The sequence below is a fragment of the Sciurus carolinensis genome, chromosome 8 (genome assembly GCF_902686445.1).
Source record: "Sciurus carolinensis chromosome 8, mSciCar1.2, whole genome shotgun sequence".
NCBI classification, from domain to species: domain Eukaryota; kingdom Metazoa; phylum Chordata; class Mammalia; order Rodentia; family Sciuridae; genus Sciurus; species Sciurus carolinensis.
In genome coordinates, this window is record NC_062220.1 from 51,661,582 (window position 1) to 51,784,906 (window position 123,325).

At 35.0% G+C, this 123,325-nt stretch overlaps 2 protein-coding genes across 10 annotated transcripts; both read right to left on the minus strand.

Moving 5' to 3' along the window:
- Positions 1–208: 208 nt before the first annotated feature.
- On the minus strand, positions 209–70,047 carry Cfap69 (cilia and flagella associated protein 69). 9 transcript variants are annotated; one of them, XM_047562553.1, is made up of 24 exons: positions 69,700–70,047; positions 61,018–61,077; positions 59,242–59,307; positions 56,821–56,930; positions 45,405–45,481; positions 41,317–41,412; positions 38,937–39,086; positions 38,651–38,828; positions 36,171–36,294; positions 34,343–34,391; positions 34,136–34,257; positions 28,362–28,578; positions 25,154–25,318; positions 19,017–19,135; positions 16,261–16,379; positions 14,596–14,677; positions 12,402–12,594; positions 11,198–11,335; positions 10,599–10,675; positions 9,075–9,272; positions 7,061–7,147; positions 5,476–5,580; positions 4,752–4,889; positions 209–3,436 (listed from the first exon to the last, which is right to left on the minus strand). In XM_047562553.1, the coding sequence occupies exons 1-24, from the start codon at positions 69,817–69,819 to the stop codon at positions 3,431–3,433; spliced, it is 2,796 nt and encodes a 931-aa protein (XP_047418509.1). In that variant the 5' UTR covers positions 69,820–70,047; the 3' UTR covers positions 209–3,430. The 9 variants fall into 9 exon arrangements, with proteins under 9 accessions (XP_047418509.1, XP_047418511.1, XP_047418508.1 ...); XM_047562555.1 differs by lacking the exon at positions 209–3,436 and having other exon boundaries at positions 3,454–4,889; positions 41,368–41,412; XM_047562552.1 differs by lacking the exon at positions 209–3,436 and having other exon boundaries at positions 3,454–4,889.
- An 11,174-nt stretch (positions 70,048–81,221) lies between these two features.
- Positions 81,222–103,014, minus strand: Steap2 (STEAP2 metalloreductase). Its single transcript, XM_047562353.1, has 5 exons — positions 102,538–103,014; positions 90,489–91,012; positions 87,370–87,897; positions 84,805–84,969; positions 81,222–82,706 (listed from the first exon to the last, which is right to left on the minus strand). Exons 2-5 carry the CDS (start codon positions 90,978–90,980, stop codon positions 82,419–82,421), a joined length of 1,473 nt encoding a protein of 490 aa, XP_047418309.1. The 5' UTR covers positions 90,981–91,012; positions 102,538–103,014; the 3' UTR covers positions 81,222–82,418.
- Positions 103,015–123,325: the final 20,311 nt, after the last annotated feature.

A 123,325-nucleotide genomic window follows, 5' to 3' on the forward strand; every position in this document is an offset into this window, starting at 1 on the left:
TGAGGCAGGAGGATTGCAAGTTCAAACCCAGCCTCAGCAGCTTTGTGTGGCCTTGAGCAACTTAGCTTGACCCTATCTCAAAAATAGAAAATAAAAAGGGCTGGCGATGTTTCTCAGTGGTTAAGCACCCCTGGGTTCAATCCCCAGTACCAAAAAAAAAAAAAAAAAAAAAAAAAAAAAAACAGTTTTATGGTATCTAAGTGTAAGTTTAAAAAGGAGTTGCCAAAAGATGTTGGGTGGGGACCTTATCTATTTCTCCTCTGCCTTATTCAAAATCCATTTAGAAGTCAAGAGATCTTTAAAATATCCACAAATTCTTGTAGTTTTACTGCACAGTAAAGACTCAATCAGTTTCACAGCTTTGGCTTTATGCTGAGTTCATTTAGGTTAACTCAGAACTGGTTATTTTCCAAAGAACTTAAGGCTATAGAGCAAACAAAAGGTAGCAAAACATCTAATATTGCATGCAAAGTATTTCTTCATCGTGGTAATAGGCAATAATTGAGTAAAAATAAAACTAAAGTGCCTCTGTTCTTCCTGCAGAATTTCTTTTTCCAGCTTTAAATAAACCTTTAATTTCAGAATAGTTTTACATTTGCAGAAAAGTTTCAAAGATAGTACAGTGAGTGTCTGCACACTCTTGTTCATCTTTTCTTTATTCACCTTACATTAATATGGTATATTTGTTAAAACTAATGAGCCTATGATGATATATTATTAATTAAACTTCCAATTTTATTCAGATTTCACTAACTTTTTTCCTAATGTCTTTCCCCCCACCCCTACAGTCCATCCAGGATATCATACTATATTGACTTGTCATGTCTTCTGGGTTTTAACAATTCCTTCAACTCTATTTTTGATGACCTTGCCAATTTGGAGTACTAATCAGATATATTATAGAACGTCCCTCAATTTTGGTTTGCCTAGTGTTTTTCTCATTGTTAGACTGGGGTTACATGCTTCAGGAACGAAAATCACAGAGGTAAAGAACTGTTTCAGTACTCCATATCAAGGGTACATACTATCAAGATGGCTTATTACTGATAGTGTTTAACCGTGGCTAAGGTAGTATTTGCTAGGATTTTCTGTTGTAAAGTTACTTTTCCCTCTTTTTCTAAACTGTGCTCTTTGGAAGCAAGCCACTAACCAACCCACAAGTAAGGGAATGGGGAGTTTTATTCTACCTCCTTGAGGAGGGAATACTTACATAAACTAGATTTCATGGAGATGTCTTTCTTCTCCCCTCGCCCTGACATTAGTATGGATTTATGGACTTTTTTTATACTTTGCATTATAAAGTAATATTATATTCATTTTCCTGCTCAAATTATTCCAGCTTTGACCACCAGAGAGCTCTATAAGATGCTTTACATTCATCTGTTATATTTTTTGTCTCAGTCTTAGATTCAGTCATTTCTTCAAGGAGTTCTAGTTCCTTTTATTGGGAAATGATATTAGAAATCAAAATATGGATTCTGGATCTGTCTATAAAATTTTGGCCTGATAGTATCAGACCAGTTCCTGGATGTCAGCGGACCTGTTTTTCTTTGTCAGAAAGCATTCTTGACATTTCTTTTCACTGTCAACTAAATATGAGCTCTAATGAAACATGGTTGCTAATGAAACTAATGTAATTTTTATACACTTGGGAGAAAGTGTGTAAAATTGGGAGGTGCTGGTCCCCTTATACTCTAAATGGGTCCTACTATACCTGGAAATCTTAGTTTTGCAGGTTACATTTTATATAAATATTAACAAACTGTAGCACTTCAGATGGGACTGGCCATATTCATATAGTTGGGAAATGGCATAATCAGAATTTAATTAGAAGAATGTTGAAATTAGCTGTATATTAGATCTGAAAAGACATGGAGTGAATATCATATATGTTTCCTGTGATATAAAATGGACTCTTGTCCTCCCGAAGGTAGTCCAAGGACCAGATGAATTTAAATTATTCACCTATTACTTAGTGGTTTTCACCAAATATAAGGCAGCATCAACTATATTTTAATCAAGGAATGAACTTCCTGAAATGGTAAAAAAAGAAAAACTCATTACTGAGTTTTTTGAAGCCCTTTAATCTGAGCTCACTGAATTCCATCATTTTTATTCTTGACTTTCTTTTAATTTAGTTGATTAGTAAAAGCTTCAGTCTGAAAGCTTACCAAGCACAAATATCTATACTAAGCAATATTACTGCTCTCCATCAACCTACATTTCTTTAGTAGTTTGGCTACTAGGTAATTAGATGTCCTGTTTAACCTCCTCCATACCTAAAGGGTAAAATCTACACAGTAGTGGAGAGGTCCACAGACATCATAGATTATCTTGATGATAGTTCTAATCAATCTGGAGGTATCAGGTGAACTACATACAAAAAGTGATATGCAACAAAGTCATATCAATTTTATTTCTACACCTTGATTCTATTCATGTCACAGTATTTATGCTTCATCATTTTGGAGAAAATCTATCACTATTATGAAGTAAATAAATCTGAACTTCTTTCACCTTTAGTCTGTGTTTAACATTATTTATATAGTATTCTGTTGACTGGTGAATCTTCCTATTGAATCCAAAACTTTGCTACCTTTGCAGAGTTCCAGGTAAGGGGCCACCATTACATTTATCCAGTAATTACTGAGATTTTGATGACAATAATGAAGGAAATATGATCTCTTATCTTGTCATTGGGGAACTTAAGAGAGTCTGGGGGAAGGAGCGTATAGTCTACAACATGAGGGAAAGATTAATTGTTCTCAGTCATGGGCACTTCATGTTGATTCTAGGTATTTCTGAGGTATGCCTGAGGTGTGCCTGCTGCTTTTTGTGTGGGCTTCTCACCATGCATGTCCCTATTCACATCCATTCTTCCTTCTCAGTAACTCTCCTTTACATGGAATCGTTTTGCTGCAGAATTTATGTGAAGGAAAGGAACAAATTGTGTCTTCTTATCTCTTTTCAGGGGTGATGGTAATAAAAAAGAAAAAAAGATTCAAGAGAGAACAAAACTCACTGATAAGCCATATATATTATTTACTCCTGTGGGCCAAAGGGAATTGGACAGCTAGGGCAGGGTGAGAAGCCACCAGCCAAAGGTGAACTGGCAACTCATTCTTACCAGAGCTACTAATCTCACATGTAGGATAATGGAAAATTCCTAAGAAATGTGAGGTAGAAGAGGACAAGAGAAGGAAGAGGAGGAAGAAAAAGGAGGTAGGAGAAGGTAGGCCCAATGCAGTGACAGGGTCTGCTGTTATCTGATCATGAAAGTGGAATGTATGCCTCTCTTCCTAACTTTGCATTCAACCACATCATGTTGGTAGCTTGACCAACCGTGGCTGTAAGAGTATTTACAGGGCTGAGGCTGTAGCTCAGAGTGCAGAGTGCTTTCCTAGCACATGTGAGGCACTGGGTTTAATCCTTAGCCCTGCAAAAAAAAAAAAAGTAAAATAAAGGCATTCCATCCATATACAAGTACAATTTTTAAAAAAGAGTATTTACAACATGAAAGTTAGCAAATACTATTAATGAGGGCTTTTCCCCCATGGAGAGCCAGTCATTATAGCTTTATCAGTACACTGCTACGTGTACTTATGTACCAAGAATATAGACTCAAATACCAGTTATTTTCTTGTTTGAGAAAACAGGTTTTTCTCTCTCCTAGTAGACATGAACTCAACTTTGTGGATTTTTGGCTGGAGGAGGAGTGTGATAGGTATTAAGACAGGAGATGAAAACCTCATAATTGCATTCAGGGACATGGGCACTTTGCTCTATAGCAATCGTTATGGCATCTACCACTTATTCTTTTACAAGATAACTCCACCATCAAAGGAAGGAAAACACCCGCCTCTATCTTTTCCTTTTCTATTACAGAAGGACTATTAGACTTTGTTTTGCATATTTACATATTAAAACAACATGTATTTTTATTTTTATTTTTACTGTTTGATTCATGACTAACATTTGCTTTTTATACCAAATAAAACTTATTTTACTTTGACCAACATATTTGTTGCAGCCCAGTATTTCTATACACTTCTGATAACAGTACCCAGATTCCCCTCTCTATCCATATATGTTGATGATGTTGGCTTGCTTCTGGTACCAGGACAGACAGTATTCAGCTCTGACCAAAGTCATAGTAAATTGCTAAGGAGTGGACATGTGACAAATCAAAGTTCCCAGAATGCAGAAACAGTTGTGGAAAACTGTTGAGAAACAGGCATTTATTCTTCACCACTGGCTATGAACCTGAGAGAATGTGAGCCAGGAGCTAATAGAAGATGATGCTACAAATACAGTGTCAGTCCCTAGACCTAACTATGCCTGTAGTCTAAATGACTCCTAGATCTGACAGGTACAGACCCTGTATGATTTTTTTTTTTGTTAAATTATTTAGAGTAGTTTACATGCAAGCAAGAGTCCTGGTATGCTATATTTATAATTTAAGAAAATTAGCAGTCTTTCCAAAGAAATTGATGATAACTTTTCTGATATTATATTGGTGTTTTCAATAAAAATAAATTATATGTCCTAACTTTTATTTTTAGAGTATTTTACTAAATACTATAAGTTATACTTAAGTATTTATTTAGTATATAAATATACTGAAATATTTATTCTAAAATATTTGCTTTACATTTGTACATAAAGATATATTTAGCTAAAATTAGGAGCAGAATATATATCACAGACTGTTGAGTATATTAGGAAGGAATACTCTTTTTTTGCTCATTTACAGTTTTAACTGCTTTTATCCTCTGCAAGGCTCCTCCACGAATAGGCAGCTTTTTAAGAGCAATATCTGTATCAGCCAGAGGTCCTCCCAGTAATCGGGCAGGAGTGCTTTCCACTGTTACTACCCCACCAGAGGGCACCTAAAAAAGCAAAAGGTAAATATCTAGAGTCTGTCTACATTTTCAAAAAAAGAAAAACCCAATCATCCTTTGGAAAATAGACAAAATGTAACGATAAGTAACTGGGAGGCAGCAAGATAGGGGTTTTGGAGCCAGGGTTTGGAGCCAGGGAGAGCGGGTTTGAATTCTTCTATTGCTTATGACCTTTATAATGGGTGGCAAATTATGGTCAACAGAGGTCACCAGGAACACTGGCTTATGACATGAATCCACTTGTCAGGCCAAGGAGGTATTGCACATTGCCTGTTAAAAAACATGTAAAGATATACACTGACTAGTTTGGGTAGTAATCTCAAAGGAAACTGAGAGGGTTGAATCTGCTCTAGACCAGTACTGGGAGAGGATGGATGATATTGTGGGTAAATAAAATAGACCTTAAATGATGTGAATATTTGAACGGAAAAAGAAAGAAAGAAGGAAAGAAAGAAAGGAAGGAAGGAAGGAAGGAAAAGAGGGAGGGAGGGAGGGACAAAAATTCCATAGAAATAACATTTTGGGAGCCTAAATTTAATATCTATTAAGCAAAGGAAGGGGAGAAAAATCTTACCGTTGTGTTAAGGCCTTTAATAACTGTCCGATGAAATATTGCATTTTGTGGTTGCCCTTTGAATTTAGAGGATTCTATAGCCTTTTCCTGAAGCCTTTTTGCTTTCTGAAGATTTTAAAATTAGAAATAAAATGCTATTAAAGCATTAACTATGGTAGTTATAATGAAGATACAAAGTACATATACTTCTGTTCAGCTTATTCTTTTTTAAAAAACATTTTTTAGTTGTAGATGGACACAATATCTTTATTTTTATGTGGTGCTGAGGATCGAACCCAGTGCCTCATATGTGCACTACCAGGGAGCTACCAGGCAAGAGCTCTACCAGGGAGCTACAGCCCTAGTCCCTTAGCTTATTCTTTATTAGGCTGCTCTGGAATCAGCATTTACTTATTCAGACCAAGAAGGCAGCTACTTTTGAGGGTTGAATACTTTGTGCATTGAAGAAGATACCAAGCACCTAAAAATACTCTGGTCATTTCCAGAGGTACTGGCCATATATGACCAAGGAATAAAAAAATGTCTTGGGGAAATTAGATTTAGTTTAATATATAATTTAATAATTTAATTTAAATAGTATAATTTGTAACTTACTAAATTTGTATAAAGTATGCATATTTCCAAATATGTTGAATAAATTAAACATAACAGTATACTGAAATTTCAAATATTCAGAACCATATAAATTATATAATTTGTTGCAGGTAATTTAAGTTCAATATTTGAGGCACTGAACAGGTGAAATGTGAGGATGTGAGGTAACAAATGATCATCAGGGAAGAAACTTCTTGTCATTAACTGTTCTTAAAAATATAAGCAGTTATGAGGATATTTTCCAAGTAAACTTTGGAAGAACGTTTAGTGAAGAGGATACCTGGGACTTAAGAGTTTATCTTTAACTTAGGTTTTGCTATCTTTATATGTTTCCTCTATTTTAATGGATTAACTTAATATTTACCAATTTCATATCTAGAGGAAGAACCAGGACATTAAATACAAGCATATTAATGTTGTTAATGGAAAATATAGAAATGAAGACATTTTTTAAATGCCTGGTGCTTCTCACAAATGTCAAGAAAACAATTAGTATAAAATTTTTAGATTGGTTTCTAGTTAAAGCAGCTTATCACATTTTTTTCCAAAGGGATATTTATCTCAAATTTCCATTTAAACTGTAATATGTTCTTTTGGTAATTACAGAGGGGAAAAGCTCTTTGGGGAGAGGGTAATATAGAATAGTTGCTTTTTCTGTTCTTCACTTTACTTTTTACGGAAAAGAAGGTTCAGAATGGAAAGTAGAGTGTGATTCTCCAGCTCATTCCTGCCCATCAGCGGTCTTTATACAGGTCAGGAACACCACCTTTAATTCCCCCTGCTAAACCAAATGAAACTCAGAGTAGCATCTCCTGTAGCTGTGAAAAGGCAGTTTCAATTATCAAGCTAGACTGCATACAGGAACCTAATAGGGTTGGTAGTCTACAGAAAGGTGACCAGAAAAAAGTAAATGACTATTCACTTCTGAAAAAAATCTGTTCTTAAGAGTTGGTTATTTGTTGTATACATTGTAATACTTTAAAAATCCTACCTTTAGTGTTTTAGCATTTGATGTTCTAGCTAAGAAATTTTCCCATGATTTATTAGCTAGTTCTCTTTGCTTGTGTGTAGCTTGTATCTGAAATGAAAAAGGTTAAGGGTGTTTTAGTTTCTAAGAAAGGATATCAAAGGGTTTGAAAACATCTGTTTTGAAGGAAACACCTACCCTTTGCTAAGGTAAATTTTAAGGCTCATTAGCAAAAATATTAGAATATTCATAGAACTTAATTTAAAAAACAAAACTCTTAAATGAAAAAATAATCCTTTACACATATGTGGCTAAGGTTTGAACTGCTTTCCATGAAATGTAATGCAAAACTGCTTTTAAAAAAATAATAATTCTCAGCAATACTGTTTTATGTGATTGCCATTTGTGAAGATAGATTATAATGCAGAGTAAAGTAAATACATGATTTAACAAAAATTTCACAGGTGAAAATAAAGAAATTCCTGCTGGTCAGTGATAATTACTTTAGTTAAAATTATATTGGTAAAATAACTTCTAATATATGACTGCAACAAGACAAGTAATTTTGTGACAACAGAGTTTGTTGTGTTAATGAAGTCTAGGGAGGGAACTACTAACAAACTGCAAAGTACACAATTCTCAACAGGCTATCCATTTAACATATAATCAGAGGACACATGTCCTTGGTTGATACATATTGTACTATTAAGATTAAGTTATGAGTTGGGCATGGTGGCATACACCTGTAATTCCAGCAACTCAGGAGGCTGAGCCAGGAGGATCACAAGTTCAAAACCAGCCTCAGCAATTTAGCAAGACCCTAAGTAACTTAGCAAGACCTAGTCTCAAAATGAAAAATGAAAACAGCTGCGGGTGTGCCTCAGTAGTTAAGCACCCCTGGGTTCAAACCCTGGTACAAAAAAAGAAAAAAGATTAAATTATGAACCTAAGAATGACTAACAAAATAACTGCTAAAAAAATGGGATCAGAGCTTTGATAATAAATCACAATAATCAACAAATCAACAATATTTAGTCAATACAGCAAATATTCTGCTATTCAAAAGAAGTAATGATAAAGAGGCAATATAAATTCCAACTCTGCTGCCCCACTTCAGAGCAAATAAACAGATTAAATGGCAACATCTATGCAAAAAACCAAACCGAACAAACAAAACGCCCAGCAAGCAAAACTTTCAAGCAATTGGTTGGTATTAAATGGAGTGGAATTCAAAGGTAACACATAACAGTTCCTACTGCTGTAGATATTAACATCTTATAGGCTATGTGAAAAGGTCAGGCAATAGAAAACACTTTGGAAATCACCTTAGGAGTTTCAAATATTTAATTGTAGTTACAAAGGATCACAAAGAAAAGGCGGAGAATCAACATTATCTTTGTATCCGTGGATAATTTAATTTAAATAATCACTTATTTTACTTGCTCAAAAACACAAGATGTGTTCAGTTTTTGGAAAATGGCTATTTTCCTGACAAGTCTTTTCTGATTAAGTCAGAGACCAGTGTACCTCTGGATTTATAGCATGAATGTTCATAGAAAGCATTCTGCACTGTAGTGAAGGTGCAACTGATTGACTGATAAGCTGGTAGCTGGTATACCATTAAGGGCCTATCACAGAATGAGAGAAGGGGCCAACTTTATGAGTTTTTACATGTAGTTGCAGATAAACTATCAGAATTTGTTAAATGTATACATTTATATAGGTCACAATTTTTGAAACCTTGTTTGGCATTTCAAAATACTGAAGTGTTTCAGATATCTCTTTACCTTTTAAAAATGTAAGACTGAAGAAATCAAATTATCCTGTCATAAAACAGCATTAAAATAGTAATTGAACCTAAAACTCAACTCCATGGTTTCCTTTAAAATTATACAAACACTGAAAATTTTTTTTCATATGCTGAAAATAACTAAATAAGGCTAAAACAATCACGAGTAAAATATATATCCTAGGAGTAACTTCCTCTAGTTTATGCATTGAGATTAATATGTTGTGCTTCAACAGTATTGCAGCTTACTTTTGCATATACTTTCTGTTCACTTTGTGCATCTTGGCGTGCTTGGCTTTCAATCATCTCATTTTGCAGAGAAACTACCATCTTTCCAATACTTTCTGATGCTGTTGTAATACCTTCCAAAACTTTTTTATCTGCAGTGACGGGTCTTAACTTTTCTAATTTTATTTCTTCATATATTTCATTCCATATTTCTCCAATCTGTTGTAACAAAGTTTAACAAAGTTAAATTAACCAAAATATGATGTAATTTTAGGTAACCATTTATGTGGGTGGTCACTCCTATTATGCTAACCCTTAAGCTTCTCTAACTTCTTAAGAATATTAAGTGCTTTGGGAATGATTCAGGGCATCAGTTATATTTGAGTACTCGGAAGTAGTTTACCAAATGTTTTTCATGATTCAATATATTCATGGATGAGGATCCACCACCTATGGCTTATAACTACTTCATTTTCACAGCTGCAGAAACTGCTGACTTATTCTCATTTATCTAAATTATTGCTGCTTTCCTCCCTGAATACCTGTACTGAATGTTAGGTCACACTGAAATGTAGGAACAAACATGGGGATTCCTGGAAACCTAGAACAGATTCATCCTGAGAAATCAGGCCCTGCCCCTCTCCTCCTCACTAAAGCAAAGTATAACTGAATCTCAGACTTTTAACCGTGTGGCTCCATTATGCTCCATCTCATATTTTGTGTTGTCTAGAAATTAATGTGCTTCAATATATTTAAAGCTAGAATAAAACTTATGTATCTAAGATAGGGATAAATTCAATTTTATTTTCATTTGAAGATAGGGATTTAGTAATTTAAAACATTCAATAGATAAATACTGCTGGGTGCAGTGGGGCACACCTGTAATCCCAGTTATTTAGAAGGCTGAGGAAGGAGGATTCCAAGTTCGAGAATAGACTGGGAAAATTAGTGAGACTATCTCAAAATTTAAAAAAGTAAAATAAAATGAAAGACTTGTGTTGTAGTTTAGTACAAAAGATCCTGAGTTCAATCACGCTTATCACAAAACAAAGCAAAACCAAGTACATTAGTACGTAATGCTAATATCAGTATAAGGCAAATGTTTACTTAGTAAGATTTTCCTGAAACTTCAAAAGTATTTATTTACTGATGAAAATATAACCAGTAGTGTAAGCATTCTAATAACTTTTGAGATTTGATCATGATATCAGCTAATAATTAAAGAATACTTGACAAGCATTAATAATTTAATAAGTAATAACTTATTTAATCCTAATGTTTTCCAAAGAGAAGAAATTATATTATTAAAATTCTTTTAGGCTTTTGATATTACTATATCAGTAATATCCATCTTCTTTTATAAGCTAATAGTTGGATGAAATCTAATCCCATGGGGAGCAGATAACTAATGATCAGTATTAGATGCAAAACAGGAAATAAAACAAGCCAGCATAGATAACTGCTCACAGCTATGTACAGATCTTTTATTTCCCAATTTATTTTTTGCCATAATGCATGTTAATAACAGTTATTAAAACTACTTACTTTGAAATCAAGGTACCTATGTATGATACAGAGAGTGACAAAATCTTCAGCAGATAGACCAGGTAAGTTTTCGAAATCTAAACAAAGTTTATAAATAGAGAATTACTTCAACAGAACAAGTGACTCACTCTAAGCTACTTTTGATTTCCTCAAACGTTTTTCCTGTGAGTGTTGGTTACTCCTACATTCTGCCAGGTCATCCTTACCCAGTCAGTAGCAGAGAAATAATTCTTTCTGTTTTATGGTCGGACAATGATATTTTACTTTCAGAAGCTGAAAACTGAAAATGTCTTCCTTAACAAGAAGCAATGTGACTCAGAATGTTGATCTTTAAGCCTAACCATCTATAGTAAGCCCTTAATTCAAGCTGTACACTGGAATTGCATGGGGAACTTAAAAAATTACTAATGTGGTAATCCCATATCCAGAAATTCTAATTTATTTGGTCAGTGTTAAAGCCTAGGCATTGAGGTAACAATGGAGCATGCGTTTAACTGTGTGAAGGGACTTTTGAAAACTGGGTTCCAAAGCAAAATATATATGCAGTAACACTCAGCACAACAGAAAAACTCTTGTGAATTTGAGGAGCAGCTTCTTACCTAGTTTGCCCAATACAGCATAAATTTTTGCTCTGATATTCTCTGCAATATCCATAACTGCAATCGATGGGCAGTTGGCAGGCAGTGGCATGATTTTTTGCTCTTCTTGAAAACTAGTAAATAGAGGTTTCTTTGTATCTAATAATTGGAGACCATGAAATATAAAATTGACAAAAACCATTGTAAATAAATACTTAATTTTGAGACTTTGGTCTAACCAAAATAAAATATATAAAAACATTACAGTGCCTTACACAGTTACTCTTTTGGAAACACAATCAGTAATTTCTTCCCTACTCTGTAACAAAACTTAAACCTTTTATTTATATTATTTATGTAAAATATAAAAAATTTTACACAATTACTTTTTTAAAGTGAAATTTTTATGTAAATAACTTGCAAAATTTTGAGATCCTGAAACAGATTAACAATGATATAAACTCCTTCATTTTGAGTATCTAATTTTATGCTATAGATGTAAAAATTATTTTATGATGTTATAGATCAAAACTCAAATAACAAAATGGGTCAAAGAAAGAAATCACCAGAAGTGGAAATATTTTCATTTAAAAATAAACAACACTAGCAGTTTTGACAAAACTACAGTCAGAATCTTAAAAGGATTGAAAGAGCCTGCCTCGCAAGCACAAGTCCCTGGGTTCAATCCCCAGCACCGGGAAAAAAAAAAAAAAAAAAGAATTGAAAGATATATAGCATTATAGAATATAAATAAATTATAAATTCTGATGCTGTTGACCTCATTAGAGTAATTAAAATTTGTGAACATTTGATTTATTTCTATTTAGAAAACAATTTCTTCACATAAAAAGTAAACTGTATAAACATTAATGTACAAGAAACTACAAAAATTGTTTTCAGACACTCTACTTATATCTCCAAATTTTATTGGTAAATAAAATATTACTGAATGTATTTGTAAAAGCAGAGAACCCAAATAAGTTTCTTTAGGAAGTAATGTTAAATAGTCAAATACAATTTTTTGAAAATATTCTCTAAAAATATGAACCTCTTAGTAATTTACTTGGTTTTCTTCCAATCATTCAGAATTTATAATAGCAATTTCTTTAAGCACTTGTGAAAAGAACTTTAGAAAGTGTAAAAGTCCTCATATTTTCCTATACCATTTAAAGATCCCTTTTAAAAATATATATTTAATTGCTTCTTCTAATAACAAAACACTTACCAATGATCTTCCCATTTTTATCACGTTTTACTCCTAGTTCTTTTTCTTCCTTTCTCCACAATTTAATTAAAAGACTAGCAGCTGTCTGATCCTTCTTCCCTCGCCAGGCATTGACATGAGCAGCAGTTTTGGGATTATCACAAAATTCAACCATTATTCCAAGTATTAGGTTACAGAATTTTTTTTGGTTTAACTTTGGCAAGGAAACAGAAAAGAAAAAAACATTGCGATAAATATTAAGAATGATTGCCTTAATTAAAAAAAGATAAAACACTTGTAAATTCCTTTTAAACTCAATTTCCCTTTAAAAGAGATGCCCACTTTAATGAGTGTTTTCAAATATTAGAAATTTAAAAAGATAAAAAGAAAAGGATTTAATATAATTCTGAAGTACATAGTCACATGTCATGGCCAAAAATGTATTAACTTGATTGAACTGGAAAAGGGAGATTTGCCACACACACACACAAAAAAAGTGAAGATGTTAATTTTAAGTGAAGCAAGGTCAGCAGTGACATGGTCCACTGCAATTACATGAACTTTCCATGTTACATGCTTTATTAAGGTATAAAAAGATTCATTATTAGCTATAATCTCTTTGTTATCAAGAGAACAACTGTGGTAACTAAATGAAAGTCAAAATGGGATATAACTGTATTTTAACAATTGTATTCATAAAAAGGGCATTTAAAGATTGAAGAAAATGTTCTTATTACCAAGCATGTTTCATAGCAACATTTAGGTTAGAAAATTCCCTGGAAACCAAAGGCCTCCATACAGTAATTTTTCTATGTGACATAATTTTTGTTGATTAACTCTTATAGAATTCTACTAACAGAATAGAGCTAAGGAAATAGAATCTGTTTGAGTTGCAACACAGTTTCCATTTAAAAAAGATAATATTACCTGCAAAGGTTATTATGAGTTATATGAGACTGCCTGGCACATAATAAGCTCTCAATAACATTTAAACATTATTAGCCGTTATTTCACACTGAATAAATATTTTAACAGAATTATATCAAGTAGAACCCTCAACCAAGTTTTTAAAATTCCTTATACTTCATTATCAGGAGAAAGAAGTATATATCAAAAGTTGAAGTTGATATAAAAATTAAAGAATATTTATAATTTGTAATGAACTTTATTGGTTCAATTCACATTAATACAATCTAATAATAACATTTATGAATAGCAAACACATAGCAATAATATGTATCAAGAACTGTTTTAACCGAAGTATTTATGTACATGCATATATACAGGCCCACTTGCTGGAATATGTATGGGCACACACTTATACACAATATCACTCATTTAACCCTTCCAATACTGTGATGAGGTAGATTGTTATCCCTGTTTTATAGATAAAGACATAAAAAATGGAGTTCTTAATTTTCTTTCAGGGTCATGGAGGGACAACAAATAATTTTAGCACATTTGTTGAATCAAAGTAGGTTAATTATACTGCTAATAAAATCAAGGATGGTGACAATCAGAGACATTGACATGGCTAGAACTTTGCATGAGAATCTCCCTCAATTTTTTTCTAAGTAGAATTATAATTTTCCTCCCAATCATTTTGACTATGAACTCCACTTAGATTGAGATTTATATTCTTCACGGATGCTTGACGGCTTGATAGTGACTATTTACTGGAAGGCTTACAATGCTCACTCCTGTTCATCCTGCAAAATGGTGGTTTGTGACACACCAGACTTCTTCATATCACCTCCAAACTAAGCACAGCATGAGGTTTGATCCTCAGCAACAACAGCAGCAGTAACAAGGACAACAACAACAACAAATCTTAGCTTTGTCTCATGGCTCTTAACTTCTAATACCAGCAGAAAAGTTAGAAGTTACTAATAAATGATTGAATTTTGATAGAGTCTAGCTCTTTACATACTATTTCTCAGCAGGTGGATGTTGTACAAGGAAATAAATTCCCTGCTTCTGTGTATTTGGGAATACTAACCTAAGTAAACTGATTTCTTAACTAGAGAAATTTTTAGAACCTTTAATATGCTAGTGCTTTTTAAATCTCCAGGAAAAATTTTGTTTAAAACTATATATTTGAATATGATTTGGGGGTACATTTCTTTACAAAGTAGTGTTCTGTGGTATTTGGTTTGGAAAAAGTCAATAAAGACATATTTATCTTTTGTCTTACAATTGTTGTAACCATACTTACTGCCAATACATCCAAAAGGAGAAAAATACCTTCCTTTTCAAGAAAGTAATCTTCTGAAGAATAACATCCCAAAATGCAGCACCTTAAATTAAAAGAAATTCATTCACTTGATAAAAATTTACTATTAAATTCCAATTTGTTGAATTTTCTATCAGAGCATTTTCAAAGAATATTTAATGTTTTTCTTCATTTCTTTAAATCAAAGAGTTAATATTTTTAACTTAAAAATAGAACTTTTAAAGAAACCATATAGTGTAGTTTAATTTCAAGTACTTTTTAAAAACAAAAACAATTAATTCTTCTTTATAACTGCCGATTTTGGGGCAGGGGTACCAGGGATTGAAATCAGGGGCACTCAACCACTGAACCACATCCCCAGTCCTATTTTGTATTTTATTTAGAAACAGGGTCTCACTGAGTTGCTTAGTGCTCACTTTTGCTGAGGCTGATTTTAAACTCGTGATCCTCCTGTCTCAGCCTCCCAATATAACTGCCTATTTCTTTTCTGCAAATGCAACATTCTCTTTTGCTGTCATAAAATGAATCATTCTTAAAAACCTCCTCCAGGGCTACTTTTACCACTTTCTCCAGTGGGGAATATGGGCTGAATACTACTGCTGGTGCTAGTGGTGATGGTGGTCAACAGTAACAAAGACTAATCGCTGCTCCTCTCAGATAAGCCTGCTGGGACCACCTTCCTGTGCCCCTTTTCTAAGTCTGGCCCCCTCTTGAACACAGGGGACCCTGTCTCTACTGTTTGTTGGGGGTGAGGTAGGGGAGCTGGTGCCCCAAATGCCAAGAACTTGACCTCATCCATTTAAGCAGTGGGTTTTACCACTTCTGGGGTGCCAGACATTTAGCTATTTAGTGTGTGAGGGTGATTCTGAATGAGAGAAGCAGTTCAAGTAGAGTGAATAAAGTAGATGTCCCTCCTAATGTGGATGTATTTTTTCCAATTAATTGAAGACCTACATAAAATACAAAGTCTGAGTAAATGGGAGCACCTCTGCCTGACTGCTGAGTTTAACCTTCATACTCAAACTAAAAACCTGACTCCTCTTGGGGTCTAAGCCTCGCAAACTTTAAGACTGGAACCTAGACTGTTGCTCTCTTGGTCCTCAGGCTTTCAATCACAGCATGGAACTACACACCAGCTGTCCTGGGTCTCCAGCTTGCTGACATTTTCCCCAAGCTTGGGACTTTTCCACCTCGGTAATTATGTAAGTCAATTCCTTATAACACATCTCTCTTTTATATTACTTCTATTGATTCTGTTTCTCTGGAGAACTTTGACAATATCTAAGTGCAAAGGACTGAAAAATGCTAAGACATTACTGACCTCAAGAATAAACAGAGAGGTAAAATATAAGAATAATAGTGTACAAATAACAGTGAATGCTTCTGTTTTTTCTAGACTAGGCCATTATGGAATGAGTTTAAATCACAAAAACGAGAATTTAAGTTTAGATATAAAAGTGTTTACTGTTTGAGTGATGAATGAGATTACCTTCCAAAAGACATTGGTGTCATTTTTGGACTATCTTAAAGAAAAAGGCATAGCATAAGTTATCTCTGTGGTGTGGTTTTGAGGGAAGGAAATCGCATATAGCTATCAATTTAGTTTTATACTGTGATTCTAACTAACTCCATTACAGTAATACTTACCAAATGCTGTCCAATGTACTAAAAAGAAGTACATTATAACCTAAGCCACTCTGTATCTTCTTGGGGTCTGTTTTCATTACATGAAGAATGATATCTACTCCTTCAGTTCCAAAAATTTCCTGTTTAAGAGATTTGTTTAAAATTATTCAGAAAATAGTATGTGTTATGGTTGGATGTGAAGTATCCCCCAAAAGCTCACCTGTGAGACAAGGCAAGGAGGTTCAGAGGAGAAATGATTGGGTTATGACAGTCTTAACCCAATCAGTGATAATCAGGTAATCCCCTGATAGGGATTAAGTGATAACCAAAGTGGTAGGATGTGGCTGGGGGAGGTGAGTATTAGAGGCATGGCTTTGGGGTATATATTTGTATCTGGCAAGTGGAGACCTCTCTCTCTACTTCCTAATCATGTGAGCTGGTTCCCTCTGCAAATTGCAGTAGGGTCAGAGTCCCTGAGGGCACTCCCTGAGAAAGCAAGGTATGGAGATTTGAGGAAGAAGCCAAAACTGCAGTGGAGAACCCTGAGATTAAGAAATGCCAGTAACATGAGATATTGTCCTGGGAAAGCTGCAGGAATTGATCAGACACAGCCAACAGAAAGGTCACTTTGTCTACAACAAACAAGGTCACAAAGCAGAGCTACACAAGCCCTTTGGAGAGGATATTGTGCCATGTGCTCCAGATGCTGGAAACAGAACTACAGGACCTGTTTGCCCAGCTGGATTTTGGTCTTGCTTGGTCCCATCCCTTTTTTCCATGCCCCGATTTCTGTGAATGGAAATGTTTACTCTATACATTTATATATTGGATACTTGTAAATTGCTTTTAATTTTATAGGAGCTCACAATGTGAGATTGCCTTGCACTTCAGAGAAGACTTTGGACTTGAACTTTGAGCAATCATCCATGTGAGATGGTTGTGAGTTTTACAGGGCCAAGGGTGGAATGTTATGCTTTGGATGTGAGGTGTTCCCCAAAAGCTCATGCAAGAAGGTTCAGAGGAGAAATTATTGCTATGAGAGCCTTAACCTAATCAGTGAACTAATCCCCTGATAGGGATTAACTGAGTGGTAACTGAAGTTGTAGGGTGTGGCTGGAGGAGGTGGGAATTGGGGGTGTGGCTTTGGGGTATGTATTTGTATCTGGCAAGTGGAGTTCTCTCTTTGCTTTCTGATCATCATGTGAGCTGCTTCCCTCTGCTACACTCTTCCATCATGATATTCTGCCTCACTTTGAGCCCCAAGGAATGGCGTTGGCCTTCCATTGACAAAGACCTCTGAAACTGTGAGCCCTCAAATAAACTTTTCCTCCTCTAAAGTTGTTCTAGTTGGGTCCTTTTAGTCATAGCAGCAAAAAAGCTGACTAAAACAGTATGTTTAATACAATTAACAAATTATACTCATTTGTTCTCAGGAATTTAAGAGAGATTATTCTAAATTATTTTAAGAGAGGATATCAATCAACATACCAACTTAATGTCCCTTTATAATTTTTTTCTTCTCTTTTTTTTTTTTTTTTTTTTTAAATATAGCATGGGATGTTCCCCCTGATTTTCTTCCATGAATGCTGTCTAGAATTCAGATGAATACTAGACAGTAATAACCATCATGGAAGATTTTATAATGCTCCCAAGAGAGAAATTACTATGTAAATGGTAGTTAAACCTTTAATAATGTATATGAAATTACTACCATTTAGTGGTTTTTCCCTTACCAATTACTTTTCTTATTGCTTTGTTCTGTTCTATTCATAGGCAAGATTATGAGTCTGTTTACAGAAGAGTACAGGCACATGGTGGTAGAATATAAGATGATGCATCAGGGCTTGAAGCTAAACCACATTCACTATTCCCATTGCCTCTCCCTAAAATCTATCTAAACCTTCATAATTTTTTTATTTTTATATCTTTGGTTTTAATCTCATTATTTAAGCTGTCAATTTCTAAAACTCAGAATTTACTGTGGAGCTAAAAGAAATCAAAGGAAATCAAGTTCCTATTTTAACTTTCCCTTTTAAGTATTAATCTAATTCAACCCCCCAAACAACATGTATACCAAAACAGTCCTCTATGAAAAATTGGCAGTTTCTTATGATAAATATACAATGACTTTAGGTTTATCAATTTCACTCCTAGATATTTACTCAAGAGAAATGAAAGAATTATATGCACAAAAAAGACCAGCTCAAGAATTTTCATTGAAGCTTTATTCATGATCACCCCAATGGAAACAACCCAAGTTTCTATCAATAGGGTAATGAATTAAAAGGATTTGATATATTATACAATAGAAAACTATTTGACAATAAAAAGAAATGAACTATTAATATATTGAACAATATGAATATATTTTATAAATATGTTATTACTTTCTGGATGACAGAAAGCAGACATAAAAAAGTAAAAACTATGTGATTCCACTCCTATAAAGTTAAAGAACAAATGAAACCAATATATAGGGATAGAAATCAGAATACTGGTTGTTTGTAGGTGCATAACAGGGATGGCTACTAAAGGGTTGAGAAATTTTTTATAGGGAAAAGGGAATATTATATGTTTGAATTAGAGTATCAGTAATATACCTAATGAAATATATTTAAAATCTGTACATTATACTGTTTATAATTAACTTGAATCATATAAAAGAATATTAAATTAAACCTTCATAAGATTAAAAAAAGAAAAATATTTATAGTCACTTTAAAGAATTCATATGATTGGGAGATCTCAACAACATTTTGATTTATAGGCATACATACCTTCCTTTGAATATGGTGTTCACAAAGTCCAGATAAGATAAGTAATAAATCAGACTGAATTTCTAAAATAATGGCCTCTTCCTTTTCATTAGTCTTACTTATACTATTTTTAAAGATTCCTGGTGTAAAAAAAAAATTAAAGAACGTAATGTTATTGCATACCATATTTTTGTTTTGTTCAGTTACTATTCGGAAATCCCTCCCCAAAAGCTTCTTCAGCTATAGAAACTATTTTAGAAGGGGCTGTTTTCATTGGATAGAAACCTAGAAGCTGAGGATGGAAGATGATAAATGGACTATTTAAGCTCTCAGTACAACCAATCAGTAGCCCCAAATGCATAGAATTTCTATTTCTACACATATATAAGCAGCATACAGAATATCTCAATATAATCATTAGTCTCACATATAGAAATTCTAGTACAAAATTAATGGAGTGTCACTAAAAGATGCCCTAACAACTTGATACTCTGCTCAATCAATTTGTTTAAAACATATAAAATTTTAGCTGGACTCAATGATCCAGCAACTCGGGAGGCTGAGACAGGAGGATCATGAGTTCCAAAACCAGCCTCAGAAACTTAGTGGGACCCTAAGCAACGTCATAAGACCACATCTCAAAATTTAAAGAATAAATAAATAAATAAATAATAAGGACTGGGGATTTGGCTCAGTGGTTGAGCACCTCTGGGCTCAATTCCTGGTACCCAAAAGAAAAAAAAAAAATACATAGAATTTCATGAGCCAGGGATCAATACTTTTGCAAATATATGACCGAAATATCAAGATTGTAGTTTACCTCATCTCTTCCTCTTCTCATGGTTTATGGAGCCAATTTTTAAAACAAACGTAGAAGATCTAAAGGATATTTTCTATCTGTTATTTCTTGCTGCTTCTCAATTTTAAATAGCAGAATTCTATGTCCTTTAAAAACCCTTCTTATCTAATGAAAACTGAAAAGGGCTTTAAAAACCAGCCACTAATACTGATGAAATGACATTCAGAATAAAATTTTTCCTCAAAAAGAATATCCTTTAATTACTTTAATATTGAATTAAAGTAATTTTTCCTCTATTAAAGGGATAAATGTCTTCAGTAGGAACATACAGAACTGTTTCCAAAGAAATTACAGCCTACTTCCATAGTTGGTCTTGAGGATGAATCACAGGTGGGGGCTCAGACCCTTCAGAAGAGAGCTGAACCTGCTGGAGGGCCAGTACAGGGACATGCCTTGATCAGAGGGGCCTAAGTTTCTTTATCAGGATATCCTGTAACTGGTTGATCACAAATCTGTTTCTCTTTTCTAGATTATCTCATTCTCTTTTCTATTAAGGCGTAGGCCTGTAACTTTCCCCATGATCTGTAACACATAGTTCACTTATACTGAATTATTTTCCCCATATATAGGTACCCTTCAACTCCTTGTCTTTATTCTTTCCCTATTGTATTTTTTTTTATTGTAAACAAATGGGATACATGTTGTTTCTCTGTCTGTACATGGCGTAAAGGCATACCATTTGTGTAATCATAAATTTACATAGGGTAATGTTGTTTGATTCATTCTGCCATTTTTTCCCTTCCCCCCTCCCCTCCCACCCCTCCCCTCCATCTATACAGTCCTTCCTTCCTCCATTCCTGCCCCCCTCCCTAAACCCAACTCCAACCCCAACACTAACCCTTCCCACCCCCCATTATGTGTCATCATCCACTTATTAGCGATATCATTCTTCCTTTGGTTTTTTGAGATTGGCTTATCTCACTTAGCATGATATTCTCCAGTTTCATCCATTTGCCTGCAAATGCCATAATTTTATCATTCTTTATGGCTGAGTAATATTCCATTGTATATATATATACCACAGTTTCTTTATCCATTCATCAATTGAAGGACATCTAGGTTGGTTCCACAATCTGGCTATTGTGAACTGAGCAGCTATGAACATTGATGTGGCTGTAACTCTGTAATATGCTGATTTTAAGTCCTTTGGGTATAGGCCAAGGAGTGGGATAGCTGGGTCAAATGGTGGTTCCGTTCCAAGTTTTCTAAGGAATCTCCACACTGCTTTCCAGAGTGGCTGCACTAATTTGCAGCCCCACCAGCAATGTAAGAGTGTACCTTTCTCCCCACATCCTCGCCATCACCTGTTGTTGCTTGTATTCTTGATAATCGCCATTCTAATTGGGGTGAGATGGAATCTTAGGGTGGTTTTGATTTGCATTTCTCTTATTACTAGAGATGTTGAACATTTTTCCATATGTTTGTTGATTGCTTGTACATCTTCTTCTGTGAAGTGTCTATTCATTTCTTTAGCCCATTCGTCAATTGGATTATTTACATTCTTGGTGTAGAGTTTTTTGAGTTCTTTATAGATTCTGGAGATTAGCGCTCTATCTGAAGTATGATTGGCAAAGATTTTCTCCCACTCTCTAGGCTCTTTCTTCGCATTGCTGATAGTTTCCTTTGCTGAGAGAAAGCTTTTTAGTTTGAATCTATCCCAGTTATTAATTCTTGCTTTTATTTCTTGTGCTATGGGAGTCCTGTTGAGGAAGTCTGGTCCTAAGCTGACATGTTGAAGCTCTGGACCTACTTTTTCTTCTATAAGATGCAAGGTCTCTGGTCTGATTCCGAGATCCTTAATCCATTTTGAGTTTAGTTTCGTGCATGGTGAGAGATATGGGTTTAGTTTCATTCTGTTGCATATGGATTTCCAATTCTCCCAGCACCATTTGTTCAAGAGGCTATCTTTTCTCCATTGCATATTTTTGGCCCCTTTGTCTAGTATGAGAAAATTGTATTTATTTGGGTTTGTGTCTGTGTCCTCTATTCTGTACCATTGATCCACCTTTCTATTTTGGTACCAATACCATGCCGTTTTTGTTACTATTGCTTTGTAGTAGAGTTGAAGATCTGGTATTGCGATACCCCCTGCTTCACTCTTTCTGCCAAGGATTGCTTTAGCTATTCTGGGTTTTTTATTCTTCCAGATGAATTTCATAATTGCTTGCTCTATTTCTGTAAGGTACATCATTGGGATTTTAATTGGAATTGCATTGAATCTGTATAGCACTTTTGGTAGTATGGCCATTTTGACAATATTAATTCTTCCTATCCAAGAACATGGGAGATCTTTCCATCTTCTAAGGTTTTCTTGAATTTCTTTCTTTAGTGTTCTGTAGTTCTCATTGTAGAGGTCTTTCACCTCTTTTGTGAGATTGATTCCCAAATACTTTATTTTTTTCGAAGCTATTGTGAATGGGGTAGTTTTCCTAATTTCTCTTTCTGAAGATTCATCGCTTATGTATAAAAATGCCTTAGATTTATGTGCATTGATCTTATATCCCACTACTTTACTGAATTCACTTATGAGATCTAAAAGTTTTCTGGTGGAATTTCCTGGTTCCTCTAAGTATACCATCATATCATCAGCAAATAGGGATAGTTTGAGTTCTTCTTTTCCTATTCGTATCCCTTTAATTTCTTTGGTCTGTCTAATCGTCCTTGAAACCCTATTGTATTTTAAATCATTCTAATTTGTCCAGATTTTTCCTCCTAAAAAAAAGTATTGTGTACATAGCCTCATCTGATCAAAATCATCAAAATCTTCCCAAGAAGGATGAAGTGCAAATTCTGTTGTCTACTACTCAAATCAGAATGGTAGATTTGAGTGGTAGACAACAGAGTTTAGTCCTTGACTGTACAATTCACCTTATCTCACAGCATTTGTCTTCACAAAACTTTGGCTGTACTTAAACTATTTCTGAACACATAATTATGCACATTTCGGCACTATGTCTGCCCATGCTATCTCTCTGCTGAAAGACCAACTTTTTTTTTTTTTTTTTAAATCTTGAAATAACCTTTACTCTCATAGACTCCTATTAAGCCTGCCCAACCTTGAAAACTACCCACAGGTCTTAGTTTCTGTGACATTTTCTCTTTGTACTACTCATTAGGTACCTATATTGATAATTCAGGGTAACACATGTTCTCAACAGGAACAAGGTCCCCAGTGTCCTCATTTATACATATATGTAATCCCAGTGTCTGTCTATACAGAAAGTGTATCTACATAGAAATTCCATTTATAATGCAATTACTTTTTTTTTTTTTTTTTTGCTTTTGGGGATTGAACTGGGGTGCTTGACCACTAAGTTACATCCTGATCCCTTTTTAAAAATTTGAGACAGGGTCTTACTAAGTTTCTTAGGGCATTGCCAAATTCCTTTGGCTGGTCTCAAACTTGCAATCCTCCTGCCTCACTCTCCCAGGTCACTGGGATTACTGGCATGCACCACTGTGTCTAGCTTCATTACTACTTTTTGATCATGTTACCACTACAAAACCCTGTTAGATTAAAAAAGGCAAGTCACCTGCCTCCTAGAACTCACACGATAAAGATAAGTTTTTTAGTTAAAGGGAAAATTTTCTACTAAAAGAAGAACTCTTGTTATTTGCTTTCTCTTTTTCCTAACCCATTCCCTCAGCCCAGGTGGAATTCTTGTATATGCAAAACTGTATTTCCTATTAGGCTGGGGCCTTAATGCTGAATTTTGTATAACAGCATGTACATGGGTGTGATAAAAATAAACTTTCAAATTTGGTCGTCCTAAGCAATTTTGTAAGGTAAATATCTTTGCTTAGCTCCCTTTTTGGTAAATTTCTTTATCCTTACTAGCATTATAATTGGAGGGCACCATCCATCTCCACTAATGATGCATGAGAAGGTACTTTAATGGGAAGTAGAGTTTTTGAGTAGGCATTTATAATTAATTGGCATCTGGCAGTGCTATAGTTTGGATCTTGAATGTGCCCCAGAGGTCCATGTTTTGAAGACTTGGTCCCTAGCCTGTGGTGTGATTTGGGAGGTGGTGGAACCTTCGGGAGGTGGGGCCTAGTGTAAGGAAGTTAAGTCACTGGGAGGCCTGCCTTTGAAGGGAATATTGGAACCCTAGCCCCTTCTTTCTCTTCCTGGTCACCATGAGATGAGCAGCTTCCTTTGCCAAGTGTTCCTACCATAATGTATTGCTTCACTACAGGCCCAAAAGCAACAGGTCAACTGACCATGACTGAAACCTAACAAACCATGAGCCATAGTCAACCTTTTCTCTTTATAAATTGATTTATCTCAGGTACTTGCCACAGTAAAGGAAAGTTAACATAGCAGATTACAGTTGTCCATCTGTAATTTTGAATGATTGGTTCCAGAATCCTCTGGGATCCCCAAATCCATGGATGCCCAGGTTGCTTGCATAAAATCGTACAGTATTTGCATATAAACTACACACTTTAAATGTATGCTTCCTGTACACTTTAAATCATATCTAGATTACTTATAACCCCTAATAGATTATAAATGCTATGTTTGGGGAGTAAAGACAGTTGTTTGGGGACTAAGGATAAGGAAAAATGTCTGTATATGCTCAAGGCAGACATAATTTTTCTTTTTCAAGTAAGTCTGATCAGTGTTTGGTTGAATTCATGGATGTAGAGCCCAAGGATCTAGAGGGCCAGTGATTGCTTCATTTACCTGAAGCAATCACTGCATATGAATGACTGAAACAGCTTTTCTTTTTCAAAGTCAGGAAAGTAAGGGTTGAAGAACTACTTATTTTTAAATTACCAAAGAGAAAGAAACTTTGTTTTGGGGGTTTTAAATTTCACTCTGGACTTATATGTGTATGGTTTTAGGGACAAGGTAACTTAATATAGTAATTCTAAGTAGAAAATCAAGGATATTCTGATATTTTCATTTCAGAAAAGAAACTTGTATATACATTTTGGTATATACAGCTGTGTTTCAGTATGTCAAATACGTTGGAAAATGTAATGTAATCCTCCTTTAAAATAACTCTAAAAAGCTTGGTCAAACGTGATGATTTTATTACTAGAAGAATGAAACATAATAATGGTCCATTTAAAAAAAGAGAGATAATACAAATGTTTAAAGGATTAGTGATTATTATGTTTCATTAAGAAGAAAAACTGATTTATAGCAACAATATAAAACAGAAATTAAGAAACATTCAGAACTTTCTCAGCCATAAAGATAAGACAAATGCGTAGAAACATTTCAAACTAAACCTCTAGTATTATAAATGACCTACTTTCATCAGAACACTGCCATGTTAGATTTTACCTATTAGTTGCTGAATTGTTCCCTTGTCGCAAAGATCCGTATTTATAGTCTCATCTTCAAGGTAGACCATGGCTCTCAGGAGTCTTAAACTGTAACGCATCTGGGCAAACTTGTTGCCACGGCCACCTGTACCATGAAAACTGTTACCGTGACTAATGAAGGGATCTGTGGAGGAAAATTTATTATAATCTACATCAAGAAATTTAAAACATAAAACAATTTGAATAAATAATATATCGCATATGTATCTACATATAAATTTAAATAGTTGTTAATATTTTGTCATATTTATTTTCATTCTTTTCAGAAAAATAAGATACTATTTCTTCTTCCTTTCCTCCTTAAGATTATCAGAATGGAAATATATGCTTTAAAATTTTACTCAAGGGGCCGGGGAGATAACTCAGTCAGTAGAGTGCTTGCCTTGCAAGCACAAGGCCCTGCGTTCGATCCCCAGCACCCCCCCAAAAAAAAAAAAAAAAAAAATTTTACTCAAATGTATCATATTATATGTATCTTCTGTAACTTTCTTCTGTTACTTAACATTGTGTTTTTAATATTATTCTTGCTGTTATAAGTAGACCCAATTGTGTTTAGCATTCATTTTATAAATGAACCATTTACTAGTTAAAACTGCCATAATGAACATTTTGGTTCATGTGCTCTTCTTCCCTCAGAGAAGAGCTTCGTGTGACAATGGAATCACATGGGGTATATTCATTAAATCTTATTCAAATTTTCAAATTGCTTCTTAAAATTGTTACATGGATTCAATCAATTTTTTTCAAATCTGTAAAATGTAAAATGGTAGTGAATTTTAATCTTAATTTGCATTTCCCAGATTACCAATGGGGTTGAGTGTTTTTAGATTTTTTTTTTTTTAATATGAGGTTTTCTGTGACATGGAAGTCTTTATACCTTGAATAAGTCTCTACTAAATTATCTTCTTGTTAATATGTAGGAGTTCTTTATGAACCTACATTTTAATAGTTAAAGGGGTAGAAAATATCTTCTCTCAAATTGTAGGTTGTATTATTCAGATTTTGTTATTCAGCCATTTATAAGTTTTATAATGTCAAAATATCAACATTTTCCTATATAGCTTAAGCTCATGAGTCTTTTCAAAGACATCTTTTCCTCTGCTGATTTCTATCATATTTTCCCATGTTTTCTTCTAAGAGAGTTTAGCTTTTCATATTTATGTCTTTCATTTTGCAATTTTTTTTAACTAAGTAAAGGAAGCTAATTTTTACTTTTTCATATTGAGGGTCAACTCTCTAGTATCATTCTTCTTTCACTGCTTGGGGTATCATCTCTTAAGATGCCAACTTTCCATATATTCCATTCTATTAGACTACAGTACCACATAATTTTAATTACTGTAGCTTTACTAAATAAGTCTTGATAAAAAACAAATCAAGTTCTCCCTTCTTTATGCTTTCTTTGAAAGTTTCATATAGAAGTAGCATTATATTTAAAGTTCAAAAAAGTTCAGAATAACGTCCTGAGTATTTGTGCTGGTTAATAGTGTGGGTTCTGCAACCTGAGTTAAATTTTGTTCTACTACTTACTGTATGGCCAGAAACAAGCAATTTAACTTTTCAGTTCTACCCATCTAACCAATCAGGGATCATAATAGTAACAATATCTCCTAAGTTTGTTGGAAGTACTAATGAATTAATAATACTTGTAAGGTGTTTAAGGCCTAGCATATAGTAGATCCTCAGTAACTGTTAGATATTTGTCTTCATATTATTAGCATTTTCCCTTTTGCTTTATGTCCTTCTGTAAACATAAATAATGTGAAGTACAGACAGAAGAATTGTTTTAATTAATGGAAACTAATTTAAACAAGGTTAATTTTAGTAACCTAGTATAGAAACTAAGGAATGAAGAGGCTATGTTTTTTACCTCTCTCATGATATTCATTCATTATTTCTATCTATCAAGATGGGATCTATCTAAAAATTATAAGAGTCTCAACAATGACTGAGGAATGCTGAAGCTATAAATGCAATGGACATATTGAAACTTTTCAGAAAACATATTACTGGTGTCTTCATTGCTGAGGGTAAAAAGGAAAGTGAAGAAAGGGTTTCCGCAGAAAGTGGAATTCCTGCTCACCTTTGAGAGCTGCGCACAAGAGGGCAGATCACAAAGAGACACGCTGGCTAGATGAAAATGAACTTTTCTGATGGTATTCATTCTCAAGGTAGTCAATTAATTAAAAACTTGGACAGCCAAAAAAAAAAAAAAAAAAAAAAAGATGGGATCTATCTATCTATCAATCAATCAATCAGTAAATCAAGATGGGATCTTGCTATATTGCCCAGGTTGGCCTCAAACTCCTGGGCTCAAGTGATCCTCCTACCAAAGCCTCTGGAGTTGCTGGAACTACAGGCACACACCAAAGCCCCTAAAGGTTCTTGATCTAATGAAAAGGCATCATACAAAATTACTTCCAGAGAAAAATACTACTAGAAAAGAAATATTATCTTCCTAATATACTTTAGAATACATGCACACATTTATTTCCTTTTTCAATAATTGAAATAAGATACTAACAAACTGGGGTTTTGCTAATTTGGTACACTACATATGGAGTCATTACTTTTGGCTAGAGATTTAGATTTTAAGCTTCATGAAGTTAAGGATTTTTATTTATTTTAATCATGAATGTATTTTTTAGTAGCTAAAATAGTATTTGGTACCTAGCAGGCATTCAATAGATATATGCTGGATAAAAGCATTAAAATATCACCAAGGGGCTTGGATTGTGGCTTAGTGGTATTGTGCTTGCCCAGCATGTGTGAGGCACTGGGTTTGATCCTCAGCACCACACATAAATAAATAAATTAAATAAAAGTTCATCGACAGCTAATAAAAATATTTTTAAAATATCACTGGGATTTATTTCCTTCTTAAACATAGTTTTGAATAAGCCTGATAATATAAAAATTGAAAAGAAATTATATGTATGATTTATTTTAAGTGTGTATCAACTATCACTGTGACATTTACTAATGTCCAACTTTGAAATCTCAGAGTTTTTCTTAAAATATATAAATATACTAAAAGGCAGACAGATAGACATATTTTTATGTTTCTTCTCTTTAATTAACTTTATTGCTTCTTCTGTGAATATGTTGAGAGTTCAGGTGAAATATGTAGATTTGAATTTTGACAGGACTCTTGAAGGGCGACTCACCTTCGCTGTCACACCATTCTAGAAATGCCAGTACTCTAGCATTTCCCTGGCAGGACATGTATTCTTCTATTAATAAAGGAGCCACTGATGACAGAGTGGCAATTGCATGCAGTTGTAATTCTTCATGCTGTGCTGCAGACCATTCGATTATTTTGTGTTTCTCAGGTCTTTTAACATAGGTAAACAAAGCCCAAACAACTTTGCCATCAATTAATAGCTATGAGAAAGGGCAAAAAATACTTTGTTAGAAGTTTAACACAAATAACATTATTTAATCTAAGAAAATTAAATAAAACATGTCAAATTTGATGTTTTATTGACGATCATTTCAAAATAATTCCTTTCCAAATATGACATCTATGACATACCCAAAAAGATAACACAAAAACCTCAACAGTAACAACTGTTGGTTAGAATCCCCTTTTCTGAGGTATGCATTCTTTAACTGACAATAATATAAAATATGTATTAATTTTTTGTCTATGCTACTCATATATGTACTTTAGTTCTTTATTCTAATAAAACCATACAAATAGAAAACTTGGGGCATTAATAAACAGCTGGAATTTCTTTCCTCATTCCTTTTTCACAGGAAAGTTTTGTGGTTGTGGTTGTTGTCATGTTGGGGATTGAACCCAGGGCTGTGTGCACACCAGCCAAGTGCTCCACCACTAAACTATGCCTCAGCCCTCAAAGACTCAGTTGTATACCATAAAAAAATTTTGTCTTAAATAATGACTATAGCTAATTTTTTAGTGCAGCCACTCTGGAAAGCAGTGTGGAGATTCCTTAGAAAACTTGGAATGGAACCACCATTTGACCCAGCTATCCCACTCCTTGGCCTATACCCAAAGGACTTAAAATCAGCATATTACAGAGTTACAGCCACATCAATGTTCATTGCTGCTCAATTCACAATAGCCAGATTGTGGAACCAACCTAGATGTCCTTCAATTGATGAATGGATAAAGAAACTGTGGTATATATATATACAATGGAATATTACTCAGCCATAAAGAATGATAAAATTATGGCATTTGCAGGCAAATGGATGAAACTGGAGAATATCATGCTAAGTGAGATAAGCCAATCTCAAAAAACCAAAGGAAGAATGATATCGCTAATAAGTGGATGATGACACATAATGGGGGGTGGGAAGGGTTAGTGTTGGGGTTGGAGTTGGGTTTAGGGAGGGGGGCAGGAATGGAGGAAGGAAGGACTGTATAGATGGAGGGGAGGGGTGGGAGGGGTGGGGGGAAGGGAAAAAATGGCAGAATGAATCAAACAACATTACCCTATGTAAATTTATGATTACACAAATGGTATGCCTTTACGCCATGTACAGACAGAGAAACAACATGTATCCCATTTGTTTAAAATAAAAAAAAATAATGACTATAGCTAATTTTTTTTTTTTTTGCTTATTTTTTTTATTTATTTATTTATTTTTTTACGTTTACATAGGGTAATGATGTTTATTATATTTTTCCCCTCCCCCCACCCCTCCCACCCCTCCCACCCCTCCCACCCCTCTTTTCCCTCTACACAGTCCTTCTTTCCTTCATTCTTACTGCTCTCCTTAGCCTAACTCTAAACCTAACCCTAAACCTAATGCTAGCCCGTCCCACCCCCCATTATATGTCCTCATCCGCTTATCAGCGAGATCATTCGTCCTTTAGTTTTCTGAGATTGGCTTATCTCACTTAGCATGATATTCTCCAATTTCGACCATTTGCTTACAAATGCCATAATTTTATCATTCTTCATTGCGGAGTAATATTCCATTGTATAAATATGCCACAGTTTCTTTATCCATTCATCAACTGAAGGGCATCTAGGTTGGTTCCACAATCTGGCTATGGTGAATTGAGCAGCAATGAACATTGATGTGGCTGTATCTCTGTAGTATGCTGATTTTAAGTCCTTTGGGTATAGGCCAAGGAGTGGGATAGCTGGGTCAAATGGTGGTTCCATTCCAAGCTTTCTGAGGAATCTCCACACTGCTTTCCAGAGTGGTTGCACTAATTTGCAACCCCACCAGCAATGTATGAGTGTTCCTTTTTCACCACATCCTCGCCAACACCTATTGTTGCTTGTATTCTTGATAATCGCCATTCTAATTGGGGTGAGATGAAATCTTAGGGTAGTTTTGATTTGCATTTCCCTTATTACTAGGGATGTTGAACATTTTTTCATATATCTGGTGATTACTTGTACATCTTCTTCTGTGAAGTGTCTGTTCATTTCCTTAGCCCATTTGTTGATTGGATTATTTGTATTCTTCGTGTAGAGTTTTTTGAGTTCTTTATAGATTCTGGAAATTAGCGCTCTATCTGAGGTATGGTTGGCAAAGATATTCTCCCACTCTGTAGGCTCTCTCTTCACATTTCTGATAGTTTCCTTTGCTGAGAGAAAGCTTTTTAGTTTGAATCTATCCCAGTTGTTTATTCTTGCTTTTATTTCTTGTGCTATGGGAGTCCTGTTAAGGAAATCTGATCCTGAGCCAACAAGTTGAAGATTTGGACCTACTTTTTCTTCTATAAGATGCAGGGTCTCTGGTCTGATTCCGAGGTCCTTGATCCATTTTGAGTTGAGTTTTGTGTAGGGTGAGAGATAGGGGTTTAGTTTCATTCTATTGCATATAGTTTTCCAGTTTTCCCAGCACCATTTGTTGAAGAGGCTATCTTTTCTCCATTGCATATTGTTGGAACCTTTGTCTAGTATGAGAAAATTGTATTTATTTGGGTTTGTGTCCATGTCCTCTATTCTGTACCATTGATCTACCTGTCTATTTTGGTACCAATACCATGCCGTGTTTGTTACTATTGCTTTGTAGTAGAGTTGAAGATCTGGTATTGCAATACCCCCTGCTTCGCTCTTGCTACTGAGGATTGCTTTAGCTATTCTAGGTTTTTTATTCTTCCAGATGAATTTCATAATTGCTTGCTCTATTTCTGCGAGGTACATCATTGGGATTTTAATTGGAATTGCATTGAATCTGTATAGAACTTTAGGTAGTATAGCCATTTTGACGATATTAATTCTGCCTATCCAGGAACATGGGAGATCTTTCCATCTTCTAAGGTTTTCTTGAATTTCTTTCTTTAGTGTTCTGTAGTTCTCATTGTAGAGGTCTTTCACCTCTTTTGTGAGATTGATTCCCAAGTATTTTATTTTTTTCGATGCTATTGTGAATGGGGTAGTTTTCCTAATTTCTCTTTCTGAAGATTCATCACTTATGTATAAAAATGCATTGGATTTATGAGCATTGATCTTGTAACCTGCTACTTTACTGAATTCACTTATGAGTTCTAAAAGTTTTCTGGTGGAATTTCCAGGTTCCTCTAAATATATAATCTTAAATAAACCAATTTCAAGCAATGAAATAGAAGAGGTCATCAAAAGCCTACCAACAAAGAAAAGTCCAGGACCAGATGGGTTCTCAGCCGAGTTCTACAAAACCTTTAAAGAAGAGCTCATTCCAATACTCCTCAAACTATTCCATGAAATAGAAGAGGAGGGAACCCTACCAAACTCGTTCTATGAAGCCAATATCACCCTGATACCTAAACCAGACAGAGACACATCGAGGAAAGAAAATTTCAGACCAATATCCTTAATGAACATCGATGCAAAAATTCTCAACAAAATTTTAGCAAATCGCATACAAATATATATTAAAAAGATAGTGCACCACGATCAAGTGGGTTTTATCCCAGGGATGCAAGGTTGGTTCAACATTCGGAAATCAATAAATGTCATTCACCATATCAACAGACTTAAAGTTAAGAATCACATGATTATTTCAATAGATGCAGAAAAAGCATTTGATAAAATACAGCATCCCTTCATGCTCAAAACACTAGAAAAAATTGGGGTAATGGGAACATTCCTAAACATTATAAAGGCCATCTACGCTAAGCCCATGGCTAATATCATTCTAAATGGTGAAAAACTATAGCTAATTTTTAACCACAATACCATAATTTACACCAACATCAACACTTTATCAAATATCAGGTCACAAGCCATACTTAATTGCATGTGCAGTATTTTAAAATTCCATTGAATCTAGCATTTTGGTAAAAACGAAATATAAATGCATAGCTATTATAAAATGACAACAGTTAGTAACTGATTCTGCTTAATGCATATTTGCAGTTCACAAGAATATAAAAGACTATATACTAGGTTATTTTAATATTCTATTAATTTGGGATTATTATATGAATTATTTCACAATAATAAATTTTTCTAAACTTTAATTCATCTTTGTTATATAACGTTTACATGAAGAGAATATAAGATTTAGAGTTGATAAAGGAGAAATAACTGCTAGTTCTAGAATTATTGTTAGAATTAAGTGGATTATGTTTTTGAAATACTCTGAACTAACTGAAAATGATAATGCACATATCCATTATCACCATTACGACTGACTACAAATATATTACTTAAAAAATAATTTATTCCATTGCTTACAAAGGGCTTTTCAAAGCTCATTATAACTTTTGTGCTATTGGAGTCTTTTGTTCTATAAAATGCTATTCAATCCACTAAAAATTGGTTTATAAACTACAACATAAATTTTGTTGACTGCTTTCATGTTTTACCTTTTAACAGTTATATAATCCTCTATTGTAACAATAAAGCATATTTTATGGAATGATTTTCTATTTAGCATTTAGGAAAATATATTTATGTTCTATAGACTACATATTTTGATATAAATAATAAAGTTATAAAGATAATTTTTTGAGAATTTCTAACATATGTGTGTGTGTGTGTGTGTTTGTGTGTGTATATTCATATTTCTCAAAGTGGTATTACCTAGAAAATGCTGAGGCTCATTTAAATCCTTCTAATAATGGGGTAAGTGTTACCTCTACACTGTAGCTGGATTTAGAGAAACTAATCTATTGAAGAACATAATTATTTAATTTCTCTAAGTCCTAGGTTGCTGGAATTTCACCTGACAAAATCCTTTTAATCTCTATACTATACCACATTTACATCAACAATAATGATAGAATGAATTCTTACTTCTTTTTTATGAAAAAAAAGAGTTTCACAGAGTTTTAGGAATAAGAAAGAAAATTTATTTAATGCAGTGAGTAACTTAATAGAATTGTTAGTAGTATATTTTTCTATCACAATATAGTTTATAAAGTCTTCATCTCAACCTCACAAGAGCCCCACGAAGAGGGTAGAAGAATTATGATGGTTCTTTTACACAAGGAGAACTGAACCTCAGGAAGTTAGGTGATTTTGCCAAAGTCACATAGCCAGTAGGTGATAAGACAGAATGAAATTCAGTTCCAGTGTTCTTCAAATTACATCATCTTGTTACACGGGAAATAAAATATTAAGATAAATTCATAGATAGTAACAAAAACTAAAGATGTTAGGTTTGTGTGGAGAAAAGCAGATTTATATGTTTTGATATTGGTATCACAGAGGTTAATGATTTCCTTCAGCATTAAATCATTCTTTGTCACTATGGCCTGAGACAGACTGGGTTGGATGGGTATGTATGAACTTTTTTACATTTTGTTCTCTTGTTCAGGAGATCTAAACATATTAAATCTCTTAACTTCTAAATTGAAGTTTAATCAAAGATAATCAAAGGAAATTTTTAGAAGCTGACATTCAGGCTGGTAAGAGTTTTTTACTTTTTATGGTAAAGATATGGATTGAGGAAAGATCTTTTTTAAAGTTATACTATAAAATGAAATTATTTTTAAATTAATTTTCCTATTTTGATTACTCTTTACCTGTACAGTAGGTAAATCTTTACATAAGATCACAATTATGTTGAATAGCAATTTCTTCAACTCAAAATCTTCACAGGAATTAGAAAGTTTAAGGCCCTTTACCAAAGGATTTTGACTTTTAACTGTGAAGGGAAAAAGAGTCAAATTATATACAAAGACTCATCAAAACAATTACAAGAAGTTTAAAGATTTATGAGTTTTTTTTACCTTCATTAAAGGTTGCAAATAGTATCAAATCCCTGGTAAAGCCACATTCCTAATACAAATATGCAAAACAAGCAGAAAGATGAATTAATCAGGATGGAAGATAAGATACAGAAGCCCATATTTACCTACTATTTAAATGTATTTGACAAATCCCCCCTACTGTTAATTCATTTGAATTTGTAAGTACTATCAACATTAAGGAATGAAAGCAAGTAAATGAAAGAATGTAGATAGACAGACTTACAATTTATTTAATTTAAACTATTTAAGCTTGCTTTTGTAGGTTCTAAGTATTGTACATTTCTATGAATATTTTACAAGACAGTTTAAAATTTAGTAAGAACTCAAAACATATTAGGCCTATTTTACTTCTGTAATTCATTATCTATACCTTCGTGTTATGGTTTGGATGTGAGGTGTCCTCCAAAAGATAACACAAGAAGGTTTGGAGGAGAAATGATTGGGTGATAGCCTTAACCTAGTCAGTGAATTAATCCTTGATGAGTGGTAACTGGAGGCAGGTAGGGTATGGCTGGAGGAAGTGGTTCTTTGGGGGCATGGCTATGGGTATATATTTGAATCTATATATTTGAGTGGAGACCTTTCTCTGCTTTCTGATCACCATGTGAGCTGCTTTCCTCTGTCACACTTACTCCATGATGTTCTGACTCACTTAGAGCCCCATAGAATGGAGCCAGACCTCTGAACCCATGAGTCCCTAAATAAACCTTTCCTCCTTTACAGTTGTTCTGGTCAGGTCCTTAAGTCACAGTATTAAAAGCTGACTAAAACACTATGTGACACAGTAAGGGAGGAAAATTGAGTTATTTTCAATAGTGTCTCTTTTTAAATAATCCTGTCCCTACCCCAAGTACTCTATCATATATGTGTAATAAAATTAATTTTTCATGTTAAAAGCTAATTTTAACACGAAAAGCCCTGAAGAATGACCAGAATTGGAAATGGTGAGGTAGCTCATTCCTGACAGTGATACCCTAGTTCAATTTCACATATTAGGGAAAGTTTACAGGGTTAACCCTGGGACTTTGAACTTATAACTTTATATTCTTACTACTTTAAGATTCATTTGGCTTCTTTAAACTATGAGGATGCTATTACTTTGATTCATGTTCACGATCTTTACCAGAATGTTTACAAGGACAATAATAACAACTTACTGATTGATCAGTGTCCTCTAGATAAAGACACTTATCTAGGTGTTTATCACACTGCAGCCTTACCTATGATGCTTTGTAGATTCTAAAGTTCCCAAAATAAGTACATAAAACAAGCAGAAAATAAAAAAGGGACTGTGTTTCCTCATTTGCACAGTATGAATTCCATGACTCCTCTTTTATATTGGAACCACTTGATATTCACTGATAGGGGATTGAGGCCTTCATGCCAATTCTTGACCTAAAATTTACAAAAGTACCTGCCTGATGTGTGAACATTGTTGCAAAGATTCTATTTTAGGATTTAAATCATTCAATGATTTTTACATTATGAAATATGGGGAGGCTCAGCGTCTAGTATGATCAAGGAGCTCCTCACAAATCCTCCTGCAGTCAACAATTATAAACTTGAAGAACACCAAAAAAAAGATCTCATAGCCATTAGCAAACCAACATTGAAAGGAAGTTAGGACTCTGAAGAAGGTAACGGCACTGTGCAAATTTCTACCCATACCATTGTTTAGATGATCATTATAATATTATAACTTGACACTTCAACAAAATATATAAATATTACAATATAATTCAGGATTCCCTTTCCATATGCCCAACACTTACACAACTAAAATTAATGCAATTTGACTTGTACTTACAATCATTGGTGCTCCAGGGTTTTGAGCTATAATTGTAGTGATCACTAATATATCATTTCTAAGCTGCCGATCATAATGACTAAAACCTCTCGTAAACAGATTTTTAAATACTTCTTTCAAAGCCCTAGAATATAAAACAATATTTTATTTTATTATGTTTATTTTGAGATAGGTTCTTGCTAAGTTGCTTAGGGCCTTGCTAAGTTGCTGAGGCTAGTCTTGAACTTGCAATTCTCCTGCGTTAGCCTCCCAAATTGCTGAGATTACTACCAAGTGTGCATCACAGCACCTGGCTAAAACAATATTTTAAAAATAATATTATAAATGTACTACATGTTTGTGATCCTCAAAATTCATGTTAAAGTCCTAATTCCCAATATGATAGTAGGAGGAGGTAGTGCCTTTGGGAAGTAATTAGGCCATGAGGGTAGATCCCAAAGTACTCTCTTACTCTTCTTTCCATGTGAGGAGAAAGTCTATTGTAGTCTGAACCTGGAAGTATGCCCTCAACAGATCTCAACCATGCTGACACTGATCTGTGAGAAATAAATTATGGTTGTTTATAAATGACTTACTCTGACAATTATAGTAGGCTAAACAAAGACCCATTTTTCAATGGAAATACCATGTAAGTGTTTATCAACTTCTTTTTATATTATACTATTCATTTCAAAGTATTTCTAATCTTTCTCACACTTTCCATTCTGCTTCTACTTCTTTGTATACCAGATAAGAATCCACTAATCCAATCTATATAAGGTTGTCAAAGTGGCTGCTCTTAAAGATTTAATCATGTCAAGTTAAAACTATTAAAAGGCTTTTTAAAAAATCCACTTAAAGCCTTCTCTTTGTTCTTAGGATAAAGTCCTACTTTCCTTAACAAAGTTTATCAGGTCTTTCCTGTTACCGTCCCTGCTGACCTTGTTACCCTCATTCCTTACTATTTTACCCTGTTCTTTCTGCTCTTGCCATGCTGGATTTCTTCTAGTTTTTTTATTTTGCTAAATGCTGTTTTTACTTCTGTTTCACCCATCGAGGATGATTTCTGCATGCATGACTTTTCTGTGTTGCCAGTTTCTATTTATCATACAAATCAGATGCTAGATCATGGTTCATTAGAAAGAATTTATTAATTCTTCAAGTCTGGGTCAATTTCCCTCTACAGTAGACATTTGTTTTAGCCTCTTGGGACTCAACTTGAGCTTTTAATAACAGTACACTTATTTTTATTTAGTCATTCACTCATCCCCAACTTTTGGCTTTGTGATGCTCCCTTTAGCTACCTTTCAGCCAGTCAGAGCATTCCTGATCTCTCGCATTGATAATTCACTCTGGAATGGGTACCAGCCAACATTAGACCATTCAGCACCAACATGAACTCAATTTGAAGGCTTTTCTTTGAGGTTTTTGATAGCAAGGCTCCTTTTGTGCTTGGTTTGGGGTTGAGATGTTATGAACCTTCATTTCTTAGGTTTCACCATGGATAGCCTGGGACAAGTCAGTACACTCGAAGATAATGCAGAGAGATAAAGAAGGACCACATCCTAATATCTATTGAACTTTGAATAAAGTTGCACATGAAACTTTTTGTTGTTGTTGTTGTTGTTGTTACCAGGGATTGAACCAAGGGGCTCTCAACCACTGAGCCACATCCCCAGTCCTTTTTTATATTTTATTTTGAGACAGGGTTTTGCTGACTTGCTTAGGGCCTGGCTAAGTTGCTGAGGCTGGCTTCAAACTCACAATCCAATCTTCCTGACTTAGCCTCCTGAGGCGCTGGATTGCAGGCATGCACCCGGCATGAAATCAGTTTTATCCTTTCATTTTGTAGTCACATGAGCCCATACATATCCTATATTGCTTAAGTCAGCTGGGTTATATTTCACCTTCAAGTGTGCTAATTCACCTTCTTTTGAAGACTGTGTACCAAAGTTGCTGAGGTTGGCTTTGAAGTTGCAATTCTCCTGTCTCAGCCTACTGAGACAAAGGGATTATAGGCATGTGCCACCATACCCAGCCAAAATGTAAATTTTATGAAATTAAATATCATGTATATATGGTTTTAGTTGTATTTTTATGGCCTGGTACTGAACCTGGAACAGAGCAGGCAATAATCATTTGTTGAATGAAGCAACTTGAAGGCTAACTCACATTTAATTGCCAATTTTTATTGCAAGATATGGAAAGTGGTAAGCACTCTATAAGAGATTTACTGACCAAATAAAATAGTTCTAGGTCTAATTTTAATTTTTATATCTGTAAGACATAATTTGGCCTTAACAAGCTACTTTAAGAGTCTCCCACATAGAAAAGCATGACATCTTTTTGTGGCGATTCATTTATACAATTGAACACAAAAAAATGTTCTGAAATATAGCCATTACATAAATCAAAACCTTAATTGAATATAGATTCAAAGATGTTAGTCATATCATTGGATATTAAGATTAAACAACATTCCAGTAGCCACATACACTTACAGCAAACATTCCAAGTTACTAAGCTGTTGTATGATTTCTTCTTTTGAAGACTTTTCCAGTAAGTTCCAAAGTATTTCTGAAGAACGAAATAGAAGCTGTCCAGAGGGATCTGGGTCATTGAGGTGAATGCAGATTCCACTGGCTGCTTGTGCTTTCATCATTAAAGTACAATTAACTTCTAAAAATAAATTTCAAAAATTACTTATATTATGCAGTCTTAACATTGCAAGATGGAAACAAAAATAAGTGATAATGAAGCATTCACATTTAATAATACTATACAAACCAGAAGTTGAGAGATGCTGCAGAACTTTAAGGACCCAAAGTTTCTCAACAAGTTGGTTTTCAAGCAAGGTCATTGACTGAACCATTGTTTTTGCCAATCCTCCGACTTCAGTCATTTTAATCTTGTATGAGGAACTAGCTTGCTGGTAACCTGACACAATTAGTTAGAGAATATGTACATTATTTTACATAATATTCATTAAGACAAATGATCATTTATCATTCAACAATATTAACAAAAATAAAAACATTTTTAAATGAATATATATGGCATTTAAAAAATTGCATAGCATAGAAATGGGAAATTTTTTTTCTGTAAAGGGCCAGATAGTATATATTTTAAGCTTTGCAAGTTATAAGATTTCTGTCTCAACTATTGAACTCTAGCATGTTGTAGCAAGAAGACAGCCATGAACAATACCAAAATAAATGGGTATGACTGTATTCTAATAGCATTTTGTTTGCAGTGGACTAGTTTGATGATCCCTGATGCTGCATTTGAAATGACACAAATTTTGGAAGCATGTATTAAATTCTAAAAAGGAATGCTACCTCTTTTATTTGCCAGTAGATACAACTTTCTGTAAAGGAAAATAGTACAAGTACAAGTATTACATATTTTTACTAGTAAAATTAAGGCTCATGGGCTTGATTCCTATCTCCAGAGCTATGGCTCTTCCAATAGTTACACTGCAGATTTTCCAGCTGTGGTTACAGATGTCCAACAGTATTCACCACTTGAAACCAACTGTAAGACAGTCAGTGAAAGTGCTGTTCATAACTTCCAGCTTTCAGAGTTTGATCAAATTAAATTAACCTCACTTCTGTGCAACTCAACAGCTCTCTATTTTCACTTGTGCACCATTTCTTCCTTTCTTTAAAGGGTGTCTATATTTTGCTAAGAAGAACTCTAAGCTTGTATCCTAATTTCATCTTCTCAAGCTTTCTTTGAGAATGTTACCTTCCCATTTCCCACTTACTGGCTTCTAGCTCCTCTGCCTACAAACTTCATTTCCCCCATCCTAAAAACAAAAACAAAAACCAAATAACTTTTCTTTGACTTTGCTACCAGTTGAACTGTTCTCCGTTGTCCTTTTTCTTCACCTTGGGAATTTAAAATAGAAATCTGTATTCATGAACTGCCTCTATTTCCTCATTCTCAAACACACTGCTTCCGTTCTCACAATCCTCTCATTCTTTAATCCTGCAACTGCCATGACAACTTTATATCAACAGACTTGTCAAATATTAATTATAACTCTTCAGATATTGTATCAATTTGGTCATTCCATCCTCCATCACAAAAGCCTTGACAGCATTTGATACTGAGACTACTTCTTTCCTCACCAAACATTCCATTCATTGGTACACAAGACAGGGCAGTCTTTAGGTTTTATTCCTTCCAATTCCCTATCCAATTTCTTTGGTTCATTTTTTCCAAACCGCAATGTGGGCACTCTAGAAGATGTCATTCTTGGTCCCTTGCTGTTTATATGCTTTATTTCCTCCAAACTCAACCACTTTGATGGCTTCAATTTTCATCTCTACTTGGATAAATTCCAAAATTGTATTTATGGTCCCTGTGGGTTTTAATAGCCAGTATATCATAAATAGTGTTTTATTTAATCTACCACAGACTCTTATTTCCACATATATTAAAGAACATAATATTTAAAAGTATATTTATATCTTCTCTCCATTCCTAGATTGATAATAAATTATACAAACTATGAAGAAGTATATCTTAAATAATATCATACCCTCATAAGGCAAGTATCCTCTGACTTGATACCATCCATTTCAGTGTGGCTCATTTTACCATTATATACTAAGATCCCTTAGCTGTGACATACATACATACACACTCTTCTCAAACATGGTGAGGAATGGGTTGATAGATATTATTATTTAAAAAAATTTTTTTTAGTTATTGGTGGACCCCTATTTCCTTTATTTATTTATATGTGGTGCTGAGGCTCGAACCCAGGACCTCACACATGCCAGGAAGGCATTCTGCCACTAAGCCACAACCTCAGCCCCAATAGATATTATTATTAATTTAAAAATATGTAAGAGAAAGAATAATTTTATTAAGTGTATTAAGTAAGGGTATAATTGCATTAACATTAAGTAAAATAATAATTATGTTATAAATGAATAAATGAATAAACATAAAAATCTTATTCAAATCCAAAAACTGGAAAAAATATATATACAATTTTTAAAAGATGACTGAAGAGGTCAAGACTACAAAAAAATTTTGTTTAAAATGTGTTGCACTTGTGAGCCCACTGTGTCTTTGAAGTTTAGAGAGAAGTGAGACAGAATTTTCTGTTTTCTGAAGACATAAATTATTAGTGAAAGATTATTGAAAATTTCACCTGGAATATGCTTCTTTGGTTCTGCATGATAAAAGTCAACAATACACTTACAAATTTGTATCCTCAATTCAGAACTTGGTATTTTCATTAAGTCACCTGCCAGAAGGATAAATGAATTCTATGTAATAATATTGTTATAGTTTACTTGCAAATTTAAGCATAAAATGCAAATTTAAGCATAATACTATGATAATTATTAAGATCAGAGATTAAAACTGGATCCTATAATTTTATACACACAAACACACAGTCATGCATTACTTAGTAATACGTATATGTTCTGTGAAATGTGTTGTTAGGCAATTCATTATTATGTGAACATAATAATGTACTTCCACAAGCATGAAATTAAATCAAGCAAAGAGAAAATGGTGCAATCAGGAGACATGAGATGTTGGAGGTTGCTGCCAGCATAACATAGTATACTGTTCTACAGATTTTTTTCTAATAAGTAGAAAGTACAATGTAAATGATAAAAAAAATAGTAACTACACAAACTGTAACACAGTCATTTATCATCCTCACTCAGCATTACATACAGTATATAATTGTATGTGCCATAGGTTTATATAACTGGCAGTGCAGGAGGTTTGCTTATAGCAGCATCACTACAAATATGGTGAGTAATGAGTTGTGCTATGGTGTTACTCCACCATTAGATGGTAAAAGTTTTGGGCTTATTTATTATTGTATGGGACCACCATTTTATATATGGTCTGTTGTTGACCAAAATGTAATGATGCAATACATGACTATGTATACAAATATACACACATACATGCACACAGAACACCCTGAATCTATTCTTATACACTTGGTCCCTCAATCAGTTCAGCCTCTGTCTTAGAAAGAATACAATGGTGATCAATTACATAAATGTTGGAACCAAATGAAGATTAAATCCTGTCTCTGCTACTTAATACCTGTGTAAACTTTTGTCTTAGTTTTTAATTCTGTAAAATGGTTATAAAAAGTTACCACCTTTAATTGTTGCAAGGATTAAGTGAGTTAAGATGATAAAAGGGCTGAGAAGAGTGTCTAGCAGAAGTATTACATGTGTTAGCTACTATTTTGGGAAGACCTAGGTTAGCATTTTTCTTCCTAACTAGAGAATCAGCAATTTGTAGTCTTTGAATAATGCATTATATTCCTTAAAGTTCCTAGTGAGCTTTGGTCTTCAATTTTCTGGAAGACTTGAAGAAAATGTTTCTAGGCAGTCTCTGCCCTACAGGTAATAGTTTTATGTTCCATTTGTCTGGGCAGGGTTGGAGAATGGTGAGGGTGTTTTCTTCAGTAGTATCTAAACTACTACTGAATTGGCTTTAGTTCATATAGTAATTTAAACTAGATTGCATTTACTCTGTGGAAGTCTTACATTCATGATCCTCAAGGGAATATGAAGATTATCTGAGGGACTGCTAAAGATTCATGTCCTCTGGATGCCTGAGAACAACTGGATTCCTTAGTATCAGTTTCAGGGTTAGGTCAGCTCTGGTTGGATACTCTGAGAGTAAAAAAATGATAAGGTATCCTCTAAAATTTGGGTTTTGCATTAGGTCTTACATAATGTACATTTCTACAGGTGGTCAGAGGGTGAAAAAAATAAGGAGACAAAAGGAGGGGCAAAGGAAAAGTCTCACCCTGGCTATAGGAGAATCTGTCAAGATTTTACCTTAATTTTATGTTCTGGACTTTTATCTTGGAGTCAGAATAATCACTACTGAGTTTTTGAAATCATTAGACAAGAGGAACAACAAAACTTTTACAACAAAACTACCCAAATGTGCAAATGTATGGGAAATATTATTTTTCCCATCTCTTTCTTCACCATTTTAGTTCCTGTAAATTTAGATCTTTTCTCACAACTTCCCATTTTTCTAAAAAAAATTTTTAGCTGTAGATGGACACAATATCTTTATTTTACTTATTTACTTTTATGTGGTGCTGAAGATTAAACCCAGTGCCTCACATGTGCTAGACAAGCGCTCCACCACTGAGCCACAACTCCAGTCCACGACTTCCTGTTTAACATCGTTGGGCAGAATACCAGATTCTTCCCTTATCCATTTCCAGAATCCTGGTTCTGAATCAGAAATATCTATATACCATTTAGAAGAAAATTTAATGTAACTTACTAGTTCGTAGTAGAAACTAGAAGTTTTAAGTAACAGTCATGAGTAGCCTTTGTTCAATGCTTCATCTAACTATTTTAGTCTAAGTTCATGTTTCTAGCAATTTAAAAAGAAGGGACAGAAAGAGCAGTAGAGTAAATAAACAGTGAAGGGAATTCATAGTAAATGAAGAATTTTTACTGCCCTCATATGAAACAGTAATGTGTTCTGTTGGTAGACTGTCATTAAGGAAAGTAAGCCGACAAAAAGAAATGGGTCATGTATTTATCACATGAATGTCTGTCAACAGTTTTAGAGGCAATGTTTTTAAATAATAAGGGCAACAGGAACCTTTTAAAAATAATGTTACCAACAAAACCTATACTTTTATCTGTTAGTACTACCATATCCTCTTTGGATTACATTCCCATTGTAAAATTTCCGCTGACAGATTCACAGCATAAAATTTCCCATTATTTCTCAGCCTGACTGCTTTTAAAGGTCCTCTTCAGTTCCTCATGTTTAATGTAATCTCTATGACACTTTTATCCACTCTGCACCATAGAGGAAGTGAATTCTAACTAGTTGGCCCAAAGTAAATACAGATGAAGACTATGAAATGTATTTAGAAATAAAACAAAATACACAAAAATGCTATACTAAAAAGTGAAATGTTAAAACAAAACATGTTAAAAATAAAAATGTGTTTTACTCATTGAAGTTGAATCTCTAAAGTCTTTCTGTATGGAGTATACTGCTGAGAATACAACTATTCAGCAAATGTTTTAAAAAAATTGAGTCAATCTTATATCTTTTATTTCTCCTTCAGAAATGAAGACCTAAATTAATAAGTACAAATTAAATGTAGGATGTATTTTGGGAACATGTTCTCATGTCTCAGGGGATGACTTAAAGAGCTAATATTTTGCTGATCCTATTTCCTAGAAAATTATTTTTTTTCAGAAAAAAATTTAAAAATATTTTTATTAGTTGTTGATGAACCTTTATTTATTTGTATGTTGTGCTGAGAATCAAACTCAGTGCCTCACACATGCTAGGCAAGTGCTCTACCACTGAGTTACGACCCCAGTCCCTGTTTTCTTTCTCTAGAAAAATTAAGCAATAATCCAGATATTAATGCCAACTCTTTTATGATTTTTTCATATTCTGTGTACAAAATACAACTCACACATCTATATGTGCATTATTTAAAAGTATTTAATATTTTACTATTTTATGATTTCATTTAGTGTTCAAAGATTCCAGTAATTCAGTATAAGAGTTGAAAATATTTTTGTGATTACTAAAAAAGGGAACCTATACTTTCTGTTATGGTTTGGATGTAGGTGTCCCCCAAAAGGTCATGTGTGAGACAATGCAAGAACATTCAGAAATGAAATAACTGGATTATGAGAATCTTAACCCAATCAGAGAATTAATCCCCTGAAGGAATTAACTGAGTGGTAATTTAAGTGGTTAGGGTGTGGTTGGAGAAGGTGGGTCCCTGGGGCCACGCCTTTGCGGGTATATATTTTGTATCTGGCAAGTAGAGTCTCTCTCTGCTACCTGATCATCAAGTGAGTTGCTTTCTTCCACCAAACTCTTCTGCCATGATGTTTAGCCTCACCTCGAGCCTCCAGGATTGGAGCTAAAAATCTAACTAAAACACTTTCTGATTAACAAAAAACATTAAAAAACATTTCATCAAACTAAATAACATAAAGTCAAATAAGCACAAGAAAGTATCTTCCAGGCTTTGCTTTTAAGGAACATAGCTTCTTGTTGGTATCATGAAACACCTGAGCAGAAAATAATACCAGAATTACAACCAAGCAAACTATGATTAAATCCCAACTAGAAAATAAGAGCCCAGATACAGGGAGGGAACACATTAAGTGAAAGCTAGTGAAAACAGACAATACATTTTTGTCAGTAGGGATTGTTAAGTGTTACACCCCTCAAGCTTAAGGAACTTACCCAGAAGAGCAATTGAATTTGCAGTATCTTCCGCATAAGTTATTTCATCCGATACTTTCTTTTTCAAAAATGGCAAGCTTCAATAAGAATGAAGAATGTCAGAGTAATTTGTAATGAAGTCTTTGAAGCATCATTTGTAAAGTGTGGAAAATTTCCTTTCTAAAGAATAAAACAAGGATGATATCCTATTCTTTAGCCAGAGGGAATTGACAACTATGAAAAAGTGGTATTTCTAACTAACAAGAAGAAAATAAACCAGATTTATAAAAATAAAGGGAGGGATATGTAAAAGGCACAAGTTAAGAAAGTAATTTTGTATCACTGTGAATAAAAACTTAGGAATTCTCTCTCTGAGGGCAAAATAATAATGAATTATAGCTGTGATTCTATCATAGCTAGGAAAATCTTGGATAATCTGACAAACCAAATCTATGCTCAATTAAGACTTAACAACTGTTTAAGGGAGTTTTCTGAAGTTTTTAAAACTCTAGTTACTAGATCAGTGGTCTGTTTGTTTTTAAAGGTCAGGGGCTTTTTTCTCATTAACTAGATTAGGTGTTATCCACAAAAGAACATAATTCATTTGGGGGATCAAATAATTTTATGTCAACAAACATTAATTATATTAGAATTGCATTTTACAGTTACTATGGCCAAAGTTATTTGAAAATAACTTATTTACAAATCATAAAATATAAGGTACATGAACTTATTTAGGTCATTGGTCTAAATTTCAAAGGAGAGGTAAAACTATTTCTTAAAAATATAAACTATGTTGGCATTTACAAATTCAAAATTGCAATCTCATGTATTATTTAAAGTATAACATATTCTTATATAGGGCTTTTAACTCATGTTTTTCCAAAAAAATTCACCAAGTGGTTGAAAAATGGTATTGAGAACTATTGTATATACAGGTTAACTTGAATTTAAGGATATTACTACCAGGAAAAGCAATGAAAAGGACAATTTTATAAACTCCCCAGAGATTTATTTCACTTGTTTGTTGGAATTGAAATTTGAAAAAATAAAAACTTATTACCTGTCATTCAGTTGATTACTAGATCTCAAAAATCAAAGAGTTCTAAAATTAGTATTTATTGTCCCTAAACTTTTTTTATTTTTCTATCAAAGGATCTATAAGGTAAGGCATCAGAAGGGTTTTCAACCAAAGAGACTGTGAATAAAAATAAGCATATACTTCTGAAGTAATGAGAAAAACATATTATATGCCAAAACAGAAAGACTTGACTTTAATTCTTTTCAATGTTTTTAATCTCACAAAAGTATCTTGAAAGGAGACATGTGAATCAAGTAAGAATGAGGTGTGGAAAAACAATAGGACATAAGCAAAAATTAGTAAAGTATGAAAAATAATAATATGAATAATACAAAATGTGGAAAAGTGAAAGTGTAGATCAAAAGATCTTTCGAAAATTCAGTAACAAACTTGCAGAGAGAACCAATTCTAAGTACAGTTCTGTGATAGGCTGACAGATCTGGCTCCATGAGAATGTTATAGGCCAGACTATAAGGGAAATGACTAAACAGACTCCATTTTGCTCTAAGACTCCGTGTTATGTAGGAAATGCTTCTCCCGTGGGAACACCCCACCTCTGTATCCATCATCAGTTACTTAGCATGACATATTTAGCAATACAAAATGATAATTCTTATGTAATGGAAAATTGCTCTCTTTTGATCTCTATTGCTCTTAACCAATGTACCATGTAAACGGTAATTGTGTGGATGTTAGTAACCATTCTTTAGTTTGTACCTAGGTGACCCACTTCCCCCTCTGTTGATGATCTCATGATGTTAGTTTGTAATTTTGAATCATAGCAACGGACACTTATGATTGATGTGATTTTTAGTATAAGAACCTCTACAACCCTGTGGTACGGGCTGTTCTTCCAAAGCCATTTTTTGGGGCATTGTGTGAGACAGTCAGCCAGCCAGCTTAATAAAGACTCTCAAATTTGGACTTCTCAGTGGTGATCGGTCTGTTCTTATGTTGCGCCCCATAACAAATTCTATATATTCTAAATACTGACGTGGGAAGTAATACTAATGAACCCTGTACTCCAGGACCTGAAATTTGAAAGTGTTATACATAATATAATATCATATTAATAAAATAAAAATAATCAATTAATTCCTTAAAGCACCAGAACATTTAAAAAATATTTTCCATGGTCTATAGAAGACCAAAAGAACTCCACTTAGGAAACTTGTAGAACTTATAAATGAATTCAGCAAAGTATTAGTATATAAAATGAACACCCACAAATCAATTGCATTCCTATACATTAGTGATGAATCAACTGAAAGAGAATTAGGAAAACTATCCCATTCACAATACCCTCAAAGAAAATAAAATATTTGGGAATAAATCTAACAAAAGAGGTGAAAGACCTCTACAATGAAAACTACAAAACACTAAAGAAAGAAATTGAAGAAGACCTTAGAAGACAGACAGATCTCCCATGTTCTTGGAGAGGCAGAATTAATATTGTCAAAATGGCCATTACAAAAAGCCTATACAGCTGTAATACAAATCCTACTTAGGTTTTTGTAAATGACATTCTTCATAGAAATAGAAAAAACAGTCACGAAGTTCATTTGGAAAAATAAAAGGCCCAGAATAGCCAAAGCAATCCTCAGAAAGAAAAGTGAAACAGAAGGCATCACAATACCAGATCTTAAATTATACTACAGAGCTATAGTAACAAACAGGCATGGTATTGGCACCAAAATATATATGAAGACCAATTGTACAGAGTAGAAGACAGAGAGACAAACTCATAAATATAGTTATCTCATATTAGACAAAGGCGCCATAAACATACATTGGAGAAAAGATAGCCTCTTCAACAAATGGTGCTGGGAAAACTGGAAATCCATATGTAGCAAAATGAAATTAGACTCCTATCTCTCATCCTACATAAAACTTAACTCAAAGTGAATCAAAGACTTAGGTATTAGGCCAGAGATCCTGTGCCTACTAGAAGAAAAAGGAGGACCAACTCTCCATCATGTTGGCTTAGGAGCCAAATTCCTCAACAAGACTCCTAAAGAACAAGAAGTAAAATCAAGAATCAATAAATGGGATGGTATCAATCTAAAAAGCTTCTTCTCAGCAAAGGAAACAATTGATAACGTGAAGAGAAAGTTCACAGAATGGAAGAAAATCTTTGCCACCTGCACTTAGAGCATTAATCTCCAGATATATAAAGAACTCAAAAAACTTAATACCAGGCCTGGGGTTGTAGCTCAGTGGTAGAGCACTTGCCTAGCACATGTGAGGCACTAGGTTCAATCCTCAGCACCATATAAAAAATAAATAAATTAAGCAAAGGTATGGTGTCCATCTACAACTAAAATTATTTTTTAAAAAACTTAATACCAAAAAACAAATAATCCAATCAATAAATGGGCAAAGGAACTGAACAGACACTTCACAGAAGAAATGCAATCAGTCAACAAATATATGAAAAAATGTTCTACATTTCTAGCAATTAGAGAAACTCAAATTAAAACTGCACTGAAATTTCATCTCACTCCAGTTAGAATGGCAATTTTCAAGACTACAAGTAATAAATGTTGGTGAGGATGTGGGGGAAAAGGTCCACTCATACACTTCTGGTAAGACTGCAAATATCAGTCAGCATACTACACTGATGTGGTCATATCAATGTTTATAGTAGCTTAATTCACAAGAGTTAAGCTATCATACTAACCTAGGTGCCCTTCAACAGATGAATGCATAAAGAAAATATGGTGTATATACACAATGGAATATTACTCAGCCACAGAGAAGAATGAAATTATGGCATTTGCCAGTAAATGGATGGAACTGGAGACTATCATCCTAAGTGAAATAAGCCAATCCCAAAAAAACCAAAGGCCAAAGTTCTCTCTAATATGTGAATGCCCACTCACAATAGATGGGTGGGTGGCTCACTTGATTGGACAGAGCAGAGTGAGGGGAAAGGAGGGGGTATGGGAATGGGAAAGACAGTAAGAATGAATCAGACATAACTTTCCTATGTTCATATATGAATGAACAGTGTATCTCCACATCATGTACAAGACAAAAATGGGAAGTTATACTGCATGTATATATGATAAGCCAAAATACATTGTACTGTCATGTATAATTAAAAAGAAAAAATTAAAAATTTAAAAAGTAAGGCATGGTGCAGGCATTAAATCATTTTTATTTTTCAGACATCAAAACAATTAAATGTAAGTAGGTATAAAATTTAAATATTGTGCTAAATTTGAGAGTGAGTTAGAAAGTACTATGTATATATAATCCCACTAATAGTATTATTTTTATACTAAAAGAAACAAAGCTATTTAAAAATTTAAGTTGGTAGAAAAGTTTAGAGACTGGTGCTGGTGCCCACCCCCTGATGCAGACGGACCTTGACAGACTGTCGCTGCGGCTCCCCAACTTCTTTGGAGGATGGTGCAGACATTCTGAAATATTCCTGAGGGCATGGCCACCATCACTGAGGGGCGGCTCCCTTCCTGAGACACCTACAGGAGGCCCTTTTGACAGGAGAGGTACTGGAAACTTGCAGGGTCACAATAAACCTGCAGGGGGAAAACTGCAGTACCTCAGACCTTCACTGCTAGAGGGGAATATACAGAAAAACTATGAAAAAATAGGAGAAGAAAATGTCCCTAACAAACCAAGATGTTATTTTGATAGAATCCAATGACAGCATGGCAGCAGAAATGGCAGAAAAAGTTTAGAATCTGCATAATTAAAATGATCCATGAAGCAAAAGATAAGAAAGCAAAAGCAGGCAATGCATGATCACTCCAATACACAGTTAAAAGAGCAAATGCAGGAAGCAAAAGAGCACTACAATAAAGACATAGAGATTCTGAAAAAACAAACAAATACTTGAACTGAAAGAAACGATAAACCAAATTAAAAACTCAACAGACAGCATCACCAACAGAATAGATCTTGCTGAAGACAGAGTCTCAGACAATGAAGACAAAATATTTAATCTTGAAAATAAAGTTGACCAAACTGAGAAGATGGTAAGAAATCATGAAGAGAACCTCCAAGAATTATGGAATATCATGGAAAGATCAAATTTAAGAATTACTGGGATTGAGGAAGGCATAGAGATACAAAGCAAAGGAATGAATAACTGTTCAATAAAATAATATCAGAAAATTTCCCAAACCTGAAAAAGGGAAATGGAAAATCAAATACAAGATGCTTACAGAACACCAAATGCATAAAATTACAACAGAGCCACATCAAGGCACAATTACAATGAAAACACCTCACATACAAAATAAAGAGGATTTTAAAGATGATGAGAGAAAAGTGTCATATTACTTATAAGAGTAAACCCATACAGATATCAGCAGATTTCTCAGCCCAGACCCTAAAAGCAAGAAGGACCTGAAATAACATATTTCAAGCTCTGAAAGAACATGGATGCCAACCAAGAATCCTATACCCAGCAAAACTAACCTTCAGATTTGATGATGAAATAAAATCTTTTCATGATAAACAAAAGTTAAAAGAATTTACAAATAGAAAGCCTGCACTACAGAGCATTCTCAGCAAAATATTACATGAGGAGGAAGAAAAATCAGCAATACAAGTCAGCAAAGGAGGAACTGCCCTAAAGGAAAAGCCAATCAAAGGAGAAACCAAGTCAAGTTAAAAACCAAAAATAAGCCAAAATAACCAGGAATACAAATCATATCACAGTAATAACCCTGAATGTTAATGGCCTAAAACACATTAATCCAAAGACTGACAGATTGGATTAAAAAGAAAGATCCAAAAATATGCTGCCTTCAAGAGACTCATCTGTTAGAAAAAGACATCCACAGAGTAAAGGTGAAAGAATAGGGAAAAATATACCACGCACATGGACTCAGTAAAAAAGCAGGGGTCTCCATTCTCATATCAAATAAAGTGGACTTCAAACTTAAGTTAGTCAAAAGGAATAAAGAAGGACATTTCATACTGCTCCAGGGAACCATAAACCAGCAAGACATAATGATTTTAAATATGTATGCCCCAAACAATGGAGCATCTATGTACATCAAGTAAATCCTTCTCCATTTTAAGAATCAAATAGACGAAAACACAGTAATAGTGGGTGACTTTAACACACTGCTCTCACCATTGGATAGATCCTCCAAACAAAAACTGAACAAAGAAGCTATAGAACTAAATAATGCAATCAATGATATACACTTAACAGATAGAGTATTTCATCCATCATCCAGCAAATATACTTTCTTCTTAGCAGCTCATGGATCCTTTTCCATAATAGACCATATGCTATGCCACAAAGAAGTCATTAGTAAATACAAAAAAACAGAGATACTATCTTGTATTCTATCAGACCATAATAGAATGCAATTAGAAATCAATGATAAAATAAAAAACAGAAACTACTCCTACACCTGGAGACTAAATAATATGCTATTGAATGATGCAATGATAACAGAAGACATCAGGGAGGAAGTAAAAAATTCATAAAGGTAAATGAGAACAATGACAGAACATATCAAAATCTCTGGGACACTCTCAAAGAGGAAAGTTCATTGAATTGAGCTCATACATTAAAAAAATAAAAAGTCAACAACCAAATGACCTAACATTACATCTCAAAGCCCTAGAAAGAGAGGAACAGATCAACACCAAAACTAGTAGAAGACAGGAAATAATTAAAATCAGAGCTGAAATCAATGAACCTGAAACAAGAGAAACAATTCAAAAAATTGACAAAACAAAAAGTTGGTTCTTTGAAAAAGTAAACAAAATTGATAAACCCTTACCCGCCCTAACAAAGAGAAGGAGAGAGAAAACTCATATTACTGGAATTTGTGATGAAAGAAGAAAGATAACGACAGACACCATTGAAATACATAACATAATTAGAAGCTACTTTGAAAATCTGTACTCCAAAAAAATAGAAAATATCGAAGACATTGACAAATTTTTAGAGACATATGAACCTCCCAAATTGAATCAGGAAGACGTACACAATCTAAACAGATCAATTTCAAGCACTGAAATAGAAGAAGTCATCAAAAGCCTACCAACCAAGAAAGCCCAGGAACAGATGGATTCTCAGTCAAATTCTACAAGACCTTTAAAGAAGAACTAATACCAATACTCCTCAAAGTATTCCCAGAAATAGAAAAGGAGGGAACCCTTCCAAACTCATTCTATGAGACTAGTATCACTCTGATACCAAAACCAGACAAAGACTCATCAAGGAAAGAAAACTTTAGACCAATATCTCCAATGAACATAGATGCAAAAATCCTTAACAAAATACTGGCAAATTGCATACAAAAATATATTAAAAAGATAGTGCACCATGATCAAGTGGGGTTTATCCCAGGGATGCAAGGTTGGTTCAACATCCAGAAATCAATACATGTAATTCATCACATCAATAGACTTAAAGTGAAGAATCATATGATTATTTCAATAGATGCTGAGAAAGAGTTTGATAAAATACAGCACCACTTCATGCTTAAAACACTAGAAAAAATAGGGATAGTAGGAACATACCTCAACATTGTAAAGGCTATCTATTCTAAGCCCACAGTCAACATCATTCTAAACAGAGAAAAACTGAAAACATTCCCTATAAAAACTGGAACAAAACAGGGATGCCCTCTTTCATCACTTCTATTCAACATCATCCTTGAAACACTAGCCAGAGCAATTAGACAGACCAAAGAAATTAAAGGGACATGAATAGGAAAAGAAGAACTCAAGCTGTCACTATTTGCCAATGACATGATTCTACATTTAGAGGATCCAAAAAACTTCACAAGAAAGCTTCTACAACTAGTAAATGAATTCAGAAAAATAGCAGAACATAAAATCAATACACATACATCTAATGCATTTCTATTCATAAGTGCTAAATCCTCTAAGAGAGAAATTAGGAAAACCACTTCATTCACAATAGCCTCAAAAAAAAAAAAAATACTTGGGATTCAATCTAACAAAAGAGGTGAAAGACCTCTACAATGAAAACTACAGAACACTAAAGAAAGAAATTGAAGAAAACTTTAGAACATGGAAAGATCTCCTATGTTCTTGGATAGGCAGAGTTAATATTGTCAAAATGGCCATTCTACCAAAAGTGCTATAGAGATTCAATGTGATTCCAATTAAAATCCCAATGATATTCCTCATAAAAATAGAGAAAGCAATCATGAACTTTATCTGGAAGAATAAGAGACCTCAAATAGCCAAACAATCCTGTGCAGAAAAAGTGAAGCAGAAGGTATCACAATACCAGACCTTCAACTATACTACAGAGTAACATTAACAAAAATGGCATGGTATTGGCACCAAAATAGACTAGTAGACCAATGGTACAGAATAGAAGACACAGAGACAAACCCACATAAATACAGTTACCCCATACTAGACAAAGGAGCCAAAAACATACAATGTTGAAAAGATAACCTCTTCAACAAATGGTGCTAGAAAAATTGGAAATCAATATGCAGTAAAATGAAATTAAACCTCCATCTCTCACCCTGCACAAAACTCAACTCAAAATGGATCGAGGACTTAGGAATTAGACAAGAGACCCTGCACCAAACAGAAGACAAAGTAGGCCCAAATCTCCAACATGTTGACTTAGGAACAGACTTCCTTAACAAGACTCCCAAATCACAATAAATCAAAGCAAGAATCAATAAATGGGATGGATTCAAACTAAAAAGCTTTTTCTCAGCAAAGGATACAATCAATAATGTGAAAAGAGAGTCTATAGAGTGGGAGAAAATCTTTTCCACACGCACTTCAGATAGAGCACTAATTGCCAAAATTTATAAAGAACTTACAAAAATTTACACCAAAAATACAAAGAACCCAATCAATAAATGGGCCACGGAACTGGACAGACACTTTACAGAAGAAGATATATAGACAATTAATAAATATATGAAAAAGTGTTCAACATCTCTAGTAATTAGAGAAATTCAAATTAAAACAACTCTAAAGATTTCATCTTACTCCAATTAGAATGGCTATTATCAAGAACACAAACAATAATAGATGCTGGTGTGAAAGTGGGGAAAAAGGCACACTTTGACATTGCTGGTGGAGCTGCAAATTGGTGCAGCCACTCTGGAAAGCAGTGTGGAGAGTCTTCAGAAAACTTGGAATGAACTCATCCTTTGACCCAGTTAGTCCACTCCTCTGTTTATACCCAAAGGACTTACAATTAGCATAATATAGTAACGCAGCCACATCAATGTTTATACAGCTCAATTCACAATAACTAGATTGTGGAACCAACCTAGATGCCCTTCAACAGATGAATGGACAAAGAAACTGGTATATATATACAATGGAATAATATTATCATAAATAATAATAATATTATGACATTTGCAGAAAAATGGATGGAACTGGAGAATATCATGCTAAGTGAAATAAGACAATCCCCAAAAAACCAAAGGCCAAATGTTTTTCCTGATAATTGGATGATGATATATAATGGGGGTGGGGGGTGGGGGGTGAGAGAAGAATGGAGGAACTTTAGATTACATAAAGGGAAATGAGAGGGGAGGTATGAAAAATGTGGATTGAGACACACATCGTTACCCTACATACATGTTTGATTACATGAATGGTATGAATCTACATCGTGCACAACCATAGAAGTGAAAAGATGTACCCCATTTGTGTGCAATGAATCAAAATGCAGTCTGTAAAAATTAAAAAAAAATTTTAAAAACATAAAACCAAAAAAAAAAAATCAGGAAGAAGAAAACTGAACTTCATTTGAGTCATTGCCAATTGCAAATCAATCAGAAATGAGAACAAAGTGTCTCCAGGGATATTTCAGGTCCACAAAAACTTTTGTTTTTACAAATGTTCAATTGACATGTGATTTTTAGGAACATATATTGCATAAAGTGAGGTGACTCTGTGGCAGAAATTCAAGCATGATTAAGTTTCATGAGTTCTCTGCATACTTCATTAGAATTCGCTAATTCGTCATTGTTAAAATTATGACACTTATCAACAGTACATGTTCTCATACATTCTATATTCTTCAAGACCTCAGACCATCCGGCTCTGAGATCTGCCATTATAAAATGCCTGAAAAGGTTTATGAGCCTTAGTTGTAAATTGTAAAAATTTTTGGTAAGAGGAAGGAGTGGATTTCAATTTGAATAACCTTATAAAAGAGAAAATGATTGGGATCATCATTCTCACTTTTATGGTTTAAATAAATAAATAGAACTGATTGTATAGTTACATGGAAGAGAAATTAAAAATAGTAGAAATCAGATATATGTCTCAGAGAAACTTTTTCTTGTACTAACACTTCAACATTTAAAAAAATTAGATACTTCTGACATGACTTATTCTTTTCAATTGCAGACAATTCTTGCCTGAATTGATGGATCAGTTTAATCAAAATCAGGAGGATTTCTGCCTTCACTTTACTTCTTTTCTTCCTATTCTCTAAATGATGTGAAGATGGGCACAAAGGTTATAATAACAGTCATACCCACAAAGTGTAAGGCCAAGAGACTTTTGATAAAAGAACCCTAACCCTAGAAATTAGAAATCATAGCTGAGTTCCACAGTAAATTTATAAGAATTGTCAGATATCAATGCCAAAATAAAATTAGCAAGGCATTTATTTTCTGCTTGTGAAGGAGAAAAAAACAGGGAACTGGCAAATAAAAGAGTCCAAAAAAAAAAAAAAAAAGGAAAAGTTTAGAATTTAAAAGTGTTAGGGAAGGTTTATTCTCACTAAAGTAGCTTCCTGAACTATATTATATTGAACAACTAAAAATGGATATTGTAATATGTATCTAGATTGGCCACTGTGTGGCAGCCAAGAAGCATTATATAAGTAGATTTCAGAACAGCAGAGAGGATAAGACATACTAACTTTATAATTCTTCTAGTATATATTTAAAAATATGTACCGAATATAATTGGTGATATCTTATTTTTCATTCAAAATTGGAAAATAGAAACATGACACAGAACCTAATCTCTCTTTGAAAGCCAAATTTTAAAGTTGGTGGTGGGCAGGACTGAAACTAAGTATTATCAATAAATATACTCAAGGATTCTCTAAAAATGCTTCAATTCCTTGGTTTCATTTAATATTTATTATTCATATGATTGCAACTACATTACAAAAACATTTTGTATAGAGTTTAATCTCTTGTGGCTTAAAAATCTCAGACTATAATAAAATGGACAGCATTTGAAATACCAACTACTAGAATCAGGTGATCAACTGAAGTTACTGACCTGTATCACTCTGATACACTATACTTCCTAATACCTTTAAAATGCAAAACAGAGCATAATAAAATACTACACACTAATATAAAATAAAGAAAAACAACTTACCCACATAATTTTAGTATGTCATATGCAGGTTCTATAAATTGGGGCTGATTTTCAATTTTTCCAGCACACAAATTCAGAATTTTAAATATCTGCGCTAAATCCCTTAAGGGCTTTAAGATTTTTTTGTTAAGAAATAAAATTAATATCAATATCTTTATCATCATGTTCTTTATAGCACTTCTGTCAAAATCTATAGAATTCCATCTATTTTGTTAAATGTGGTAGACACCTTTAATTTTTCTTATTTTGAAGTCTAAAGAGGAAAACTCAGAACTATATTTTTAGCAGTATTAATTTTTGCCTAACTTCTTATTCAAAATTATTTTCTTCTCATCACAATTTTAGAATTAGATTATCAACTACCACACTATACATTTGGTTGATCAATAATGTACTACTGGCAATGAGTAAAAGTACATTGAAAAAAATCAATGATTAGGTTCACATATATCCTTCATTTCCTACCCATATGCACATCAACAAACTGCTCTGGAACAAGCAATCCAAAATTTACTTTACCGTATAGCTTTATTAACATTTCTTACATTCAGGGTTTAAACTGGATGGAATTTTATTTTGTTTAAAACTAGTGTGGGGCTGAGGTTGTGGCTCAGTGGTAGAGTGCTTGCCTGGCATGTGTGAGGCACTGGGTTCAATCCTCAGCACTGCATAAAAATAAATAAGTAAAATAAAGATATTATGTCCATCTACAACTAAAAAAGAAATTTAAAAATCACCTTTTATTTTACCTGTTTAAAAAACCCTATTGGTATATAACACATTTCATTTCTTTTGTTTTACCCCTAAGAGATCAAAGAAATTCTGACTTAAGTTCTCGGTTTAATTATGTTATTTCTAGGTTCTTTCTAGGAGTGTCGAAGAAAGAGATGGGATTATTGATCATACCACCTCTGTTAACTTCCTGGGGAAGTGACCAGGACATTTCCCTATCTTTGTGAAGTTTTGCAACTTCTAAAGTCAGCCTATTAAAGGCATTCAGAAATAAACCATTTGCCACCAAATGTCTAACCAGAAGTGGGAGAAGGGGGACAAGAACAAAGCAAAACAAAACAACAACAAATCCATGAAAATCTGATAGAATTGTTGAGGTGTGAGGTTAAGATAGGATAAGGAATCACTTGCTAGCAGTTTCTTGGCTCCCAGAAAATAATGCTTAATATCCATAAGCCCCTTGACTGATTCAATAGATCCTTATAAAGCCAAGGCACTGAAAATAAAGAAAAGATCTAGATAAAATCATATAGCACATTTCTTTCAGTGGAATACTTAAGATGTTTTCACCTGGGACAAGTTACTATTAGACTGATACCTTCTTCAGACCAGGTTACACAACTATCAGACATGGTTTAGGTTAATTCTACTCAAAGCGGGGTCTATAGATCACTTGTTCTGAAATTATGTTACCCAGTCCATGACAAGATAAGTACAGAAAGTAACAATGGACATTCAAAAACTTTCACAGCAATCTAAAGTTCCTGTGAAATGTTTTTTTTTCTATTTTACAATAAACTTTAAAAAACAACTACCACTCAGTAACAAACTGGTTCTTATATACAGATAGATTTGGAGTGTTGAGACACACTAGTTTTCATGTTTTCTGATTAGGGTGGTATATGCACTTAGGACAATATATTCATATAATGTGTGCCAGATTATCAAGCACTTGCATGAATAGTATTACATCTGACCTTCACAACCTCATGAGGTACAATTATCTCATTTTACAAGGGTAGAGAAGTTAAGAAGCTTATCAAAGGTATAACTGCTCATATCAATTGGTAGAAATGAGACTTGAACTTGGCACTCCTATCATCTACTTCTTCCTGAATCTATAGAAACTGATGTCATTACAGATAATATATAATGGACAGAATAATGATTTCCCCAAAGATGTCCATGACCTAATCTTAGGAACCTGTGAGAATGTCACCTTAGATGGCAAAGAGATTTTTCAAATATGATTGAGTTAAAAGTCTTCATATGAGAAGATTATACTAGAATATTCAGGTAGGCTCAGAGATCCTTTAAGGGAAAGGGGCAGGAGGTTAGGGAGATGGAGATGAGAGAAGATGACTAAAGCAGAGGTAAGAGTGATATCACTGGGAGTGGGAGGTCCTAAGTCAAGTAAGCATGAAGCATCTAGAAGATGGAAAAGGTAAGGAAATGACCTTCCCCTTAGAACTTTCAGAAGGACCCAGTCCTGCCCACTTCTTGACTTTAGGCAAATAAAATGAATTCTAGACTTCTGACCTCCATAACTGTAAGATAATAAATTTAGGTAGTTTTAAGTCACTGAGTTTATAATAATTTGCTACAGCAACAATAGGAAACTAATACACTTTCTAATAGAAATTCTCCTATTTCAAGATAAATGAACACACAAAGATATGTAAAGGATACAAGTCCATTCTGATAACACTGCACCAGTTTCTTGACAGAGTTAAGTTGTTTTTCTTCTAAATCATCCTAAAACAAATGTTCCATTTAATTCTTTTGAACTATTTTAAAATTTCTTCAAAAAGAAAAAAGACACATTGAAATTATCAAGTAACTCTTAAATTAATATAAGCATTATAAAATGTTGCCTGAAACAGTAAAGGTAAAAATAAAATACCATTTAAATTTGATTAGGAAACTGGAACTCAAAATTAGGTTAATGTAAAAGTCATAGTTGTTTCCGGAAATAATCTTTTTTTTTTTTTGTGGTGCTGGGGATCAAACCCAGGGCCTTGTGTTTGCAAGGCAAGCACTCTACCAACTGAGCTATCTCCCCAGCCCAAAAATAATGATAGTTGAAGTATGTTGAACATTTTTCTATGTCATACATCATATAGGCACTGTATGTACATGTCTCTTCATTAACCTTCAAAATATCTCTATTACCAGGATATTATTATCCTTCTTTTCCAGAGTAGGAAACAAACTGAAATAATTTGTGCAAAAACACAAAGCTTAAAAGTGGTGGTATCAGAAACCGAATTTGGCAACCTGAACCCAGAAATTACATTCTTTTTTTTTTTTTTTGGTGCTGGGGATCGAACCCAGGGCCTTGTGCTTACAAGGCAAGCACTCTACCGACTGAGCTACCTCCCCAGCCCCTACATTCTTAACTTCTAAAAAATGCCCAGTGTACTGTGCAAACCAAACATCTCTCGTCAACTAAAAACAAGCAAAAAATAAACCTCTATACAGTGATGTGTCTTCAAGATAAATCCCTTCTTCCCTTTTAATCTTCTTCATCTGATTGTGGCATTATCTATACCTTTTTGCTCCATCCTTATTTAATAGCTAATAGGCGCTCTCTGTAGTTAAATTTTCTCTTTTAAGGAAATGCAGATACACTCACAATTTTCAAAGAATTTTTTATAAAAATCACAATCAACAACAACAACAAAATTCTTTGTCATACTTTTATTTTCTTCTATGTAAAAAATAGACCAAAAAATGTTAAAACAATTATTAAATTTTTGTGCTTACTATTCATAAGACATTGTTTTGATGGCTATGCCATGGTCAATCCTACTTATTAAGAATGTATGATCTTCCTTGGAAAAGGCTACATAAAGTTTTATAGTGTGTGCTCACTTTTAGGCATTCAGTCAATTCTTGGACAACATCAGCAAGTGTGGTGTGTGAATATGTGTGCATACAAATTTTACTACCCCTTTTCTCAGTACCTAACTCTCAGCTTTGAATCTTTGGTCTGAAGTAATTTTACTTCTATTACATTTTATGATCTTTCTCAAAATAAATTACCTATGTTTATGTATGAGTGTGTATATAAGACCTGATTTCATACCAGAAAACATTTATTGGTATGTTAGGAACCCCTCACCCCCCCCCCTTTTTTTAATACCTCCTCCTCTAGTCCTATTTGGTAATAAGCAATTAACAGAGACTAGATCACCCTTTCTCTGCTCTTATGAATCCTTCTGTAATTAGTCACCATGGGTTTGTTCATTTCAAAAAAAGCAAATCTGTTCTCTAGCCACCCTGCCTGGTTAAATATATTTATACTAAATAGCAGTCTTTGAATTTAAAATATATATGGTTTGAAATTTCAACAAAAGGTGATAAATGAGACTGATATTTGTGGGAATATGAGTTATGAGTTATTTCAAGGAAATAAGTTTGTAAGTGGTGTAGCAGAATAATTCTTTATCAAAGCATACTCACTTTATCATTCTCTTCAAGGAGTTTGATGATACGATTAAGATCCATAGGTTTGAAAACACCCTAAAAAACATATAATTCTTAGTATTCTACATCATGGGAAATCACATCAAACACACTATTTTCATGTGACATTTTCCCTTAGTAACTTAAAAATATCTACGACAATGAGTAAAAGGAGAATGAAAAACATATGAGACCTTACAGGAAAGCAAATAAATTTTGGAATTAAAACAACCACCAAAGATCTCTCCTGAATTCTAGTATTATCTTATAATCTTAATGTTTTTAAATTCAATTAGTTCTAAGAGGTCCAAGAGAGCATTTGGAATAATAGCCCTAATATGCTATGGAAAATAAAATTAAGTGATGCATGCATCTACATTACACTAAGTTTGCTTATACAGATATATATGACAAGACTAACTTCTAAAAAACCTGTAGGAGATGACCTTCCTGAACTCACTATTCCCTCTCGGTTGGTACCAGCATTCTTCTAGTCATTCACATTAGAAAACAAGAACCTCAAAGTTCTACAGATTTCACATCTTAATTATTTCTTAAACTCACTCCAATGACTTATTGAGTAGCATCTCTCAGTTGTGCAGGGTTACTGCTATTCTTCCTGCTCCACTCTTGCACCTTTCAACACTGTCCTCCACAGTCAGAATGAAACTCAAATCTGAAATAACCCATCTAAGTCATTCAGTGATTCCCCACTGATGCTTCTCATCCCCTTCTGTTTTTCATTTATGCTGCTGCAATCCTATTCCTTTTCTTGGTACATTCCCACAGGTCCTTCAGAATGAAGCTCATTTGTCATCTCCCCAAGGCATAAGAAAAGATTAGAAAAGTGTCTATCCTCTTCTGTGCACTCCTAGGCCCTAAGTGTATGTCCATTACAATTCCATTATACTACTCTGCAAGGATTTACAATCTTTTCCCCCACCACGCCCGTCTTTGAAGTTTGTTGAAGGTACAGACTTTTGTTTCTGGCATTCCCAGTAAACTGGACCTGGCATGTAGTAGTGTGTTATTTGCTTGAAATCTCAGAGACTCTGGAGCCTGAGGCAGGAGAAATTCAAATTCAAGACCAGCCTGGGCCACTTAACAAGACCCTGTGTCAAAATACAAAATTAAAAAGGACTGACTGAGGATGTAGCTCCATGGTTCAATCTCTAGTATCAAAAAAAAAAAAAAAAAAAAAAAGCTTTTAAAATTTAACCAAGAAGGAGTCATTTTATAATAAAGTTATTTATAGGTAAGTGGAGAAGAAACCAGGAAGTGCTATCTATCATCCAAAGTTTAAGCACTTATGATGATACAAATTTTAAATAGTGTTGGCTACATTTATCTGGAAGATTAATGTTTTGTTGAATGGCATTTTGTTTTTAATCGAAATGTTATGTTAATGTTGCTTATTCCCATTACAGAAGTTAAATTATTCCAGTTTCCAGTTTCCTTCCTCATCCTTCTCCCCACTTCTTGCTTTCACACTTCCTCTGTTTTAAAATATGTTTTAAAGAATGATGCAAGATGATAAATGGGAAATAGACCTGCATATTCCTATTATCTAAATATATCTATTTTTATTTTTGTATATTTTTTATTTTTGTTTACTTGTATAAATACATAATTTTACTTAGTGTTAATGTTATTGCATTTTTTACTTTAAATCTATAACACATACTTTTCCATATTTCTACATAGGCAATATTACATTGCATTTCAAGTTTAGAATTTCCTTGTCTTTCACAAATATAAACTTATATATCCTCATCTCAAGATGTTTCTTTCAAAAACAATTTTCAATTAAATGTAACTTTAAATCTGTAGAATAAAATATTTTTACTAAAATGCTTTAATTAATAATAATAAAAAAGATTTACTAAGTACTTATCTGTACTTGGTATCATAGTTACAATCAAAAATTGCAAATTTATTGTTACCCAAAAATTTGGAAAATAGAATTTTGCCTTTTTAATTTAGAGATTTAACAGTGCCATCTGCCACTGTGTTGGTTATCATTTCTCTTTTCCTTTCCTGTACTCAGATTATAGATAGAGTGGGGTTTTATTTTATGATTTGCTGCAGTATTTGCTTTGAGGATTAGATAAATTAATTGAAATGAAAAATCAATCCAGGATTTTCTTTTTAATATCTGTATGTATTACCAAAATTTTCCCCCTAAGGAGTAAGTATAATTTTTTTTATGGGAAACAGGGAACAGATTCCTTTGGATTAATTTTTGGATTATCATTTCTCAGTACTCTGTGCTACCTGTGTGTCATATTTTTAAAGATTTCTTCCTTCTGCCCTCCTCCCTGCCCACTACCTTTCTTAATTTCTTAGCCCTTTATGCTTCCACACATATTTATCATAAGGTTCGATGTTTCAGGAACTGTGCTAGGTATGAGGAACACATTGTTGTGACCTCAGGTAGTTAACAGTTTGCAATTGAATTTTACAGGCCTTGTATACTGTACTAAAGACCTTAAGAACCCATTGAATGATTAGAGAGTGAATAGGTAAATGAACAATGGTCAAAATACATATGACAAAAGAACTCTTGAACACAACCTCTGTAGCAAGCAACCTGGGAAACTAACCCACACCATCTACAGCAATGGATCCAGAAAATTGGTCAATGATTGCCAGTTTCTCCAATTTTTGTACCCCTGCTTCCAACTCAGGAAAACCAGAGAAAGCCAAACATAAATCAAGTAGAAGTGTACTCCATGTGGTGCTGCAGCTCCAGACACCCACTGAGCATGTGCAATTCAATGACTCCAATTTCCTGCTTCCAGATGTGTCAAGAAAATGAAAAGTAAGGCAAATCTGAATGATATTTAGGGCTAATCAATAAGTTATTACTTTTCTAAACCCTAATTAGCAATAGTTTGAACCAATAGTGTTATTACTTTCCCAAACCCTAATTAGCATAAGTTTGGATCAACAGCAGTGACCCAAGTGCTATATAAACCCCTAGATGAGCATACTCAGTAGAAGAAAATGTGCTATTGGGTTCCCTCTTGTACTGTAAGAGTTCTTTTCCTATTTCTATTCTTCAATAAATCCTACTCTTACACTAACTCATCCTAGTCTGTGAATTTCATTCTTTGAATTCATGACTTAAAAACCTGAAAAAAGAAATTGATGGTCATCTGTTGGGGTCTGTTGCAACACTGGACCCCATTAATAGCCTACCATTAAGAGCTGCCACACAGGCTGGAGTTGTGGTAGAGTACTTGCCTGGCATGTGTGAGGCCCTGGGTTTGATCCTCAGCACTGCATATAAATAAATAAATGAAATAAAAAGATTCATTGACAACTAAAAAATATTAAAAAAAAAAAAAGCTGCAATGCTTCTTGGCTGCAGAGGCCTGTAACCTCATGAAGACTCTACCCACCAACAGAAGTGGAGAAACTCCAGTCTCACCCACCAGCAGAAGTGGGGAATCAAGTTTCATCTCAAAACTTCAGTTTCATCAGTTTCCCAAGTAGCTGGGCTTACAGGCATATGCCACCATACCTGGCTCTACAAATATTTATTGAGTACTTACGCTGTGTTAGGCAATATTCTAGGTGGTGATATGGTAATAAAAAATGCAAAATCTACTGCTTTCATAAAGAATTGATAAACTCTGGAAGAGACAAAATTAATAAGTTGTATAGAGTGGGACAAGATGCTATTGATTTGGGTTGGGAGTACTGGAATTCTGGAGAAATATAATTTTACACCCAGTAGTCAGTAAAAGACTCACAGAGAGGTTAGCATTTCAATAAAGTCTTGAAGGAGGTAAGGGAGAAAGTTGTGGATACCAAAGGGAGAACTTCCAAGCAGTGGGCACAGCAAGTGTAAAGGCTTGGAGGCTTGAGTAGAAGCCAGGAGGTTAGGGTGGTTACAGAAGGCTTTGCTAAGCTAAGAATTCAATTTCTATTCTAAGCTCAGAGTAAAGGAGTTCTAGGAAGTATATAAAACGACTAAGATATATTTCTTACTCTGCAAAAACACATTATAGTAGGAGAGACAAAACATATGAATGAAGCAATGACCAACATAAGATAAGCAATAATTAGGTAAGAAGTTGTGTGATTCTGACCTAGACCTATACCCATTTGTGAGCTCTATGAGTATGGAAATAAATGGGAGGCACTTTCTATTGGAGTTCTTCATGGTGGAGAGGCAGAATTTAAAGGTAGTACAAGATTTAGAGAAATTCAGAAGAGAGGAGGGCATTTATCCAATAAATATTTAACATCAGCTCCAGGATTGTGGTAGGTGTTACACTGGAAAACATTTCAGAAAAAATAGTGATATTTCTGTCCTTGTGGAGGTAGCCATAAGCAGAGCATGCAGCACAGAAGGTTAGCAGTAATCTCAGACATCATCTAGTTCAGTGACTCTGGGGCTAAAAATCACTTGAGGGATCACTTTTAAAAGAGTCCCAGGCTCCATACTGGTGATCATGGTTGATTAACTTTACAGTAGGGTCCAGCTATGCCTGTTTTTTCCCAAACACTCCTCAGAAGATTGTGATGGATATGTATGTTTGGGAAACACTCACCTAGAACAGGCTGGTTTTATAGAGAAGAGTACAGGCAGAGAGAAGTTAAGCAATTTTGTCAAGATAATTATATTAGACAAGGTATGAAATCCTGAAAGGAACAGAGGGTGGAACTGAAGGGGAGAAAGGAGGATGAAAAGTGAAGTGGTATTTAAAGAAGAGATAGAGTGGACAAAGGAAGAGAGATGAACCACAGGGCTGAGTAGAAGGAGGGACAACAATCCAGGATTGATTAAAGCACTGTGGTTATAGGAGAGAACAAGTAGATCTTTTTAAACCCCATTTGGTGCCTCTTGTTTTTTGCTACATTATCTGATCTAGTTGGGAGGGCTGGAATTTTGTTTTGTTGTAGTTTCTTGTTTTATATTCTGACTGTACATGAAAGTATCTCTTCCAATTTCAGAAATTAGTTGTGAAACTCTGTAGTACCATGCATACCATCCTGCAGCTCTAACAGACTAAGTTTTGCTACTCAGAATGGGAAGTGAGCCAGCTGCACAAGCATTACCTGTAAACCTATTAGACAGGCAGAACCCAGGGTCCACTGCAGACCTATAGAATCAAAATCTGCATTTTAGTAAGATTCCTATGTGCTCCATATGCACATCAAAGTTTGAGAAGCACTGCTCTAAAGGGCTTTGCAATTCTTCAGAATGAGGGGAGCAATACTAAACTAAATAGAAAACAGATAAAAGGTAAATCTGTACTTTGTGATTTTAGTATATGACTGAGGTCAATTTCACTGCCTATCACTCTCCCAGAGGAGAAGTGTTTCAGCTTTAATCTGCATTACCCTTCACTTCCAACAGAAAGTCAGAGCCATATAAGCACTGGGCTAATCCTAGATAAACAATTTTTCTATCTGGTTTCCAAAGAAACAAACCTCATAATGATTCATATACCCTGTAAATAACATCTGAATGTAATAATAATAATAATAATAATAATAATAATAATAGGCTTTCATGATTAAAGTCATCAATAATAATCTAAACAACTACCATTTATGGGGCACTTAACAACCTGCATGCTGCACACTGTGCTAAATACCTTACAAATACTTTGAACTTTAATGAGAGAGGCATTCCTTAAAGTCTTTTATGGGTGAGGAAACCAAGACTTAGAAAAGGCAAGCAACTTGCCTCAAGAAAACAATTAGAAAACGACTGCCAAAATTTTGATACCATTTAATTATTTTAAACCTGAAAAATATGACAAGTTTTTAAAAAGACTTTAGAATCATTTTATTAGGCATTATCAAAATTTTTATAAAGAGAAAAAGAGGGCTCGAGTAGAGTACCTTTTTGTGAAAATCACAACATAGAACAAAAAATGCAATTCACTGCACACCTGTAATCCTAGCTACTCAGAGGATGAGGCAGGAGGATGGTAAGTTTAAGGCCAGCATGAGCAATTTAGGGAGACCCTGTCTCAAAATAAAATAATGGGAAAAAAAAGAAGGATTGAGAATGTAACTCAGTGGTAGAGTACTTGTGTGAGGCCTGGGTTCAAACTCCACTATCACACACACAAACATACACAAGTACAATTCAAAATCCCAGATTCCTATTAAAAACTATTGTTTTCCTATTTACCATTATCTTCGAACTCATAATCTACACTTACATTTTCTATAATTCATCTATAAACATTTCAAAGCTAATGAAGTTTAAAAAATCTATTGTTCTACAAGTACCATTTGTGATAGCTTTGGTAGTATTCAGAGTAGTTATTGCCTAAATTGTGAAAAATGCAAAAAATAAATACTACTTAAGGCAGAAGTGAAGCATATATAGAACACATGTACAAGATAACCTGCATATTTTACTTACTCCCTTAGGTAACAATAGTTAAGTCTATTTCTTCACTACACTTGGCTATGGGTAACTGAAATGCTTCCCCGTAGTAAAGAAAATGATACAAAACAGCTATCTAAAGCACAGGTAGCCTAAGGGGGTATTTCTATATAAGGAAACCTCCAATGTCAGTGTAGAATTCCACAGAATCCATTCCTTTAAGGCCAAAATAATTTAGAAGTTCTAGCTCCCTGGATAAAGAATAATGATGATGATGTCAATGACTGCATATTTTAATATATATGACACTGTGTAAGTTCTCTATATGCATTATTTCACTTAATCTTTACTATGTAAATCAGTACTGCTATCATCTCCATTATTATCTTCACTGGTTTAGAATATCCTTTGGTCACATAATTGGTAACTGATGGAGTAAGACTAAAAAATTGAAGTAGACTCCATCTCGTTTTTAGCCACTAAGATATACTGTCTCTCAACCATAGGAAGAGGACAAGTTTGCAAAGGCAGAAGAGTTTCAAAGAACTGAAAACATTTAGAGTTCCAAAGGTCTTTCCTCCACTGGCCTGAGGCAGAGGTCTGAAAGGTCATTTTGACTACTTACTGGGAACACTAGATCCCACTCTGAGTAAAAAGACTGAGTAACTGTCAGTTAATTTCTTTTGACTTTAGAATCCTCTTTTATAAAAGCAACCACAAGCAAAATAAAACAATAAGAAACCTGATTAGTCACTAAGATTTCTCCCAGCTCTAGTAAATTTCTATTCTGTTTCATTTCTTTGGGTATAAATTCCCCTTTTCCTTAGTACTTTAAAAATGTTAACACATCTAGAAGTAGAGATAGGAACATGAGTTGATGCAAATTGATTTTTCTCCTGAAAGAGAACTCTATGCCCTTGAAGGAGGGGTAGTAATGAAAGAAAACAAAAGGAAAAGACAAAAAAGAAATAAAAATATATATACACACAGGTATACTTGTTTCATAGTACTTTTTACATTATGGACTATTTTTGGCAATGACCTGTTAAAAGTATTTCTTTATTTTTCTTTTCAACCTACGCTTTCCTGCCTCATATAACCTTGCCCATTTTTTCTTACACCAAATGAAGGAGGAATGAGAATCATCAGTTACCAAATTCACCTACTTCTCAATTTGCCCGGTGTCTAGGAACATAGCAGTAATGCTGAGCTTCCATGCAGCCTTGGGGATGGAGAGCTACCTTTGCTCAAAGTTCTTCTCCCCACCTGGATTGGAATACTTCTACAAACCCATTAGGACAATTCCCCCGACATCATCCTTCCTCATGTGAAAGTGCTGTTGCTCTGCAGGTTACTGTGTAAATGTCTGACCATCTTCAGAGAGTTCAACCCTATTCCCACAGAAGAGGTCCCCAGGGAACTGGCCACTCCCAAGAAACTCTCCAAGGCTCCAGTATGCAAACGCAGGAGACAGGGTTCCTGACGCAGCCTGAGACTTGTAAAATCTCAAAAGGAATTCCCAGTGGCCCCACACCATTAGCGTGAGGCAGGCCAGGATTCCTCTTTAGAATTCATGGTTTTAAGAATAATCTTGACTTTCTGGGGGGGGGAAATCAATGGGACCAAAGTATAAAACAAACAACTTGGAATTTCTCAACATCCCGACAGGAAAGTAGATCCAAGAGAGGATTACAAGGTGAAACTTCTCAGCACAACTTTAAAGAATTAATTTTGTATTCATAACAAAAGCAAACTCAAAGCCAAATACAAGCACGTTAAAATAAAATCAATTCTCTCTCACAATTCTCTCCAACCCACCCCTATACAAACACTTTTAGATTTCTTATAAAAATTATGCTTAATTTCTAATTTCAAGAGCATTTTCCTCTACTCTGAGTGCAGACTTCAGTAGGAGCAAATTTAAGCATGGGAGGTTTTATACCCATATCAAGATCACTCGATAACAGGGATCTACAAATAAAATCCCAGTGCAAAATGAACTACCAAATCAAATTTCACTAAGGATTCCTTCCCTCGTAGTCACTTCAAAGAGCAGCAAAGACATCACTACTCAGTTTAGAGGGACGCTCCAGGAGGACTACGGGGCCTGACTCCCCAGGCAGTTTGGTTGACGACAGCCAAACCCCCTCGCAAGCCGCGCAGTTCCCGGAGGATCTGCTCTACGTCTGGAACTTCCGTCCCGTGGGCTTCCCCAGTCTCCACTCGGGTCTTCGTTTCTACTCTTGCTGTCCCGGGCCTCGTCTCTGCCCCCAGATCTCATCCCATTCTCCGCCTCCCAAGACACAGGCGCCTGCCTGTACCTGCTTCTCCTCGTCCTCGGTCACTGCTCCTATGACCGCGATTTGTCGAGAAGTGCTGGACTTATTTCTGCCGCCGGGTTCCTGGGCCTCGGCGGGTGCCGCGGCCTCCACTGTGGACATGGCTGGAAGCAGGGGGCTAGGGGCTGAGTCGGGGGTCCTCCGCTCCTATGCCGTGACTGCAGTCGCGAGGCCCAAAGAGGCCCCGCCACCAAATACCGAAGGCAGCCTGACAGTTGCTAGAGTCGCGACAGGCCCCAAGGCGCTGGCCGCGACCTCTGCCACCACAGTGCCGCCTGCATAGCGCCGCTGCCGCCCACCTGCGGAGCAAGGCACCTGCCGGCCAGCGGGTTGTTAACACAAGCCAGAGCGTTGCTAGGGGGCGGGGCCGGAGGTGGAGGGTGGCTCCTACGGAAGCCCGGAGAGCCAAACTACCCCACTCGGACTGGCTGGGTTTGCAGGTGTGCGCGAGGGAGACCTTGTTGCGTGGCGCGTGAGAGGTACGTTCGGTTCCGAGTGTGTTTCCGTCTTGACTGTTTGCTCTGGGCTCTGCTTAAAACAGGCGTTTGTGGTGGGCCGGGAGCGCTAGGAATGGAATGCGCCTGGGCGGTACGATGGACAGATCGTTTGGAAAGCAGTTTACCTTACCCCAGAATTCAGATCAAACTTTCCTAAATGTCCTAGAAAAGAATTTCTTATTTTCGTTAGTGGCCCAAACGGTTAGTTAAACAATCAAACAAGTCTTTTATATGCAAGGATAAGCTATTGAGCCAATTTCTGGAATCCAGAGCGAGTTAACCTTTGAAGCTCTGCTTTTCCCGTTGGCTCTCAGCCCTCCTGTTGCCATGGAATTGTTTTGAGGATTGAATGAGAGGATAGTGTTTGTAAAGTGGTGCTTGACACATAATAAGCACTCAGTCTGCTCAAGATTATCACTATCTTAACTATCACTATAATCTGCCCATTGCAGCCTGAGTGATGATGCAAGGTTCAAATGGAAAACTGCTCATGATGATCATCAGTGTAACTTACCTTCAATCACAATGGCTTTGAAAACTTAAAAAAAAAAAAATCCTTTTAACCCTGTTAATTTTTCAAAATCTCCATAAATTCATCGAGATTTAGATGTGTGTGTGTATTTTGTCTTCCCTAGGATGTATACATAATAAACTCAATGAAAATAAATGGTACGTTACTTCTTTGGGCTTCTCTCCTCATTTTTAGAATGAACAAGTTGATCAGTTATTTCTACGTTCCCTTCTGACTGAAACACTGAACTACATATCTAGCCATAAAATGGAAATGGAAAAACTAGACTGGATATGGCAGCACTTGGTATAAATCATAGCTGAAGAAAACAAGGTTCTTTGGGGTACTGAGCACTACTGTCCCTGTTTCTACACTCTTGTCTTCCACTTTCTTCATCCTCAGTCATCAGAAACTGCGCTGAGATCACCACCACTTGTCAAAGTCTGAACACTTTTCTGTCCTAATCCTGCTATGCTTGTCTGTAATATTGTACACTGTTGACTACTCTTCTCTTCCTAAAACTCCCTTGCCTGGGCTTGCGTGATATTTTTATTTTTCTTGTCTTTCAGCTACTCATTGGTATCTTTAGAGCTACTTGAAGGCCTTGCAACTAAAGACTATTTCACTAAATCTAAGATTACTATTACTTGGAGAGTGCAAAGGGAATGTCAGCTGTTGTATTCATATGATTTGCTGTTGGACCGTGCAAGTATACCAACCAAAAAAAAAAAAAAAAAAGTCTGAAGCACAGTAGAATCCTGTGAAAATGGCACCCAAAACAAATATAGCAATGGACAACTGACAGTTGGGTCAGTTGCTTATCCTTTATCTTTATGTGGCCACCGTGGCATCTCAGGATAAATAAAGCAAAGAAATATTTATTTCAAGAAATATTTTCACTTTAAAGGAGAGTTTGTCTAGGAGAGAGCAACTGACTTTTGTTTTCAGCAACAGGCTGAGACTGATAAGGGTTCTAAAACTTTAGTGACCCTGGAAATTCAGACTTTACTCACTGGGCCTAACTGAAGACATTTTCCTAGCTAATAAACAATGGGATATTTTATGTTAACCAGCTGTTTACAGACCTGCATATTCATTCTGTCATATATCCGTGTACCAGTTTCCAATGCTTAGCATATCTCTTATGAACTCCCTCTTTTTAGCACTTCTAAAGCCCTTACTTTTTCCTCCTTACCGAACGGTGAAGTTCAGTAAACTTTGTAAATTTTTTTTTGTTCTAATGGTGTTTTATTTATTGATAAATAAGCAATGAGGATTAAAGTTCTCAAATGTGCCATGCTCAGTCACCCTGATTTACTTGCAGTTTTCCAAAGGTGCCAAGCTTCCGAACCTGTATTACTTTTTAATTATGCTGTACAGTCATCCACTCATCCCCCTGGATCCATGGGGTATTGGTTCCAGGTCCCTGTCCATACCAAAATCTAAGGATGCTAAGGTCCCTTATATAAATGGTATAATATTTGTATATAACCTACACATATCTGCCCCATGTGCTACTTTAAATCATCTCTACATTAATTATAATATTGATGTGGGGCAGATGAGGCAAGACAACTGAGGAATTAAGCTGCAGAAGTCCAGAGGGGCTCATGCCTAGAAATCTCTGGGTACTGGGTGTGGAAATTCTTTGAAATTATTCCCAGTGCAGGGGGCGGGGGTTTATATAATAGTGGGTGGTTACATGGTGGGTATTCTTTTTCCCATATTCTTAGGCCAGACAGAGGTTTCACAAATTTTTGCAGAGGAAAACAGATAGTCACTTTTTGTACAACAAACTTTCTTTGAGACCAAGTCTATCACAACTTTTGTCTACAAACCTGTCATTTACAAGAAAGAGGAAACTTCAAACCACATTGAGATCTCTGCAGAACTCCTGTTGATACTTTTTATAAAATCTTGATGACAAGGAGCTTAATTATGGTGGGGGAGGGCCCTGGAGGAGCTTATATATTACAATTATGGTGAGGATCTCTTCGGTAGGGATACCTGGTGGTTGCATCAATAACTAATACAATGTAAATGCTATATAAACAGTTGTTATATGTATTGGTCAGGAGATGGTAACAAGGACAAAAGTGTGTGCATGTTAAGTACAGACTTGCTTTTTTTTCTGAAAAATTTTGCTCCATTATTGGTTAAAACCACTGAGAAGAAACCTGCAGATGTAGATAGAGTGCCAACTGTTCATATCACTGTCTCCAGATGGCTAATTCCCTATGAGATTCACCTGACCTTTTCTAGAACTCTTTCTATCGTGTGCTGTTATGTGACATTCTTTTTTTCATACTCACTACATACTTGATGGTATTTACTGCTTTAGCAGCCTAACCCTTTTCTACTATGGAGATTCTTTTTTTGTGTGTGTGGTGCTGGGGATCGAACCCAGGGCCTTGTGCTTGCAAGAGCGAGCACTCTACCAACTGAACTATCTCCCCAACCCTATGGAGATTCTTAAAAGCAAAGAAAGTTGCTTAATCATATCTGCACCCCAAACCCTCAATATACTGTTTAGCACAGTTATTTTCAAAATGTAAGTGTGTGAGAATCATCTGAAGAGATAGTTAAAACAGACTTCTGAGCTCTAGCTCCAGTCTCACAAAGTGTGGGGTGAGGCACAAGGGTTTGCATTGTAAGTTTCCAGGTGATGGTGACCATACTTTGGGACTTCCTGGTCTTGATTATATTAGGTACTCAATAAATGTTCACAGAAGAGTTCAAGGATTATAAATTACTTTTTAATTTGATTTGAGATCAACTTCATGCATTTCACAAGTTACTCAGAGTAAGGTAAAATATTCTAGGTCTTTCCTGCTCAAAAGGGGGTCCTTGGAATAATTACCTGCATAGGTATTACCTAGAGGCTTGTTAAGAATGCGGGATTTAGGAATGGATAAAGAATGTGTGCTACATATACACAATGGAATATTACTCAGCCATAAAGAATAATGAAATTATGGCATTTGCTGGTAAATGGATGGAATTGGAGAATATCATGCTAAGTGAAATAAGCCAATTCCAAAAAACCAGAGGCCAAATGTTCTCTCTGATATGCAGATGCTGACTCACAATAGAATAGGGGAGGGAGGAGTGGAGGTTCAGCAGATTGAACAGGGGGAATAGGGGAAGTGTGGGGGTATGGGACTGGGAAAGACATAGAATGAATCAGAAAAAACTTTCCTATGTTCATATATGAATACATGACCAGTGTAACTCCACATCATGTACAACTACAAGATTGGGAAGTTATACTCCATGTATGCATGATGTGTCAAAATACATTCTACTTTCACGTATAACTAAAAAGAACAAATAAAAAATAAAACTATTGGGATGGCAAAAAAAAAAAAGAATGCAGGATTTGGGGCCTTATGGTGAAGCTACTGAATCAGAATTTCCATTTTAATAAGAGCCTCAGATAATTAGTATACACATCTGAATTTAAGAAGCACTATATTGTGTGTGTGTGTGTGTTCATTATTATTATTTTTTAGTAGTTTTAACAGTCAACATTAAACTGACTTCTACTAATTATTCCATTTGTGAATTTTCCATGTCTTTTTTTCCCCTTACTGATGATAACATTGAGTTTATTAAATTTTCTTCTTGGTAAGTGCACCAAGCTTCAGCTTTTTAAAAGTTTTCTCTATTTAAATTAGTTATGCAGATTTAATTTTAATCATTGTTCATTCTTTTTTATGACACCAAAACACAGAAGGATAAAAGGCTGAGATGATTATTGAAATGATAAATTATTTCAGCAAAATGGTAAAATATTAGTGGAGAAACATGGGGAAAGAGTTATATCTAAGAGAATAGAAATGCTTCTACCTGATAATAGTTCTACAGAATTTAACGTATATTAAGATACAAATTGCAATTTTTTAGAAGTGTGTGGACATAAAGATTAACTTGAAGACTTAATGTATTAACCTACACACAATTTTTACTTTTAAAAGTAACAATGAAAGTGAAATATATTTTTAAATAAATGTAATGCTAATGTAGTTCTTATGATTTTTCCTTGTTTGAACTCTAATTAGTAATGCTTAGTAAAATTGAATCATTCATTAGCATAAATTAAGAATGTTTCTAATAAGTGTTTTAGACTATATATGAATTGGTAGTGTTTAAACTAATGCCTGCTAAATGATCAAGCAAATCTGATTCCTTAGAGTAATTTTCAATAAAGAATTTTTATAACATATATAAAATGTAATTATAATCTTAGGTTAGCTTTAGTAAAAATTTGTAAAAAGAAGAAGTATATAAAAAGCTGCAGCTTAATCTACTTCAGTGTTATAAGCAATCTTTTAGGTGGACTGTTACAGAAAGAAGACCAAAAAAATAAATAAAAGTAATTTCCTCTTTCCAACAAAATCATTAATATAAATTCAAGACTAGTAACCATGTGGAATAGAAAACTGAAAATAAAAGAGCAGTCACACTTGAAATCAACCATCCTAATGAAAAGTATACCAGCAATAATCCAAATTGCAAGTGATTTTTAAGTGGAAGCTGGAAGAACTATTCATGTTTAGTGGAAAAACTAAACACATGGTCATAAATGAAAGGAATTTACAAAGAGCTACATTGACCTGATCAAAGTTTGGTTGCCTGATTTAGCAATATTTCCACAAAATGAAAATGTTCCTGAGCTTTTGGAATTTATTGTGTTTACATGGTGGGAGGTTATAGGGAAGTACCCACAAGATAGAATTGCCTTTGTTGTGGAGAAGGATTAATCAGATTTATTCCAAAGACTTTATTTAAGTTCTGTAACTAACTTGACTTGTTCTGAATTCATGGATCCTGTATTTGCTTGCTAAGGTGGCTATAACAAATACTACAGAATGGGTGGCTTAAACAGAAATTTACTTCCTTATATTTCTAGAGGCCAGAAGTCAAAGATCAAAATTTTCAGCAGTATTAGTTTCATTTTGAAACTATCTCTTCTTGTCTTGAGTCTTTTCCCTTTTTCTCCACATGGTCTTCCCTCTGTGCATGTCTGTATTCTAATTTCATAAGGATGCTGGTCATGTTGGATAAGGGTCCACCCATGTGACCTCGCCTTATCTTAATTACCTCTTTAAAGGGCATATCTCCAAATACAGTGATATTCTTTAGGTAGTGCTGGTAAAGACTTCAACATATGAATTTGGGGGTACACAATTTAGCCCATAATGGAATTTGAGTTCTTAGAATAAACAACAGATTCAGGAATAGAATATGTTTGGTTAAGTCAATACTGGCATTCTTGCCAAAGGATACATTGATATTTTTCACAATAGTGATAAATTACTATTTTGACTTAAAAATTTATCACTACATTTGATCAATGTGAATCTGTCTTGGATGTTGAGCTTACTGGGTCCTGTGCCTGATTTCTTCACAATCCTCATTCACTTCTTGTTTCATTGTCCAGTGAAATAATCTACTTTTACCAGCCTATTCCCTTGAGCTTGCCATAAACATAGAAGAGCCCACACTGACCTACTGACATTATATTGGGAAACATCATCTCTGGTAAGCAGAAGGAAAACATGAAAGTGAGGCAGTAGAGAAGAGCACAGAAATTAAGGTGTTTCTGAGCTACTCATGGCTTTGGTAGCAAGTTTAGTTAATTCCTTGTTTGCTTTGGATATTTTCCTGAAGGTCTTATGAATCACTGAACTTTGGAACAGCCCATCTCGAGGACATGAAGGGAGAACTCATCTATTAGCTCCATTATGTGCTGTACTCTTTGGTCAAAGTTCAACCCTTAAGTAAGACTTTAAGATTTAGCAAAAAGAAGAAATACTTGTCACATAGTAAAAAGTTATTGTTTGCAATTCAAATTTAACTGAAAGTCGTGTATTTTATGCGGTCATCCTGACATAAGGACTACACTCATGTTTTCATGCAGAGCCTCCACAGGCCCTATGCTCAGGCACAGAGGTGGGTTTCTCCTCATCGGTGCTGCAGTGTACAGAGCTCTACATAAAGCAGTGTGGTGGTGCTGGCAGCAGCGGTGACTCCTTGCTAGTAGGACCAGACAGCTCCAGGCCACTGGCCAGGAGGCAAGGCAAAAGATGGAGGCAGCGTTGGGGAGGAGTGTAGGGAAGAGACAGGAGATATGGTGGCATGGATGTGAGATGGTGAATAATAATTTTCTATAAAAATGAGTCATGATTCATTGTAACATCTCTTTTGTGTCTATCTAGATCATACTGTAGTAAATGCTAGGGATTCAGTAGTGAATAAGACAACATTCCTGCTACCAGGGAGCTTATAGAATAGCTTGAATATTGTACATATTCTGATTTTAAAATGCTTAATGAAAGGAAATAATTTTTAAGCATACCACCTCTTAAATATGGAGGTTTCCTAAGTGACTACTTTGATAAAAACCGTGCCGCCCACCCAATAAGACTATCACACAGATTGCTTTCTGGATGGTTCTTAAAGAAACAGAAAAATATTAGATAGTCTCCATCAAATATTGAAATTATTATTTGGTAAGATAAAAAATCCATTTGTATATAATAATATTTCAAAGGAGAAGTTAAAACATTAAATATTACTTTTTATTTAAATATATGTAAGGCAGATCTATGAGAATGCTATAAAAACATGGCATGTAATTTGACAGCAATATATTGAAGATTACAGAATTTTAGCAAATGTGAATTACACAGGTAGAAAATGAACCATATTTTCCAAGCAGGTACAAAACATCTAATGAAAAAATCAAGACAAGAAACTTCTAGTTAATTAACAATGGAAAATCACTTTTAATGTGAATTATATATTATCCTTTAAAAGCCTTTAAAATAATTATTGCTGTCTATATCAATCAACAGTGTTAAATGCTATCAAGATAAAGAACTCAAGGGCAGAAAGGATTAATTTTGACTTCATATAACAAAGAAACCCAAATTTATAATTACTTAAATGCAGGAAAAAGCTGTGGGAGTCATGCAGTTGTAGTCTTTCTCCTAGTCTCTAATCTGTCTTCCTTAGGATGTAGCCTTGAGTTTTGGAACAACTGCCCCAGCTCCTGCTGTACCCACACCCCAGCTGCAAGATGAAGGGATGATAATAACACATGCTGTGACCTTCCTTGGAGGAGACTTCATCAGCACTTAGTCACACAGACAGCCAACTGCAAGGGAAGCTGAAAACTACCTTATAGAAGTAGGGTAAATAGACATTGGGCAACAATTTCCAGTCCCTGTTCATGCTCATATCTGCAAAGCTATGAAGAGATTTTCTTCAAAGGACAGAATACTTCCTTGAAGTTGGCAATATGGAAATCATACAAAAGCAGATGGTTTTAGTCCATCTAGCAAATGGCAAAATCTGTAGTCAGCCTTAATTTTGGAAGAATATACAAGGGAAATTCAATGATTTAAAAGTTAAGAAAAAATTATCAGTATATATGTATGTTAGGATGAACAAAAGTATTTTTAATATCAGATGGGTAGACTGAAAATTAAGTACTTTATAATTTCCTCACACCAAAAAAACCCAAGAACCTGTTCATTCCTGAAAAACTCACTGTTCAAAGTCCAGAACAGATTGTGTTTGCACTAAGATTATTACAATTTCATTTAGTGTTAATTGCATATACTGAATATATACCAGAATTTCTTTTACTGACTTATGAACAATTGAGGGTGAAGCATCTCATTTTCATGATGACACATCACAGATATAAACTTAACACTAGAGTGAGGTGTCTTATACTATGCATAGCATTGCTTTGCTCTTTCTTTCTTTTCTTTCTTTCTTTCTTTCTTCTTTCCTCCCTCCCTCCCTTCCTTCTTTCCATCCTTCCTTCCTTCCTTCTTTTTTTGTATGGGGATTGAATCCAGGAGTGTTTTTTTTTTTTTTTTAACCACTGAACTACATCCCCGCCCTTTTTATTTTGAGACAGAATTTTATTAAGATGCTGAGGCTGACCTAGACCTTTCAATCCTCCTACCTCAGCCTCTTAGTCTCTGGGGATACAGGTATGTACCAAAGAACCCAGCCAACATTGCTTTAAGTTGTGAATTTATGAAAGAATTTCAAAACAATATTTTAGGCAGTTTAAATACTTATTTCAAAACAAGGATTTTATAGATTGATGTAGGTATAATTAGCTCAGTGTTTACAGTTTTCCTAAGGAAATACTTTTGAATTACACTTATTGTACTTATTTAGAACAAATTAAGAAAACTTAAATTTCATAAATAAACCTCTTGGGGGGTGGGGAGTCTCTGTACAGAATTTTTTATGGAGTAGTTTAACAGCAAAAGACAATTAAAATAATTAAGGTTGTTTTCCATATGAGATAAATAAAAGAAAAATTGGATATGATATATCTTGAAGCCCTTTTCTAAAAGTAATTTTCACAACTTGGCTATAAGAATGAATATATCTAAAGTTGCTATTAAATTAATTTTGGAAGTAAAATTCTTTAGTCAACTCAAGGTTGTAATAATTTAGAAGAAATTAATTAGGTATTTCAACACTAGAGCTCATTATTCATTTAGTATATAGCACAAAATAATTACCTCTGAAAAACAACTATAAATATAATTTATTCATACTTCTAAATATTTTGAAATTTAAATAAAAATCTCACATGTAGACAGTCTGGGCTAAATTTCACATACACTTTGAAAAATAAACATTAGCATGAATATAATTATATCTAAATGTGTTATTAAATATTCTTAAGATATATGAAATCTGTATACAAAAGCTAAGTAACTTGATAGAGCTCATGGTTATTTTCCTCATAGGAAAAAAACTTATTTTCATTGCATAGGATTAAAACTGGGTATATGTTCTACATTCTTACAGTTTTCTCAGGACCACTTCTCAAAGCACAGATCAGGAAACAAATCTCCACTCTTCAAATGTTCCCACCACCACCTCCTCACATCTGGCAATGGCAAAATTTAGTCCTACTTCTGAGGCCAGAAAAATTATTCCAAAAAGTAAAGAATATGAAAAATAAGGAAAAAAATCACAGAAGCAGTAAAATAAAGCAATTTAAAATCAACAGATTTGCACTTGTAGAAAGGCCATTAAATTCTAAAATTTCAAAATTATTCCTTTTTTGTAGCACTACAAAAGAAATGCTGTCATTTACAATATAATTTGCTGCTTCTACACGTTTATCAGTTTGTTTTTTCACATTTTCCAAGTCCCCAATTAGCTGTACTAGTGATAATTTTATTCATATCATTGACTACTTAAAATGTAGATATGACGATATACTTTAATAATTATCTAACTTTTAGAAATATTTCGTTTTATTTTCACATTAAATGGGTAAAGCACAGTCTTGAGAATGAAATCAAAGGAACAAGGAAAGCACTGAAAATATGCTATTTAATTAGTCAACAATAATAGCATGGTTAGGTGGTTATCCTTAACAGTTCACCCAACTGAATTCCTACTAAGAACTAACAAGAAGGGGATTATCTAAGAAGGGAGAGATGTAATTAACATAAAGAAAATGGAGAACTCAATTAGGAAGTACAAGATATTAAAATTCATCAAGAAGAGAACATCTGAGAACAATGAGAGATTTACCAGATTGACGGTCAGTAGTAGGAAAAAAACCATTGGCTGGAAAGGTAGGCTACACTAAATAAGTCCTCTTATTTTTGGCAGCTGCATTCAAGTCAATAGATAAATTTAAAATGACATAATTTCTGGAAGAGGAATGGACATAATTGTATCTTGTCTGCACCTATTTTAATAAGGAAAGAGCAAATGATGAAAATGTAGGACATTATAAGATTTTAACAAAATGCAGTTTACATGTGGAATGTCAGCACTGAGAAATTTTATGAATAATATGATTATATGCCTCTAGATGAATAATTAACCACTTATCCTAATATCCCTCGTGCTTATAAATTGTTCCTTAATGAATGGTTGTACAGGCAGGAGGTCTTCTCAGAAGAGAAGAGGAGATGTCTAGTTTTACAGGAATTTTTTTTTTTTTTAATTCTGCAAGATTTTAGTAATACATTAACACTGCTGTGGTCCTTTCTCTGCTGAGTGGTCACTGCACAGGGAGCTATATGCATGGGTCTCCAGGCTCATGCTCCAATCCGGGTCAGGTAAGTAACTACAGACTTACTTGCAAGCAATAATAAGTTTACCATGGGATACTGTCATACATCTGTTGATGTACACAACCTACTCTAAAGAATGTCACTGCCTTTATACAAAAGAGGAGGCATCTAGGCTGACATCATGAATGTAATACATGGGGATGGAACAGGGGCTGTTGAACCTTGTGGTTAAAGCCCGGCCTCACATGTCTGCCTGAACTTGAATGCTCACTGTGCCTCTAATTCACTATGTGACCTGGGGAAAATATCTTTTTTATCCTTCAGTTATGTAAAAAAACTATGAAGATAACTATCTTTCTCACATGTTTTTAAGCTTAATGCTCAATGTTTTTAAGTTTTAAGTGGGGTAATACAACCATGCCTGGTACTTAAATCCCAGAATGAGCCTCAGTAATATTCCCTATGATAGAGAGTAGTGATAGCTAACAGGCAACAGCAAAGCTCATCTGAGAAGTAACTACTTGTGTGTAAACTTACACTATTTTTTTTTTTTTTTTAGGGTACTGGGGATTGAACATAGGGGCACTTTACCACTAAGCTTCATCCCCAGCTCTTTTTATTTTTAGATAGGGTCACTGCTAAGTTGCTCAGGTCCTCGCTGAGTTGCTGAACTTGCAATCCTCCTGCCTTGTCCTCCCAAGTCGCTGGAATTATAGATGAGCATCACCGTACATGGCTAAACCTATACTTTTGCTCTAAGAACAATATCCAATTTCTAGGATTGGCACTATAATAAATATATATGATATATTAATATGTATAATATATAATATATATGTGTATATACATCAGTTTTGGAGGCCAAATATTACTGAGTTCTTTCCCTGTACAATTTAATTAAAATGAAAATTAAACTGCTCTGTAACATGATAAAAAAATAAAATCTTTCATAAGCTGTGTGTTATCAGTTGTATTTCATGTCTACAGTGCATTTAAAATATAACTTCAGGTTTGTCTTTTTAATTTGTGTTTGTTCACTTAAACACATTGCTTCATACAATTAATTACATTCTTCAACTCCTATCTTATGAGAGAAGTTAATACGAATGTTACCATGCACCTTTACATAGATGTTAATGTAATTATCCTTTTCTAATAATGTATAATTACACAATTCTGTTTCTTAAATTGGATACTAATTAAAACCTTACTTAAGCATCAGAAAAAAGTATATCCATTGAATTATATTAAAAGCTTCAGATTCTCCTGGTTGGCAAAGTGTTTATAACATTGTTATATTTATATTATTTATTATATATATTTTACCAGATTATGAAATGTAGATAAAACAAGTGTTATAGTTATGCAAAACAAAACAAAACATACCTACATTTCAACAATATGTTGACTACAAAAATTCATATCAGCAAAATAGGACATTTATGAAAGCTAACTTGAAGAAAATTCTATTACTAATTAATTCAATTGAAATACCATTTAACAGATTTCAATCCATAGTTATTTGACAGCACACGTACAACTGAATGTAGAGGAAGTCATAAAAATAATGGCATGAGTAGAACTTGATATAGCAGCGATGAGCACCATTTATCATCACATTACTGTGACCCTCTCTGGGGAAAGATGAGGAATTGTTCCTCCAATGCCTTCTTCTAGAAATTGGCTCTTTTCCCAGCCCTTTTTAATTCTTTTTAGCTTTCGGTTTATACATGGAAGAAATAAGACAATTTTACCCAGAATTACAATTGAGGGCAAAACAAGAGCAAGAACAAAATTTGGTGGTGTGTAAAACCTGTAGTATTCTTCTTCAAAAGCTCGTTTCCATCCATAAATTAAAACATGGAAAGTACTTATGAGCAGAGCAACATATCCAAGTGTAGACTGGGGCAGAAGAGGAAGAAGAAAAAAAAATAAGATAACAAAATATTCATACTCATGAATTAAGCTATCCAGATATACCATGCTTATATCTTGATAAAACTATTTTGTCTGAAATTACTGAACCTCTCTTTGTCCTCTACTGAATTAACAATCTTCAACCCTTTTATACATTTCATTTCATACACTACATGTTTCCTATTTACATGTACACCCAATTTTACTTAGAGTCAAAATGAATATATTATTTTAATAATCTATTTAATTTATTATAGCAAGAACATTTTCATGTAATTAAAAATGAAAACAGGATTTTTTGGGGGGTGGGTACTGGGTATTGAACCCAGGAGTTCTTTACTACTAAGCTTCGTTCCCACCCTTTCAATTTTTAATTTTTGAAACAGGGTTTTGCTAAATTGTTTATGGCCACACCAAGTGACTAGAACTTTGAATTCTTTTGTCTCGGCCTTCCAAGTCTCTGGGATTACAGATATGTGCCACAGAGCCAGTCTGGGCATTAATATTATATAATGAATAATATTATATAATATTTGATTGAATGATATACACATAATTTATTTAATCATTCCTTTTGGTTGCTCATTTACTCTATTTTCAACTTTCTTGAACTATAAATAATGTCACTTAAGGTCCTTTTCTATATTGAGGCTTATTTCCTTAAGAATGATTTCCACTAGTGGGATTACTGGTCAGAATACCTTGCTTTTCCTTAAGAACCTTGATACACATTGCTGAACTCTTCTTTATAAAGGTTATCCACATTCCCACCAATTATATATACACACACACAAACACATATGGAACATAAACGCTGAAGAGTACACATACATATATACACACTAGTTAGTAGGAAAAATCTTATACTGATCTGTAAATATAAATATCAATTCAAACATGCAGCTTTATTTACCATATTAAATATGATTATTAAGAGTACTTCAGTTAGGCCGTTTATAGGTTAATTTCTAAAAGATCAGCATTCTTCAGTTCCATAAATTAGTATGTATAAGATTGCTTACTTTGAGAAATGTTCTATTACATAAAAGTAATATTAAATCAGTATAATGATGTAACGTCTGACTTCACTAGGAAAATATCAACTCTGTAGCAGGCAAGATGTTTGCAATTACTCATCTAAATTTATGATAATATGTACCTGTCTAGCATAAAAGGTGGGCCTTTAATCAGAGGGCGTTCTATTTCTTTTCATGTATGATTAACTAGCAACTGGGAAAGTTGCATATTCTCTTCAGAAAGGAAAAATGAACTTAGATAAAGGTTATGTTCCTAATTTGAATATGATTTTTTACATGACTTTACAAAAGTTCAAATAAATTGGCAGAGAAACAAAACTTGTTTTGTTTTATAGCACTTATTTTATAGCACTAATCCACATATTGTGCTATAAACCATTTGGATGCAACCAGTACATATTTTGTGATCCTATATGTAGAATTTAAATTTGACATATATTTTTAAAATGTGCAAACTCATTATTAGCTATTAAAGGAGAAGATGAATGTTTTTTTAAAGAACACAATGGTGTTTTGAAATTCCTCTACAGACACTCTTATACATTATAAATGATGATATGTTAAATACATATACTAACTAGATTCATAGGGCTGTTTGCTTGTCATAATCCATTAACATAGTTACCTAATTTAACACATTTCTTTAAATATTGAGACTTACTTTCTCCATACTTAAATTCAAATTGAGATTTTTTTTCCCTAGAAAGATCAAGATGACTCAAAATATAAAATAATTTTTCATTCATTTGGCTAATAATAAATTGACTTTCAGTACTAAATGTGATCTATGCTCCTCCACTTTTATTTTTTTTTTCCCTAATAAAGAAACTTTTATCCTTCACATAGTAGACAGTTCTATCAAAGTCTTTCAGTACAAGGATCTTCTGGTCTTCCTTATTAAACCAGAGTTAGCCTCTAGCAATCTGATTAGATGCATGAAGATAGCCCCAAAGCCACTCTTTTAATAAGAAGCATATTTAAATTCAACTTTACTTCATCATGAAATTCTATTTTGCCCAATCCCTAACAAACGAAATCCCACATACCTGAATAAAACTGAATTCCCTCCAATTTAAAGCATTGCTCACAGAAGGAATAGAAGTCACAGCCAGGAGGGAAAGTAAGCCAAGACTCATTATGCCAAAGGAGATATACATTTCAATTCTCCAAACCTCTTCCTCATTCCAAGAGTTTTCAATATTTGCATGAACCTAACAAGAAAACAAATGTGAATTTCCTTTTATTGGTAAGGCATTAACTGATTCAGCACTGAGTTTACTCTTGGCGTAAGAACCAGGTCTTATATGGACATATTTAAGCTGTATTAATTTGATTTAACACACCATCCAGAAAACACATACTGTTTGGTATTGCTCCCAGTGTAAGGGAAAAGGAAGGTGATGTTAAACAAAAACAGGACTGACACTTTCTCTTCCTTACACATGTGCAAGCAGAGGGTGACAAATCCCTGATACCACGTGTGCAGTGCATGTCTATCACAGGGACTCTGGAACCCAAGACCAGGAAATGTCCCCTGGTTGTTTCCCCCAGGAACAAAAAAGAAGTACTGCAGTTAGACTTAATTCTGAGGAACTCTTACAAGTTCATTTATACTTGTTTGAATATTTTATGTACATTCTTGCCTTAGTTTAACTTAGAATCCAGGCAGGGAATTTCTAAACTACTTCTGAATCTTCATTTCCTACATTTATATCTGTGTTCATCCATCTCTTTCTTCATACCTTCTCTTGCCTAGGAAACTAGGATTACCTGAGGATACAGACCTATGAAGCTGAAATATTTATCCACTTGAATAGCCTCATTAATATAATTTTCAAAATCCAAATGTCTACAGTAGTTTTCTAAACATCTTTCCCTTACATTGATAAAGAATGTATAATCAAGTCAGAATTAACTATGAATTTGTGGTAATTTGCATAGAGACTGCTTTTAGAATTATCTTTTCATAAACAATATAATTAGAACATGAATCAGGGGTTGAAAGATAAGCTGCAGTTTTGACTTAAATATCTATTCATGGAAAACACATTCTTATTCGATACCTTCTTAACTTTGTCCAGTTTCAGTTAACAAAACAGACTTGAAATTAAAAAAAAAAAAAGACTACTTCTTAGCCATGAGTTCCATGAAGCAATCATACTAACAGCTTAAAAGGGCCCATAGAGCTCCTCTGTTGAAAAAGGCTCCTACCATCTTGTTCCATGACCCTACAACACAGAATAAATGTACCCTGGTACACCGAGAGACTACAACCCAGATCTACCTTCCCTCCCAGTTCTTCTTCATTCATTCCACAAATGTACTTTTTCAGTGTATACTGTGTCCAGGCACAATTCTGGGAATTGGCTATATAGTAGTGGACAATAAGGGACAAAGATCCCTCCTCATGAACTCACATTCTGATGGGAGAAGGCAGACAACAGGAAATAAAATAAACAATGAAACAAAAAGTGGGTTAGGGAGTGGTAAGTGCTATTGAAAAAGCAAAATTAGAGCAGGGTTAAGAGGGCCAGTGAGTTCTGTGCCTGGGTTGGTGACGAGTGGCAGAACTTAAAAAAAGTATCCATTGTAGGCCTTGTTGAATTAAGAGCTGAGCAAAAATTGGAAAGAGATGAGGAAGATGGAGGAGCAGATATCAAAGCCTTAGTATTCAAGTTAAGAGAAGTGGTACTTTCAGAGAGCAGATGGCTTAATGGACATCCATCTACTAACTCTTTAAAAATTATTTTAGGTTTTATTGTTTGAAACAAACTGAAGTAGTAGATGCTACATACTCAGACTGTGATGCCTTGGCTTCTTTGTTTTGCTGCAGTGTTCTTGACTTTCTTTGAGAAATGCTACCCTAATTAGCTTCAGTGAAGCCCCTCATTTTGCATTTGTGGAATGGGAATTAGTGAGATCAGTCTACCTCATCACCAAGTCTCTTTCACAAAGGTCTCCCTGAGATTTTCAGGGAGAGCTAAGTGCTAGAAAAGCTTCACCAGAGGAACTAGCATATTTTTCTGTTCTTTGACAAGTGCCTTGTTAACAATGTCTCCTTTTTCACTGTAACATCAATCTCAAAGCCAAAACAGAAGCTGCGTAGTAGACATTCTTAGCCAGCAGAGGTATATTCTACTTTTTTTTCTCCTGATCTTGAGTTCCTATTTTGTTTTTTATTTTCAATGGTTCTAATTTCATTGTATATGTTTACTGAGTTGCATTAGTTTGTGGACCATGGTCAATTATAAAACATTAAAATAATGTTATTTTAACATTAACAATGTTATTATTCACTGTTGGAAACAATCATTGCAATCATAATATTAAAAGGGGGGGAATCCCCACAAACAACCCTCATCTTCTTGGTTTGTATTCTGCAAAGAAGGGGATCTAGTTGTTTTTTACCCTAAATGATTTTGAATTAGTCACATAATTCTTATGCAAAATAACTGTTTAAAGAACAATTCTTTTCCCTTCCAAAACATACCAGCAGAAAATTTCCATGACAAGGTGTATAAAATTTTACACTATTTTAAATCTTATGTTTCACAATTTACATTAATAAAGTCATTGATTAGAGTCGGAGAAATAATAAGCAGTTTCAGTACCTGCTGATAAGCCATGTTGAGAAACAAGTATCTTTCTGACCGTCTCATTGGCAAGCAGAGGCTGTAAGCAACATGGACAACAGTGAAGAAATAACTTAGTAATCCGAGTTGTTTTCTGCACTGTAACCAGGTTTCCAACCAAGGTGGAAATCTCCTATACTTGGTGCCATAATAAAGCTGATAAGCAGCTGCCAGGAGACCTGCTAGGTATACCAGGGACAACAAAGTAATGGCAACTATAGGCAAAGTTTTATTCACAATCTCAATAGGAATCTTGTAAAAGTCACTCTGCTGGTTTCTTGCATATGGATGTATCACATCTCTGACAAAGGAATAAAGAAAGAAAAATGTGGACAAGCTTATGGCTACCACCACTGGTCCCCTCCAAAGAGTAAACAGTTGCAGGGGTAAATTTTCAATCTCCCTGGCTGATGATAATGATCCCAAGTCAACAGGAATGAAATTCAACTGGCGGGCAAGTTCAATAACCTGTTGTCGAGCTTGAATATTGTTGCTGCATATGTAAACCTGCAGGAAAAACAAAAAGACTCATCATCACTATTGTTTATAAAAGTGGCAATCATCACGTGCTCTACTTAATCCATGGTGCCTCACTTGTCATGGCTTTGATCAATGCAAGCAATTAAAGTTCAGGAGATAAAACACTTATTAAGTTACTAACCTATTATCAATAGATTTAAAATAATGTCATAAAAACAAACAAAAAAGTCCTTGTCACCTATGATGACATGAAAATAAAGTATAAGAAAATCTAGTGGCAACCTGGGATCCACAGAGGGGAGTCCTCCCGGGGAGAGAGGCAGCTGGAAAGAAAGATGCACTTTTCTCAGCCACCCAGTTTAGGAGCAGCAGCATAGAAAGGTGTCCCTCAGACACAGGTGGAACTGAAGCTGCTGGCAATCTCTGCTCCTCCCCAGCTCTACAACTCTGGTAGGAAACAGGGTGGGTCTCACTCTCCTTGCTTTTGTGGACAATATTTAGTTCTGGATTGTAGTGATTCTGCCTAGTAAGTAATTACAAGCAGTGCTCTTTAGGATATTCAGCAAGAGTGAATGTGGGCAGGGACTTTGGGTAGTGGAATTTGCGATTAAAACCTCTAAATTATGTAATTATGCTACACGATTTATATAGTTTCTTTAGTTTTAGAACCCAATTCAGCAAGTATCTCTGAAAAAACATGGATAATCTCAGGTATATTACTTCACTGGTAAATCTGAAAAATGTTTTCATCTTTAAATAATGATGACTTTCCTAGCAAGTAAAAATAATGATGTTATAAAGCTTAGTTAATTTAAATAGAAAAATAACTTCCATTTTTTAAGACTAAGACATTATCTCTATGGGAACTGTAATGATAGTATAAGTGGGGGTGAGGTTAGGCTTTCAAAACCTCACTGATACTGTAATGGAGTTAAAAATTTAACAAGTACTTGTTGAGCACCAAGTTCATTGCTAGAGTCAGCTACTATTACTAACGGGGAGGTCATCTCACTTAGGGCTAGAAAAATATTGGTCTAAAGTCTCCAGTAATGTTTGGGGAAAACAAATTTCTAAATATATCACTAAAGATGTTTGTATAAAGGCTCTGAAATCGGCCACGCTGCGACATTTGCATGCTAAGCCTATTTAAACAAAGGTGGCAACGTAGAGCTCTTTGGATTATGAATTTCAGCTAACATCAGCCAGATGAATGATAAATTAATTCTTTACCATTATATAGACATTCATGAACTTCTAAAGTGGAGATTCTTTTCTACCAAAGAAATAAGAAAAGCATTCTAAATTCATTATAGTTGTGAGAATGGTGAAGTAAACTTTTTTCTCTAAGTGATAAAGATTATAATAAAACCAAAAGTCTAAATCAAACACTCAAAAAAGGATATACCCACTATGAACTACAAATTAAACTATTCCTGTAGCTCAGTTTGAAAACCATTGTTCCACATTTTTGCCATTAGAAAACTTAAATGAGAACAAATATGAGTGAAGGATTAAATTCAGGTTTGACTCTCAGGTCCTGGCTCTAATTTGCCTGGTCTGTATCCACTGCCAAACTTTGGTGGATATGTAACAAAATAAAACAAAAAGGACTAAGAAATAACTTCAAGAAGTTCAGGATGTAGCTCAGTGATAGAATGTGTGCCTAACATGTGTGAGCCCCTGGGTTTGATCCCTGGTATTGCAAAAAAAATAAAAAATAAAAATAAATAAATAAATAAAAAAGAAAAGAAAAGAAAATAGCATCTGGAAAAATTTGTTTTTTAAACAAATTTTAAAGTAAAGAAAGTGAGTGATTATCATGGCCCTGATATGCGACACATAACGATATAATACATGTATTTTCTAAGGAATGTTACCAGCTATCTTTATGGATAAAAATCATAACATCACTTTATCATGTTTAATTTTAACACATAAGCACAATTTTTTCAAAGCACCCTATTTTATGTGTTTACTTCTAGAAGCTCTCATTCCAGAGGCACTAACAGAACTTGCCATCTGCTTCATTTTCAAGTTGAACTAGATAAAGAACCATCTATCCATAGACAAATGCTGAAAGCAAATGGAAGAAATCTAGTCTTTACCTGTCCTACATGGGTTAAAAATCTATCCTTAAACTATTTTTATATTGTATTAGTATTTAAGAAAAGGTTCTTTAAAACATTTTTTTAAAAGGATCATATTGAATAGTATTTTATTCAGTCCTGGAATACTGTGTTACCAAGTAGCTACAAGGAAGGAAGGAGAAAAAGAAGGAAGAGAGGGAGGGAGGAGGGAAAGAAGGAAAGAAAAAGACCTGTTTGCTCTTGTTTCTCTTTTGGAGGAATCCAGGAGAGAATCAATGCACTGTCACATTATTCATCAGCCAACCTTGCTTTGTCTTTAATTAACTGGTCATGAAAGAAATATTTTTCAGCTTTCCTCATAATTTGTGGAATAGAAATGTCCCTTTATAAGGTCAGGACATTGATCTTAAGGTGCTCATACATGGTTTTCAAAATAGTTATTGGAGAATGTCAGAATTTGGTTTTAAAATATCTGCTATTTGTTAACCACAAAATATCAGATGAAGAAGAATGAAGTTTAAAACTACATACCTGACGGCTGGCATCCTTAGGTCCTAATTGAAGTGCCCAAGCTGAGACAACATTAAATCCTTTGACAATCAAGGAATCCGGGAATAATGAAGCCAAATATTCAGCATTGGATTCTGGGTATTGGTTTATCCTCATGTTATTGCTCACATCAATCAAGATTTTACCCACAAGCAGATGCCTCAAGTCCCATAGGGAGGTGTAATGTTCTCTATGTATAGCAATGAATATTATATTTGTTTTTGTTAGAGCATCTTCATGATGGGTGACATCTACCACGTGAGGAAAAAATTCAGATGCAAATTTAGGATTTCTACTTCCTATGACCACATGATAGCCACATCTAATAAGCCGAATGGTCAGGGATTTGGCAAAATCCCCACTTCCAATTACACCCACAGTGACCTTCCTTGCATCTTTGATACCATTTATGCCATTAGGCAAAAATGTTTCGCTAAGGCTCTTAGGGCTTCCCATCATAGAGATTGATTCCATGATATGGAGTCTTTCGGGTCACCAGCAGTATCCTAGGGGAGAGAAAATAAAATGTTCACCAATTACCTAATGCCGAACTTAAAATACTTCTAGACATCGTAATGTCTTGCATTTCTAGAGGTAAAATATTTTGGCATGCAGTATAACCTAGAACATAGCAAGATACAATTTGTAAGCTACAAAAAGATTTCTAAATGGAAAAATTAACTGGCACAGAGTTAATCTACCAAGTGGGGTTTTTCAAGCTTTAATGTGTATACAAGTTACCTGGGAATCTTGTTAAAATGTGAATTTGGATTCAATAGGTGTGGAGTGGGGCCCAAGACTCTGCTTTTCTAACAAAGATGCTGCTGATCTGTAAACCCTTCTTTGAGCAGCAAGGTAATGCACCAAAGAGACTGAAGTTTTCACTCAGAACTTCTTTACAAAAACACAGTCTAACAAGCACCATTACCCAGCTTTCAGTAGATCAGACAGCACATCAGAGATGCAGCTAGAGGCAAAGAAAAGGACCTTGATTCCAAATAACAACTTAAGAGACAGAAAAACCATAACACAAACAACCTTTTAAACCAAAAGTGTCCAGACTCGTTCAGGATAGAGTCTGTAAATTATCCTATGCATCTCATAGCTCATGACTACATTAAATGAGAATAAGATAAATCAGTCAATAAACAAACCCTTGGGGAGGGAATGTAGCTCAGTGGTAGAGCACTTGCCTAGGGTGAATTAGGCCCTGGGATCAATCCCCAGTGCTGCAAAAAAAAAAAAAAAAAAAAAAAAAAACCCTCTGGCACTTAAATAATATTTTAAGAAAAATAGGCGTCGAAATACAACAAAGGATTAATTAAGTTCCTAGACTTCTATCGTGTACCCTATATGTACCTTCTGACTTATTGAGAAAGATAGCTTCTCTATGGAAAAAGGTTTAGTAATGTATTTATGGTCACAAATTACATAGTACTTAAGAAATAGTTTTCTTCCTTCCTTATTCAGTGTCTGCAAAAACTACAATACAGTTATTTTTCTTGAAAAAAATATTGCTGCCTTTTTTCTTTTTTTCCAGTACTGGGGATTGAACCCAGGTATACTCTACCACTGAGCTCTGTTCCCAACCCTTTTTAAAATTTTTATTTTGAGACAGCATCTGGCTAAGTTGCCCAGGCTGGCCTTGAACTTGTGATCCTCCTGCCTTAACATCTTGAGTAGCTTGGGTTACAGGAATACACCACTGCACCTGGCCAAGTTATTTTTTTATTTAAGTAAGTAACATATTAAATGTCTATATTTATAAGAACTTGCTCAATACAAGTCAGATTGCCATGAATCAGCGTCACTGTTGGGTCTGAATGAAAAATATTATTCCATTCTATCCCTGTTGCACAATCTCTTTCACATTTGCAGCAGATGTTGATCACTTCAGAGGATTTAATGGATTTTACAGGCAGAGGTGGAATGTTTCAGAAAACATGTTTTTTTTGTTTGTTTTATACTAAATGAAATTCGAAATTATTGGAGTTAGAAAAATTCAACTTCTTACCCTAGAAATGGGTCACATTCAATGACTACAAATATTTTAGTAAATTAAACTTCAGAAAAACAATACTAATAGTAACATTAAATAATACTCACATAGAATACTATGTTTCAGGTCTGTCCTGTGCTTTACATATTAACAACCTACACAACCACCTTATGAGATAGGAAGTACCGTATACCCATGATCAACTTACCTACCCCTAATCATTACATAATCTAAGGGTGAGTTACTAGATTCAGACACAGAAAGACAAGTTTCCTATATCTCAGTACTGAGTATATAAAACAGCATCTTTTAAGATATAAGAATTACAATCTTTAAATCTAATGATGATGATGATCAAGGGCTTTCAAACTAAAAGCCAAACAAAAACAAAAATAATAGCAGTTATCTCCTTATTTTTCACAAAACAAGCTCATACTTCTTATGTAAATCAGAATGTGAATGGGTAAAGAATACATTTGGACCTAATAACATCACTTATGGGTCCCCCATTAAACTACATATTTTGTACATATTAATGGGTGACTCTGGTGTAACACATTTGGACCTTATGCACATAAGGACTTAATGGCACATTCTAACTGGACCCATTAAAAGTGTAGCTGTAGCTAGGTACAGAAATTGGCCTATAAATGAAACTCTTTCATTATGGAATTAAGAATAGAAAAGCATGAATGAGAAAGAATGTGCAAGCAAAATCTTTAATGGTTCTGAGAGATGGACTATATATTGCTGGGGCATATAATACCACTTGCTCCTGTGTGATTTCATGGTTCATAGTGTTTTCACATATACTATTATTTTGTTTAATGTTCAGATGGTCGTATAGTATGCCTTCCTTAAGGATGAGCAAACAGGCTCAGAGAACTTTAGCAGTTTGCCTAAGAGTGCAGTCTGCAGTGACACAGTGAGGATTCTAACCTGTGTTTATCCTGAGACTGCAGTGCAAACACTACATGGGGAATCTTTTTTTTTTTTTTTTTTTTTTTTGGTGCTGGGGATTGAACCCAGGGCCCTGTGCTTGTAAGGCAAGCACTTTACCAACTGAGCTATCTCCCCAGCCCCTACATGGGGAATCTTAAAACTGTTTAGCATCTCCAAGTGTCATCTGTATCTATGCTTTCTGAAAACAATACTAACTTTAAATAACTAAAATAGGATAGATTTAGATACATTCACAGTTACACCTTAGGAATTGTAGGTATGAAACAGATAAAATATGATAAAAATAATTCCCATTTTTGGAGATCAAAACCAAAATGAATGTATTAATATTACAAAACAGAACATGATTGGTTGCTGTGAAACTTCTGAAGAATCCCAGATAGCAAACCACATGTCCTCTGGGATACAGTGAAGGTACATCCTGCTAGAGGAGAAGAAAGAAATGGTTAAGAAGTGTATAAACATCCTGTTGGACTCACCTAGAGCCAGACCCAGACCCAGACCCACATCCAAGAGCAACTCATCTCCCATGAGCAACGGGTAACTATCTGATACTGACTACACAAAAATTGTCATCAATTTGTAATTTGCTAATCTAGTATTTTGGATCAGCTGAGCTGAAGTTAACACTTAGGTTATCCATGAAAACTAAGCTCAACATCTGGAGGAGGTTTATCTGTTTAAGAAAAGGAATACCAAAAAGCTTACATTGTACATTTCCATTGACAAGGAATGATGCAACTATAATCTCAAGGCAGATCTATCCTGCTGTGAAGCCACATGAATTTATCCAGGCCACTGTGTGCTTTGTACATAAGAAATAAAGGGCAAGAGAAGTCATGGTGCTCACACTCAAGTTTACGTTCTTGTTTGGAAGAGACAGAATGTACTTGTAATCAAAAGTATAATAAAATCCTCTCATCAATATATAATTAAGAATTACACTGTATGGTCAGAGTGTACCCTAGAAAATCAGGAGAATATCACGTGGTATCTGTCCCCTTACTTCAAGTCATTCTTTCTTGTGTGTGTAAATGGAGTAATAAAGTCGTATTTACAAACTAATCTCTCACACAGAACTTCCATAAATCCATTTGATAACAGTGCACTTAAAACTAGAAGTAAAGCTACAATTAAATTTGGCTTTGTGTGTGTGTGTGTGTGTGTGTGTGAGTGTGAGACGTGACCTTTAAAGTGCTAGGGCACTGGTTTCCAAACAGCAATTTAAAAAATACATAGAGAGAAGAGAGTAGGGAGCTTTTCATACAATTATGCAACTTAAAGAATTATCCTTTACTTTGAGGCTATGTCTTTAGCTATTCTTTGGAGTCAAAATATCCTTTGTTCATAAAGGGATCCTGATAACAGTCGAGTTGGCGATCCTATGTAGCTCCCTTCCCTCCTTTAAAACCGAGTCCGAGGAAGCTCTAGATTAAATCAGTCCTATAGCTGGAGAGAAAACCTTTGGGGAGTAGGCAGATGCTCTGGAGAGAGGCCCCTGCAACAGCAGTTATCTGCCTAACAATGCATAGAGGGTAGAGGCACACTTTGAAGGAATAGCAAACATCCCAAATTTTCTGTGACTAGATAGTGATTTACTCCTACAACTTTTGGGTTGCATTATGATAATCCCTAAATTCTCTTGGTATTTGAAAAAACAAATAAAACCCAATTGTTTATCTACGACAATAACAAGTTTCTGTAGGGGGAGAGTGGTTTTGAGGTTTACATTTTTTTGGAAGTTCTCAACCCCTTCAGAAAACCCCAAAGGCAAAGCTATAATTCTACTTGAAACAGGAATGTGATTTCCTAATGCAGTGGCTCTTCCAGTGCTGTCCTTGAGCCAGCAGCATAGCATCACCTGAGAACTTGGAGTAATGTGAGTTCTCAGGGCCCACCCTGACCTCCTCAGTCACAGTCCCAGGGGGTGGAGTTTGGCAATCTGTGTTTTAACAAGCCTTCCTCATGACTCCATGCATGTTAAAGTTTCAGAACTACTACCCTAATGTAACACATCTGACCAGTATTTGCTGTTTGCTTTGTTAACTCAGATTATTAAATCCTTTCCCTCAGTTGAAACTTGGATGACTTGAAAAGCATTTTCCAAAAATTATGAGTGAGAGAAATTTTATGAAAACTATATAGATTTGCTCTTTGATGTTCTGTTTATAAACTGTTGTGATTACAAATGACAATATTTCAGTCTTGGATTTAAGTGTCTTGTACTCATATTTTATAGGAAGAACTAAAGAATTCAAAAAATACAGTAACATTATAGAAGTCGACTGACTCCAAACTTTCAGGATTCCCAAACAATCAGAATTTTAATGAGACAAATTCAAAATAATAAGTAACTTCTAAACTATTTCTTAGGTTTGTTATATATGTTATATTATTTTAATAAACCTTTATATGGGTAGGATTTTATGACATTTCTATGTCCTAAATCACCAAAACAAAATTTTATGTTCATTACATTACAACTATGAGGTCCAGAAAGCAGTCCAATTCATGTTAGGAAGATTTTCAATTTAAAAAAAAAAAAAAAAAAAAAAGGTTCTAATAAAATCTAGGCTAGTCCAAAAATTTAGTTTAAAATTTTAGTAAAAATTAAAAAAAATTCCCTAATGATTTCAGGTAATAAAAATTTAGATCCTCTTCAAGATAAATTAAAACAACATTCCCCCCTAGAGCCTCATCCATTTTCCTGTTATGTATGGGGCACAGAATACTGTATATATATCCCTCCAACTCACAAGTGTAACTTATTATCTCAAGTAGAACCATGTTACCTGTGCACACTTGGGCTTTCATAACACTGCAATTACCACGGCCATGAGGTATGTCTAAATGAACCTGTGCGTAGCATGTCACAGCATGGCTAAAATAACTTCCCCATCTGATAACCTCCTTGCAGACAGTGCTTAGACATAAGGATACCTATGATTATTGGTTAGTAAATAGTCTTTCCTGTATTGCAGTAATTCACTTGTAAATAAACCGTTTAGCATTCTAGCCTCTCTGCAAGCTCATTTACCTCATTTCAGTGCCTTACCAGATAATAGGCTACACGTCTCTGGTTACAAATGGTACCTGTACCCACTGACTGCTATCGCCTGTAGGTGTCTCTGGTGATTGACGGCAATTAGCAATCAGTCCATCACCGAAGAGCATAATGATACCCATCCATCCATCCACCCATCAATCCCCAACCACTTAACTATCCAACATCTTTAAGTCCTACCTACCAGGCATTCTGTTCAGGATTAATACTCCAATGACACAAAACAGGCATTAGCTTCCTAGCTATCTAATCAACATGATGAAATTATGAATGTTGAAGCATACACAGCAGGTTTAAAAAAACTTTATTGAGGTATAATTTACACATACAATTTCTCCATTTTAAATACAAAAATAAAAGACTTTCAGTAAATTAACAGAGTGATGCAACCATTTTCATCTCCAGTTAACTGACAGTATTCAGATTTTAAGAAAAGTGACTGAGGGCAAAATTCTCTTCTAAAAAATCCTACTTCCCTTAAGGTTCTAAAACCTCACTGGCTAGCAAATGTGACCTGAGTTTCATTGCCTTGGCTTGGTGCTTCGATAGATATGGAGGGGCCCGCTGCTTATGTAGGAAGAAAGGCAGAACTGCAGTCTCAGAGCTGCCTCTTCTCACAGAGTCTCAAACGAGCTATTAAAGCAGTAGTTCGTAACCTCAGCTGCACACTGGAATGATGTGGGAGACTGAAAACATAGTGATCCCAGGTATTGTCCCTCCATCCTGATTTTTAGTTGGTCTGGAGTTTGGCCTGGGCATCAGGATTTTTTGAGATCAGCAGGTATAATGAATCTACATCTGAAATTGGAAGTAACTCTACTAAAAGATTCAGGATTCAACCTAATATTTACTGTGCTATTAGGAGACAGCAGGTATGGCTTTTTGACTCTCCTTTAGTGTTCAGTTTTACACCGCTGTTGGTAATAATGGAAAAGAACACTAGTGAGAGCACAGCAGTTGCCCCTGAGTACAGGAAGCTGAAGAATATGCAAGCAGTCCTGTCCCCTTTCCCACTGAGCAGAAGCAGTATCAGAAGATCCACTCACTATTTTGCAATTCTCTCTCTTTACATTCTGGGAAGGGTGATGCTATTCCTTAAAATGCATTACCCCACCACACAAAATATTTTGTTCCTGTTGTTTCATAACATTCAAAATCCAAAATGTCCTGATGACAGTGTCTCTACTTTCTCTCCTGAAAGAGGCTTGTTATGATTTAGATACAAGGTATCCCCCAAAACCTTATGTGAGAGACAATGCAAGAAAGCTTAGATGTGAAAGCATTAGGTTAGGAGGGCCTTAACCTTATCAGTGCATTAAACCCCTGATAGGGATTAAATGGGTATAACTGAAGGCAGGTAGGGTGTGGATGGAGGAGGTGGGAATTGGGGCATGCCTTTGGAGTATATACTTTGTCCATGATGAGGGGAGTCTCTCTCTGCTTCCTGGTGGCCATGTCCTGAGTCACTTTTCTCCAATGCACTCTTCTGCCATGTTCTGCATTATCTTGGGCACAGAGTTATGAAGCCAGCTATCTATGGATTGAGATCTTTAAAACTGTGAGCACCAAATAAACTTCCCCTCCTCCAAAATCGTTTTAGTAAAGTCTTTTGGTCACAGCAGTGAAAAAGCTGACTAAATAAGGCTCCTCTCCTCAGGTCTCCAGGCATCACAAGTACTACTGACCTTAGCAGACCACACTTTTCAAGTGGACTGACTCACTCTGGAAAGGGGCTTCTCAAAGCTTCATACAAATATGACTATGGGGGAGTCTTGCTTTTAAAACGCACATTCAGAGACTGTCAAGGTCTGAGGTAAGGCTGAGTTCTGCATTTCTTATAAGCTCCCAGCTAATGCCCACGGTGCTGGTCCATTGGCCACATTTTGGGTAACAAAATCTTAGTCTCCTTATCTTTTCAATTGATGTTATTTACAGGTAATATAGATTAAATAATAAAGCTATGTCATTTATAGAAAGTTTTGTTTTTGTGATTCAAGGAAACAGGACATGTAAAGGTTTGTGAAATCACCTTGATTTTCTTTCTCAGAGTTTGTTTCCTTTGTTAAATGGAAAACAAAGAGGTGGTACTTGACTCCTTTCCGACACTAAACTTCTTTTGCTCCCAAGTCTTGAATGGCTGTTTGACTTGCTGTATGCATTAAATACTTGAGAGTGGATTATCAAGTAAGAGAATTCAATTACATTCAGTTACATGACCTGCTAAAGCTTTTAGTTTAGGATTCCTTGACATTCCTCTAGCTGACAGGCAGCTGTTGTGCTGTGTTAATTTTGAAAAATAGAACCTAATTTGTTTTGTGAAGAAACATCTAGGGCATTAATTATTGGATGACAATAACTCAGAAAGAGCTGTCCTCAGAGATTTTGATGACATTTACAACCTGCTGGTTTAGATGCGTTAGCAAGAAATGTAATCCTCCGGGACCACAAGATGAGGTAGTATATTCTTTGTAATTCCACATCTGAACTTCTCTTCTTTGTCTCTGTGAAAACACCCTACTCCTTTGCAGTTCATGGCATCTCATAATATCCTCTCTCTCCAAACTTATTGCTGTCATTTACTGAAGTCTTTACTCATCACTGGAGACCCTGGCCCCCAGTGAACACATAGTTGGTCTTTATACTCCACCAACTACCATCCCTTTCCAGGACTTCCTCATTCCTGGGGACAAACCATTCAACCTCAGGGCCTCTTATTTCCTTGACTTAGGCGTTACAGGCAATGAATCCTTGCCTTCACTCCCTTTCAGTCATTCACTCCCTGATATCTTCAAGCACTATCTCCTGGCCTTCTAATAACCCTAGTTTAAATATTCATACTGATCATTCTGGGCAGCAAAATAAATCTGATCTATGTACCTCATATTACTTTCTCATTCCCCATCCACCTGTTCCTGGTTAAACCCAGCCTGGATCTCATGGTGCATATTAAAAGTCATTCCCTTGAAAAGATCCTCAATTCTTACTCTCCATCATATGTTGGGTATCTGTACCCAAGTTGGTGAAAATTACTAAGGAAAACATCATAAAACCAAGCTCATTAGTTTCACCTTAAATTCACGATAATTAACTTCACCTACCAAAGGCCTACCCTTTCTGTCTTGGAGACTGTTCCTTTTCACTTCCCAAGGGGGTATGGTTATGACCTTCCTCAGTGACCTCCCAAACATAACACCAAAAACCTGAACTTTTCCCCACCCAGTCCTGTTCCTATTTACCCCAAATACTATCTCAATAGATGGTACAATTACCCACCAGTTGCTCAAGTCAGAAATCTGAGGCACTTTCTAGTCCTTGCTTTCCCTAACCCTTGTGATAAAATCCAATCCAACTCGTGTTCTTAAAAATATTTCTTTAATCCTTCTTCACAACCTCAGTCTAGTTCAGGTGTCTATCATTTCTTACCTGAACTCTTCATAACACTTTTCTTTCTTTGTTTTCTTCTTCTTCTTCTTCTTCTTCTTTTTTTTTTTTTAAAGATGGACTCTTACTATAATGCTCAAGGTGGTCTTAAACTTGTAGGCTCCAGCAATTCTCCCACCTAAGTCTCACAAGCAGCTGGGATCAAGGGTACAGACCACCACGCTCAGATTGCAGACATTTTCTAAAGGGTCTTTGCCCCTTTCCAAACCATTCTCCACACAGTAGCTAAGATTTTTAACATAAATCATCATAAAATGTCTCTTCCTTCTTTAAAATCAATGGCTTCATGAACCACGGCCACCCTCCTGACTATGATCTGAAAGGTCCTGAATGGGCTAGTCACTCCTCACCTTTCTAACCTCATCCTAAATGACCCTGAATCCCTACTGCCCAGCCACAGCATCCTTTTCTAGAAGTAGAAAAGACCAATCATTTTCCCACCTTGGGAACCTTGCATATGCTATTCCCACTTTTCCTTTCCATTCTTCTTAAACTTTCTTTGTAATAATTTTATGTAATTGTTTGTTTACAATTTACTATCTCCCTCATCAGACAATAAACTCCTCGGGGGCAGAACCACATTTGTCTTCTCCATCAGTTCCTCCACACTGTCTGGCACGTAGCAACTAAGTACAGTAAATATTCTTTGTTATTGATTGCATCAAAAATGCTAGGATCAAAAGAGATATAATAGGTCTCTAGACCTCTCTTTAGCTTGATTTAAGACAAATGGGCCTAATGGAATGATATGTTAATGTTGTGGTTATGTCAATGTCTTGGTTACTTTAATGTCATGGTTATGGGCTGAGCAGGGAGTAAATGCATCTCCTTATTGGCAGACTTTCTTTATTATACCTACTTTTGGTGCATCCTCTTTTTCCTTTCTTTCTTTTTGGAGATTGAACCCAGAGGCACTCTAACACTGAGCGACATCCCCAGTCCTTTTCTTAAATTTTTTAAATTTTAAGACAGGACCTCACTAAACTACTCAGGCTGGCCTTGAACTTGTGATCCTCCTGTCTTAGCCTCCCATATATGGGATTACAGATGCACACCACTGCACCCAACTCTTTGTTACTTCTGTGTATGATTTATAATATTTTCTTTAAAATTTTGCCTTCATCTGTGCTGGGTTTTTATCAGTATTAAAACAGTTATGCTCATTCACCACAAGTACATTTCCATGACACCGGTACAATAGGAAGTGATTGGATAGATGTTTAAATTGTTATCCTCCAAAATTAGCTCAATTTATCATTATTGATATTGTCTACTTCCCTACTCCCAACAGAGGGACTAGCCAAGAGACAGAAACTGCAGCCATTCCAATGGTAGCCAGTGTAGTTGCTCTTATGTTTCTAAATATCTAGGATGGGCATTTTCCTTTTTCAAATGTCCTCTCTCTAGGGTTTGAAGCAAAGAAAAAGAGATGCAGAGTAAAAATATATACATATACATTTAGCTTTTGAGAAAGAAAAAAACAGATCAAGAAAATGGACAAATAGGGTTGGTGTTGTAGCTCAGTGGTAGAGCTCTTGCCTAGCATGTATGAGGCACTGGGTTCAGTTCTCAGCATCACATATAAAAATAAATAAATAAATATCCATTGACAACTAAAAAAAAAAAGAGAGAGAGAATGTATGATGCAGTTAAAAAAAAAAAAAAAAGAAGAAAGAAAATGGACAAACAACGGAGGGGAAAGGAGGATAGGGAAGTGCTTTGGAGAGAACTAAAAAGGTTCCAAACAGTCCTGTTAAGGGGACTAGAATCTCTTCTAAGTCATGAGGGTGAGGTGGGGGCAGGAGTTTGAATTCTGTTTCTCCTCCAGTGATGAGTAATAATTACCATGGCCTGGAATAAGTTTCTCCATGTAAAAAAACTATCTGCCTGAGGAGTGAAAACTGACACCAATCCTCTACAGGATGGGGAAGATAATAAATGGAAATCTCCGGACAAAAATTCTCTTTATCTCTCTGATCTATTTTAAGAGCAAGATTTTTAGGGCATAATTTTCAACAAGTTTTGGCTGTGACTGAATACAGGGCTCAAAGATAATTTAGGACATTCAAAGAAGCCAATTACTTTCTAACACAAAATGGCCTAAACACACCACGATTGCATTACTGGCTAGTACAACGACTACTAGAAATATCTGTTCGCAAAGCAGGGCGGCAAGATCTTCAATGAAATATGCTGCATCAATCCAAAGTGGCAAGTAGACTGTCAGGGAGGCGATAGTAACCTGCCTGTCCTTGCCTTGTCTGCACATCCTACCTGGGACGAAGTCTTTCTTGGCCTCCGTTCTCTTGGGCCCAACCTCTGGACTTTCCGGGAGCGCCAGAAAGACCAAGAGGAGTAGGGAGCAGAACTGATGGAAAAGACCCTTCTCCACGCATCCCACTTCCCTCCTCCAGGTGCCCGGAGATCAGGAACCCCGCCAGTTCAGGGCAGACGCCCGCAGAGGGCGCGGAATCCAGGTAGATGGATGCAGCGCGTGGCGCCGACTGCATCTTGACCCTCAACTCCGCCACGACCTCCTCTCCGGTCTTCCCCAGCCCGCTCACCTCTGCGCCCTCCGCGCCGGGCAGAGGCGAGCCCAGCAGCTCCCCGGGCGCGGCGCCGACTTCCCAAGGGCCCGGCCCGGCTCCAGGGCCTACGGACTGCTTCTCCGGCTGGCGGCTGCAGGGTGGTTGCCGCGGCGTTCGCGCTCGGGCTGCTTCCCCGCCTCCCCGGGCTGGATCGCGTAGAGCCGGAGAGGAGGGAGGGAGGTGCGCCGGAGGCCGACCTCGCTGTGACGTGCCGCTAGGGGCTGCGTGTCTGGAGAGCGCGGATCGCCCAGAGGGTTGGGGGATGCCGCCTGGAGTAGGCGAGCAGGGCAGCGCCGCGGACCAGCCAGGCAGCGCGCAGGGCGCTCTGGAGTGCGTAGGGGCAGCTGGAGCGGACTACGTGCATTGAGGGGGAGCAAGCAGAGGGCCAGGGCAGACCCGGCTCCCCTAGCTAGGCGCCGCTGAGGATCTGCTTTTCGCCTGCGGGGTTCCCGATGGTCTCCTGAAGATTTCTCTCGAAGCAGCTCTAGAATAATTAAGTCCACTTTTATACCTTGCTCTAGACTTTGCTTTTATTAGCATCCCCCACCGCAATTCCCACCTCCCCGCTCTTAGTTCCTGACAGGTCTCCAAAAAACTGCGTTTTTCCTTCATCTTTTGACCGGATTGTGTCCTTGGAATAAAATGTTTAGATATGCCCTTTCGTGAACCACATTTTAAAACTCTCTCGAATATGAGGATCTTCACATCCGTGGACTGCAGAGATTATTCTGTGGACTCTGACCTTCACTTTAGCGGGAGCCGCTGGAGCTTTGGTGTTAGGAAAAAGGTTAGGCCAGCAGTCAGGAGACCAGCGTTCCTATGAAAGCCCTTTAACTCCAAGGACTGCAATGGCCTTGGAGTGTTTAAGTGATCTCTGAGCTGTAAAAGGGCACCTTCGGCTCCTGTATTCGGTAAAATTTCTTCCTGCTTATTACCAAGTAGACAGGTATCCTTCATCGTTTCTGTTGAAGGTGTCAGATGAAAAAAAAATTCATTTTTGCATATAAAATCAATTTATAAAAAATTCTAAAATTTGGGTAAAAATTTTTTTCAGACGTTAGTAAATTCCCATTTCAGCAAATTAAGTTTAAAATGATCTCTCCCAGTGGTTTATTAACTAGGAAAAACAGAACAAAACCAGAAGGGGGTCTTGGATCGATCTTTGGGGCACTGCACTTTCCCCTCTGCAGTCCATACAGGTTAACCTTTGCATGGGCCGCTTTGGAAATACATCCTTTGTTTGACTTGAAATGCGCCCCTCCCCCACCGCCAAATACTATTCAGGTTTAAAGATTAGGTATAAGCTAAGCTTGTAGTAAAGTGTCAGGGTGTGGGGGCATTGATAGCTGGTAAAATACTTTCCATTTTGGTAACTGGAAAAAAAAACCGCTAAATTTTATATTAATTTATATTTCACTTCAGCTGCTCTCAAATAATGAAATTAGTGGGTTTTTCCTTCTGTCACTTCTGGAGGACTAATGGAGGAAGTTGATGAATCTTAGCAATGATTGAAAATATGTAGCTTTTCTGTTATTTTTTTAAAGTAGCTTTATATCGTAAAACTCTAAGTCATTGTATAAAACATAGGTAAGCCAGGCATTTTAAACACACATACACACATATGCATATATATGTGCTTGTTATGGGTACTGTGTGTTTGGATATTGAACTCTACCACTGAGCTACATCCCTAGCCCTTTTTTATTTTGAGATGGTGGGACTAAATTGCCCAACTGGCCTTGAACTTGCGATCTTCCTGCCACCCTGGTACATTTCAAATATTTTTAAAGCTGTCTTAACATGGCTCTAATTATCCAAAAATAATATGTGAAATCACTTATCCCCAAAGAGAATCAATGAGTCAACAATTTGCAGTTGCCAGAAGGAATATCTGCTTTTCATACTTGAACTATTAAGATAAGCAAACATCCTTGATGAAAAAACCCAGTATTGCTAAATGTGTTCCCAAAGATGCTGCTGTTGATGCAAAGCACAATTCCTTTCAGTTCATTTCAAGGTAACTGTCATTTTTACCACTGTTTTTAAGTTGGAGTTTCAGAGTTCAAAAATGATTTCACAAGATTTTTCCAGGTCATGAGGTACTCTAAGGAATCTCTTCAGTTCCCTGAAGTAGTAATTTATTCCACTAAAGTATAGCAATAATTTATTAAATGAATCTCTAGTGGCCTAGAAGTGTTAACACAAATTTTCTCTGAAGTTATTATAAAATTGAATAACTTTAGAATGATAGTTCCCAAAATGTATGACTTCAAGTACTAGTTCACCCAGATGTTCCTCTGGCAATTCATTTACTACAAAAATATTTATTGAGTTCCTGCTATATCCCTTGGCTGGAGTCTTGGAACAGTGGAATTTATAATTGATGGGAAAGATAAATTAGTAAACAAGTGGAAATAATATTTAAACAAATGTATTTATATAAGTAAAATAAGTAAATCATGATAAAAAGCAGGCTGTGAGTTAAGAGAAATCTCTTCATTTTTAGAGATCTTCAATGCACATTAATGGATTAAAGACAGAATTTCTAAAGACATTTATTCACTTAACCCATTTTAACAAATTGAGAATTTGTTAAAATTTACTTGTTAGAATGCATTTTACTAAAACAGGATGATTTTTGTGAGATGCTACTTGGAAATTGAAGAATCAAAAAAACAAAACTCTGTTAATATTACCTTACATTTATTTGTTAATGTACATTCATATACTTCAGTCGATTTATAAATATATGTATAAATATAAACCATTAAGAAATAGATTTTGTTTGAAGACAGAATGATGTAGAATAATTTACAAACCTTTAAAGTAGATGAATGTACATCTGTACAGAACAGATACTTTATAATTACATTATTTCATGAACATACTTCCGTATATCATCATGGTCTGCAGTCTTTTATTTCTTAAGGACTTTATAGTCTACAGTATTGCTGCAGAGTAGTTTTCTTAACCATAGGCTTTAGAAAAGTACATTTTCTAATTCCTTTCTTATTATAAGTAACACTGCTTCAACCTCTTTGGACAGCTTACTCTTTGGGGTGTTAAGTAGAGAGACTTTCTTGGGATATATTCTCAAATTAGGCCTTATTGAATAAAATTTTATATTTATGATTATAAATTTCTATTTCCTTCTAAAACAATTTAAAAATTGATAAGGAAAAATATGAATGTGCTTTTATTTTTTAAAATTCAGTGTCTCATTGGCAGTGTATTTTTATTTGTATTTGTTTAAGTAGATTAAGGAAGTTTTAAAGTCTATCCAATTTAAATTTATCCATTGAAAAGAGGAAAAATACCTAGAGGAATTTGAGTTGCTTTGTTATTAATCCATAAAGGGCCTTAATACTATTTCCCTCCCAGGGTGCTTCTCCTCTGTGAATTCCTTCACACTAATTTTGTGGTAATCAAACAAATTCATCTTTTAAATTACAACAGTGCTCAGAAAAGTGATGATATAAGCATTGGCCTGAGATCTAGAATAGAAGCAGATCATCAAAGTTGAACTAGGAACAATTTTAAAAATTGGAGTCAAAATTTGAATTTGAATAAAGCCCTAGTGTAAGGATTGCCATCTTTGGGATATTCCTATAGGAAGGGAAATATTTCCAAGTCCTTAAAAAGAGTAGATCAGACAGAATATGAGCAGGGCTCTGATTTTTTTCATAACCTTGAAGTAAGCAAGAAATTATGGAAGAGGCTACCTCCATCCTATGGTCTTTCAGCATTTGGTGATCTGGGCAGAATTCATGGATACTGGCAGCTCTTTATATAGAGTTTCTCTAATGACCATCAGACAGATTCTCCCTAAAAATAAAAATATAGTCATATCCTCATGTCACAACATATATTGATGTTTAAATTTTAAATACTAGTGAACCCTACCTCCTCATTCAAAGAGCACTCAACTAATTCTGCCAGTTGGTGATAATTTAAAACCAGTATTTAAATTGTAGATATTCTTGAGGATATTGGAGTTCTCTATTAAACACTTATAATGTGTACTTTTTAAAAAATGATAATTAAAAAATTTCTTTACAAGCAAATTTTACTTTGGATCTCAGTACAACTCAGTATAATTGAGTACTGTCAGCCGTTTTCAGAACCCATGTTTTTTGCATTTATCATTTCCGTGGTGCCTCATTGTATCACCCTGTACAACTTTAAAAAAAGAGAACTTTTATGGGTGAACAATACAGAGACAACAAAACAGTCAAAAGACTGAAAACACATTTGTTAAAAGAAGATAAGCAAATGACTAAAAGGCACATAAAAAGATGCTTAAGATCATTAGTCCCTAGAGAATTGCAAAGCAAAACTACCTGAGATACTAACTTTCACCAACCAGAATGGTTATAATCAAAAAATCAATATCATCCTGGGGTTTTAGATTAGTGTTAGAGCACTTGCCAGCATGTGCAAGACCTTGGGTTCGATCCCCAGTACAGAAATAAAAAATTCAATATCACGACATTAAGTTTTGATAAGGAAGCAGAGAAATTAGAACCTTCATATAATGATAGTGGGAATTAAAATGTGCAGCTACTTTGGAAAGAAGTTTGGTAGGTAATTCTACCCCTTATGTACCTAGGAGAACTGAAAACGTTCATTCAAAAACTTACATTCAAATATTCACTGTGTATTATTTTTAATAGCTCAAAAGTGGAAAAAAAAACAAATATTCAACTGGTGAATATAAACATAAAATAAAGTATATCCATACAGTAGAATATTACACATCTGTAAATAGGAATCAAATGGGGCTGTGGTTGTAGCTCAGTGGTAGAGTGCTTGCCTTTCATGTGTGAGGCACTAGGTTTGATCCTCAGCACCACACTGAAATAAATAAATTAAACAAAGGCATGCTGTCCATCTACAACTACAAAAAAAAAAAAAAAGGAATGAAATACTGATATACATTTAAACATAGTTGACCTTGAAAAGTCACACAAAGTGAAAATTGCTAGGCCCCAAACCCATATTTTTATGATTTCATTCATATAAAATGTTCAAAATATGCAAATTCATGCAGAAAAAAAATAGTATAGTAGTTGCTAATGTAACATCTAGTGGAGAGGGGAATGGGAAATGCCTGATTACTGGGTATGGGGTTTCTTTTTGGTATGATGAAAATATTCTGAAATTAGTAGTGATGGGTGCAAAACTTTTAAATATACTAAAACCTGTGAATGGTTAACTTCCAAAGGTTTACAGTTTTTTATAGTATATGATTTATATCTCAATAGTAAAGGGAAAAAAACAGGAATTGTCTTAAAGAAAAGAAAAAAAAATAACTCGAGTGAACAGATGTAGACCTTATTTGTCATTAGACATTTCCTTCAAGTTAATTCCAAATGACATTAATCTCTGCTCTACCAAAGTATGTTTAGCAGTTGACAGAAGAGAAAAAAGTGATGAGAGAAGGAAGTTACAATCAGCTTATTTTAAGTGTGTTAAACCCAGAAGATCTACACTACCATCCTCACATTACAAGTAGCAATTTTGTTTTTGTCAAACAATATCATTCTTCACATTCACTTAACACTCTTTGAAATTTTTGATGAAACCCACCTTTGCCACTTGCCAGTTTTGCAAGATTGGACAAGTTACTTAACTTCTGTCTCAGGATCATCATTTATTATTTGGGGATAATAAATATGTCCACCTCATAGGGTAGTTGTGAATATGAAATATGTTGCTACATGTAAAGTGCCTAGTGCTTATTAAGAGATATGTATCGGATATTATTATTTAATGATTTTGCTGTTTTGGTTATACCTCTGATCATAAGAATTAATACTTGTTTTCGTACTTGAACATATGTATGAAATTAAAAAATTTTAATCAACAGTATGACTACCGAGGAGTTTTTCCTTTTTCTTTTCTTTAAAAGGAGTTTATATTTTACTGAGAATTGAGTCTAGAACAAATATGTTATTCTTTCTCCTCCATATTCCACTTTATACTCATGCTCTCTACTTGTTTCACACCTGTCATATTTATTTATTTATTTTTTTATTTTTGTGAACTCCAGAGGTACTCTACCACTGAGCTACATCCCAGTCTTCTTTATATTTTTTTTTTTTTGAGACAGTGGCTCACTAAGTTGCTGAGCCAGGCCTCAAACTTGTAATCCTCCTTCCTTAGCTCCCAAGCAGATATTTAAGTGTTAAAAATTAGTAAGGATCCATCATACCCAATTCTCAGTCAGCTTGTTAGTAATTTAGAGTTATAGTTGAAATACTAGTGGATAAATTAAAAAGCATGTTTCAGTGCAAATTAGTGTCGTCCAAGAGTTAGTATGTCTTCGATGACATATGTAAACTTTAGCAGATTGCTTAAGTGCTCTGAGTCTTAGTTATTTGTCTTTAAAATGAAGACTGGTGAAGACCTTGATGTTTCTTTAATGTTTAAAATTTCAAGACATTTATTATATCTATTATTATACTATGATAAGTTATCAGGTATTTCTAGTACTTGGGAGAGATAAAATGCTTTTCAATGGGCCAAACTTTCGTGATATATCATCCTATCATCCAGTTGGAAGTTGTTGGGTGTTTGTTCTGCCTGCCCTTTTCTCTTTGTCTGGCAACAGCCTGAATGCACACATTTTCAAAGTAGCAGAAGGAATATAGTCAGAAGTAGTGTGTATTGGAATTGTGTATAGATTGAAAAACTAACTAGAAAATTCACACTTGCCTGCAAAGAATTAAAGAATCATTTCTGGGTTGTCTCTCCACCATTTTCAACCCATCATATTCTTTTGTTGTTATTTTGGGCACCATCATGACCAGCCTCTACATAAAGCACTGTGCTGCAGAGAGCACCGTGGTGTCCCCAGTGGCTCATCAGTGAATTATACCTTTTGATATTCATGCCCTTGTGTAGACGCCCCCTGTGTGGGTTCTGGGCTGGCTCCATGAAACAAATAAGGTGCTGCCTCTGTATACCAAATTGGTTGGTGATACTGTGTGACTTCTAAGATCACAAGAAGATTTGTAGTTCCTTCCTTGATCTCTTGAATTACTTACTGTGGTGGAAGCAAGCAAACATGTAAGAAATTGACCCAGAGACTGCCATGCTGTGAGGAAGCCAAAACTAGCCTTCTCCAGAGGCTGGCCACGTGATATATGACCAGTCCCTTGCTGTTCCAATATACTCAGGAGAGATATAAATTATGTGGGTGTGAAGAAGTTTTCTTAAGTGTCCAACATGATTAAACCTTTAGATGACTTCAGCCCCAGCTACATCATCTGTTGGCAAAAGCATGAAAGACTTCAAGAGAAGCTCAACTAACCCGAGTTGAGTCAGCTCACAGAAATGTGAGAAAGAATAAATTGTTTTAAGTTGCCACATTTGGAGCATTTACTATGCAGTGATAAATAACCAAAACAAGAATTTAAATGCTCATTTTCTTTTTTGACCAATAATATTCTATGTCTCTCTCATATGAACAATTTAAAAACTTTTAAAGTACAGATATAAGCACTTTTTTAAATAGACAATTTTATTGTATTGTTCTTTTTAAAAAATAACGACATTATTTCATAGTTTCATGCCATTTCATCATCTTTTTTGAACTTGCTTTAAGATAGTAGGTTCCAGGAATAGTTTACTTCTCTCTAACATTACAAATCCTACGTTAATGCCCAATGAAAGAAACCAGTTTTAAGGAACAAACCCAACTACTGTTTCTGTAAGCATAAATGTTTGACCTTCATCACTGTAAAGGGACCAGAGAAGATTAGTAATGGAAGAGATGTTAAAACCAGAGTCTATTTAAAATTGTTTTATTATTTTTAAAATGTATTATCTTTTAAATTGTATTTTGCCTAGTCCTTTTGCTTTGAAATACATTTAAGTAAAGTATTTGAATTTTATGTCTTCAAATTCTACTATCTTTGAAAAGATTTTATTTCTAAACTAATATTGTGAGAATTTATCACAGTGTTTATAAATAATAAAGTGTTCTACAATACCTAGTTTCATATAATATGCCAACATAAATTTTATGTAGGTATAAATATTAAAATTGAAAAGCCACATGATAAATAAAATAAGGAAAAAAGAGACATAAGTATTTGTCACATTTCTGATGGGGAAAGAAATATTTAAGCTTGAATAAATGAAGCTTGAATAAACAAAGAAGTAGAGTTGTAATTTTGACTAAACGTTTAAATTTATGTATATATATATTTTAAACAGAAAAAATGTTTGCTATAAACAACAAATATTAATGTTTTAGATATTGAAAATTGCTTACATTACTTCAAAAGAAACGAAAGTCGGGGTACCAATAAATGGGCAAAAGAATAAAATTTTTTAATAAAGTGGAAGTAAAACTGTTCACTTATTAGGGGCTGGGGTTGAAGCTCAGTGGTAGAGTGCTTGCCTAGCATGTGTGAGGCACTGTGTTCAATTCTCAGCACCACATATAAATAAAGAAAGTAAAGGTCCATTGACAACTAAAAAAAAATAAAATAGAAAAAAAACCTCTTCAGTAATCAGAAACACTGAGACAAGTACTGAAGGGATTATGGAAAATAATATTCCTACAAGATAGCTCCCCAAGAAAAACGGAGATACAGTGTGGCTTGGGAAGAGGGAAAAGAACTTGGCCAAACCTTAAAGCTCTCCCAGTGCACCCTTTCCTAATAACAATGGGCCCTAAAGGAAAGGGGCAAATACTGAATGCTGGGCCCTAAACTTTGACCTTCCCCCATTGCAAATTAGTCCTAAATGGAGGCACAGCAAATATTGAAACTCTGGGAAACAATGGATCCCAGAGAAAGAAAAACAATAAGTAAGATTTGAGTACTCACCCCTTGGGATCTGGACTCCTTTCTCCCCAGATAACCTTTTTACAACTACCTTCCCTAAGTTAAAGTTTTAACCTGTACAACTAGCCCCTGACTGTCCAAACTGCATGTCTGCAGTCTCCAGTGAAACTATAAAACCCAGACTCCTTCTGTAACTGGGGGGCCAGCTTCATATCCAGAAAATGGGCCCTCCCATGTCTGATGGATGGACTTCGCTGCAGAATAAAGGAAATCTTGCTGATCTGAGGTTTGCTTTGTCTTCTGCCTCTGTCATTTGTGGGCCATGAGCTTACAAGTACTGTCTACAGATGTTCCATAGTCTTTTAATTATTTTTCTGTTTATTAATTTTGACAATCAGGTATTTATATTTCAAAGTAAATCACCAAATGTTTCACTATTTAAATAACCTCTTTAAAATTTGAAACCTTCAATGTATACACAATTATTCAATGTATAATTATTATCTTAATTCCTAGACTATTTTGCAGCAGCAAATTTACCCATTTTATAAAGATCATTAATGTTTTGAGGTCATCTTTTCCAGAATGTAACTTAATTAAGGAAATTCATATTTTACTTTCAAACAATAGGTAATAACTTTTACTTTTTATAACTTTTTTTTTCAAGTTACTGATCTATTCTGAGGATATTTATTGAATGAACTTTGTGTGCCACTCTCTAAGGAATTGGGAACATTACAAACAAAGTAGACAAAATATATCCCTGCCTTCCTGAAACATAAGTTCTACTTAGGTCTGTCAATCATGTACACAATAATGTACTGACCAAAGGCACCCGACTGAGGAGTGGAATGGGGAAGGGGTTTTGGGGGGTGAGTGGGTAAAATTCATCTTATACACTGCTACCACCTGTGCCCTTTGTGCAAATGTAGTTGCTAACCACATCCTTTGCAAGAGAGAGAGAGAGAGAGAGAGAATGAAATCTAGTGGAAAGATCCTGAGGTCAGATAGGTCCCTGTCCAGAGAGCAGGCCAGAGCAGACAGAATGAGACAGTTGGAGGTGAGATCAGAGAGCTTGACTTGAGGGTGGAAAATGGGAAACATAGGTCTGAGGCCTGGTTTAGAGCCTTGCAGGCTAACGTTAGGAATTTAATACTCTGCAAAGCAAGCTGAGAAGCCTTGGAGGATTTTAGGTGGGCGTGACAAGATTGGATTTCCATTTTAACAGACTAACTGTAGCTACATTGCTGAAAATAGACTGAAGGGAGCCAAAGATGGAAGCAGAGAACTGAAAAAAGATAGGAGTCAAGGATAATGCCAAGGTTTTGGGCCTAATCAGTGGGAGAACTGGAGTGCTAAAGTTCCACTTAGTGAGAAAGCAGATTGTGTCAAAGCCAGATTGGTATGGGGATGGATTATCCTGAGTTTAGTTTATTGCAGGGATGACAAATGGGGAGTTGGATATATGAGTCTGGAGTTCCGGGAGAAGTCCGATCTAGAGATAATAATTTGGAGTTATTGGCATATAAAATATTTAAACCATAAAGTCACCAGTGGAGTGAGAGAAGCTAGAAAAGAGAGGAACTCCAAGGTTTTAATTTTGGAACATTTCATTGTTTGTTGGAGAGAGAGATAAGGAGTTAAAGGCAAAGGAAACTAGGAAGATAACTAATGAGGTAACAGGAAAAGATAAAACAGGACAATTAAGTGTCCTATAAGTCAAATGAAAAGAAATTTCAAGGAAAAAAGACTAATCATCTGTGTGCAATGCTTCTGAGCAATCAAGTAGGATGAGAAAAGATTTAAAATGTGACGGTATCAATAACTTACCTGATGAGAGCTGACTCAGAGACTGGGAGAACAGAAACTTGATACCATAAATATGGACAAATATTCTTGAGAATTTTGCTGTAAAATTAATAAATGGAGTAGTAACTAGATAGGGATGTAAGGTCCAGAGAAAAGGATATTTTAAGATGGAAAAAAGTCTTTTAAACTATAATGCTTATGGGAAAAGTCTAGTAGAGAGTTAAATAAAGACTGATGATAGGATAGAATCGTTGGAGCAAGGTCACAGAGCAGGAAAGAAAGGATTTAATGTGTAAATGGTGGGATTGGTCGAGGGAAATGAATAGTTTATCATCAACAGAAGAAAAGGCACCTAGATGTTGTAGGTGCATTTGTAGAAGTTCTCTTCTGATTGCTTTTTTTTTTTCTCAGTGAAATTAGAAGAAAGTGTGTAGGTATGTGTGTGAGGATGAGGAGAAGGGAAATTTGAGGAAACAGGAAAATGCATGAAAAAAATGGGACAAATAGAAAGCATATAAAAAGGTGAAAATAAATCTAAACATACCAGTAAATAGCACAAATGTAAATGGAAGAGATTTTAATGCACTTTTTGGAGACACACTGGTATATCGGTTAGTCTAAAAACTCTGTAAGCATCGCTAATAAGCTCTAACTAATATGCACATGCAAACACACACACATATATACAACATAGAACCCTCAATCAGAAAATGCACATGCACATGAAACACTTAGGAAAATTAGTGGCTGGACATATACCTACACCTAACGTATCTCATAGTCCACATGCTCTGATCAAACCAACTTTAGTAAAACATTGTTGTAAAAACAAATGAATAAACCCATATATTTCAAAACTAAAAATCATAGTGCTAATAACTTTTGTATCAGAGAAGAAATTAAGATGAAAATTAGAAAATGAAATAGAATGATACTGAGAATAACACATTTTGTAGATGGTATTTAAGCCCTATAAGCTTCATTAGAAAAGAAGAAAAACTAAAAATTAATGTCCAACTCCAAAAAGTTAAAAGGAAGAAAGAGCTGTAGGAAAAGTTCAAAGAAAGTGAAAGTCTTAAATTGATAGACACAAAAGAAGAATTAAGTGAAGTAGAAAAATCATTAGAGGATTAAGAAAACCAGAGTTCATTAGTTGAACAGCAGTAAAATACCTACAGTTTTCACAAGTTTAATCAAAGAAATAAAAGAGTTAAAATAAAAAACTTTTTGGAATGAAAGAGTGGGCATACCATAGAAATTCCAAACATTAAATCAATAATGACAGAATATTATGAATAACAATTTTATGAATGAATTTGACTTGGATAAGTGGATTAATTTTTTTGAAAAGATTACTTAATCTGATTGAAGAGAAAAAATTTGAACAATTTTATAACCAGTAAACAAATCTAATCTGTAATTAAAATCTTACAAAAATCTTAAATCACAAACAAAATCAATTCTAGAAATCTTTTCTGGTGAGTTATCCAAACATTCAAAGGGCACAGAAATCTAATATAACATAAACTCAGAAAACAGAATGAGATAGAATGTTCCTTAACTCATTTTGTGATGCTAGCATAACTTGGATATCAAAGCAGAAAAAAAATATTTTTAAAGTTTAACAAATTGATGCTAGCAATTAAAAAGAAAGAATACACTGTGGTTAGGTTTATGACCAAAATGTTAAATAACTTAACATTAGAAAATATGTTAATGTAATTGACTATGGTTAAAAATTTAAAGGGGAAAAGGAAAATCATATCACAAGTGATGCAGAAAAATTACTCCAAATGTTCCCACTTATGAAAGAAATACTTATTAAACTAAGAATAGAAGGGACTTTCTTAACCTTTCAGGCCTGCAAAAAAATCCTATAGCAGCCCTCACACTTCCCCAAGTAACGGTGAAACTATGTCCTTAAGTAAGGAAAAGGACAAGGCTGCTCTCTAATGTCATCATTGTTTAACATTGTACTTGTAGTCCTAGCTCATGCAGCAAGGAATGAATGAATGAATGAATGAAAGAATAGATAGATAAATAAATGGTGTAATGATTAGAAAGATGAAACAACAAAATTGCCATTATTCATAGATGAAATGACTTCACATAGAAAACACAACAGTCCACAGGAAAACCATTAGATTTAGTAGCAGTAAGACAGTTACACATCTATACAGCAGTAAAGAGCAGCTTAATAATATAATTAAGGAAGATACCATTTATCATAGAAATCTAAAGTACTAACTACCCACTAACAGATTTAACAAAAGTAAGTATGCTTTTCATGGAGAAAAGTATAAACCATATTGAAAAGACATTAAAGAATATCCAAATGAACATAAAGATCATGGGTACTGAAAAATTGCAGTTCTCCCCAAATACATCTATTAATCCAGTTAATTGGGATCTGCATTCCACCAATTCATATTTTTTTCATGGAACTAGATACCTTAATTCTAAAATTGGTGTGGAACAGCAAAAGGTAAGTAATAGTGATGAGGGGCGGGGGTTGTGGCTCAGTGGTAGGGCACTTGCCCAGCATGTGTGAGACACTGGGTTTGATCCTCAGTACCAAATATTAATAAATAAAAATAAAGGTGCATTCACAACTAAAATTATATATATTAAAAAAGAGTAGTGATGAAATTTCCAGCAATGATTTGTCCTCCCAGATATCAAAGGTAATTACACAGCTCTAAAAATTGTATAATCAGGGTTAGACAGGGGACAGAGAAAGTTTGTTAAAATTGATGTTGGCAGTTGGGCAAAGTGGTACATGCTTGTAATCCCACAAACTCGGGAGGTTGAGGTAGGAGGATCCCCACTTCCAGGCCAGCCTTGGCAACTTAGTGAGGTCTTATCTCAAAATAAAAAAAATAGAAAGGACTGAGGATGTGACTCAGTAGTAAAGCACCCTGGGTTCAATCCCCAGTACAAAAAAAAAAAAAAAAAAATGTAGTCATAAAGAAAAAAGAACATGACACAGCAGGCCTTGGAAAGGAAGGAATGTCATTGATTTTCAAAGAATAATTTTATGAAAAAAATCAAATTGTACTTTATACAAAAAATCAATTAAGAAAAATGAAAGACAATATGAAACAAAACTGGAAATCATAGCTAAATATCTTCAAAGGAGATTATATAAGAGAATAGCTTTGCAACATCTGAGTAAGGATAGATTTATTAAATAAGGCACCCAAAAAGGAAAAGATTTATCCATTTGACATAAAAATTAAAATATCTTTTTTTTAAATTTATTTTTATTGTAAACAAATGGGATACATGTTGTTTCTGTTTGTACATGGAGTAACAACATACCATTTGCATAATCATACATTTACATAGGGTAATGATGTTTGATTCATTCTGTTATTTTTTCCTCCCCCCCACCCCTCTTTTCCCTCTATACAGTCCCTCCTTCCTCCATTCTTGCCCCCCTCCCACCCCCATTATGTGTCATCATCCGCTTATCAGTGAGATCCTTCGTCTTTTGGATTTTTGAGATTGGCTTATCTCACTTAGCATGATATTCTCCAATTTCATCCATTTACCTGCAAATGCCATAATTTTATTATTCTTTATAGCTGAGTAATATTCCATTGTATATATATACTACAGTTTCTTTATCCATTCATCAATTGAAGGGCATCTAGGTTGGTTCCACAGTCTAAAATCTCTTTATAGACAAAAGATACTGCATATGAACTGAAAAAGATTAATCACATGGTGAAAAGAATATATATACACACTTGCTATATATTCAAGCAAATAAGTAGATTCCCAAAATGAAGACTTTTACATAGGAATAAAAAGTAAGCAATCCAAAAGATATTTCAAATACATGTTCATGTTTCTGTTGTGTACCTCAAATATTTTTGTTTCAGAACCTATTTACAGTCTTAAAATTCCTAAAGAAACTCAAATAATTTTGGTTTCTTTGGGTTTTACCTATCAATATTTACTCTTAGAAATTAACATTGAGAAATTTGAAAAATATGTGTGGTTTCTCTTCTTTTTATATTGCTACTTTTTAGTTATACCTAACAGCAGAATCCATTTTGACATAATTATACAAGCATGGAATATATCTTATTCTAATTCTGACCCTAGAACCTCTCCTTCCCTTTCCTTCTCCCCTCCAACCTGCTCCCTTTCCTCTATTGATCTTTCAGTCATTGGCTCATGCCTGTAATCCCAGCAGCTCAGGAGGTTGAGGCAGGAGGAGCCAAAATTTGTTACCAGTTTAAGCAATTTAGTGAGGCCTTAAGCAGCTTCATGAGATCCTGTCTCAAAATCAAAAATAAAAAGGGCTGGGGATGTGGCTCAGTGGTTAAGCCTCCCTAGTTTCAATCTCTGGTACCAAAAAATCAGAAAAACAGTATTATTTCTTTTCTAATTAATAATAACAGACCAGCTACATGTTAATATGCACAATATTTTTACCAAAGAATGAGAAGAGTGATATAGTTTTATATTTTTGCAAATTTCTTTAATGTCTGTCTTAGTAGAAGACAGCTGGATTCTCCCATCTGTTCTTTTTTATTATTTTTCCTTTCTGTGCTGTGGGGTGTACTCAGGGCCTTGAGCATGCTAGGCAAACTACCACAGAGCTGCATCCGCGGCCCTTCCTACCTGTCTCTATAGCAGTCTATTGCAGCATCAGTGCTCTGTCGTCTCTAGAAATCTGTGCTCTTCATATGTGAGAGAATGGAGATAAACAAGTCAGCACAGTATTATTTCAAAAAGAGTTTGTGTTGGGATGAATACATAGAAGCTACAATGACAGGAAAACAAAGATTCAGGACAGTGTCTACCTCTAAGAGTGGGGATGAAAACACAGTTAAAGGGCCTCTGAAAGGGAGATCCAAGATGGTGGACTAGAGGGAGGCTGCGTTCTTAGTCACTCCGTAACTCCGGTTTCAGGCAGAGGATATCTGTTTCTTGATTGCTCACTGTCAGGAGCCTATCATCTGCCATTTGCCTGCCTCTCGCCTGTCCATTGCCTGCCTTCCACCTATCCATCACCCAACCCATGAAGTTCACATCGGGATCATCGGACAACAGTCAGCAAACTGATCGCCGAAGCAGTGGAGCACCAGCCGCCTGCTGCTACCTGGAAGTTCACTGTTACAGTACCTGCAGGTTTGATTACATGTGGCTGCCACCATTTTGAGACAACAGCCAGGCCCGGTAGGACCCCTGACTGGACTGACTGAGCCCTGTCTCCAGGATCCCTCAGCCCAACCGATCACTCCCTGCCTCTGGGCCCTCACATCGACTGACTGCTCCCTGCCGCCAGGACCCCCAGACCAACTGACTGCGCCCTATCACTGGGACCCCAGACCAACTGTTTGCACCCGGCCTCCAGGATCCCACAACCACACCAAACACACCTGACTTCCAGGACCCCTGCCTGACCAACCACATCCCACCTCCAGGACCTCCTGCTGACCATGGCCACACCCTGAGCTGCAGCTCCCCATTTGCCAACACATTTGGAAACCAGAGCGGCCATCTTGGGTAATCTGAAGCCGTATCTCCGATCTTTAGGTGGGGCAAATCCCATCCTGCGACGCCTGCTGGAGGCTTGAAGCTCATTGTCAGGTACCTCTCATGCATCAGGCCACTGAACTCTGGGAGGTTTCATTACCATATGACTGTTATACTGTAGATTTTCTTTTTTTCTCCTTATTGAAAAAGTTTAAGTTTTTATTTCTTTACTTTTCTTGCTCTCTTTTCCTTTTGTTTACCTGTTCCCTCAGAGTCTCTTTCTCCTTTTTTGCATGCTAACATCCAATTTCTTTTGATTACACTCTCACCCTTTCTATTATCTAGAACTTCTGTATATTCTTTTCTTATCCCGTTAACAGCCACATTCTACATCCCTCTGCATCCTCTTTGTCCTCCATTAGAAACTGCAGACCTTATTGCAAACCTGTTTGTTTTACCGAAGATAATATTTGAACTCATTCTGTTTATTATGACATTTTTGTTATTGTCCTCATAGGGGCTATTTGGTCTAGGGCATCTGAGACACTGATGTTTTATACACATTATATAAAAGAATGATAGAATTTTAAAACATAACTTTCTAATGAAATAACATTCAGTTCAAAACAACAAACAATAAAGTGTAATGTTTTTCATAATTGAAAGGTCTAATGGTAGGAGAGCTTCAGGTATGGTATGATCCAGAATCTACCCATCTAGCAGGGAAGAGGTTATCTTCCTTCAGGTCACTACATTGGGAAAGGATGAATAACAGAATGAGGAATCACTGAAAGAGAATGCATCTAAAAAATTTAGCAAATGTCTTGAGTCAAAAAGAATAAACAGTGGTCAAAAATATTTTTCTTAGTATTTCTCATACTCAGCTTTGAAATTCCTTGTTTTTTCCTGTTGGATTTTGGTAACTTGGATTTCTAGCCATAATGAAATTTAAGAAGCATAATGATTTTATTATACCCTCAATTATTTTGTTCCCATAACATTCCAAAGTATGCTGTAATTTTTTGCTAGAAAGATATTTTGGTTCAATAATAAGCCTTCCTTTTAAGTGTGATAGCATTTGACTCAGAAGTACTATTACAAACTTGTTAAAAGAATGACTTCTGTACCTGTGTTCTGTCCTTCTATTCCAGATGTTTCTACAAATCATAATTAGGGCTGTATTGATTTTTAACATAATGTAACTTTTCATCCAGTTTTTTACTTTGTTATTTACCTCAATTTTAAATATTTTTTTGATTTTAAAATGTCACTGCAGTATAGAACTTTTTCAACCTAATTATCATTTATTTAGAATAATTATGGAATTATTTAAATAGTTGGAAATTTCCCTTTTAAGTCTGAAAGTTTTTTACAAAGTTATTCTTGATAGTAATCTTTTCAAGACCTTCTTAAACAGAATAAATGCTATGTAATTTTATGTTCTCATCCTGATGCAGGGTAATTAGGAATGTAAATTACATTATTATAATTATAATAATTTTAGATGCAAGTAGTTGTTTGCTTCTACTTAAGGGGACTGATCTAACTGATGAGTATGAATTTTTCGTGGTATTTTTGTCTCTTCTTTTAACTTTTTAATGTGATCAATATACCAGTACCAGGCTGGGGCTGTAGCTCAGTGGTAGAGGGCTTGCCTAGCATGTATGAGGCACTGGGTTTGATACTCAGCACCACATAAAAATAAATAAGTAACATAAAGGTATTGTGTCCATCTACAACTAAAAAAAGAATTAAAAACTATATATGCCAGTATCTAGAAGCAAAACTCAGGAGAGCTTTTTTATTGTATCTAAAGTGTTATAAACTGATGAACTAGCTAAATGTTTGACATAACCATGTTAAAAGTATTTGTAAATAGGTTCTGAACAAAGTTGTCACCAAAAATAAAGTATGTGAATGTGAGTGCTAAGTTTTTGACATCCTTTTTATGTCTCAGGTTGTTAAAATGTTTAATTATGTATTTTCTTACCAAGTTTCCAGTTGTATTTCACATAAAGATTTTAAAGAAATTTCTAAGCAAGACATATGGATTATTTTATAACAAAAAAGAGAACTAGATGTGAATAAAAGTGCTAAACTATTTTGGTTTCATAATATTATTACTCTTTCTGATCTGGTGACCATCATATTTGAATTCTGTACTTTCAGCTCACAGTCTTTTTAAAAAATATGTCTTTAGTTGTAGATGGACACAATACCTTTATTTATTTACTTGTAGTGCTGAGGATCGAGTCCAGTGCCTCCCACATGCTAGGCTCTACTAATGAGCCATAATCCCAGTCCCCTCAGCCCACAGTCTTGACTTGTAGTTATTAATTCCTTTCCAAGTGATGTGTGATAGTGTTTCACAAAAGAAAAAAAATTAGAAGTATGATTTCCGTTTTTTCTTTTTTCCAGAGGATAGTTTTTCTGCAGTCCTTGGAGACATAGCATCTAATGTGTGGACTTTGAAGGAGGCCATGGGGCAGCTCCCAGCAGCTCCCAGGAGGCCATGGGGCAGGGGGGAATGTAGCTGTCCTTTAGGGCTCTTGGATCAATTCTGACTTCCTTGCTGTGAATGGCACAACTCATGCAGCAATGCAGCTTCACATGTAGTTGAGGAAGGCCGTAAGTGAGGAAGACACTTGCTTCAGAAATACCCCTGAAGGCTGTGGCATCTACTGTTTCCAATGAAGCATTTCTTAATGGCTTTGTTCTTAGACATCCATTGCCCACAGTTCTAGCAGTGAATCAGCTGCATGTGGCTGTGGCTCCTTTGGCATGACTGTTGTTCCTTCTTTTCTTTGTCATCTTGGAAGTGAGGACTTGAGAGTTAAACTATTGTTCTTATTTTCTACTCTTTTTCTTCAAAATTTATTAGTTGTTTAACTGTTTCTTAATTTCATATTAAGACACTATTTTGCTGGTGCTTGAAAACTCAAAAATCTCTCATCTGTAGTGTAAAAATACATATATTAAAACTCTAGTGTATTCCCAAATCTGTAGCTTCCTCTTTACCCTTCATGCCCCCGTGTAAGCCCTCTATTTATATCCTGTGTCCTGGAACATGTCACTGTTAGCCCTATCTCTACTAAATGGTCCACCTCTACAGATGGATCCACTGGTAAGATCTCTTTCCTTCTAAACCTTTCTTGATTTTTGTCAAGAAAGTTTTGAATTCCACACAAAATTTATCTTCTGTAATTATTTATGACATTTTCTGTCATTATTATTCACTTAGAACATGCATACCATTTTGTATTCCCATTTCTAGAGCAAACACTGAATGATTTTGTAAATCCACAACACCTAGTATAATGCTTACCCGCAATATCTAGAACAGCATCTTACTGAGTACTTGGTAAGGATGTGATGGATAGGCTCCTTTCATTTAGACTACATCCAGTACTTTACCTGAGATTGCTCCTGTCCTTCCATGATGAAGTTCAAAAGTGTAAATTTCCTTTTGGCAAGGCATCCTTGCAGCCAGGATACTATGAGTATGGATTTCTACTAGGAAAGCAAAATAGAGACTGGAAGCCAAGACTCAAGGAATTCTGGCCAAAGAAAAACAGCCAAATTCTCTCAGAACTGGTTTCCTAGAAGCTATTTACGTTGTCTGTGCTTCAGTCCAAATAGGCTTCTTCAAAAGACATAAAGCAGTGTGTGGCCAATCTAGTCATTATAGATAGCTAGCTTGGAATACAAGTATTTTAGTGTTGGGTAAAATCACCTGGATTGTTGCTTTAGTAATCCAATTCATTTTGGAAAGCCACATTTCATTTTCTGCAGATATGTAGTAGAAAACACACATCTTTTTAGAATTGGCCCATCTTTCTAATCACTGAACCTCAAAACTAGTGTGTTGAAGGGATTTTTTTAAAAATGCAAGAAGTCAGTGGAATCTTGGCATTTTTCCTTATGTGTGCATTGAAAGTCAAATTCCTGAACAGGATTAAGGTCTTTTGTATCTATAATTATCTAGCAGTATACAACAAAAAATCCTATAAACAAGTGTTTGTTAATTATAAGTTAATTCCCTCTTTGGGAATGACAAGAAAAATAGGCCATAATCTTTGCTTTAAGATGTTTGCAATACAGAGGGGTCAATGATATGTATTCTTTACTGAAGTATGAATTCATGATAGAATAAAGCAGTATGTCATTATCTGTCAATCAATAATACAACAAAAGTATTGTCATGAGAAAGTAGGAGAGAGGAATTCCTTTGGTCTGGAATGATTATGGGAATCCACATGGAGGTAAACTGAGTTGTACTTGAAAGTGTGGACTTTAAATAAAGAAAAGAGAGAAAGAAAGGTATTCTTAGTGAAAAAGGAACATTAATAATGTGATCAAGGTCATGAAGTCAAAGTCATTTTGGGGAGAGTATTGGTAAACTGGTTTTTCAAGGAGGTGAAAAATTATATATGAAAACAGAAAAGGAATTTTGGGTCAGATTATGGAAGAGTGTGAAGGCCAGGTTCACTTGTAAGCAGTGAGGGCACATTGAGGAAGAATTTGGTAAAAGACTGGATCCAAGTTGAATCTTAGGAAAGTTAATTTGTCAGTTATGTACCATTTGAAAAAAAAAGGGAGACAGGGTAACATGAGGATTAGTATAGAAGGCTGAGAAAGCTGTTGAAGTATGAGGTAAGATAGAG

What these genes read in the sequence shown, in the direction of transcription:
- Steap2 (XM_047562353.1), bottom strand. Translation starts at nt 90,980, where the DNA reads ATGGAATCAATCTCTATGATGGGAAGCCCTAAGAGCCTTAGCGAAACA. An exon ending in CTAAGGATGCCAGCCGTCAG is followed by an intron (nt 87,898 to 90,488) that starts GTATGTAGTTTT and finishes TTTTTCCTGCAG; the next exon opens with GTTTACATATGCAGCAACAA. An exon ending in TCAACATGGCTTATCAGCAG is followed by an intron (nt 84,970 to 87,369) that starts GTACTGAAACTG and finishes TTTTCTTGTTAG; the next exon opens with GTTCATGCAAATATTGAAAA.
- Cfap69 (XM_047562552.1), bottom strand. Translation starts at nt 69,819, where the DNA reads ATGTCCACAGTGGAGGCCGCGGCACCCGCCGAGGCCCAGGAACCCGGC. An exon ending in TAAAAATGGGAAGATCATTG is followed by an intron (nt 11,336 to 12,401) that starts GTAAGTGTTTTG and finishes TCCAATTATTAG; the next exon opens with ATACAAAGAAACCTCTATTT. An exon ending in CAAATGCTAAAACACTAAAG is followed by an intron (nt 5,581 to 7,060) that starts GTAGGATTTTTA and finishes TAAAATCTTCAG; the next exon opens with AAAGCAAAAAGGCTTCAGGA.